Raw genomic sequence first — 144179 nt, 5'->3', positions numbered from 1 at the left:
GGCTCGATTACTACTCGGTTTCTTTACTCTTCAATTGGAGAAGACGAACTGGCAGAGGTGAAGCGAAGCGTCATCCTTCGACGTGTTTCTTTGTGTGTTTTGTGTCCAGTTGGGCCAATTTAAAAAACAATTGTGAGGCCCATCTGACGTGGACAATTAACTGATTCTGATTGGACGAATATTTTTGAGGACGTGGCGTTCTCTAGACACAGAATATGCTGCTTTTAGTATTGTGATTTGAATATGACATTGGTTGTACATGTTTTTTTTTTTTTTTTGGAATAGTTTTGTGATTAAGATAAGTGGTCGATACTTTTGACCGATTTGTATCAGGGCTGAAAGAAAATAATATTAAATACTGAAGACCTGATAATGAAGGGTATTCAGAGGTCAAGACGGCGACATTCGTGGTAAAAAAAACGGCTGCCAGCTATCAATCAATTGGACGAAAGGTTTCTCTAACGTAATTTTCGACAACCATGTAGAATAACGTCAAACAATTCGATAACTGTAGATCAATCAACTGACATTTTCACGAATTAGTCATTGTATATTATTTATGCATGTTTTAGAACTTAATCTCTACGTATTACAACAAGTAGCATGCTGCATGCATAGTTCTAAACAAGTAGATATGAAATAATATGAAAAATAAATATATTACTTTCGTTGGAAAATATCCTCTTACTTTGCTACTGCGTTTTCATGCGTAATAAAGATACATTTTTTTTTTTAATAAAGATACATTTTCCCACTATGTTTTTCTTTTATTTTTTAATAAAGATAATTTTCGAAAAAAAAAACATTTTCAAAACCTAACTATTCTATTTGGGTTAGCCAGCCACAATCCTCGTCTTGGTCATTCAAAATTGCGTGAGGAACCGAATCACATCCGTTTGGTATTAGTTCGATAAACCTAACTCGATCACTTTAATATATAGCATGATCTTTTATATTGCGAAACATAACTAAAACAACCATCGGCAGAGTTTATTCCACATATAAAGAGTAATTAAGTAACACAACAAATCATCAAATATATTTTATTACAGCAATAATCTGCATAAAATCTTTAACTCCGAAGTCTCAGAAGCATGCGTCCAGGACACAACAGCAGCATATGGCAGCTGTGCTGCCAATAGACAAGACCAGCTTAGCTTAACTTGTAAGCCTTTTTGTTTCTTTGCGATTATTATGCTGAGAATATGAGAGGTTGAAATAACTAAAATATGAACACACTTTTTTTAGAAAAAAAATAAGCTGAATTATATATTTTTAAAAAAAAATTCTGGTGATTTAAAAAAAAAAAATCCAGCAAAATAGAGAAACACATAAATTTTACAAAACAGACCATAAAGAAACAAAAGACTTTTTCCCAAAAATAAAAAAATAAACAAAAGACTTGCGTACTGTATAAATATTTTCCAAAAGATTAACGTATGACTAGAAGCACTTATTAGTCTACAGAATAAAATTCAATGGGTTTTGTTAAAATTATAAATATATGAAGAACGTTTTCTGAAATTAATTATACGAATCAAGATAAATGTGTACCATCCTTTCCAAAACCCATCACCCTTGGACTTCGTCTCCACTGACGATACCCGAGGATCACCAACCACCGCATCTCTGGTCGGATAACCAATCGGCGGTGGACTTGTGTACGGCCCCTGTGAAGGTTTTTCCGCTACGGCTAAAAATGATGATTAGGTTATACAACGAATTGGTGGTGATGGAATAACGGTTGGGTATACGGATATCGATTGATCTTGGATTAAAAAGAATTAACTGAAGAATTGGGAAGATTACCTGAAGATTGATTCATTCTAACTCAATGATAAATGGGGAGCTGAGGATTACGAAGAGGAGAGAGTGTTGTGGGTTTAATTTAAAGGAGACGAATATTAAGAAGTTCTATGAAAAACATACTTGTCAAGGGTTGGTGGTGTATATATAAATAGCTAGAGGTTATGAAGTGCCGGACAAAAAAAGCAGGTATATAGACTTGTTAAGACTATTGACTGCTTGAATTCGATTTTAAGTATTATATAATCTTCTTCCTTTTTTGCTCAGATATTGTATTATCTCCTTTTCTAAAATAACTATTATATAATCTTCTTCCTTTTTTGCTCAAATATTATATAATCTCCTTTTTTAAATTAAGTATTGTATCATCTTACAATATTTTAATAATATTGATACAATGCACTCCATGTAGTATATTCTGAAGGGTTTACAAAGTTTTTAAGATAAATCAAACTATAGTTACTTTCGTTGATGAGTAATGTTTATATCATCAATTAAAACTAGATTTTGATCAGCTCTTTAAAAGTGCGAAAAACTTTTATTTAAACAAATGTATATTTTAAGTTAACATTTACATTAAATATTTGAGTATGCAGTAATTAATTGACCAATTCTGTAATTTGATGTTTCAAATTATTTTTTTAGCCTTTTTGACGTGAATTTGTAATTATTATAGCTTAATAACTTTTGTTTTTAATAATTATTTTTTTAAGTAAATAATATATAGTAGTTAATAATGAAAACAAAGTTTAAAAATGGAACCCAATTTTATTAAGGCATAATATGTCCACGCTTTGTACTGAATATATATATATATTCCAAATATGACTAAGCTATTAAAAACGAAGTTCAATCAATTAAATGCAGTAAATAAACGAGAAAATCTGGTTAATTTTAATTATTAATGAAAATTTTAAACAGTAATGGCATATCGTTATAAATAATTCTAAAAACTATGGGCAGAATTCTAGTAGAGATTCTGATTTAATAGTATAGACTAGATGATAATTACCCGCGCGCATGTGAAGGGTGAGTTTTTTATACTAATATTTGTTCATTAATAGTATAGACTAGATGATAACATTTTGCAACACTATAATCTTTATCGATTGCAAAATGACAAATACAAATGTTGGTCTCTTAAATGTATGGTCGTTGTTGAAGAGTTAATGAATGACAACTCATTTTAATTATTTTTAAGACTTCATATGCACAAAAAAAAATTAATTTTTGCGGCTGGCACAAATCACAAAAACAAGATAGACAACATCGATTGTAAAATAAAGAAATGAGATTAGGTTTTCTGCTCTCGATTTGTTTACTATTGACTCTACATAAGTGATTTCATTTTCTACATCTATAAAATTGTGCTTTTATTCTCGTTTCTGTTTCACTAATATGAGTTTTTTTTCTTTTTTAACTTCTTAAGTGAATTCGCTGAATTACATAAGTGTCAATTTTTTGTACTAGTTCTTCGCAATTATTAATCAATTTGGTGTTAAAAAAAAACTTCTTATGTGAATTCAGTGAATTACATAAGTGTCAATTAAAAAAGATAGACATCTGTAAAAAATAGTTCTACTCCAGATACATATCTAAGAATCAAAATTTTGAAGAAAATCATTGGCACTCTATTCACAGGTTAGTGTTCAAATCTAATATATCAAGTTGTTATAGAATATAACTATAGACTCGAAATATAAATGCATATCTAGTATATATTTATCAGTTCGGTCTAAAAATCATCTAATTCGAGAACAGCAAAACTAATTACTTATTTTATTAATAAAACTTATTTTATTAACTTATTTTACTTATCTAATTCTAAAACAACAAAAAAATATATATAATACTTTACCATTATAGTATATGTAAAATGTGTATAAAGTAAGAACTGTGTAATTTATTAAATGATAAACCAGAAATTTATAATAAATAGTCTAAATCTCTCATTTTTACAATTGTATTAGCTAGATAGAGTATTAGGAAAAAAAATATTAGATGAATGATCAAATCTCTCATTCTCGAACAGACTCAAAATGAGGTAATTGAAATCTTGTCATGATATTTCATTAAAAGATTTTTAAGAATAAAAATCAAGACTAAAATATTTAATCTGAATGAAATATTATATATATAGTGCTTCCAATATTAAAATTCATTTCGATTTGAAGAAGTGTATTTCTTAGATTTTCAGTATCAAATAATGTATTAGAAACCACCTATTTAAAAAATAATTTATATACATACAAATATATATATTAGAGTAAGAACATAAATTAAGACCAATACATTTTGTTTATTTACAATCAAAACTTTGTATGGTATATAATTAAACTTTAGTGACATTGACATATATATACATATATATATAGTATATTAGATGAATGATCAAATCTCTCATTCTTCGAACAGACTCAAAATAAGGTGATTGAAATCTTGTCATTGACATTTTCTACTCATATGATTTTATTAACATTTTTATATCTGCTGTAACAAAAATTTAAATTTTTAATCACAAAACTTTTAATGTGAGATTTATCAGTACAAATTTCAAAATTAAAATATTAAGATCTCAATAATTTTTCAATGCAAATTTTGAAATTAACTTATTTTCATATTTTTATATAGTATATAATTAAATTTAAATAATGTTAATGTGTATATATATAATATAAATATCTATTAACGAGACTTTATATTCATACGATTTATGATCATTTGTATCTTTTTTGAACAAAAAAAAAGTTAAACCATTAATCACAAAATTTTCAATGTGACACTTTTACCTTTTTTAGTAATTTATAGTCGTTTTAAAAAAAATCAAAATATAACATATAAAAAAAACTCTAATTTTTTTTATTATATACTTAATGTGATGGGGAATTTGCCAAAACTAACCCACAACTTGATTTTAACCCCAAACCTATACTCAAACATGAATCAAATGCAAAACTAACCTAAAAACCTTGTGAAATTACAGCCCAGCCCTTGTGACCAAACAAAAAAACAGAAATCATTTTAACGAATATAGCCCTAGTAAGTCGTCTAAGTCATCTGAGATATTGGAAGTCGTCTAGACGACTTCAAAGTAAGTCTTCTGGTGTAGCTGATCTTAAAAATAATTTTTAAATTTAAAAAAAAAATATTTTGATAAGCGAAAAATTAAAATCATGTAATTATAAACAGTTTTAAGTGATATAAATTAAAATAAAAAAAAAAATTGAATTGTTTTCAACATAGATGAGTGTAGGTAGTGAATCATGGTATTCTTTGGTCTAGGGTTTGGCAACATATGTTGTAGCATTGTACGTATACTTAGGGTTAGATTTTGGAACGCTTGAATGTTTTTTTGAAAAATTAATTTTTTACCTATACATGTTTATTTTTGTGTATAGTAAACACTTTTGAAGTTTAATTTAATTTTATGAAGTGTTTAGTTAGTTAATTAAATTTAGGGGTTATGTTTAGGGTCTAGACGACTTACATTTCAGTCGTCTGGTGAGGAAATTAAAACTGACGACTTACATGTAAGTCGTCCAAATATTCCCGCCTAAAATTTTTTTAAAAAAAATTTTCCCGCTGAAATAATTTAAACCAGACGACTTCTGGAAAGTCTTCTATTTTAGTTTCCCACTAAAAATATTTTAATTTTCCGCTAAAAATATTAAAGTGTTCTGGACGACTTACAAGTAAGTCGTCTGAATCAAAAATATTTAACCTAATTAGATTTTTTGTCTCCCTATATAAAGAAAAATTTACACATTATCTCTCCTCATCTCAAATGGCTGCAACAAAAATATAATGTTCATCACTCTAAAACTCTTCAACCTCTCTCTAACCTCTTTGACTTGAAAACACCAAACTTTATATGAATTTTTCAGTTTTGTCTCATGTCTTTCTTACTAATCTATCTTTTTTTTGCAGGTTTTTAATCAGATGGTACTCATCTTTCACTCATGTAAAGGTAGATCTATTAATTTTAGATATGTATTTTTGTGTGTTCTATAAAGGTGGATTTATCTAATCTTTAACTCATTTTCTCTGTTTTTAAGTCATTTGAACGTTTTCGGATATGCATATTTTTCAGATCTGGATTTGATATGCAGGATTTTCAGATCTGGAAGACTTCTGGGACGACTTACATGTTAGTCGTCTAAAATATAATGTACTAGACGACTTCCAGGAAGTCTTCCAGACGACTTCCATTTCAGTCGTCTGGACTTCCTGGAAGTCGTCTGGACTTCATGGAAGTCTTCTAACGAAGTCTCCCTTTCATAATAGATCTGAGCATTTTGGTAAGTTTTTATTTCTGATTTTTCTTCATTTGGTAACTTCTTGTTGTATAAAGTTCTTACTTTTTTTCCAAACTAAAACTCTCCAAACCCACTCTAATCTCTTTGACTTGAAAATACCAAACTTTATATGAATTTTTCAGTTTTGTCTCATGTTTTTCTTACTAATCAATCTTTTTTGCAGGTTTTTAATCAGATGGTATTCATCTTCCACTCATTTAAAGGTAGATCTATTAATTTTAGATATGTATTTTTGTGTGTTCTATAAAGGTATATTTATCTAATCTTCCACTCATTTTTTTTTCTGTTTTTAAGCCATTTGAACGTTTTTGGTTATGCAGGTTTTTCATATCTGGATTTGATATGCAGGTTTTTCAGATCTGGAAGACTTCTGGGACGACTTACCTGTTAGTCGTCTAAAATATAATGCACTAGACTACTTTCAGGAAGTCTTCCAGACGACTTCCATTTCAGTCGTCTAGACTTCCATTTCAGTCGTCTAGAAGTCGTCTGGACTTCCTGGAAGTCTTCCGACAAAGTCTTCTTCCATATCAAGTAAAGTCCATGCTTGTCTTTGTAGAGGAATGATCTATAATAGTTTTGTTTGTGGTAAGTCTTGTGAATTGCATGTCTACTCTTTTAGTTGTGAATTTTTTGTAAAATCAGTAATAATGTTTCCCAAGATGTAATACATGTGCTAGCAATGTGTTTATACATTTACAAATCAATAAAATAATAAACTTCAATAGCCCGTCTTCCACTGATCCTCTCACCATTTCTTGCGCATATAACAATGCACTGTATGAAGTGGTGTAATCAAGTGTCATGCCAAACATGTCTATCACTTGTAACATGAATAGGAGGAAGGTCTGGAGCCATCTGTTGTAATGAGTAGGTTAACTCCACATACTCTGTGTTCATGTCCAGGTTATAATCTTCTTGAGCCATTGCAACAAGATCAGCATGTGTCAAACCTTCACTCAAAAATAACATTCTCGCTCCTTTGAAATGATCAACCACAAAATTACAACATCCATCTTTCAACAACCATTCTCCATACACTGCATGTAACTGACGCATCATCTGAAAAAGTCAAAATAAAACACATTAGCAAACTTAGAACAAAGAAAACAAAAGTTTATTAAAGATCGAAGTGGACGACTTCAATCTAAGTACTCCTGGCGACTAAACTATACGTCTCCTAGTCAACGCAAAGGTTATTTTTCCAATTGACTTTGAAATCTGTTATTTCATATGACTGAAAAATAAGTCGTATACTTTTGTTTGGTTAAAAAAAACTCCAAAAAAGCTAGACGACTTACATTTCAGTCGTCATAGGTTAGTTTTGCATTTGACTGGATTATTTCAGAAGTTTGACTTTCCTGGACGAATTACATTTCAGTCGTCTCGTGAAAATTAAAATAATAATATTTTTTTAAAACTAGACGACTTACAATTAAGTCGTCATAGGTTAGTTTTGCAATTGAAAAAAAAACTTCAATATTTAATTATATATAGACGACTTATAATTCAATCGTCCGTCAGACGACTTACATGTAAGTCGTCCAGGATAAACGAGGTTTGACCAGAATCTCAGAATAAAATCTTGGACGACTTACATGTAAGTCGTCGGGCGGATGACTGAATTGTAAGTCGTCTGGGTATGATTAAATATTGAAGTTTTTTTCAATTGCAAAACTAACCTATGACGACTTAATTGTAAGTCGTCTAGTGTTAATAAAATATTGATATTTTAATTTTCACCAGACGACTGAAATGTAAGTCATCCAGGAAAGTCAAACTTCTGAAATAATCCAGTCAAATACAAAACTAACCTATGACGACTGAAATGTAAGTAGTCTAGGTTCTTTGGAGATTTTTTTGCAACCAAACAAAATCAGACGACTTAACTTTCAGTCGTCTCAGAAAACCGATTTCAAAGTCAATTGCAAAAATAACCTCTGCGTTGACCAGACGACTTAACCTCTGCGTTGACCAGACGACTTCCAGGTAAGTCGTCTACAGCCAAACGACTTCCCATGTAAGTCGTCTGACGAACAGATCTGGAAAAAAACTTGATTTTACACCTTAAATTGGTGAGATAACTTCCTTAGCACACATAAGGCGTCTCCAAGCACACAGAATCTCAAACGAAAGTGACCCACCCATAATCGTTAGCTTCTATGACTCTATGAACCATAAAAAATGTAGAATCAAAATCTTGAGTTTTTTTAGCTCATTGTGGAGAGAAAGTGAGAGATATGTTATGTTTAGTTCTCAAGAATGAAAAAAAGAAGAAGGGTAACTCGATTTTGGGAGCATTAAGAGCTTCAAATTGGTTGTTCATGGTGGTTGAGGTATTGATGACAATGCAATCTTGTAATTACTTGAAGATGATGATGGTGAGAGAGTAAAAATATCATTTTCGAAAAAAAAAATTGATGGCATTTTCGTGAATTATATGAACTTGTGGGGTGAATAGGACAAAACTAATTTCTAAAAAATTGGGAGGTTAGTTTTGTGTTTGACTTTAAGTTGTAGGTCTGCAAAAAACCCTAATGTGATTTTTTAATTTCTTTTACTAATATAAATTAAACAAAAAGAGAGAGAGGCTACAAAAATTGTTATGAAATATGTATTGTCCATAATAATTAATTGTCATATATATTAATCATATTAGGTAATTCCGTAGTTTTTATTTAAGGAAATAATTGATAATATTTTTTTGTACACTGATAATTAATTTGATAGTTAATTTAATAAAAATATAATATATATTTATATGGACTGTTTTATTTTTTTAAGGATTCTAAGAATCATTTTAGTGATGACACGTGGTTATGAAAATATATTGTAATGCTCCAGGATTAATATACTTGGGATGATAAGAACTGATAATAAAATAAATTTTAAATATTGTAACATCAAAATGTTGTAGAATGACATCGTGTTTGAACAACTCGTTCCTCAAATCATTTTATGGTCCTTAGAGCTAGGCGTCAACTGTTTGAAAATTTTACTCGCAAAAAAAAAAAAATAACTGTTTGAAAACTTCTGAGTAGAAAATTCGGTTGTAAATATATTTTCTTTTACATCTCACTTGTAAATATGTTAAAGGTCGTATTCACTAAAGCTTTATAATCTTTAATGCTAAGTAGTATAGAGTTCAAATTCGAGTTCGCGACATCATATTATATTATACTAGGATCGGCTCGTCCTACGGGCGGGAAGTTAATAATAAAAACTGTTTTATATAAATTTATATTAATTTTGTGAAGCATTTAAAAATCATGGTGGATTGAAAACTATATTATAAAAAACAATAATGAATAGAATTCTGAGATCACATTGTTCGGACATCATTAGTGGTAAAATAGCAAGTAGAGTACCCCACTAATATTTTTATTATTATTTTTGTACATAATTTAGTTATTAATAATTTTAAAAATTAAAATAAAAAACTTGTAAAATGATACCACATGTATTCACCGATTCTTTAGAAATGTATGAAAGCTCTTCCTATAGGTACCACTCTTGCTCTTTTTTTTTATCATTTCTCTTTCTTCTTTTTCAGCTTTTAATATTTTTAAATTTGTTAGAGAGTGATGAATTTCAACCGGTAAGAGTGCCCTTATTTTTAATAAACATTTTTGGTTTGGAATTAAAATGACAATATCCTTCATTATTCTATTTTTTCAGAGAATACAAAATTAGCAAAAAAACAATTCAGAATAATATGATAATATATATATATCTTCTTATTATTCTTAGTTCAATTTGACATAATAAAAGAAAATATTAACTTTAAATAGATAATAGGTGAAATTTCATGTTTACCACATTCATGGTACCATTATTGATCTTTACCATCACTAAAGGGGCATTTTAAAAAATATATTTTCAATAAGTGACAAAAGACTCTTATATCCTTGTTCTTGATATATATATATAACAAATAATTATTTAAATAAAAAAACATATTTTTTTATGTTTTCGAATTATATTTTTTTAAAATTCAAACTTTTTTATAATTATTTTTTTTTGAATTGTTTTGGTTTATTATATTTTATTTTTTAATTCTACAGATATAAGATATGTTCGGTTATTTATAAAATTTGATTCAATTCTCGTTCAGATATTTTGTTTTTTTGGTTCAGTTTGGACAACAAAGTGGGGAACCAGCTAATATCAAAAACAAAATCGGGTCTCTTTCGGTTACGGGCGTTTCAGATTATTTTGGTTAATTTGAGTAAATTTTATTGATAAATTGTTTTTTGCCAGGAAAAAAAACAGGTGATTTAAGTTTTTTGGATTAATTATCAGGTAGTTTATATAATTTTAAATAATATAGGGAAATGGTATTCATATAATTCATTTTGGATAGTTCAGTTTATAAATAATAAGTTTATGATATTTTTTACTGTAAAACTAAGTTTATTTAATATTTTAGATTTGTAAATTATATTTCAAATTGAGATACTTATTGATTTTGGTTCGGTTCTCGTTTGTTTTTGATATTTTAGTTTCAGAAAAATATAGGATACATGATATATAGAAATCTAAAATATTAACATAGGCGTGATTATTAAGGATGGAGAAGATGAATTTCAAGTAAATATAATACCTTTTAGAATAGAGAAGATGAATTTGAAGTAAATAATCATAAACTTTTGTCACTGTGCACTAAGACAAAATAAAAAAGATAAAGAAGAAGACCCATAAATTATAACAAACAGTTGATAGGAATATATAAGATGAGACAGTCAAGATGATGGGAAGTTATATAATTCATTGTTGAACGTGCTATCGTGTGATAGTTTTGAGAAAAAAATAGGAATTTGAATTTCTTGGCAGTTACAGAAATATTTACGATCAAAGAAACGTTTTATCATTTTGATTTTTGGATTTATTAAAACATGTGCCATGTGTCATAAAAGGATAAAAGGATTGGTCGTAACTTGTGCTTTAGTATATAAGAGATGTTTCATATTAGGTTCGTATTTGTCTAGAAGTAACTAATTATTTGTGTAATAGTTAAGAATCTAAGAGGACGTCTGCTAAAACGACGCAAAACCATTCCTTAAATAATATTTGCGATTCAAATATAAGTATTATGTATAAAATAAATATATGATGTAATATCATTTTAGTTTATATCTATGGAATTGCATAACTAGCTAGAGCTGTAGAGCACTAATTTGAAGAGTCGCGTTTTCTGGAATTGCATAACTAGCTAGAGCTGTAGAGCACTAATTTGAAGAGTCGCGTTTTCTTTACATTTTTGGTGCTATATATGGATGTGATTCTTGGTTTATATCATTATATGTAACCCTGTTTTCTAGTTTCTCTGGGTTCATTTCTAAAATTGTAGTTGGAATCTAATTCACAGATCATTTACGAATATAGACAACAATTCGTGGAGAAAACAACAAACCGGCTCCTCATCTTAATTATGGTGGATTTGAAAGTTGGGACATTATTCGATGACTTTCTTGCTTCTTCTTAGTTATAGCAAGGAATATATCACATGATACTTGTTTTTATAAAAACAGTTTCCTTATTATTTTTTTTCATTTATGTTCGGGCTGAATTTTCAAGCCATTTTAACTAAAAGTAAAATCGTCAATTTTATAAAAACTCAATCGTATATATTTTTTTTAATTTTTGTTTTGGTAAAATGTTAAATATATTTTTAATTAGTTTGCATAGTTATCTTGAGGCACTGATTTGATAATTTCAAAAGGAATATATAATCCATAAAAACTAGACCATGCATACTAATCCATATGCAAGTTAATAGGAGTGAGTTTTTTTTTATCATACTTCTAAATGCAAGTAGGTTATGAATTTCTTTCGATAAAGATAAAGGTATAGAAGTTATAAGGGAAAATCTCACGGAAAACCTTCAAAGTGGCAAGCACTTCCACTTTAAACCTCCAAGTATTATGATTCCATAATAAACCTTGAAATTAAATACATTCTTAACATAAACCTTCAAAGTGGCTCACGTGTTTTATATGATTTTAGGATGAACATAATTATAAACTCCGTGAGCGTCCTAACTAACACCGTCTCCTTTTGATAAAACATGTGCTTTGTTACAATTATTTATTATTTTAACAAATCATATTTTTATTTTATTCACGACAGTAATTTGTAGGGTTTAGCCGTCGTAAAGTGTTCGTGAAAAAAATTTAATAGAAACCCTAATGAGAAAACAAAAAAAAAAGTGAGGAAGAGATCGTCGTATGTTATAGACTACATGGAGTAAGATGGTTCTAATATATAATCTTCTTATTCAAGATTTACGAGTCTTATCATGTGTGGTGTCTTCTTCAAAAAAAATTTTTTTGTTTATTTGCTGAGATTCCCAAAAGCTTTACGTTGACAATTTTAATTAGGTTTCTGTAAAAAAAAGTTCAATTATGTATGTAACGTGTATGCTAATTCTGGGTTTGATATGTTCTATTTTAATGAATGGTGTATACTGATCCGCTTACAAGTAACTGTCCTGGCATAAACGCCTCAAAACTAAGAACTGATACTCTCTCCTCATCCGGAGAAGGAACACAGCTTCTATAATTTTTTAAGACTGACTTCTTAACTTTTGATGAAGAGTCATCACGCAGATTCCTCTGTTTCACAGATGCATCAACAACATCTTCGTCACCCTCATCATTGACATTAGATTGATCCTTTTGTTTTTTTTTGATAACGGGATTAGATTGATCTTTTTGTTGAGCCCAACGCCTCTCGTCTCTTCATCATATGGTTTTCTCTTTGATTTCCTTCACCATGTGCTCTGGCAAGAAACAATGATGAAATTGCAGCACCGTAGGCGAAGAGGATGATCAGATACAGTGTGGGAATCGAAATTCACACCGTCGAGTTTTGTTAATCGGAGGAAAGACAAGTTAACCTAGCCTTCCCTGAAGGTCCCGGTTATCTGCTGGGCCACACACGACACGATCAATATGAAAGAATAAAATGAAAATAAGCAGAAAAAAAGAATAAGAGGATCTTATTTCCGAATTCGCGTTTGAGCGTGAACAACAAGTAAAGTCCTAGGCTACAAGAGCTGTCGGTACGTTCGCTAGTCTAGCGACCTAAATCTAAACTAGTTGAGTCGCAGCTCGATTAGTAAAAACGGAAAAAGATGCCTAAATTGCTCTAAGTGCTAAGTTGCTCTGATGTGCTCTGATCTCTCTCCCTTTTCGTCCTAGGTCCTCCTTATATACTCCTCCTTAGGTCGGTTTACCTCTTCTTAGGCCGGATTTGTCGCAAAGCGGACTTTTCCATATTTTCCTCTTCTTTGTGATTATCTTCGGAAATTTGACATTTATCTCTTCCCGTGGATGAGATAAACCGTCATACCAGTCTTTGGGCTCAAGTCTTTTGGGACCATAGATGGGCCATTGTCCGCAATTCGGACCCTCTTTGGGCCGTATCGAGACTTAAGCGTTTTTACGATTTTACTCGTGAAGTAGCCGTTGGTATAGGCATGGTTCTTCCAACGGAACCCTGTTTCTTCGCATAGCCGAGGCAGTTGGTGTTAAGTTAACCGTAACCTGCTCTACTACGAAGAATAGGAAACCGTTCGAGAGACATAACCTTCCCAACTTCCCGAATACTTTCGACGATGTTTTTTAGACGGAGCATTGGTGTCGTATCCGCGGACACAAAGACTGAGTTACGGAAACTTCGGACGAAGATGCATGGTTACGGGATGGGACCGGGTTCGAAATGGTCCATGGAGAATTGGCCGCGCTCGCCGGGCGAGCTGATTCGTGCCACGGCCGAGCTCACCGGCGAGCCGACCGGCAACACGGTCGTGCTTGCCGGGCGAGCTGGCTCGTGCCGCGGCCGAGCTCGCCGGCGAGTCGATCGGCAACACGGTCGTGCTCGCCGGGCGAGCTGGCTCGTGTCGCGGCCGAGCTCGCCGGCGAGTCGACCAGCAACACGGTCGTGCTCGCCGGGCGAGCTGGCTCGTGTCGCAGCCGAGCTCGCCGGCGAGTCGACCGGCAACACGGTCGTGTTCGCCGGGCGAGCTGGCTCGTGTCATGGCCGAGCTCGCCGGGCGATCCGTTTCGGCTATTCGTTTTCTCAGCTTTTGAAGTTTTGGCCGAGATTCGGTTTTTCTAAGGACTTTCGGACATCGATTCCGTCATGACCGATTTTGACCCCAACATACAGTAAAGACCTCGAGAAGCCATCTTCTTCTTCGTCATCCTATGATTTTCTCTTTAAGGTATTTTATTATTTTCTTTCAGAATATATGATTGTTTTATTAAAAAAAAATAAGATATTGCAATAAGGCAATGTTTTATCAAAAGGAGGCGGTGTTAGTTTCGATGTTAACTGAGTTTATAATTTTGTCTATCCTAAAATTATATAAAACACGTGAGCCCACTACAAGAAAACATCAAGGATTCTGAGGGAAAAAATCGTCGGAATTTCGTCGGAATATCGTTATTCCGACGAAATTCCGACGAAACACGTCGTCGGAAATAATTCCTCGGAATTTCTTTTTTCCTCTGAAATCCCTCGGAATATTCTGACGGAATTCCGAGGAAATAAATTTCCGAGGAAATTCCGAGGATCCCTTGTTTGTCGGAAAAGTCCTCGGAATATACCGAGGTAGAACTTCGTCGGGATAATTCCTCGGAAGTTCATCGATCGATGCGTGTTTGGACACATATACATCGATCGATAGGAGTATACCGACGGACTTTTTCCTCGGTTTATTCCGAGGAACTGTTCCCTCGGTATATTCCGAGGGATCCGTTCCTCGGAATTTTCCGAGGGAGTTGTCCCTCGGAAAATTCCGAGGGAAATGTCCCTCGCTATATTTTAAAAAAAAAACGGATCGATCGATGCGTTTTTGTTCAAAAACGCATCGATCGATCTAGTGAAAAATATAATTAATTTCCTCGGAATGTAAAAAATATTAATTTTTTTGAAAAAATAAAATTTCTGAAATTTAAATTCGAAAATATGAAATTAAAAGTAAAATTGAAATCATATTAATTAATATTCAAAGTTTCACAAATAAAAATAAAACATTCCGAGATTGGGGAAAAAAAAACTACGGGTCTGGCACGTCCGGGAACACCTCGTTCGGGTACATCCTCTGCATCATCTCCATCATTTGCTGGTTCAGCCTCCTCTGTGCCTCATAGCCCGCCTGTTGAGCCGCCATCTGGGTCTCCAACAAAGATATTCGATCATCTTTGTCCTTCAACTGAGCCGTAAGTACTTCTGGATCAACAAAGGGCGGTGGTGCAGAAGAAGGAGGAACCGACCGGGTGCGACGACCCAAACCGAACAAACGTCCCTTCTTCTTTGGAACCGACTGAATAGAAAAAAGCCAAATTTAGAAATTTAAACCAAGAAATAAATGAATTGAACTTTAAAAAAAAAAGAACTTACGGATTCAACGATTTCGTTGATTCGAAACCGGGACAAGTTGGTCGAAGCCGTCGAAGCGTCATCCTCGGTTTGAAGCTGAGACACTTCGTCTACCACCTGAGTTTGGACCAGGTCGACCACGTCCCTCACAAGACCGTCATCAATCTGGCCGGTCTTCTTGTTGGTATACGCCCTCCTCATTAGGGCGAGATCATCGACCGGCTCGCCATCATTTTCTTCCGCCTTGAAAAAAAACATAAAATTAAAGAAACATTAGAAATTAGAAGAAATGCACAATAAATTTAAATTCTGAAACTCAAATAATTGAAGAAAAAGCGGTTGAACTTACCATGCGATCTCCGAGAGTGGCAATAGATTGAGCACCCAAGTTATGCTTGTAGATGCCCTTCCCTTTACGGTCGCTCCTGCGGTTGGTGGAGTTGGTGGAAGAAGTTTCTTTCGTCTCCTCCTTATCCCAATGCGCACACAACTCCTTCCAGACCGTGTCGTTCATCGACTTTGGGACCTTTTAATTAAAAAAAAAGAAAAAGTTTAATAAATTAAAAAATTGTTTAATAAATTAAATCGAACCTTATTGATTTCCCACTTCTTCTTCCACTCGTGGATCTGCTTCCCATAGTTGTCCATTACTTTATGGACGAAGTGGTGATAGATAAAGAGCGTCTCATCGGAATTCCAGTTGAACTCTTGCTGAAAAAAAAACACAATTAGTAGAAAATTTATATTAAAGATTAAAAATATAAGTAAAAAATTAGAATACTTACCGCAAACTGACGAAACCACAGAACCTGCTTGTCGGTTGGGAAGTGAGTGAAAGTCGGATGTCCACTGTCGAGGGCCGAGTACATCATACGGTTGATCCATGCGCTGATCCCGTTCCCGGATCGGTTGAACCTTATTAAAAGAACAAACGGTTAATAATGAATCCAAATTTAAAGAAAAAAAAATGTTTAATTACCATGTTTGACCCCGTCCATGTGGATACGGAGTGAGATACGGAAGATGGTCACGACCGGGCTGTTGAACCAACTCCGCAACCCTCATCACTCCCGGAGGACCCGGAGGAACAGGAGCGGATGCAGCAGCGGGAGCGAGAGGAGCATGAGCGGGTGCAGCAGAGGGAGATGTATGGTTGGAGCTGTGGGGCGAAGGGGAATCCTGAAAATGGTTGGAATCCCGAGACTGGCTCCCCGTACCACCACGACCACGACGCTGTCGAGACCGGGTCTGATCATCATGAGACCTGTAAATTAAAAAATTATATTTAATAAATACAGAAATATATAAATTAATTTTTTTTATTAAAAAAAAATCCCAAATAATTTAATCACAGAAAAAGATTTATATATATTAATTTTTTTAATAAATATATAAAAATAGTTCTAATAAACAAAAAATAGTTTTAATAAATAAAAATTGTTTAATAATTACAAAAAATAATTTTAATAATATATATATATGAAAAATATTTTTAAATCCCAAATAATAGTATTTAATCACAAAAAAAGTTTTATAGATATTTAAAATGTTTTGTAAAATCCAAAAAATCGAATTTATATAGAAATTTTTTTTTGTAAAATCCAAAAAATCGAATTTATATAGAAAAATCGTTTTGTAAAATACAAAAATCGATTTTATATACAAAAATCGATTTTATAAATACAAAAAATAAAAAAATTATAAAAAAATTCTAAATCAATTCAACAAAACAAATTATTCAACCAAATCACAATTCTAAACCTATTATACAACCAAATCACAATCCTAACCAATCACCCTAACAAAAATCTATCAAAACTACACAAAAACCTAACAAATAGAACCTAAGAGAGTGGGATAGGGTCCTTACATGATTTGTGTAAGAGAAGAGGGAGATCGCCGGAGATATCGTCGGATTTCAGGGGGAAATCGCCGGAGAGAAAGAGAGGAGTCGCGCAGAGGAAGAAGAGAGAAATGGGGAAGAAGAAGGGGCTCGTGGTTATAAAACCTAGGGTCCGACGGACATTATCCGTCGGAATTCCGTCGGAATTCTAATTTCAATTTTCGCGAAATATTTGCCCGGTAAAATGAAAATATTCCGAGGAAATTCCGACAGATAGTAAAATATCCGTCGGAATTTCCTCGGAATATTCCGAGGAAATACCGAGGAACTAGTGTTTGGGGTTTCAAAACATCAATTTTTTTTGCCGTATTTCATTTCTTATACAATTGTAATGCATACCATTGAGGATTCTTTGTATACATGAGCATAAACCATGAAATAACAAATTTCAAAACTAATTGAAAGTATTCCCTTTACCGTTCATTAAAAGGTATAAGTGTTTCTCTTATGTTGCGAGATTTCGTTCATACAATCGGAAAAGTGTTAATTATACGGTAAGGAACAAATTTTTGACTTCATAATGAACGTAAGACACTTAATAAGGGTTATATAGGTGTTATTCAAACGGCAAAACGTTGTTTTCGGTTTAAAAACCCTATTTCCTCGGAATTTCCTCGGATTATTCCGAGGGAACTCCGAGGAAACCCTCTTCTTCCTCGGAATTTCCTCGGAATATTCCGAGGAAATTCCGACGAACTAGTGTTTGGGGTTTCAAAACGTAATTTTTTTTAAAAAAACGCATCGATCGATGCGTTTTTGAACAAAAACAAATCGATCGATTACTAAGATGGCCCGGGCCGTAAGATTGTGATCGATCGATGAGAGTATCCCATCGATCTATCGACAATCTGAATTGTTCCTCGGAATTTCCTCGGAAAATCTTGTATGTTTTTTTAAAAACGCATCGATCGATGCGTTTTTGAACAAAAACAAATCGATCGATTACTAGGATGGACCGGGCCGTAAGATTGTGATCGATCGATGAGAGTATCCCATCGATCTATCGACAATCTGAATTGTTCCTCGGAATTTCCTCGGAAAATCTTGTATGTTTTTTTAAAAATGCATCGATCGATGCGTTATAGAACAAAAACGCATCGATCGATTACTAGGATGGACCGGGCCGTAAGATTGTGATCGATCGATGAGAGTATCCCATCGATCGATCGAAATCTGAATTGTTCCTCGGAATTTCCTCGGAAAATCTTGTATGTTTTTTTAAAAACGCATCGATCGATGCGTTATAGAACAAAAACGCATCGATCGATTACCAAGATGGCCCGGGCCGTAAGAATGTGATCGATCGATGCGTTATAGAACAAAAACGCATGGATCGATGCGTGTTCGGAAAACAGAATTATAAGGCAAAACCCGACCTTTTTTTGATCTAAACCTTAGAACTCTCATCCCCTCCGATTTCCCCTATAATTCGCCCCCCCCTTTCTCTCTCTATAATCATCCGATTTGAACAATTTTGGGCTCTATTCCACTTGATTTTTCGAGCTCTACCTGATTCCTACACTCGTCTTCACCCTAAGACAGGTATACTCCGCGAATCTCCACATTCTGAAATCGTGTTCTTGAGCAATTTTTTGGGTTTTGTGAATTTCTTATTTCCGTGTTGATTCCTTGATCAAATATGCATGAAACAGATGTTTAAACATGGAATAGAACACAATTGTCTGTGATCAACGAGTTTGGAACATGATTTGAGATGATTTAGGGATAGAGAATTTTTTTCAATTTCGTTTTTTTTTTATCACAACTCGATTTCGCTTTTCATTTTCATGTTGCTTTGAGTTCTTAATTGATTATAACCATGTTGAGAGCAATGATTCTATTTTGTAGAGAATGAAGCGCACGAAAACATCAGCAAAGAAAAACACACAAGAAGAGGGTTCGTCACAGCTGGAGAAGCAAAGGCCAAAGAAGTGGGATAAGTCTGATACCACCCACTACAACAACATGAAGAAGGTAGCCGTTCCGGCTACACAACTAGCATGTCCTGAGACGATGACAATATTGGGAATCAAAGCAGACATTGAAGGACTGTTCCAGAACATGGGTCTAGGCCAACTATGCAACCTCAAGGAACCCACTTATCCGGAGTTGGTACGCCAGTTCATAGCATCCGCATACGTCACCCGTCCCGATGATAGCCATCAGGAAGGTTTTCTGGCATTCGTAGTGCAGAAAGTATACTATGAGGTATCTTTCACAGACCTCTGCGGACTATTTGGATTGAGTGCGGGGGAGAGGACATCTGGTCTTTATTGGACTTCAGAGCTGTTGAACTTCTGGGAAACGATTGGCACAGGGGTTTATAGATCTTCTCAGGCAAAGGAGTCACTTATCCGGAGCCCAGTACTGAGATATGCGACACGCCTCATTGGCTCATTGCTATACGGGACAACCACAGCCGCATCAGTCACGCAATGGGAGTTGTGCCTCCTGTACCAAGGTGTGAGGCATTTGCTACCGGCATTTGGAAACTCTACATTCCCACCTGCTACTGCCTTCAACATGGGAGCGGTGCTGGCCGCAAACTTAGCAGGATACAAGGGGAAAGTAACCAAATCCAAGAGCAATGCATGTGGATTTGGTGCAGTGATTACTCGGATCCTTAGACATGTGGGTGTAGACTGCGAGAACCAGCAGGTAGCACTGGACAGATCGAACAACATTGCTTGGAACTACCTGGATGTCATTTCTCTAGTAAGTAAGGAGTTCATAGCTGGTCCCCACTCGAGGATCCATCGGGATGGTCCTTACGTCTACGTATTCCAGGACCGAGCGAAGAAAACACTCTACTGCCACCTGCCTCAGATCGGCCTGACTGCTCTACTTTCAGAGGCTGCAGTTGAGTTCCTACCCCCTGCTACCGCACTAGTAGACAAGCCATCCTTCTTCACGCCAAAATATCAGACCAAAGGCAAGGGCGTGGTTGATGAAGAAGGACAAGATGAGGCTGCACAAGCCATTCCAGATGATTCACAACCCCATCAGCTACTCCCATCAGACTCCAGCCAGTACAAGCTGCAAGAGCTTCCACCGAACGCCACTTCGCGCCAGCAACAACATTGGAGAGATCAGAGCATAAAGACAAACAACGACATGCTACACAAGATCTGGGCTGCCATTTCACGTATCAGGCCGTGTCGTTGCCAAAAGGATGATGTAGTTCATCGGGACAACTCTCCATCCAGCTCTGGTTCGGGTTCGAGTGGTACACACAGGGTAAGAAAGAGGTCCAAGAGACCCAACGATGCAGGAACATCTGGAGCAGGAGACGAGGAGTAGGAGCTATCACCGGCTATTTTATTTTCTTTTCTATTCTAACGTTTTATGGTCTTATTTTCTGTTAATTTTGAACTGAGTTTTTTTTTAGGTTTCTTAATTATGAGTTCGTATTTCTTTTACATGGTTTCTTTGTTTTATTTGGTTGTGTTTTGTGTAGCTTTTAATTCGTATTCAGCTTTGCCTTGCTAGATAAACCAAATAACTATTATCCGAGGAAAGAGGTTATATCAAGTGTTCCTCGGAATTTCCTCGGTATTTCTTAAAAAAAAAAATAATAAGTTCAATGGTAGTCTGTTTCCGAGTCATCATCACCAGATGAATCTGAATCTGGATCTTGGTGAAACTCTCCAATCACTGGTTCATCCTCTACGTGAACGACGGCTTCCTCTCCAAAGTCGGTTAAATCGACTACAAGGCCAACTCCAGCTAAATCTTCTGCTGCACTACAGTTGCCGGATGTGCTTGGTTGTAGTGGGTCTTCCAGCTCAGAACTTCCCTGAACTCGGCCTCTCGGGTTGAGTCTTGTAACAGTAACCCATGGATCATCTCTGTTCCTTACCCGGGGGTACTTGATATAACAAACCTGTAACATTTAGAAAAATTATAAATTAATACACATGATGATGAATCATTCTGAATAATTAACATTTAATTACCTGATCGGCCTGGGAAGCAAGAATGAAAGGATCATAATATTGCAGCTTTCGCCTCGAATTTACTGATGTAACACCAAATGCATCTGTTCTCACACCTCGATCTGGGGTGTTGTCGTGCCAATCACAATAGAAAACAGTACAGCGCAATCCAACCATGCCCAAATACTTGATTTCCAAAATCTCATGTATGTGTCCGTAGTATACATCATCTCCTGATGCAGAACAAACGCCAGCATCATAAGTCGTACTCGAACGTCTCCTCTTCTGAGTTGTGAATGCATATCCTCGAGTACAAAATCTCGGATATGACTTCACAACAAAGTTTGGTCCAACGACCATCTCACGTATCCAATCGTCAAATGTTTCACCTCTGGCCAAACCAGCAGACACCTATTAATAGCACATATATATATATTATATCAATAAATGTGAATTAGTATAAATATGTGATAAAATATATTTTAATTTGTTTAAAGCACTCACATAAGTAAACATCCATCCAGTAAATTCTCTCTGCTTCATTTCTTCTAGTTCGTCCTCTGTGGCGTATCTATACTCGAACCGCTTTTCTGCCATGAAAATCCTGTATATGATGACAATAATGTAATTAATTAAGATTTAAATTTCAACTTGTTAAAATAAAAATTTGTAAGCTCATTTATTTACCTCTCATATTGAAGAACGTCTTCGCAGTTGGTGAGCAAATATGTTTGCAAATGACTGCGCTCCTGCTCAGTAAGTCGACGGTCCTTTGGTTTTCCGCTAAGTCGTCCAACGTCTGTGAAAATGTCTGGAACCGTAACATGATATGTTGCCCGTTCGCCTCTATCATCATGCCGAGCAGGTCTTCTGTTTTTGGTCTGAACTTCTGCTGGAAAGTAGTACTCGGCAAAGTTTGAAGTTTCTTCATTGATCATCTGTGCGACTATAGAACCTTCCACCCTACTTAAATTTTTCACCATCTTCTTCAAATGGAACATATACCGCTCATACAGATACATCCATCTATACTGCACAGGACCACCAAGTTCCAATTCTCTTGCCAGGTGAATAACAAGATGCTCCATAACATCAAAAAATGAGGGAGGAAATATCTTCTCAAGGTTGCACTGAATCACGGCTATGTTAGTCTTCAAATTTTCAATACCTTCAAGAGTCACTGATCTCGTGCATAAATCGCGGAAGAAACCACTTATCCCTGCAATTGCTTCATGAACATTTCGTGGTAATAGTTCCTTGAAGGCGAACGGAAGGAGGCGCTGCATCATTACATGGCAATCGTGGCTTTTCAAGCCAGTAAACTTTCCTTCCTTTCTGTCGATACAGTTACGCAAATTTGATGCGTAACCGTCTGGAAATTCCACATCGTTTGAAATCCAATCAAAGAACGCATCTTTTCCCGCTGCATCAAGTCGGTATATGGGAAAAGGAGCCCTACCATTCTCATCAACATGAAGTTCTGAACGAGCACATATATCGACTAAATCCAGTCTTGACTTCAAATTATCCTTTGTTTTACCTTGAACATTAAGGATCGTGTTCATGAGATTGTCAAAAAAGTTCTTCTCAATATGCATGACATCTAAATTATGCCTTAGCAGATGATCCTCCCAGTATGGCAGATCCCAGAAAATACTTTTTTTGTGCCAGTTATGTAGTTCTCCAACAGCATCTACCGGAAAACGCTCATGTCCACCGACTTCTGGCGTCCTTTCTGCACCAAAATCTCTTAGTTGTATCTTCAAATCTTTCCCACAAATTTCCGGAGGTGGACTGTCAAACACCCTCTTGTTCTTCGTAAACAAATTCCTACTCCTACGATATGGATGATCAGGTGGTAGGAATCTCCTGTGACAGTCAAACCAACACGTTTTCCTTCCGTGCTTTAGTTGGAAAGCATCAGTGTTATCTTGACAATATGGACATGATAGCCTTCCATGCGTTGTCCATCCAGACAACATACCATATGCTGGAAAATCACTTATTGTCCACATTAGTACTGCCCGCATTTGAAAGTTTTCTTTACACGAAACATCGTATGTTTCAGCACCTTGAGCCCATAGTTGTTGCAACTCATATATTAGTGGCTGAAGAAACACATCAAGTGATCTCTTAGGATGCTCTGGTCCGGGAACGAGAATCGAGAGAAACAAAAACTCTCGTCGCAAGCACAAGTTTGGGGGGAGGTTGTATGGTGTAAGAATGACGGGCCATAGAGAATACTGTCTTCCACTCTTGCCAAACGGACTGAAACCATCAGTACATAATCCAAGGTAGACATTTCTTCTCTCATACGCAAAGTCGGGATACTTTGATTGGAAATGCTTCCACGCTTTTGCATCTGAAGGATGTCTGATCTCACCATCTGTTGAGTGCTCCGCATGCCATCTCATTGGTTGCGCTGTGCGTTCAGACAGATACAACCTCTGCAACCTTTCCGTCAAAGGTAAATACCACATCCTTTTATATGGCACTGGAACTCTTCCACTCGTATCTTTATAACGAGGCTTTCCACAAAATTTGCATGTAACCCGCTGTTCATCCGCCCTCCAATAAATCATGCAGTTGTCGCTGCATACATCTATTACCTGATACGATAAACCAAGACCAGCTACGAGTTTCTGAACCTCGTAGTATGAACCAGGAGCTACATTATCCTCGGGTAGAATACCTTTTACAAAATCAGCAATCGCATCCACACAGTCTTCAGCCAAATTATAATCTGTTTTAATGCCCATCAATCTTGTAGCAGATGATAAAGCTGAATGACCATCTCTGCAACCTTCGTACAATGGTTGCTTTCCAGCATCCAACATATCATAAAATCTCCTAGCTTCTGCATTGGGTAAATCTTCCCCTCTAAAATGATCATTTACCATCTGCTCAGTACCTACACCATAATCTACATCCGTTCTAATTGGTTCTTCTAATCTAACCGCTGGCTGAGGTTCACTAGTACTACCATGTTCATAATCAGTTTCCCCATGATGATACCAAATTTTGTAACTTCGTGTAAACCCACTCAAATATAGATGAGTCCAAACATCCCACTCTTTAATAACCTTTCTATTTTTACAATTAGAGCAAGGACATCTTAACATACCTGTTTTTGCTTCCGGTTGTCGGTGAACTAACCCCATGAATTCAGTTATACCTCGTTGGTATTCTTCCGTAAGCAATCTCGTGTTCGGATCCAAATGAGGTCGATCGATCCAAGAACGAAAATAATTTGAAGAAGACATATTTTTTATGAATCAAATTCGTGTGTAAATAGAGTAAGAGGGAGGATGAAGATATGAAGTGAATGAAGAGGAATAGGAGTGCTTGTATTTATAGTTTAAATCCTGCCGACATACCGAGGAAATTCCGACGGAATTCCGACGGACAAAACTAGTTCGTCGGAATTTCCTCAGAATTTTGTAAAATCCCCCAACGGCTCTCCAACGGCTATAATATTTCCTCGGAATTCATCGGTTTTTTCCGAGGAACACAGTTTTCCTCGGAATTTCCTCGGAATATTCCGACGGACTGTAGTTTCCTCGGAATTCCGTCGGTATATTCCGAGGAAATTCCGAGGAAACCCAATTTTGTGTTTCCTCGGAATTTCCTCGGAAATTCCTCGGTATATTCCGAGGATTTCATTTTCCGTCGGAATGTCCGTCAGAATATCGATGTTTTCTTGTAGTGGCCACTTTGAATGTTTATGTTAAGAATGTATTTAATTTCAAGGTTTATTATGAAATCATAATACTTGGAGGTTTAAAGTGGAAGTACTTGCCACTTTGAAGGTTTTTTATGGAATTTTCCCGAAGTTATAACTACACGTGTTTTTCCATACATGAACTTTGGTGGCTAAACACTTAATTCATATTTAAATGTTACTTTTGAAATTCGACATGTTCCTTTTACACTGTTAAAAAGTTAGAACTAAATGAAATTTGACGGCTTTTATATCTCTTATTTAAGAGACGGTTTTTAGTTTTTCTTAGTTAAAATCTAAGAAAAACTAAGAACCGTCTTTTTGCCGAAGCTAAGAACTCCAGTTAAGAGACTAGAATTAATCATGGTCTAATAATTCAACTTTATTAAAATAGTACTCCCTCCGTTCTGTTATATGTGAAGTTTTGGAACTTATATTTTGTGTCAAAATATGTGACGTTTTCCAAAATACTACGCAGAATTTAATGACTTCAGACTTCGTGTACCCTTGCTTTGATTAATTAATGATCTATGATCAAGAGTAAAGTGCACACTAAAACATTTAAGGAAAGATAAAACAGACATTTCAAGCTTTTTTAAATCGTGTGAAATCTTCCAAAATGTTAGTTAAAAAAATACAGAGGGAGTAATATAAACCAAGTTACAACCTCAATATTAGAACTTTACCAATAAGGTTGTTTTTAGTGCAGTGATCATAAAATTCAGCTCTTTTTAATAGATGGAATATGTAACGTCCATTCGTCCACGGTTGATGGTCTCCCACATCTTTTCTCTAGATTCATGGATTTTATTCCGTGCGTTGACTGGTGTTTTAATTTTTCAGAGGATTAAAATATTTATTTATTGACCATACAATCATTATATGTTATTTTCTATCGGGGATACACGTCATAGACGTCTGCAAGATATTTTAATTCAAATCAGAAACTAAATAATACAGCTCGCGCCAGAGAAGAAAGATGAGGTCTTATAGAAGTATGATCAGGCTGACTTTCGAGGTTCTTTCTCCCCGAATAAAACCTGGAACCAAATTCGAGTGACAAGTGAAAAGACGCCATGGACTAGTGTGTATGGTTCTCTCAGGAGTTCCTCTGTATGCTTTTTTCTCTTGGTTAGCCATCAAAAATAGGCTTGCTACATGAGCACGTATGACTCGTTGGGGAGCACATCAGAACTGTCTATTTTGTGGTGAGCCAGAGAAAACTTGAAATCACCTATTTTTGCATGTCTTTACTCTTATACAGTTTGGATTGAAGTGGTTGGTACTATGTTCACTCATGATCCTGATCCTGATTGGGACACAACATTGGAGCTGCTTACAACTCAAGTCTATAATCGACTCACTTTTGTTCTCATGTGCATGGTTTTTCAAGTTACCATTTACTACATCTGGATTGAGCATAACAAGAAGATACATAATGAATCATTCAAACCCCCTGCAAAACTTTGGCAGAGATTCACAAGACGATTCACAATAGAGTTCTTTCTACAAGATATCATGAGCGACCAAAGTTTTGAAGGTTTCTCCAATGCTGGTTTTCCTCGAGGGGAACCATTGTGAGCTGATGTTGGTTTATTGTCTTATGTTATTAGTTCCCCAATTCTTGTCTTGTACATATATAGTTTTTGATTGATCAATGAATTTAAAGTTTCATCAAAAATATATATGACATTGTCCCCTTCTTTAATCTCATTACATGATATATCCTGAATCAATTTCTGATAAGTCATTCATCATTATACTATTTTAGCTAGTTTTTTCTGGATGAGTGACCAAAAATATACGTGCATTTTGGTGATAAATGTAGTCAAATCAATTCTCTTAAATCTTTCAACATATACCACAAAATATGATGTTACAATCCACTCCCTCTCAAAAAACGCAATGTCATGTTGCGCCCCATAACTTCACCCATGGTAGTGTGAGCATATACATGTCTGCACACTCATCTGGTTCTGCTCCAATACCACTTGTAACGCCCTGACCGTCCACAACTAATGGGCTCCCATACCCCGCTCACTCGGCCCGTGGATCTCATTTTGTGCGATGGACTATGCAATAATTTTTGAAAACTTATAAATCTTGTCTGTTGACCATGCAATTACTACATGACCTTTCTAACCTCATTTGTACGGTATCAAAAATTATTTTTCAACATGTCATTCATCTTTTCACTATTCCAAATCAAGTACACTTAACTTTGAAGTTCTTTTTAAACAAGTGACCAAAAAAGTAAATATATTTCGGTGACATAGATAACCAAATCAATTGTCTTAAATCTTTCAACATATACTAAACATCAAGGTGTTACAATAATACATAACTTCTTATAAAAAACACATGATCAGATTTTTAATACTAGATATTGGTATAGGCTTATACATGCAACCACCAAATATAAGAGTAAGTTTGTTCCAGTCTCAGAGTATCTTTCAAAACATATTGGTTTCGTGCTATATATTCATTGTGTAAGTATATCGAGATAATGAGATCCAAGCAATGCATACAACCCTTTTATGGATTTCAAGCCAAACAAACTTTAATTTTTAGATAAATGCTTTTTAATTCATCAAAAATATACGAATCAGATCGATGTTTTTAGAATCAAACCGGCAGCTGAACCGGAAACTGTCTGGGTCATGGGTCAATATAGTTCGACCAGATTCAATTGGGTTCAACCAAGTTTAGTTTAATGATATTTTGTAACTAATATACATATTCTTTACAAAAAGATCATATCGAATAAAATGTTTCAGTAACCAAAGTGTTTTAAAAACTTAAAAATAATAAATTGAAAATGTAATAAAAAGTTATAAAATAATTTAATAGTTCAAATCTAAAATTACTACGAAAAAAATACATTTGAACTTCATTCTCCAAGTCACCATCACTCTAGATCTTCTTCACCTTCAAAACAAATAATGTAAACTAAGTTATTATTTGCTTGTGTAATGAGAACCAAGAATAAGTACAATGCTTTGTTATACATTTGGATTGGTTGTGTAATAATATTTAAGATTTATGGTTTAAGATTTATGGTTGTGAATTTTGTGATTTATGGTTGTGATTTTTTTTTTTTTGTGAATTGCAAAGATGGCAAAAGAAAAAGTGAGTAACAGCGTTGCTTTATTAATTTTTACAAACTTTTTTTACTTTAAAATAAAAGAAAATTTAATTATTTTATCAACAAAATTTTGATTTACATATGAATCTAGATTTAGCTGGTTCACTGGATCGCCAGTTTTTTTTTTTTCTTAAAGTCTAATAGAGATTGTTAACCAGTTCAACTTTAGCTGGGTTTTTTTATTAATCCAACCTGGACTGGTCTCCGGTACGGGTTTAAAACCACTGAAGCAGAGTAATATAGGGACACGCATTGATCCTTTATGGGGACACGCATTGATCCTTTATGGATCTCCTTCTTTAACGGCTTTCGATCTCTTAAGCCAGCTAATCAACTATTAATACTTGTACTTAAAATTATTAGATTAACCATTCTTATCATTTGATTTCTAGAATATTAATTAGTTTTGCTTATTGACCTAAACAGCTGCCCTTATATAAGTTTTAAGTCATGCATGGCGTGCCAATATAAGTCCTAAGTACGTAATAACATCCCATGCACGGCTGTCTTTGATCATGTGCTATTAGAGCATTGATGACTTTGATTAAAAAAGGTATTATATGTTATCGGAATCCTATTTATATATATCAGAAATGAAATGAAGAGTTGGTTTTGAGTTACCAAATGATTTTAGATTGGTAACTTTGGTTTTGAATTACCAAATAAAGAGTTAAAAATGATTTGAAGTCACCAATCAATAACAAAATATCAGAATTCGAACACACACACCACTATTCACAAATCACAAACGTTAGTCCAGCCAGTCAGGATATTGTCGAAAGAAATATAATGGTTGGAATAGTGGTCACATGTTAATTGATTTGAAGTCATAGTTTTTTTTTTGGTATAGAAGTCATAAAATTTGTTGCTTTAAATTGCCTTTACAACCATTCACATAAATTAGGGTTATCAAATTTTAAATTTGTTGTTAACATATCAAACATATCTAGTAAGAAAAAGCTAGACGATACAAATAGTTTGAGACTGATCCTAATATTAATGATCATGTACATCTCATATCAATTTTTTTTATAAACATATTAAATTTATTATTGACTTTCAATGTTTCTTACAAATACCGCAAAGATAAAAAGGATATTAAAAAATAAAACTTATAATGACCGAGCCGTGCGAACGTTTATAGTTGCCCTAAGCCAATCATAAAAATTTCTTTAATAAAGATATTAATACAAATTATTAGAGAAGAAAAATATATAAAAAGCTAAAATAATAAATATATTACAATTTTTTTATTATTTTAAAACAAATATTAATTATGTTTTACCATTAAATTTTATAACTATTTTTAGATAAAGTAATTAAATTACTCATTTTATGCCATGATCAGACAAAAATAAAATTTTATCAACTTAAATTTTTTGAAAATACTAGAAAAATTGCATTCAAAACTATAACTGCCAACAATCTAATTACTCTAATTCTTTAATAATTAATAATTATCGATATTTTTGTTACTTAGAAAACCATGTTTTCATTATAGTTCCGTATTTTTTTTAATTCTATTTATCAATGTTCTTTGTTTCTATAGTTATGTTATGCCTTGTTAATAATAAATGATGCCCTTGATCTTAATTTTTTTTTTGCTGCCCGAAGCGAATGTTTATTTTTATCCTACAGAGGCACGGCACCTATCACTAGAGATACAAACCACAAAACAAAAGAAATTAGTAATTTTTTTTTTTTTTTTGAAAATTAAAATTTTATTCAACCCAAAAAATCGGGATTCATATCCGGTTACAAACCCGCTTTGAACAAAAGCTCCAAAGTCAAACTATTACAAACTAACTTCGCCCGTCCACTAAACCCGACACATTCCGCTAGCCCATTTTTCGAAATTCTTCGGAATCGATTACCGTCATTCTCTACCTTTGACGAAACCCACGGGAATGTGAGGTTCTCCTCGTTGCCTCGGATGCCGGGATTTCCCGTGTCGTCTCCGGAGTAGCTGGTTCTCGATGAACTCCACAAAGCTCATAACCGTTAATGTCCATGAAGCCCTAGACGTTCAATAGGGGAGGGTTTCAGGTACTTACCACTAGAGGCCTTGCTACCACCAAAGCCGGGCGTGTACACAACACCACAAAGCGCTCGAAACCGAATCCCGAATAGAGCAAGCGCTCACTACTGCCGCCACTATCGATCCTGCAAGAAAGCGAGCCGATTTTGCTGCCACCACCAAACAAGTACTCCTCCATAACCTGCAAAGAAAGTCATGAACACCACACCGGGAAGTGAACGATGACCAAGTGTTGACACCGAGCCAGTCAATGACTCCCGAGAACTGGCTCGACTCTTGTGGACTTCGAGAACCGAAGACCCAAAACTAAGCCGTGAAACCCCTAACCGGTGTCGCCGGCAGAGGGACTACGAAACCAACCAAGGAGGCAGAATCCGAACGGGACGTCGCTCCAGTCGAATGAACTTGCAAGGAAGCCGTGAGAGTAGAGAAACGAGGTGATGTAGCTTGAGAAACAGCCTACCAACCGGCCATGGACGACCGCCGGAGCCACTGCCTATCTAACCACACGAGCCTTGACAGAGATCCAAAGCCATATCCTCATGCGAACCGAACCTCCAGACTCGCCTTCGCCATTGGATCAACGACCCACGAAGACTCACCTAACAACATAAAGAGAGGAGCTTGACCACCCCGACACCGAAGAGATCGGAGAATCAATCGCCGTTGAAGGATGTTTCCTCCACCTGAAACGCCACAGAACACACGCATCGCCGGTAGAAAGAGAAACAACCCGCCTCTCCTCAGCAACGACAACAATATCCAGACCAGATCTGAGATGAAAACCGATCTGTTCCATGGACCCAAAAGCCGACCACCCCCTACTCCACCGCTTCTGCAGCCTCACCGAGAATCCAATGGAAGCAGAGACGTCGCCGATGACATCACCTCGCGAGCAGTGAAGACGCCGGCTAGAAACCCAACCTCAGATCCGAGATATATCGACCGAGAGACAGAGAAGCCGGAGAGTAGCAATAAGAAAACAAGAGCAAGGGAAGAGGGGTGTCTCCGACGCCGGTCGCCGCGCTCACCAGACGTCGGAGCCGAAGAGTCACGCGCGCGAAGGTCTGAACAAGTAGAGAGAGTTTTTGTTTTTGTTCCACAAGTTCAATTTGGTAAAACCCAACTAACTAAAACACTACAAGAAAACACACCGAATTCCGACGGAGGTTCCGACGGACACCAAGGTCGTCGGACATTTGCGACGGAATACTGACAAATTTCCGACCAATTCCAAAAAAATGAAGTCGTCGGAATTCCGTCGGCCATTTCCGACGGAATTCCGACGACATACGGTTCGTCGGAATTTTCCGACGACTTTTCGACGACATTCCGATAAAAAATGTAACCGTTGTAGTCGTCGGAAGTTCGTCGGTATATTCCGACGGAATTCCGACGACATTCCGATTAACAGCAAAGTCGTCGGAATTCCATCGGTATTTTCCGACGGAATTCCGACGAACCATGTGACCGTTGCCGACAAATACATATGACCGTTGTATAGCCGTTTGGGATTGGACAATTCCGACGGAATTCCGACGGACTTCTTTATATCCGTCGGAATTTCGTCGGAAAGTCGTCGGAGGTCCGTAAGCAATTTCCTATAAATACAACCCCTCCTCATTCAACTCATTCACACTTCATTCTCTCTTCATTCTCTTTAGTCATAACAATTCCGTGAAAATCATGTCTTCAGAAGTTTATTATCGTTCGTGGATGGATAAACCTCATTTGGATCCGAACACCAATTTGCTTACGGAAGAATACGTTCAAGGGATTGGAGAATTCATGAGGCTTGTTCAACAGCAACCGGATGCAAAAAGTGGTATGTTAAGATGTCCCTGCTCTTCTTGCAATAATAATAAGGTTATAAAAGAATTTGATGTTTGGACTCATTTGTATATGAAAGGGTTTTCACGTAATTATAAAGTTTGGTACCTTCATGGGGAAACTGGTTATGAATATGGTAGTACTAGCGAACCTCAGCCTGTTAGTGAACCTCAGCCTGATATTAGGTTAGAAGAATCTAGAACGGATATAGATTATGGTGTAGGTACTGAGCAGATGGTACATGATCATTATAGAGGGGAAGAACCAAACCCCGAGTCTAGGAGATTTTTTGACATGTTGGATGCAGGAAAACAACCTTTGTATCAAAATTGTAGAGATGGTCATTCAGTCTTATCATCTGCAACTAGATTAATGGGTATTAAGACAGACTATAATTTGGCTGAAGAATGTATGGATGCGATTACTGATTTTGTCAAAGGTATTCTACCTGAGGATAACCTTGCACCGGGTTCATACTACGAGGTTCAGAAACTTGTTGCAGGTCTTCAACTACCGTATGAAGTGATAGATGTATGTATTGACAACTGCATGATCTACTGGAGAGCGGATGAGACACGGAATGTATGCAAATTTTGTGGGAAACCTCGTTATCAGGAGACGAGGGGAAGAGTTCCGATCCCATTCAAAAGAATGTGGTATTTGCCTTTGACGGAAAGATTGAAGAGGTTGTATCAGTGTGAGCGCACAGCAAAAGCAATGAGATGGCATGCAGAGCATTCCACAAATGGTGAGATTAGACATCCTTCAGATGCAAAGGCTTGGAAACATTTCCAGTCAACATATCCAGAATTTGCGGAAGAGAGAAGAAATGTTTATCTTGGATTATCTACTGATGGTTTCAGCCCATTTGGAAAGCATGGAAGGCAGTATTCTCTATGGCCAGTTATTGTGACACCGTACAACTTACGGCCGAGCTTGTGCATGCGACGAGAGTTTTTGTTTCTCTCAATTCTAGTCCCCGGGCCAGATCATCCTAAAAGATCACTAGATGTGTTTCTTCAACCACTAATATATGAGTTGCAACAACTATGGGCGCATGGTTTTGAGACATACGATGTTTCGCGCAAAGAAAACTTTCAGATGCGGGCAGTACTTATGTGGACAATAAGTGACTTTCCAGCATATGGTATGTTATCTGGATGGACAACACATGGGAAGCTATCATGTCCATATTGTCAAGATGACACAGATGCTTTCCAACTAAAGAACGGAAGGAAAACGTGTTGGTTTGACTGTCACAGACGATTTCTACCACCTGATCATCCATACCGCAGGAGTAAGACTTCGTTTACGAAGAACAAGCAGGTGTTTGATGGTCCACCTGAGGAAGTTAGTGGGAAAGATTTGTTGAAGCAGTTTAGGTATTTTGATGCAGAAAGGACGCCAGATGTAGGTGGACATGAAAACATTCGAGTCAATGCGGTTGGAGAGCTACATAACTGGCACAAAAAGAGTATTTTCTGGGATCTACCATATTGGGAGAGTCATCTATTGCGGCATAATTTAGATGTCATGCATATTGAGAAGAACTTCTTCGATAATCTGATGAACACAGTCCTTAACATCCAAGGTAAAACGAAGGATAATTTGAAGTCAAGGTTGGATTTAGTCGATATTTGTGATCGTTCTGAACTTCACGTTGATGAGAACGGTACGGCCCCTTTTCCCATTTATCGGCTAGATGGTGCTAGAAAAGAAGAGTTCTTTGATTGGATTACAGAGAAAGTGAAATTTCCTGACGGATATGCATCAAATTTGGGGAACTGCGTTGATAGAAGCGAAGGAAAGTTTACTGGCTTGAAGAGTCATGATTGTCATGTAATTATGCAGCGCCTCCTTCCGTTTGCCTTTTCAGCATTATTGCCACGTAATGTTCATGAAGCAATTGCAGGGATTAGTGTTTTTTTTCCGTGACTTATGCAGCAGAGTATTGACTGAAGAGGGTATTAATAATTTGAAGACAAACGCACCAGTCAGCATGTGCAACCTTGAGAAGATATTTCCTCCATCATTCTTTGATGTAATGGAACATCTTGCTATTCATCTCGCAAGAGAATTGGAACTTGGTGGTCCTGTGCAGTACAGATGGATGTATATTTTTGAGCGTTATATGCATCATCTGAAGAAGATGGTCAAAAATCAAAGCAGGGTGGAAGGATCTATAGTGGCACAGGTGATCAATGAAGAAACTGCAATCTTTGCTGAAAATTATTTTCCACCAGAAGTGCAAACAAAACACCGAAGACCTGCTCGGCATGATGATAGAGGGGAGAGAGCAACATATCATGTTACTGTCCCAAGCATGTTCAAGGAAATAGGACGACTTAGTGGAAAATTCACGAAGCGGAGACTTACGGACACTGAGAACGCTCATTTGCAAACATATTTGCTCACCAACTGTGAAGATGTTCTACAATATGAGAGGTAAAAATATTTATTCATTTATTGTTAGATTAATATTCAATAAATTTATTTCATATTGATAATATTTTTGTATATAGTGTATATATGGCGGAGTTGCGTATGACTCACAGGCATGCAACAGAAGATGAGCTTCGACAACTTAGAGATAACGGATTTGCTGCGTGGCTTCGTAGTTATGTGAGTCATATATCCTATTACCCTATGCAAATGATTAGTTTAAATTTAATATATATAAACTAATTAATTTTGCAATCATATATGTTTTTTTTTATAGGTGAATGATGGTTTGGCCAGAGGTCTTGTGTTCGATGATTGGATACGCGAATTTGTGCAGGGACCAAACTATGTGGTCAAATCATATCCTAAATTTTGTACGCGAGGATATGCATTCACAAGGAAAGGTCATTCTAAGACAACATATGATGCTGGTGTTTCATCTTCTTCTGGTGACGATGTCTACTACGGCAACATAAAAGAAATATTGGAAATCCAATTTCCTGGAATGGTTGGATTGCGTTGTGTAGTATTCTATTGTGATTGGTATGACACCACCCCAGATAGAGGAGTGAAGATTGATGCGTTTGGTGTTACATCAGTTCATTCGCGGCGGAAACTTCAATATTATGATCCCTTCATTCTTGGTTCGCAAGCTGATCAGGTATGTCAATATATTCATAATTTTTTACCAATATAATTAATTAATGTTATATATTGAACTAATACTTTGTATAATTGATATGTATAGGTGTGCTACATCAGTTACCCTCGGGTGACGTACAGAGACGATCCATGGGTTACTGTAACGCAAATCAACCCAAGAGGACGAGTGGATGGAACTTCTGATGATGATGAACCATTGCAACCAGAGTCTACCAGCAACGCCCAGGCAGTTGAAGATTTGGAAAATGTTCAACTCGTTGAGAATTTGACTGTGTTTGGACATGATGCTGTCGTACATTCAGAGCCGGAAGCCGAGGTTGGGGAGTTTGATGAAGATTCAGAAGATTCTGATTAGTTTTTTTTTTTTTTTTTTTTTAATGGTCCGTCGGAAATCCCTCGCAATATACCGACGACATAGCGACGACAACGGGTTTCATTGAAAATTGGAAAGGTCGTCGGTATTTCGTCGGAAAATACCGACGACATTCCGACGAACTTGTCGAGTTCGTCGGAATGTCGTCGGTATTTTCCGACGAAATACCGACGACATGTTTTTCTATAAAGTTTCAATCATAAAAATCTATAAATTTAGATGCCAAAACTATGAAAATAACACATAATAAGTGTTTAGTATAGTATTAGATCGCAACCGTTCAAATATAACAACTCATTAAAATATTTATGTATGCATATCATTGTTTTCATAACATCTCATCTTAACATTATGTACTTATACAATCATATTTATATAAGCTTACACTACAAAAAATATTGTTGTGTAAAATCGTGTTATAAAACATTTTTATTGTTAAATCTTTATGCAAATACTATATATATTATCAAAGGTTTGGATTTTGCATTTAGAAACTTGAAAAGAACACCCTAAACACTAAGTCGTCGGAATTCCGTCGGAATATACCGACGGAATGTGTCCGTCGGAAAATACTGACGGACACGTTCCGTCGGAATTTCAATTAGCCCGGGAGAACCAAACCGCTTGAAAATTTTCGCGAATCGGCATTTGGTATATTTTAAATATACCGACGGAATACCGACGAACCCGTGTCCGTCGGAATCCACGGAAATAAAAACCCTTCTCCTTTCTTCTTCGTTATCTCCGCGGCCTCTCTCTCTCTCAAAACTCTCCGACTCTCCGGCGATTTCGGCGACTCTCCGGCGATTCCGGCCTCTCTTCACCGGCGAATCCTCTCCTCACCCTCCTATCTCTTCCCCAAACCCCAAATCATGTAAGAATCATCCCAAACCTTTTTTTTTTCAATTGTTTAGGGTTTTGGAAGTTGATCTCGGATTTTAGGTTGTTTGATTGAACATTTTAGGATTGAATGGATAGTTTAGGATATATAAGTTAGGATTGTTGTTTTAGTTTTTTTTGGAACATTTTTTGATTTTTAAAAACGTTTTTTGATTTTTTAAAACGTTTTTTTTTTATTTTTAAAAACGTTTTTTGATTTTTAAAAACGTTTTTTGATTTTTAAAAACGTTTTTTGATTTTTAAAAACGTTTTTTGATTTTTAAAAACGATTTTTTGAAAAAAATATAAATATTTAACACCATTTTTCTTCATTTATAAATTTTAACAACATTTTTCTATATTTATAAATTTTTTATAATTTTGTATACATATATATATATGTAAATCATGTATAGTAAAAATTTTAAAATTTTAAAATTTTTTATATTTTTTTTTAAGTTTCCACTAATAAATATTTAACAACATTTTTTTTTTAAAATATAAATATTTAACAACATTTTTCTTCATTTATAAATTTTTAACAACATTTTTCTATATTTATAAATTTTTTATAATTTTGTATACATATATATATATATATATATATAAAAGGTTTAATAGTTTTTTTTAAAACGTTTATAAAACCTTTTGTAAATATATAAATGAAAATATGTTTGATGGGTTAATTTTTTTTTTTTAGGGCCGAGGATGAAGCCCGCCCCGCAGCCCGTCTTCGACGTAGTTCGGTGAGCGGTTCCCGTGCATCGGTATCGTCTCATGACTCGGTTCCCGCATATATTCCCGCTCCAGCTCCCTCTGCCCCTCACGCTGCCCCTCACGCTGCTGCTCAACAGGATCCGGGGGTCATGCCGGTTCATCTATTGGTTCAACAACCAGGTCGAGAGCATCTCCCGTTTCTCCAACTCAACCCACGACGAGGCCATAGCACTTGGTTAGTATTTTTTTTTATTTGTACCGTTATATTTTTTGCTTTAATTAACTTGCTAACTTGTATTTTTTTTTAAAGGTTCACCAAGTCGAAAAATGGCATTAGCCGGAGCATCAACCAGATGATGTACTCCATGCTCCGTTTTGGATATCCAAAGTGGAGTGTGATCCCTTCCGACGAACGAGAGTTGTGGTTTCGTCAGTTTGCGGTATAGTAACCCTTCATTTTTTTTAAGTTTTTACATTTTTTTACATATATTTACTTATTAAATTGTGTTTGTTTTGTAGCAAGAGTTCAACTGGCACTCCGATCTTACGGAAACAGTCCGTAAGAAATTCAACGAAAAGGCCATGGACTCTTACACAAAGCAGATAAACGCGTGGAAGACAGTTTGGCAGAAGAACAAGAAGCCACGGTTCATCAACGGGGGGGTGTGGGAGCAGTTGATAGCTCATTGGGAGAGGGAAGACACTGCAGAGACGTCTTCTAGGAACTCCAGGAACCGGAAGAGCGATCGTGGCGGGAAAGGTATGTATGTGCACAACCTCGGCGCTTGCTCCATGTCTACTAAGGAGGATGAACTTGTAAGTTTTTTATTATTATTTATCTTTATATTTTTTAAATAAATATTTTATATATTTTTTGGCTAATAATGGCGGTTTTTTTAGATCGAAGCAAATGACGGTAATCCCGTTGATCGTCTCCAACTCATTAAGGTGGCTCACACTAACAAGACGACGGGTCAAATTCAGGACCCCGTGATCAGAGGTGTAGTTGATTTGGTGGAAGCTGAGATAGTTTCTCAATCTCAGCCTCTCTCTGATGACGGCGACTCCACGGGAGCTTCAACCAACCTGTCTCTATTGCAAATAAATGAGATGGTTGAAAAGGTAATTTTTTTTATTAATATATTTTTTTTATAATGTCGATTACTTACTTGTCCATATTTACTTACTTTAAATATTTTTGTAGGCGGTTCCTAAAAGGAAAGGAGGCCGTTTAGTTGGGTTGGCCCGTCGTGCTTCTTCGTATCCGGCATCTTCTTCGCAAGCTCCGTATGCCGATCCCATGATTCTCGAGGAGCTACATGACAAAGATGAACGGATTGGGGCATTGGAGGAGCAGAACACCACTATCCTTTCGGAGAATGCCACTATCCGTTCGGAGAATGCCACTATCCTTGCTGAGTTGGCATCCCAGAAGAAGTTCAACACCGAGATTATGCAGAAGCTAGATCGTTTGATGTCTTCGAGTTCATCTTAGTTTATTTCGGCTTTATAAAACTTTCGGAATGTTTTTTTTTTCTATTTCGGTTTGTATGAATTTTAAACTTTATGAATGTTTTTTTCCTATTTCGGTTTTTATGAATTTAAATTTTATAATATTATTAGTTTTAAATTTCCAATTTTTTAAATTTATTAATATCAAAAAATATATAAAAATGCAAAATTAATTTGTAAAAAAAAAAGGGTATATACCGACGGACAACGGTCGTCGGAATATACCGACGGACATATATCCGTCGGAATTTACCGACAAACTCATTTCCGTCGGAATATACCGACGAACGTGGTTCGTCGGTATATTCCGACGACCGTTGTCCGTCGGTAAATTCCGACGACCGTTGTCCGTCGGAATAAACCGAGGAACCACGTTCGTCGGAATTGTAGTTTTCCGATGAACTCTGGTCTCGTGTAGCCGCATCGTAATATCGTCGGAAGTTCGTCAGAATGATGTTTCTCGGTATTCGTCAGAAAGTCGTCGGAATTTCTGACGAAATTCCGACTAATTTTTTTTTTCCGACGAAACGATACCGACGGACGGGTTCGTCGGAAATTCGTCGGAATAGACCGATTCCGACGAATTTCCGACGATTTCGGCCATCAGAATCCCCCTGTTTTCTTGTAGTGAAACTAAATAAGAAATTAGTAATTAGGAACAAACCTTAACGAAGTTGCCGCGAACAATCGTATGCATGCCAGATCAGCCCTCAAATTAAGACCGATGGTGCCTACAGCTTCTCCCTTGGACCGACAGTTCATCTCAAATTATATGGATCAAATAGTTTAGTTATTGATTAGGAAGATTCGATATGCAGTTTGAGATCTTTTTGGGTTTCTGGTATCAACATGCCCTCGACTTTCCTTTTTAATGTTTTATCAATGATTTTTGTCTAACTTCATGCGACTACTAACCTTACTTAATGTTTTATATTCGATTTAATGCATGGTTTCCATTTTCATACACAATGTTTTATTTTAATGCAGCCACCGTAACAGTATACAACAAATCACGTACCAGTTCACATTTATTTTTACAAACAGATTCGAAATAGATTTTTTCTTGGGTTCACTCCATAGGGTAAACCTCTAGGTTCACCAACCAATAGAAAGTTGTCATTTTAGATCTAGTATCTTTTAATTAAAGAAACAAAATAACTTGCCAAATTATATTATGCTTTTAAAATAAAAAATAAAAAATTAAATAAATAAAAATAACAATAGTTCTAAAAAAATATTATTTAAAAAAATATATTTATTTTTAAGATTTAGAGTTTAGTGTTTAAGATTTATAATTTAGAATTTATCCAAATGTTTAGTGTTTTTCCAAGGGTTTAGGGTTTACCTAAGGGTTTAGGGTTTACCCAAGGGTTTAGGGTTTACCCAAGGGTTTAAGGTTTTCCCAAGGGTTTAGGGTTTAGGATTAGAGTTTAGGGTTTAGTGTTTTGTTGACAACATGTTTAGTGTTTTTCCAAGGGTTTAGGGGTTTACCCAAGGATTTAGGGTTTACCCAAGGATTTAGGGTTTAGGATTTACCCAAGGATTTAGGGTTTAGGATTTGAGTTTAGAGTTTAGTATTAGAGTTTAGGGTTTACTGTTTTGTTGACAACATTTTTTTTTTGAATTCGTTTTTTATATATTATTTTTATTTATTTTTAAATTTTATTTTGAAAAAATAATATAATTTGCAAGTTATTTGGTTTCCTTAATTAAAAGATACTAGATTTAAAATGACAATTTTCTATTGGTTGGTGAACCTAAAGGTTCACCCTAGGGGGTGAACCTAAAGGTTCACCCTAGGGGGTGAACCCAAGAATAACTCTTCGAAATATATGTGTGTGTGCATTATGAGCCAGAAATTCTTAGGTTCACCCCCTAGGTGAACCTCTAGATTCACCAACCAATAGTATTTGAGTATTTGATATTTGATATCTTAAAAAAAAAAGAAACAAAATTGAATTTTCAAATAAGATTATATTTTCAAAATAAAATAATAAAAATACATAAAAATAGTTACAAAAATAAATAAATAAATATTGTTAACCCCTTAGAAAAATACTAAATCTTATACTCTAAATCCTAAACTCCAAACCCTAAATTATAAACCTTAAATCTTGGATAAACTGTAAACCATTGGAAAATTTTAAACCCTAAATCATACATTAAAAACTAAATATTAATAACAGTAAACCCTAAACCCTAATCACTAAACCTTAAACCCTGGGATAAATCCTTGGATAAATCATAAACTCTAAATCAAAAATATTTAAAATTAAACCCTAGAGTTTATGATTTATCCAAGGGTTCAGAGTTTACCCAAGAGTTTAGGGTTTAGTGATTAGGATTTAAGGTTTAGTGTTATTAAAATTTAGTTTTAATGTATGATTTAGGGTTTAAGATTTTCCAACGGTTTAGAGTTTATCCAAAGTTTAAGGTTTAACGTTTAGGGTTTAGGGTTTAGGATTTAGGATATAAGGTTTACTATTTTGCTGAAGATTTAACAATATTAATTTATTTATTTTTTGTAACTATTTTTACGTATTTTTATTATTTTATTTTAAAAATATAATCTAATTTGGATATTCAATTTTATTTTCTTTTTTAAAAGATATCAAATACTCAAATACTCAAACACTATTGGATGGTGATCCCAAAAATTTATCTTATGAGCATATCTCATCTCTATTTAATTATTAAAAGAGAAGTACCCATTAAAAAATACCCCTAAATTTTTTAACTTATTTACACTTCCATGCCACTGAGAATTAAATTAAACTACATATTTTAATGATTGTCTTTTCCAGTTAAATTAATGAGTTTTTTTTAATCAAATTTAAACTTAATGTCATTAAATAAACCTACATATTTTAATGCTTGTATTTTCCAGTTAAATTAATGAGTTTTTCTTAATCAAATTTAAATTTAATGTCATTAAATGAACCTAAAAATACATCATATTTAACGTAGCTTATTACGTATGAGTACGGCCCAATAATGAACTTGAATTTTATTTTTACGAAAACGTGAATCACTTGAGTTATGTAATATTTAAAATATATTAACTACAATATAACAAATGCATATAAACTACATATACTTTAGTTTGAAATGATCATGTTCAAGTTTTATATAGTCAACTTACATCATGCATCGATCGATGTACAATATTCAAACCACCTATAGTTTTCGTTTTCTTTATAGGATGTATCAACCAACCAAACATCCCATTGATTTTCTAAGCTTTATAAAAAACAAATCAATAAATACAAACTCAAAATCCAATATCTTTTATTAATCAAAACAAAATATCTTCACTGTCATATATTTCATGTACCTATTAAATATAGAAACTGTAACCATAATTACACTAATTATAAGAATAGATTTGATTCCAACCAATTGATCTATTACTTCGGTAATTGATTTGCTTGCAGAAGAGGAAACAATAAATTTAAAATTTATAAGAATATAAAGATATAGAGATTCCAACCAATTGCCTATATTTGCGTATGATTTCCGCATATAAGCTTCAAATTGAACATTGAAAAAGATAGAGAGGTTTTTTTTAATATTTTACCGGCACAAACTTAAACAAAACGAAGAGTTAAATGTAATTTTTTTTTTTACACTTCCCGAAAAAAACGGTTACAACATGGGCTTTCATAATATGGTCTTTTAACATATTAATGTTATGGACATTTAATAATTATCTTGACGAAAAACAAAGACTATAAATAATTTATTATTAATAAAATTATGAAATTATTTACAATTTGATGACTAATTCATCGCCCTTTTTTATATGTTAAATTTTTCATAGAAATTTAAAAATCATTTTATTTTCTTTAAACATGTATAACTAATTTATAATCTTTTATGCCATACTAAGTCATAATATAATATTTCTTCATATTTTACATTAATAACCATTGTTTTTATATATCGTCTACAATTTTCTAATTACGTCTATTTGTTCAATTTTTTATATGATATCGAATATTCATCGTCAATAGATGGTTTAAGATGCCAAAAGAATTATTTACTTGGTGAATATATAATACATCAAATATTACAAATACATTATTTAGTTAAATAAATAACCAAAAATCGAAAATTCAAATCTGCGCTGGCGCGCGGATCAGGGTCTAGTATATACTAATTGAAGATCTTTTAAAAAGTTATAAACTGAATTTTGTAAAAATTTAAAAAAATTTCATCATATGCGGCACTTGTATTTGTATATGCCTTCTAAATAGTATTTCAAAGAATTCTAGAGCACCTTATATAAACTATAGTCTAAAAATTATACACTCTAGCAAAATAATATTTCGCAGGCTATAGTTGGTCGCATATATCAAATCTTTATTATTTCGCAGGTTTTCCTTAAATAAAACCTACGGAATTACCTAATGTGAATAAAATATATATATAGAAATTAATGATTTTAAACAATAAAAATTTGATAACAATTTGTATACTTTTTATCATTTATGTTTATTTATTTATTATTAAAATAAATTACATAATTACATTAATCATATAATAAAAATCTAGATTTTTTTTTTGTATATGTTGTATTTTGAATTTTTCAAAACGAGTATAAATTACTAAAACTGTTATAAGTCTCACATAAACTTTTATGATCAAAGTTTATTTTTTTTCTATATTAAGATACATTGATTATAAGACCATATGAAGAAATAATTTGATTTTAGTAGGTTTTTATGTTAATATATATACATATATATACATATATATATATATATATATATATATATTTTTCATATTGTTTAAAATAAACTATACATCGTATGAAAATGTATACTTATATTTTGATATTTGCATTGAACATATATTGAAAAGTTAAATTTTAATTTTGAAATCTTCATTGTTTTTTAATTGATTATAAATTATTGAAATTATCTCACATTAAAAAAGTTTCGTTGGTGTAAACTTTTGTTACATAAATATGCGAATAATCATAAAATCATATGAGTAGAAACTTCGTTTAATAAATATCCATATTAAAAGTGTACGTACTATATATATATATATATATGTTAATATCATTTAAATTTAATTATATATCATATACACTAGATAAGATTGATTGTTTTGATTTATTTACCCTAAAATGATTGTGAATAAACAAGAGTAATAGTTTGATTTATATGCACACGCTAATTTATTACATAATAGTAACTGATTTCTTAGTTATTTAATATATATACTTATTATTTTATTATTTCATAATATGCATAAATTTATAAAATAAATAATAAATATAAAATATTTATTCTGCAAAAGGTGCAGATCTTAACCTAAATATGTATCTCTTTAATTATTTTAAATCATAAGCATTTTCTAAATCTCAGGTCAAAACAAACAAACGAAATGAGAATAAACTTCAAAATCAATATTTATATCAAACAATAACCAAAATGAAAAAGAGAAAAATATTGAAGATAGATAGGATTGGCACGTGAACGTAAACTTCTCATAACCATAATTATTTTTTAAATTACTAAATCATGATATAATACCGATCTGACATAGTTTCATTGTAATCAAATAGACACGAGATTTTTTTACCTAAACATTAAGTTCTTATACGGTAAGTGATTTTTTGACCTAATTTTTTTTTAAATGAGATCAGCTCATTAGTAAACAAATTATATAATCAACAAAAAAATAAAAAAAATTGTTTAAAAACCAAAATATTAATTCAATCAAGAATATAAATTTATTTTTTGTATAATATTTTAAAAATAAGTTTTATATAAATTTATCCTGCAGTCTTATCCTAGTATACATTAGAAAAGGATATTTATGACCAAAACGGTGGTGGTGGTCCATACCGGAAACACATGTCGATAAAGATATAAATCGTAAAGATATTAAGTTATTAGCTAAAATGATCACTGCACAAGTAACGGCTCAACAACCAGAATAGAAACGTTTCCTTAGAAAAGTAGTGTGGTCGAGTCTTGCTTTCTGAATATTTACATATATTATTATATATACTATAAAATTACTCGAGCACACCTTCATTTTAAGGGAAGTGGTCATATTTTCTTTACATGCAATGTACAGATTGGTTGAGTCAATATAGCACATGCATGGTGTGCAATAAAATTAAATTAATAATCTTGTGTACAGCCTTTTATCTTCCTTGTTATATAAACCCTAATTTACATACCAAGATCAATTGCCAAGATTCAAAAATATATGAAGAATTATTTTTTGGTAAAATATATGAAGAATTATATCAAAACCGAAGAAAAGAACAAGATATGAAAGTACCACAAAAGCCAAAGATAATATTCATCCCTTACCCGGCGCAAGGCCATGTCACTCCGATCCTCCACCTCGCGTCGGCCTTCCTCAGCCGTGGGTTCTCCCCTGTCGTTATGACTCCCGAGTCTATCCACCGTAGGATCTCGACGACTAACGAGGATCTTGGGATCACGTTCTTGGCCTTATCAGACGGTCAAGAACGTCCGGACGCACTTCCCTCGGACTTCTTCTCCATAGAGAGGTCGATGGAGAACATCATGCCGTCTCAGCTTGAACGATTCCTACTAGACGAAGACGCGGGCGTGGCTTGTGTTGTGGTTGATTTGTTGGCTTCGTGGGCTATAAGAGTGGCTGATCGGTGTGGTGTTCCTGCTGCCGGATTCTGGCCGGTGATGCTCGCTGCTTACCGTATGATCGAATCCATACCAGAGCTAGTAAGGACAGGCATAGTTTCCCGAAAAGGTAATCTGATTTATTTTAATATATATACAACGGTTAATTCTCATATATCGTAATTGAGAAATATATGCCAGATATAATAGAGTGAATCACTTATAAATATGCATACTAGTTTATTTTTGGTTGACAAAATAAATTCATAATATACAATCACGCGAGTCCTATCCAATTTCAACCCTGACACAACCGCGGGATTAGTACAAAACATGGTGTTACATGCTCCGATCTACTTTAGTTTGTATATTTCCACATCCGTCAAAAATGAAAATAATAAATATGGAATATGGCATCAATAATTTCATACATTTGAAAACCAACTGTTTTTTGATACATATGTTAACAAAATATTTGTAACTACCTAAAACGCAATCATTGGAAGCGATAAAGAAAATAAAACCAAAAACAAATAAAGTGAAAGTCTTAACTACAACATGGTTTTATTATTGAATCACAAATGATATTCACATGACATCTAGCGCTTAAGACGCAGCGTTATCGAATATAATGTGAGCATTTGCATATATTATAAGGATTAAGGAGTCATGATATGCATAACAAGTAGGTACTTTCCAGTGAAGAATATATATAAACATAACTTGAACATAAATGTGTTAAGTAATAGCGCATGTTGTACATATTGATATAGATTGGGATTATCTATAACTATGTTTTTTTTTATTCTAAAAAATCTCTAACTATGTATTTAAGATAGAGATTATATAGTTGTAGTTATCTTGTATAGATTGTCTAGTATATTATTAACAAATTTATGTATAAATATGTGAAATACATCAATAAAGATAATCAATTTAAAACCTTGACAATACATAGGTACGTCCGAATGAAGAATGTACGTACTACCTCATGTACTATAACTTATACATAAACAATAATATACCCAAAGAAAAAAAAATAGTAATATACCCAAAGAAAGCCGATGAGAATTAGTATGTCCGTGTACAAATCAACTACGTAAAGCATTTTTAGAGTTTTTTATTTTCTTATAAGTAATGTATTAATTGCTGATGTAATGAGAATATATCTAATGGTTTGCTTTGAATATATATTCCTACCAAGTGGACCAAACATTTAACGTTTATCTCATGGAATTGTCATGCATGTTCTCTGATCCTACCCCGACATCTCGCAGATATCAGTGACTCTCCGTTAACTCCGATGACTGATGACTCCCTCTTTTTGATTTGGGCTTCCCCTTCCTACCCCTTCCTTCTGGGCCTCACTTTTTCGATTGGGTTTCTTTATACGTAATGGCTACTTAGCCCACTAAGCTTTGCTTGTACAATTTGCTCTCTTATGCATTTTAATAGAAAATCTTTTATCAAAAAAAAAAAAATTGTCATGCATGTTGATTGAACCTAATTCTCATATGATCAGTATCGTAGTTTTTTCCGATAGAGCATTTTCGTGAATTTCAAAAATATATTTCCAAGTTAAATTTGAGTTTAAGATGGTATAACAGACAGGGTCTAAAAGACGTAGAGAGATTATACAGTTACAGATAACAATAATTAAGTGGTGTGATCAATCGATTTTATACGTACGTGTTAATATCTAGGTGGTTTCACGAAGCTTTGTTGATCTATTTTCATCGACGTTAGAGAATAGCAAATAAATAATAATGTAGGAACACATGTAACTTAATATGTATACAAAACGGGTTATGTCGATTATTAGTGTATATTGAACACGCTAGACACGAAATACAATTTGTTTAATCTGCTTACTAAATGATTGCATAGTAAGTTACAGTTGTAACTTTTGGTGTAGGCTGTCCTCGACAACCAGAAAGACCATTACTCCTACCGGAGCAACCGCTCCTATACGCCGGAGATCTATTGTGGCTTATCGGTACTCCGACGGCTCAAAAAAGACGATTCAAGTTCTGGCAGAGAACTCTAGAACGAGTAAAAAGTCTCCGGTGGATCTTGGTAAACTCCTTCAAAGACGAATATGAACGTGAATTCATTATTAAAGACAATAACAATCCAAACCCTAAAATTCTTTACGTTGGTCCATCACATAACCAAGCAGCAACAAGTGATAAAACTTTGACCAAGAACCCTAGTTTCTGGGAAGAAGACAGATCTTGTCTTGGTTGGCTACAAGAACAGAAACCAAACTCAGTTATTTACATCTCATTTGGAAGCTGGGTTTCTCCAATAGGAGAATCAAAGATTAGAACGTTGGCATTAGCGTTGGAAGCGTCAGGAAGACCTTTCATTTGGGCATTAAACCGGGTTTGGCAGGAGGGACTTCCACCAGGGTTCGTCCATAGAGTCAAGAACCAAGGAAGGATCGTGCCATGGGCCCCGCAGATTGAAGTTCTTAAGAACGACTCAGTTGGTTGTTACCTGACTCATTGTGGCTGGAACTCAACCATGGAGGTACCTTAAACCTAATTATTCATTACCTAATTATATGTACAAAATATTTCTAAACGTATGAAGTATACATCCATATACAATGTGTATAGTTTTGAGTCATGAGTTGTTTGTGCAATAGGCGGTGGCAAGTTGTCGGAGGCTAGTGTGTTATCCCGTAGCCGGTGACCAGTTTGTGAACTCTAGATACATTGTGGATGTGTGGAAGATCGGGGTGAGAATAAGCGGTTTTGGAGAGAAGGAGGTTGAGGATGGGTTGAGGAAAGTAATGGAGGATGAAGAGATGGGTGAGAGATTGAAGAAGTTGAGAGATAAAGCAATGGGGAATGAAGCTCGTTTGTGTTTGGATAATACTTTTACCATTTTCAAGGATGATATTTGTGGATAAAATATTTGATTATCATTTTGATTGAACCATTGCATTTTTTGACTTTTAAGATAAGCAGGTCAAAAATCATTTATATAACATGACACTTTCTCTCCTCTAAAATGTTCAAATCACCAAGAAAATCTATTGTTAACCCTCAAATTAATGGTTTCAAATGATTAGTATGTGTAATAGTATATAATTAGCCAAAATGATAAGCTGATGAGAATAAGATGTTAAGAAATAATTACTATTAGAATTTTATTTAAAAATAATGTTACGAGATACATAAATGTATGGACGAATTTGCCAAAACTAACCCACAACTTGATTTTAACCCTAAACCTATACCCAAACTTGAATCAAATGCAAAACTAACCTAAAAGCATTGTAAAATTACAGCTCAGCCTCTTGTGACAAAACAAAAAAACAGAAGCCATTTTTACGAATATAGCCCCAGTAAGTCGTCTGAATCGTCTGAGATGTTGGAAGTCGTCTGGACGACTTCAAAGTAAGTCTTCTGGTATAGCTGATCTTAAAAATAATTTATAAATTTTTTAAAAATATTTTGATAAGCGAAAAATTAAAATCATGTAATTATAAACAGTGTTAAGTGATATAAATTAAAATATAACAAAATTGAATTGCTTTCAACATAGATGAGCGTAGGTAGTGAATCATGGTATTCTTTGGTCTAGGGTTTGGCAACATATGTTGTAGTATTGTATGTATTCTTAGGGTTAAATTTTGGAAAGCTTGAATGTTTTTTTTGAAAAATTAATTTTTTACCTATACGTGTTTATTTTTGTGTATAGTAAACACTTTTGAAGTTTAATTTGATTTTATGAAGTGTTTAGTTAGTTAATTAAGTTTAGGGGCTATGTTTAAGGTCTAGACGACTTACATTTCATTCGTCTGGTGAAGAAATTAAAACAGACGACTTACATGTAAGTCGTCCAAATATTCCCGCCTAAATTTTTTATAAAAATTATTTTTCCGCTTAAATAATTAAAACCAGACGACTTACTTGTAAGTCGTCTGAGAAGTCTTCTATTTTAGTTTCCCGCTAAAAATATTTTAATTTTCCACTAAAAATATTAAAGTCTTCTAGACGACTTACAGTCTGAATCAAAAATATTTAACCTAATTGGATTTTTTGTCTCCCTATATAAAGAAAAATTTACACATTCTCTCTTTTCCTCTCAAATGGCTGCAACAAAAATGTAATGTTCATCATTCTAAAACTCTTCAACCTCTCTCTATTCTCTTTGACTTGAAAACACCAAACTTTATATGAATTTTTCAGTTTTGTCTCATGTCTTTCTTACTAATCTATCTTTTTTTGCAGGTTTTTAATCAGATGGTACTCATCTTCCACTCATTTAAAGGTAGATCTATTAATTTTATATATGTATTTTTGTGTGTTCTATAAAGGTAGATTTACCTAATTTTTCACTCATTTTATCTGTTTTTAAGTCATTTGAACTTTTATGGATATGCAAGTTTTTCAGATCTGGATTTGATATGCAGGTTTTTCAGATTTGGAACACTTCTGGGACGACTTACATGTTAGTCGTCTAAAATATAATGCACTAGACGACTTCGAAGAAGCACTACAAGAAAACATCAAGGATTCTGAGGGAAAAAATCGTCGGAATTTCGTCGGAATATCGTTATTCCGACGCAATTCCGACGAAATACGTCGTCGGAAATAATTCCTCGGAATTTCTTTTTTCCTCTGAAATCCCTCGGAATTTTCCGACGGAATTCCGAGGAAATAAATTTCCGAGAAAATTCCGAGGATCCCTTGTTTGTCGGAAAAGTCCTCGGAATATACCGAGGTAGAACTTCGTCGGGATAATTCCTCGGAAGTTCATCGATCGATGCGTGTTTGGACATATATACATCGATCGATAGGAGTATACCGACGGACTTTTTCCTCGGTTTATTCCGAGGAACTGTTCCCTCGGTATATTCCGAGGGATCCGTTCCTCGGAATTTTCCGAGGGAGTTGTCCCTCGGAAAATTCCGAGGGAAATGTCCCTCGCTATATTTTTTAAAAAAAACGGATCGATCGATGCGTTTTTGTTCAAAAACGCATCGATCGATGTAGTGAAAAATATAATTAATTTCCTCGAAATGTAAAAAATATTAATTTTTTTGAAAAAATAAAATTTCTGAAATTTAAATTCGAAAATATGAAATTAAAAGTAAAATTGAAATCATACTAATTAATATTCAAAGTTTCACAAATAAAAATAAAACATTCCGAGATTGGGAAAAAAAAAACTACGGGTCTGGCACGTCCGGGAACACCTCGTTCGGGTACATCCTCTGCATCATCTCCATCATTTGCTGGTTCAGCCTCCTCTGTGCCTCATAGCCCGCCTGTTGAGCCGCCATCTGGGTCTCCAACAAAGATATTCGATCATCTTTGTCCTTCAACTGAGCCGTAAGTACTTCTGGATCAACAAAGGGCGGTGGTGCAGAAGAAGGAGGAACCGACCGGGTGCGACGACCCAAACCGAACAAACGTCCCTTCTTCTTTGGAACCGACTGAATAGAAAAAAGCCAAATTTAGAAATTTAAACCAAGAAATAAATGAATTGAACTTAAAAAAAAAAGAACTTACGGATTCAACGATTTCGTTGATTCGAAACCGGGACAAGTTGGTCGAAGCCGTCGAAGCGTCATCCTCGGTTTGAAGCTGAGACACTTCGTCTACCACCTGAGTTTGGACCAGGTCGACCACGTCCCTCACAAGACCGTCATCAATCTGGCCGGTCTTCTTGTTGGTATACGCCCTCCTCATTAGGGCGAGATCATCGACCGGCTCGCCATCATTTTCTTCCGCCTTGAAAAAAAACATAAAATTAAAGAAACATTAGAAATTAGAAGAAATGCACAATAAATTTAAATTCTGAAACTCAAATAATTGAAGAAAAAGCGGTTGAACTTACCATGCGATCTCCGAGAGTGGCAATAGATTGAGCACCCAAGTTATGCTTGTAGATGCCCTTCCCTTTACGGTCGCTCCTGCGGTTGGTGGAGTTGGTGGAAGAAGTTTCTTTCGTCTCCTCCTTATCCCAATGCGCACACAACTCCTTCCAGACCGTATCGTTCATCGACTTTGGGACCTTTTAATTAAAAAAAAAAGAAAAAGTTTAATAAATTAAAAAATAGTTTAATAAATTAAAAAATTGTTTAATAAATTAAATCGAACCTTATTGATTTCCCACTTCTTCTTCCACTCGTGGATCTGCTTCCCATAGTTGTCCATTACTTTATGGACGAAGTGGTGATAGATAAAGAGCGTCTCATCGGAATTCCAGTTGAACTCTTGCTGAAAAAAAAACACAATTAGTAGAAAATTTATATTAAAGATTAAAAATATAAGTAAAAAATTAGAATACTTACCGCAAACTGACGAAACCACAGAACCTGCTTGTCGGTTGGGAAGTGAGTGAAAGTCGGATGTCCACTGTCGAGGGCCGAGTACATCATACGGTTGATCCATGCGCTGATCCCGTTCCCGGATCGGTTGAACCTTATTAAAAGAACAAACGGTTAATAATGAATCCAAATTTAAAGAAAAAAAATGTTTAATTACCATGTTTGACCCCGTCCATGTGGATACGGAGTGAGATACGGAAGATGGTCACGACCGGGCTGTTGAACCAACTCCGCAACCCTCATCACTCCCGGAGGACCCGGAGGAACAGGAGCGGATGCAGCAGCGGGAGCGAGAGGAGCATGAGCGGGTGCAGCAGAGGGAGATGTATGGTTGGAGCTGTGGGGCGAAGGGGAATCCTGAAAATGGCTGGAATCCCGAGACTGGCTCCCCGTACCACCACGACCACGACGCTGTCGAGGCCGGGTCTGATCATCATGAGACCTGTAAATTAAAAAAAATATTTAATAAATACAGAAATATATAAATTAATTTTTTTTATTAAAAAAAAATCCCAAATAATTTAATCACAGAAAAAGATTTATATATATTAAATTTTTTAATAAATATATAAAAATAGTTCTAATAAACAAAAATAGTTTTAATAAATAAAAATTGTTTAATAATTACAAAAAATAGTTTTAATAATATATATATATATGAAAAATATTTTTAAATCCCAAATAATAGTATTTAATCACAAAAAAGTTTTATAGATATTTAAAATGTTTTGTAAAATCCAAAAAATCGAATTTATATAGAATTTTTTTTTGTAAAATCCAAAAAATCGAATTTATATAGAAAAATCGTTTTGTAAAATACAAAAATCGATTTTATATACAAAAATCGATTTTATAAATACAAAAAATAAAAAAATTATAAAAAAATTCTAAATCAATTCAACAAAACAAATTATTCAACCAAATCACAATTCTAAACCTATTATACAACCAAATCACAATCCTAACCAATCACCCTAACAAAAATCTATCAAAACTACACAAAAACCTAACAAATAGAACCTAAGAGAGTGGGATAGGGTCCTTACATGATTTGTGTAAGAGAAGAGGGAGATCGCCGGAGATATCGTCGGATTTCAGGGGGAAATCGCCGGAGAGGAGGGAGAGGAGCAGAGGAAGAAGAGAGAAATGGGGAAGAAGAAGAGGCTCGTGGTTATAAAACCTAGGGTCCGACGGACATTATCCGTCGGAATTCCGTCGGAATTCTAATTTCAATTTTCGCGAAATATTTGCCCGGTAAAATGAAAATATTCCGAGGAAATTCCGACGATAGTAAAATATCCGTCGGAATTTCCTCGGAATATTCCGAGGAAATACCGAGGAACTAGTGTTTGGGGTTTCAAAACATCAATTTTTTTTGCCGTATTTCATTTCTTATACAATTGTAATGCATACCATTGAGGATTCTTTGTATACATGAGCATAAACCATGAAATAACAAATTTCAAAACTAATTGAAAGTATTCCCTTTACCGTTCGTTAAAAGGTATAAGTGTTTCTCTTATGTTGCGAGATTTCGTTCATACAATCGGAAAAGTGTTAATTATACGGTAAGGAACAAATTTTTGACTTCATAATGAACGTAAGACACTTAATAAGGGTTATATAGGTGTTATTCAAACGGCAAAACGTTGTTTTCGGTTTAAAAACCCTATTTCCTCGGAATTTCCTCGGATTATTCCGAGGGAACTCCGAGGAAACCCTCTTCTTCCTCGAAATTTCCTCGGAATATTCCGAGGAAATTCCGACGAACTAGTGTTTGGGGTTTCAAAACGTAATTTTTTTAAAAAAAACGCATCGATCGATGCGTTTTTGAACAAAAACAAATCGATCGATTACTAAGATGGCCCGGGCCGTAAGATTGTGATCGATCGATGAGAGTATCCCATCGATCTATCGACAATCTGAATTGTTCCTCGGAATTTCCTCGGAAAATCTTGTATGTTTTTTTAAAAATGCATCGATCGATGCGTTATAGAACAAAAACGCATCGATCGATTACTAGGATGGACCGGGCCGTAAGATTGTGATCGATCGATGAGATTAACCCATCGATCTATCGACAATCTGAATTGTTCCTCGGAATTTCATCGGAAAATCTTGTATGTTTTTTTAAAAATGCATCGATCGATGCGTTATAGAACAAAAACGCATCGATCGATTACTAGGATTTACGGGGCCGTAAGATTGTGATCGATCGATGAGAGTAACCCATCGATCTATCGACAATCTGAATTGTTCCTCGGAATTTCGTCGGAAAATCTTGTATGTTTTTTTAAAAATGCATCGATCGATGCGTTATAGAACACAAACGCATCGATCGATTACTAGGATGGACCGGGCCGTAAGATTGTGATCGATCGATGAGAGTATCCCATCGATCGATCGACAATCTGAATTGTTCCTCGGAATTTCCTCGGAAAATCTTGTATGTTTTTTTTAAAACGCATCGATCGATGCGTTATAGAACAAAAACGCATCGATCGATTACCAAGATGGCCCGGGCCGTAAGAATGTGATCGATCGATGCGTTATAGAAACAAAACGCATCGATCGATGCGTGTTCGGAAAACAGAATTATAAGGCAAAACCCGACCTTTTTTGGATCTAAACCTTAGAACTCTCATCCCCTCCGATTTCCCCTATAATTCGCCCCCCCCCCTTTCTCTCTCTATAATCATCCGATTTGAACAATTTTGGGCTCTATTCCACTTGATTTTTCGAGCTCTACCTGATTCCTACACTCGTCTTCACCCTAAGACAGGTATACTCCGCGAATCTCCACATTCTGAAATCGTGTTCTTGAGCAATTTTTTGGGTTTTGTGAATTTCTTATTTCCGTGTTGATTCCTTGATCAAATATGCATGAAACAGATGTTTAAACATGGAATAGAACACAATTGTCTGTGATCAACGAGTTTGGAACATGATTTGAGATGATTTAGGGATAGAGAATTTTTTTCAATTTCGTTTTTTTTTATCACAACTCGATTTTGCTTTTCATTTTCATGTTCAGCTTTGCCTTCTTAATTGATTATAACCATGTTGAGAGCAATGATTCTATTTTGTAGAGAATGAAGCGCACGAAAACATCAGCAAAGAAAAACACACAAGAAGCGGGTTCGTCACAGCTGGAGAAGCAAAGGCCAAAGAAGTGGGATAAGTCTGATACCACCCACTACAACAACATGAAGAAGGTAGCCGTTCCGGCTACACAACTAGCATGTCCTGAGACGATGACAATATTGGGAATCAAAGCAGACATTGAAGGACTGTTCCAGAACATGGGTCTAGGCCAACTATGCAACCTCAAGGAACCCACTTATCCGGAGTTGGTACGCCAGTTCATAGCATCCGCATACGTCACCCGTCCCGATGATAGCCATCAGGAAGGTTTTCTGGCATTCGTAGTGCAGAAAGTATACTATGAGGTATCTTTCACAGACCTCTGCGGACTATTTGGATTGAGTGCGGGGGAGAGGACATATGGTCTTTATTGGACTTCAGAGCTGTTGAACTTCTGGGAAACGATTGGCACAGGGGTTTATAGATCTTCTCAGGCAAAGGAGTCACTTATCCGGAGCCCAGTACTGAGATATGCGACACGCCTCATTGGCTCATTGCTATACGGGACAACCACAGCCGCATCAGTCACGCAATGGGAGTTGTGCCTCCTGTACCAAGGTGTGAGGCATTTGCTACCGGCATTTGGAAACTCTACATTCCCACCTGCTACTGCCTTCAACATGGGAGCGGTGCTGGCCGCAAACTTAGCAGGATACAAGGGGAAAGTAACCAAATCCAAGAGCAATGCATGTGGATTTGGTGCAGTGATTACTCGGATCCTTAGACATGTGGGTGTAGACTGTGAGAACCACCAGGTAGCACTGGACAGATCGAACAACATTGCTTGGAACTACCTGGATGTCATTTCTCTAGTAAGTAAGGAGTTCATAGCTGGTCCCCACTCGAGGATCGATCGGGATGGTCCTTACGTCTACGTATTCCAGGACCGAGCGAAGAAAACACTCTACTGCCACCTGCCTCAGATCGGCCTGACTGCTCTACTTTCAGAGGCTGCAGTTGAGTTTCTACCCCCTGCTACCGCACTAGTAGACAAGCCATCCTTCTTCACGCCAAAATATCAGACCAAAGGCAAGGGCGTGGTTGATGAAGAAGGACAAGATGAGGCTGCACAAGCCATTCCAGATGATTCACAACCCCATCAGCTACTCCCATCAGACTCCAGCCAGTACAAGCTGCAAGAGCTTCCACCGAACGCCACTTCGCGCCAGCAACAACATTGGAGAGATCAGAGCATAAAGACAAACAACGACATGCTACACAAGATCTGGGCTGCCATTTCACGTATCAGGCCGTGTCGTTGCCAAAAGGATGATGTAGTTCATCGGGACAACTCTCCATCCAGCTCTGGTTCGGGTTCGAGTGGTACACACATGGTAAGAAAGAGGTCCAAGAGACCCAACGATGCAGGAACATCTGGAGCAGGAGACGAGGAGTAGGAGCTATCACCGGCTATTTTATTTTCTTTTCTATTCTAACGTTTTATGGTCTTATTTTCTGTTAATTTTGAACTGAGTTTTTTTTTAGGTTTCTTAATTATGAGTTCGTATTTCTTTTACATGGTTTCTTTGTTTTATTTGGTTGTGTTTTGTGTAGCTTTTAATTCGTATTCAGCTTTGCCTTGCTAGATAAACCAAATAACTATTATCCAAGGAAAGAGGTTATATCAAGTGTTCCTCGGAATTTCCTCGGTATTTCTTAAAAAAAAAAAAAATAAGTTCAATGGTAGTCTGTTTCCGAGTCATCATCACCAGATGAATCTGAATCTGGATCTTGGTGAAACTCTCCAATTACTGGTTCATCCTCTACGTGAACGACGGCTTCCTCTCCAAAGTCGGTTAAATCGACTACAAGGCCAACTCCAGCTAAATCTTCTGCTGCACTACAGTTGCCGGATGTGCTTGGTTGTAGTGGGTCTTCCAGCTCAGAACTTCCCTGAACTCGGCCTCTCGGGTTGAGTCTTGTAACAGTAACCCATGGATCATCTCTGTTCCTTACCCGGGGGTACTTGATATAACAAACCTGTAACATTTAGAAAAATTATAAATTAATACACATGATGATGAATCATTCTGAATAATTAACATTTAATTACCTGATCGGCCTGGGAAGCAAGAATGAAAGGATCATAATATTGCAGCTTTCGCCTCGAATTTACTGATATAACACCAAATGCATCTGTTCTCACACCTCGATCTGGGGTGTTGTCGTGCCAATCACAATAGAAAACAGTACAGCGCAATCCAACCATGCCCAAATACTTGATTTCCAAAATCTCATGTATGTGTCCGTAGTATACATCATCTCCTGATGCAGAACAAACGCCAGCATCATAAGTCGTACTCGAACGTCTCCTCTTCTGAGTTGTGAATGCATATCCTCGAGTACAAAATCTCGGATATGACTTCACAACAAAGTTTGGTCCAACGACCATCTCACGTATCCAATCGTCAAATGTTTCACCTCTGGCCAAACCAGCAGACACCTATTAATAGCACATATATATATATTATATCAATAAATGTGAATTAGTATAAATATGTGATAAAATATATTTTAATTTGTTTAAAGCACTCACATAAGTAAACATCCATCCAGTAAATTCTCTCTGCTTCATTTCTTCTAGTTCGTCCTCTGTGGCGTATCTATACTCGAACCGCTTTTCTGCCATGAAAATCCTGTATATGATGACAATAATGTAATTAATTAAGATTTAAATTTCAACTTGTTAAAATAAAAATTTGTAAGCTCATTTATTTACCTCTCATATTGAAGAACGTCTTCGCAGTTGGTGAGCAAATATGTTTGCAAATGACTGCGCTCCTGCTCAGTAAGTCGACGGTCCTTTGGTTTTCCGCTAAGTCGTCCAACGTCTGTGAAAATGTCTGGAACCGTAACATGATATGTTGCCCGTTCGCCTCTATCATCATGCCGAGCAGGTCTTCTGTTTTTGGTCTGAACTTCTGCTGGAAAGTAGTACTCGGCAAAGTTTGAAGTTTCTTCATTGATCATCTGTGCGACTATAGAACCTTCCACCCTACTTAAATTTTTCACCATCTTCTTCAAATGGAACATATACCGCTCATACAGATACATCCATCTATACTGCACAGGACCACCAAGTTCCAATTCTCTTGCCAGGTGAATAACAAGATGCTCCATAACATCAAAAAATGAGGGAGGAAATATCTTCTCAAGGTTGCACTGAATCACGGCTATGTTAGTCTTCAAATTTTCAATACCTTCAAGAGTCACTGATCTCGTGCATAAATCGCGGAAGAAACCACTTATCCCTGCAATTGCTTCATGAACATTTCGTGGTAATATTTCCTTGAAGGCGAACGGAAGGAGGCGCTGCATCATTACATGGCAATCGTGGCTTTTCAAGCCAGTAAACTTTCCTTCCTTTCTGTCGATACAGTTACGCAAATTTGATGCGTAACCGTCTGGAAATTCCACATCGTTTGAAATCCAATCAAAGAACGCATCTTTTCCCGCTGCATCAAGTCGGTATATGGGAAAAGGAGCCCTACCATTCTCATCAACATGAAGTTCTGAACGAGCACATATATCGACTAAATCCAGTCTTGACTTCAAATTATCCTTTGTTTTACCTTGAACATTAAGGATCGTGTTCATGAGATTGTCAAAAAAGTTCTTCTCAATATGCATGACATCTAAATTATGCCTTAGCAGATGATCCTCCCAGTATGGCAGATCCCAGAAAATACTTTTTTTGTGCCAGTTATGTAGTTCTCCAACAGCATCTACCGGAAAACGCTCATGTCCACCGACTTCTGGCGTCCTTTCTGCACCAAAATCTCTTAGTTGTATCTTCAAATCTTTCCCACAAATTTCCGGAGGTGGACTGTCAAACACCCTCTTGTTCTTCGTAAACAAATTCCTACTCCTACGATATGGATGATCAGGTGGTAGGAATCTCCTGTGACAGTCAAACCAACACGTTTTCCTTCCGTGCTTTAGTTGGAAAGCATCAGTGTTATCTTGACAATATGGACATGATAGCCTTCCATGCGTTGTCCATCCAGACAACATACCATATGCTGGAAAATCACTTATTGTCCACATTAGTACTGCCCGCATTTGAAAGTTTTCTTTACACGAAACATCGTATGTTTCAGCACCTTGAGCCCATAGTTGTTGCAACTCATATATTAGTGGCTGAAGAAACACATCAAGTGATCTCTTAGGATGCTCTGGTCCGGGAACGAGAATCGAGAGAAACAAAAACTCTCGTCGCAAGCACAAGTTTGGGGGGAGGTTGTATGGTGTAAGAATGACGGGCCATAGAGAATACTGTCTTCCACTCTTGCCAAACGGACTGAAACCATCAGTACATAATCCAAGGTAGACATTTCTTCTCTCATACGCAAAGTCGGGATACTTTGATTGGAAATGCTTCCACGCTTTTGCATCTGAAGGATGTCTGATCTCACCATCTGTTGAGTGCTCCGCATGCCATCTCATTGGTTGCGCTGTGCGTTCAGACAGATACAACCTCTGCAACCTTTCCGTCAAAGGTAAATACCACATCCTTTTATATGGCACTGGAACTCTTCCAATTGTATCTTTATAACGAGGCTTTCCACAAAATTTGCATGTAACCCGCTGTTCATCCACCCTCCAATAAATCATGCAGTTGTCGCTGCATACATCTATTACCTGATACGATAAACCAAGACCAGCTACGAGTTTCTGAACCTCGTAGTATGAACCAGGAGCTACATTATCCTCGGGTAGAATACCTTTTACAAAATCAGCAATCGCATCCACACAGTCTTCAGCCAAATTATAATCTGTTTTAATGCCCATCAATCTTGTAGCAGATGATAAAGCTGAATGACCATCTCTGCAACCTTCGTACAATGGTTGCTTTCCAGCATCCAACATATCATAAAATCTCCTAGCTTCTGCATTGGGTAAATCTTCCCCTCTAAAATGATCATTTACCATCTGCTCAGTACCTACACCATAATCTACATCCGTTCTAATTGGTTCTTCTAATCTAACCGCTGGCTGAGGTTCACTAGTACTACCATGTTCATAATCAGTTTCCCCATGATGATACCAAATTTTGTAACTTCGTGTAAACCCACTCAAATATAGATGAGTCCAAACATCCCACTCTTTAATAACCTTTCTATTTTTACAATTAGAGCAAGGACATCTTAACATACCTGTTTTTGCTTCCGGTTGTCGGTGAACTAACCCCATGAATTCAGTTATACCTCGTTGGTATTCTTCCGTAAGCAATCTCGTGTTCGGATCCAAATGAGGTCGATCGATCCAAGAACGAAAATAATTTGAAGAAGACATATTTTTTATGAATCAAGTAAATAGAGTAAGAGGGAGGATGAAGATATGAAGTGAATGAAGAGGAAGAGGAGTGCTTGTATTTATAGTTTAAATCCTGCCGACATACCGAGGAAATTCCGACGGAATTCCGACGGACAAAACTAGTTCGTCGGAATTTCCTCGGAATTTTGTAAAATCCCCCAACGGCTCTCCAACGGCTATAATATTTCCTCGGAATTCATCGTTTTTTTCCGAGGAAACCCAATTTTGTGTTTCCTCGGAATTTCCTCGGAAATTCCTCGATATATTCCGAGGATTTCATTTTCCGTCGGAATGTTCGTCAGAATATCGCTGTTTTCTTGTAGTGAAGTCTTCTAGACGACTTCCAAGAAGTTTTCCAGACGACTTCCATTTCAGTCGTCTGGACTTCCTGGAAGTCGTCTGCAATTCCCGAAAGTCTTCTGACGAAGTCTCCCTTTCATAATAGATCTCAGCGTTTTGGTAAGCTTTTATGTCTGATTTTTCTTAATTTGGTAACTTCTTGTTGTATAAAGTTCTTACTTTTTTCCCAAACTAAAACTCTCCAAACCTACTCTAATCTCTTTGACTTGAAAACACCAAACTTTATATGAATTTTTCAGTTTTGTCTCATGTCTTTCTTACTAATCTATCTTTTTTTGCAGGTTTTTAATCAGATGGTACTCATCTTCCACTCATTTAAAGGTAGATCTATTAATTTTAGATATATATTTTTGTGTGTTCTATAAAGATAGATTTATCTAATCTTTCACTCATTTTTTCTGTTTTTTAGCCATTTGAACGTTTTTGGATATGCAGGTTTTTCAGATCTAGATTTGATATGCAGGTTTTTCAGATCTGGAAGACTTCTGGGACGACTTACCTGTCAGTCGTCTAAAATATAATGCACTAGACGACTTCCAGGAAGTCTTCCATATGACTTCCATTTCAGTCGTCAGGACTTCCTGGAAGTCATCTGGACTTCATGGAAGTCGTCTGGAAGTCGTCTGGACTTCTTGGAAGTCGTCTGGAAGTCGTCTGGACTTCCTGGAAGTCGTCTGGACTTCCTGGAAGTCTTCTGACAAAATCTTCTTCCATATCAAGTGGAGTCCAAGCTTGTCTTTGTAGAGGAATGATCTATAATAGTTTTGTTTGTGGTCTGTTTTGTGATTTGCATGTCTACTCTTTTAGTTGTGAATTTTTTGTAAAATCAGTAATAATGTTTCCCAAGATGTAATACATGTGCTAACAATGTGTTTACACATTTACAAATCAATGAAATAATTGACTTCAATAACATTTTTCTTATCATTGGATTTCTCATATGCAATAATAAACTGCAATGACATTTTTCCCATCTTAATAAACAAAAATGATGGTAGCTTCATATTTATACAACATTTTAAGAAGCATTTTAACCCTTCTACCAACTCATAACAATAATCATCATTAGTGTCTATAACAAAGACGTACTTCATGCGTTTTAGTTATCTCGAGCAAGTTCCAAACTTGTCTATCATTTGTAACATGAATAGGAGGAAGGTCTGGAGCCATCTGTTGTAATGAGTAGGTTAACTCCACAAACTCTGTGTTCATGTCCAGCTTATAATCTTCTTGAGCCATTGCAACAAGATCAGCATGTGTCGAACCTTCACTCAAAAATAACATTCTCGCTCCTTTGAAATGATCAACCACAAAATTCCAACATCCATCTTTCAACAACAATTCTCCATACACTACATGTAAATGACGCATCATTTGAAAAAGTCAAAATAAAACACATTAGCAAACTTAAAACAAAGAACACGAAAGTTTATTAAAGATCAAAGCGGACGACTTCAATCTAAGTCCTCATGTCGACTAAAATATACGTCGTCTGGTCAACGCAGAGTTTATTTTTGCAATTGACTTTGAGATCTGTTATTTCAGACGACTGAAAAATAAGTCGTCTACTTTTGTTTGGTTAAAAAAACTCCAAAAAAACTAGACGACTTACATTTCAGTCGTCATAGGTTAGTTTCGCATTTGACTGGATTATTTCAGAAGTTTGACTTTCCTGGACGACTTACATTTCTGTCGTCTCGAGAAAATTAAAATAATAATATTTTTTTTAAACTAGACGACTTACAATTAAGTCGTCATAGGTTAGTTTTGTAATTGAAAAAAAAAAACTTCAATATTTAATTATATATAGACGACTTACAATTCAGTCGTCCGTCAGACCACTTACATGTAAGTCGTCCAGGATTTACGAGGTTTGACCAGAATCTCAGAATAAAATCCTGGACGACTTACATGTAAGTCGTCGGGCGGATGACTGAATTGTAAGTCGTCTGGGTATAATTAAATATGGAAATTTTTTTTTTCAATTGCAAAACTAACCTATGACAACTTAATTGTAAGTCGTCTAGTGTTAATAAAATATTGATATTTCAATTTTCACCAGACGACTGAAATGTAAGTCGTCCGGGAAAGTCAAACTTTTGAAATAATCCAGTCAAATGCAAAACTAACCTATGCGACTGAAATGTAAGTCGTCTAGGTTCTTTGGAGATTTTTTTGTAACCAAACAAAATCAGACGACTTAACTTTCAGTCGTCTCAGAAAACAGATTTCAAAGTCAATTGCAAAAATAACCTCTGCGTTGACCAGACGATTTCCAGGTAAGTCATCTACAGCCAGACGACTTCCCATGTAAGTCGTCTGACGAACAGATCTGGAAAAAAACTCGATGTCATACCTTAAAATGGTGAGATAACTTCCTTAGCACACATAAGGCTTCTCCAAGCACACAGAATCTCAAACGAAAGTGATCCACCCAGAATCGTTAGCTTGTATGACTCTATGAACCATAAAAAATGTAGAATCAAAATCTTGGGTTTTTTTTAGCTCATTGTGTAGAGAAAGTGAGAGATATGTTTTGATTAGTTCACAAGAATGAAAAAAGAAGAAGGGTAACTCGATTTTGGGAGCATTAAGAGCTTCAAATTGGTTGTTCATGGTGGTTGGGGTATTGATGACGATGACAATCTTGTAATTACTTGAAGATGATGAGGGTGAGAGAGTAAAAATGTCATTTTCGAAAAAAAAAAAAAATTGATGGCATTTTCCTGAATTATATGTACTTGTGGGGTGAATAGGGTAAACTAATTTCCAAAAAAAAAGGAAGGTTAGTTTTGTGTTTGACTTTGAGTTGTAGGTCAATTTTGCAAAACTAATTTCCAAAAAATTGTTAATTTTAGATCCTCAAATATTTTATTTTATAAAATATTGTTTTGATTTTTTTAGACTTGGGTTATGTTGTTGATTTTTTCATATAAAAGTACTACATTAATCTTTGGGAAATTTGTCAAATATGACTCAAAACTTGAATTTAACCCTAAAAGTATTCTAAACTTGAATCAAATGCAAAAATAACCTAAAAGGCTATTGAAATTACAATCATCCCTTTATGACCAAACAAAAAACCATAATTCATTTTACGAATATAACTCCGTAAAGTCTTATGAGATTTTGTAAGTCTTCTCAGGTTCTGTAAGTCTTATGGAAGACTTCCAAGAAGTATTCTCATATAGTAGATCTTAAAAATAATTTATAAATTTTGTAAAAAATATTCTGATAGGGAAAAAAATTAAAATCATGTAATTATAAATAGTTGTAAGTAATATAACTTAAAATATAATAAAATTGAATTGTTTTCAACATAGATGAGTGAAAGTAATGAGTCATAATATTCTTTGGTTTAGGGTTTCACAACATATGTTGTAGTATTGTATGTATTCTTAGGGTTAGATTTTGAAATCTTAACATTTTTTTGAAAAATTAAATTTTGACATATATGTGTTTAATTTTGTGTATATTAAACACATTTTAAGTTTAATGAAGTGTTTGTCTATATTTAACTAGTTATTTGAGTTTATGATTTATATTTAGGGTCTAGACGACTGAGGAAGTCTTCTGGTGATTAGTATTTTATCAGTTAGAAGACTTCCCTTAAATTTTTCTAACTCTGCTAAAAATATTTTAGTTTCTAGAAGACTTTTCTAGGAAGTCTTCTATTAGAAGACTTACTTGAAAGTCTTCTGAATCGAAAAAATTTAACCTTATTGGAAAATTTTGTTTCCCTTTATAAAGAAAATTTACACATTCTCTCTATTCCTCTCAAATGGTTGCAACAAAAATGTAATGTTTCTCATTCTAATTTATAGTTATTTCATGTATTCTCACTAATTAATATTGTTTTTGCAGGTTTTTCATTACATGGTTCTCATCTTTCACTCCTTTAAAGGTAGATTTATAAATAATATTTTCTTATTTGGTAACCAATTGTTGCTTAAAGCTCTTATCTTTTGAAAACTTTTTTGGTTGTTTTAAGCTCTTACATTTTTTAAGTTTTCCTATGTTTTGAAACCGTTTGAATGCTTTTGGATATGAAGATTTTTTCAGATCTAAGACAGATGTGGAAGACTAGGGAAGTCTTTTCAGAAGTCTTCTAACATTTAATGCACTGGCGGAGTTTTCTCCCATGTCTCATCTTTCATTTCAGATTTGAGTTGTAAATCCTAAAATCTACACTAAGTATTTAATAGTGAACAGGAGTTCAATCTAGGGAAGAAAAATGATGTAGGCAACGATATCTTTAGAACACAACGATTTAATCAGTTTCCAGTTGGTAAAAATAGACTTTATTGATGAATAAGATCGAATACAATGAGTTGAACTAGATCGAATGTTACAAACGAGATCGATAAAAGAGAGGATCTAAGATTGGATGAAAACAAGGTCGATGTATGTATGTAGCTCTCTCTAGGGTTTTCAACGTGTCCTTCTTCATGTTCGTTCCTCTTTCTTTATAGTAGGTCGACCTCGTGATCTTCGTAACCGCTCCACGATCTCCGTCTCTTGTTCCGCGATCTCCGGGACCTCGAGGTCTCCGTCTCGAGCTTGTATGCTTGCTATGGGCTCCAGTTCTTTACGGCCCACATCTTTGACTATGGCCCATTAATGTATTGACCGAAATTGGGTCCAACATGAGTGTTTTGGTAAGTTTATATGTCAGTTTTTTCTTCATTTGGTAACCTCTTGTTGCTTAAAGCTCTTATATTTTTCATAATTTATCAGTTTTTTGTAAACACCAAACTTTATATCAATTTATTATTTTTTGTCTCATGTCATTCTCACTAATTCATCTTGTTTTGTAGGTTTTCATTACATGGTTCTCATCTCCCACTCCTCTGAAGGTAGATCTATAAATCATATTTTCTTATTTGGCAACCTCTTGTTGTTTAAAGCTCTTACTTTTTGAAAATTATTTTGGTTGTTTTAAGCTCTTACCTTATTTTTGATGTTTTTCTATGTTTTGAAGCCATTTGAATGCTTTTGGATATGCATGTTATTCAGATCTGAGACAGACTTGAAAGACTTCCAAGGAAGTCTTCTCGGAAGTCTTCTAACATTTAATGCACTAGACGACTTCCTGGAAAGTCTTCTCGGAAGTCTTCTAACATTTAATGCGTTAGACGACTTCCTGGAAGTCTTCTGACAAAGTTTTCTTCAATGTCAAGTGGAGTCTAAACTTGTCTTTGTGGAGGAATGAGCTATAATAGTTTTGTTTATGGTTTGTTTTGTAATTTGTATGTTTACTCTTTTACTTGTGAATTCTTTTGTAAATTTGAAAAGATATTAATGAATTTTTTTCCGGTAAATATGTTCATTCCTACAATATTATCTTGCCAAAACTACTTGACATTATTGAAGTTATTGATACAATTTAAATAGCAAAACACAATAACACAAAAAATTAGTCAAATTTACTACAACTAATGGAGAAAACTTCTCAAGAAAACTTAGTCAAATTCACAAAAGATGAAACATTACATTAGTTCAACATATAACAGTCTCACTAAAAGTCTTATGGGAAGTCTTCCGGAAGACTTCTTTTCGGAAAGACTTTTCGGAAGACTTAAATTTCAAGAGGGAAATTTAAATATAAGCGGAAAATTTAAGCGAAAAATTAAAATTTGAGTTATTAAAATTTAAGCGGGAAACTCAAATTTTAAGTACAAATTAAAATTTCAAATTTCATGAAAGTTAAAAAGTATATCTTATGATCTAAGAAGACACATTTAACCATATGACTTGATATTCTTGAAGTTACTTAACACTTTTGAAAGTTAAGAAATATATATCTTATAGTTGAAAATACAACTTTTACAAAGCTAACGTAAAAGACCAGAAGACTTCCGTGTAAAGTCTTCCGGACGACTTCCGTGTAAAGTCTTCCGGACGACTTCCGTGTAAAGTCTTCCGGACGACTTCCGTGGAAGTCATCTACGTCAATGTTTAATAAATTTTTATTTTCTCTAAAACTCTAAAGATTTTTTAACATTTTCTTGTTAATTCATGTATATTAGTCAATATTGGGGCTCTTGAATGAAATTCATAACTTAATTGGTGATAATTATGAGGTTAACAACATTCATGCTTATTAATATTTCTTGCTAATGAGTGTTAGTTTTGCATTTGACCGGATTGTATCAAAATTTTGATTTTTCCTAGACAATTTACACGGAAGTCGTCCAACAGAAAAATAAAATTTTAATATTTATTTTTTCTAGACGACTTCCATGTAAGTCGTTTCAGGTTACTTTTGCAATTAAAAAATAAAACTTAACTATTTTATTTTTTCTGGACGACTTTCATGTAAGTCTTCCGGCAGATGACTTACATGGAAGTCTTCAGTAATAATCAAGGTTTGACCAGAATCTCGAAACAAAATCCTATAAGACTTCTGTGTAAGTCGTCTACCGGAAGACTTACACGGAAGTCGCCCGGATAAAATTAAATATTTAAGTTTTATTTTTCAATTGCAAAAGTGACCTGAAACGACTTACTTGAAAGTTGTCTAGAAAGAATTAAATATTTAATTTTTTTTTTGGACGACTTCCGTGTAAGTCGTCTAGAAAAAGTTAAATTTCTAACACAATCCGGTCTAATAGAAAACTAACATGTTTATCCTAGACGACTTACTGGGAAGTCTTCTCTAATTTTTTTGAAAACAAAGAAAACCGGAAGACTTCCAGAGAAGTCATCTCCAAAAGGCACACATAAAATCAATTGCGAAACTAACTTATGCATTAACCATAAGACTTTTGTGTAAGTGTTCTCGTCGAAGAAGACTTACACGGAAGTCTTCTGACTGACATATCTGGATTTTTTTTTTTGATTTTGTAGCTTTAACCAGTGAGATAACTTGTTTAGCTTCTCCAACCACACAATACTTCAACACCCAAAGCAACCTACTTTTTAATGAACACGTATCATGAGCTTGAATGGTTCTATGAACCTTAAAAAATTTGGAATCAAAATCTTGGATTTTTTGGATGAATATAGAGAGAAATTGAAAGAGATATTGGTTTTAGTTCATAATAAATGAGACTGAAGGAGTCAAAATCGATTTTTATGTGCATTAAAAGCTTCAAATTGGTTGTTCATGGTAGTTGGTATATTGATGACAATGACAATATTGTTATTATTTGAAGAAGATGATGATGAGAGAGTAAAAACTTATTTTCGAAAAAAAAAATAATAATAATTGCATTTTCGTGAATAATCTAAACTTTTGGGGTGAGGACAAATGAAAATTTCAAAAAAATCATAGGTTAGTTTTGTGTTTAACTTTGAGTTTTGAATAATATTTGCAAAAAAGTCTTAATCTTTTAGCTATTAAGTTAAACATTTTTACTTCTATTCTATCAGTATGTGCTGCAAGTTGAAATTATGGTAAATATGAAATACAATCATACAAAAAAATATAATTAGAACTTAAGCACAATATAGAATATTAATATAAAAATTTAAATCACAGACATACCAAATAATAATACGATTAAGGATCTGGCTGGTTTTCACGCTACGACCCGCAAACGCAGCTTTTACGGTTGGTAGCGGTTGACAGCGTTTCAAAACAATCATACAAACCGCTACAAATCGCTCCAAACCACTCTGAACCTCTTAAAATCAAAAGCTGGTTCTAGCTAGCGTTTGCGGTTGCGGGTGGAAAAATAAATATAAAATTATTTTCAAAAATATTTTAAATTGTAAATTAAAATTTTTAAATGGAAATATTATAAATAAAAATATATACATATTTTATATATTAATTAAAATTCACAAACAGTATCATAATTTGCTTTAAAAAACTTTAAACCAACTATTTACTAGAATTTTTAAACATTTATATCACAAATATATAAAGATATACACATATTAAAATGAAATAAAATATTTTTTTTTAATAATTTTTTTTTTAATTTTTTAATATAAATCTTCAAAACAAATTTTATTAAAATTATAACTTTCAACTAATTTAAAGTTTTTATAAATAAACATAATATTTTTATTAATCATTTTATGTTGATAATTATTATATTTTATTACAATAGTATGTTTTTTATATTTTTTTAATGTTATAATATGTTAATATAATTAATTTATTATTAAACTGATGCAATATTTTATAATCAACTAGTCACAAATATTCCGTAAACACAACGATTTTCAAACGTTATACCTGTCATACAAAACGCTTAATAACGCTTGAAACCGCAATCACTCGCATCTGCAAATTCCGACATCTGCAACCAGTGCGTTTAAATCAGTTAGGCCTTAACCAAAATTAACAATTTCAAACAACAAAAAATATTTTTAAAAAAAAATAGAGAGACACACACACGCGGATTACACGTACCGTACGACTCAGCCAAAAAAGAAAGGCTGACGTATTCTTTGACTGCCGAAGAAGACGAAAACGAGTCTTTGAGAGGAACTCACGAAGAATAACTAAGAAGAAAACCTCACCTCCCCTGAGAGAACTTGAAGACGAATCAGAGAATCTTATTTAGCGGCTCGAATCAAGCTTTGCCAACGGATTGAGTGTATCTGTCCGCCTTAGCTTTCTGAACTTTCGGTAAAAAATTATCAACTTTTGTTTGCTGTTCGATCAATTTTGAATTTTGGGTGTGACCTTTGGCCCATGATGCGATTGAGAATGGGAAAGTATTATCCTCCGTTACGGATTTCAATATTTAACATTTGGATTTTTGGTTTGGTTGGGTACTTGATGCTAGTAGTCTCTCACGATTAGGGTTTTTGTTTTGTTGGGTTTAGGGTTTAGATCCATAAGAAAGCTTATGAGCTCAAGATATGTTTTTGATACTTCCTTTTTTAGTGTGGAATCCAAACACCATGGATGAACGCAATAGGAATCCATTTGCAAGTGCAAGTGGAGGAGCAGGGGGCACAGTACAAGTGCGAGCTCCAACTCCAGTTTTAGTAGCGGCGTGGCGGATACAGAGGATGATCAGACCATTGCACGTATATTAGCTGAAGATGAGAGCTCAGGAAGAGAGGGCATGCTTGGGAAGAGACTCTCTCATTTAGATTCTATACCAGTACGATAAGCTGCTTCTTTTTTTTACCTACTCATACTTCATATATATAAAGCTTGAATGTGTTGGTTGAATGTCCTTTTGCTTTTATTGTATGGAATTTCGTATTTGGCAGCACACTCCTCGTGTTAACAATCAAATACCCGATTTAAATGATGCAACATTAGACCATGAGCTGCTCTCTGTGAGGTTCTTATCTTTCTTTTTTTTTATCTGACATTCCTTGTTTTCTTTCATATACCTCACTGCAATCTTCATTTGATGCTGGTTAGATTATTCATTTGTCAAACGCCTTAGATGGAATATTAGTTTTCTTCAATCTATATAGCTGTATAAACAAATCGGTTTTATTTGATGGTCTCTCCTTTTTCTTCAGGTTGGCCACATATGGTTTAGCTGAACTACAGATGGAATGGAAATTGCCAGGTACTCCAGAAGCTTGTTTGGACTCTTCAGTTTTTTTTTTTTTTATTAATGATTTTGATCTATCATATGTTATACTTGTTTGCCAGTTCCGAGCTCTAGCAGACCAGCTTTTCCGTAATCCAGATTACCATAAGCATGTTAGGAAGCATATTGTAAAGCAGGTACTGTCTGAGAACCATAGTGCAACTCTGTTTCTTGTTCACAAATTTAGAGTCGGTACCCTCAGGGATGAATCTTTGGTTGTATTTGTATATTTTAGTCAATGCCTCCAGCATTGTCCATAAAGTCCATAAAGTCTTACTTCTTCACCCTCCAAGCTGTGTCTTTTTCTTCTCTAACTTTTTTTGGCTTTAGCACTTAAACTCTTAAAGACTCATGTCCTGAAGTTGTTACCAAAACACTATTCTCATTTGTTGTGAACTCCTCTGGACGTGGTTTCTCCGAAATTTCTTTGGCCACATACTCTACTTCATCGTTAATACTTCCATTATTCTCACTTAGCATTGTGCATTTTTACAGTTGAAAAAGCAACGAAAGTTATACGAAGGATATGTGCCGATGAAATACAGACACTACACCAGGAAGATGAAAAAGTAAGTCATCTTTTGTTCTTACGTTTGTATCTGTACCAGCAAGTATAGCTATCAAATGGGCGGGCTGGGTGGGCTGACCATTGGTTGCCCATGTCCAAATATAAATGGATCTAATTTGGGGACACCCATTTGTCCATGTGGATTATAAATGGACAAGAATCACATGACCAATGGGTAATGGGCGTTAATGGAATTGGACTATATGGACATGGGCGGTCCAATGGTCACAAAAAGCTAAAGTTTCTAAAATCTGAGTTTTCCCGTCAAAATCGTAAAATCGTTTTTTTCCGCAAAAATCTTAATATTAAGTTTTTTTGTCAAAACCATAAAATCAAGTAGTCCAGCTAAAACCACAAAATCAAAATTTTTGCCAAAACCGCAAAATCCAGGTTTCTTGCCAAAATCTCGTAAAATCGAGTTTTTCCGCCAAAACCAAAAATTATTTTTCCGCCAAAACCAAAATTTGATTTTTCCCGCAAAAACCGCAAAATCGAGTTTTCCCGCCAAAACCGCAAAATCGAGTTTTTCCGCCAAAACCGCAAAATCGAGTTTTTCCGCCAAAACCGCAAAATCGAGTTTTTCCGCTAAAACCAAAACTCAAGTTTTCCCGCCAAAACCGCAAAATCGAGTTTTCCCGCTAAAACCGCAAAAATCAAGTTTTCCCGTTAAAACCTCAAAATCGGGGTTTCTCGCCAAAATCGGAAAATCTGTTTGTTTTTTTTTGCTAAAACCGAAAAATCGATTTTCCCCGCCACAACCGCAAAATTGATTTTTTCCGCCAAAACCGCAAAATTTAAACTTTTCTTATATGGTCTATTATGGACTCCATGGCAGTCCATGTAAACACGGGTGTTAGTGGGTCTGGTCCTTAGTGGACATGGTTCTTAATGTACATGGTCACTTTCTGACCGCAAACAATAAATGGACAAATGGATATGGGCTACTGGACGTGGGTTAATCCAGTTTAGGGCTCTACCAGCAAGGGATAAATTTTACTATCTTGATTCATTCTTGGATGTCATTAGACCGGGTGAATGGGGAGATCATGTTACTCTTCAGACTGCTGCAGATCGTGTAAGTTAAAAAAAAATATCATGTTTTTAGTTTGATATAAGAATGTAAATTAAAAAGAAATATCATGTTTTTAGTTTGATATAAAACTTCAGCAGTTTGTAAATACACCTTAGAAATTCTGTCCTCTCTTGAGAAACTACATCTTGAGGAATCATGTTTTGGATTCACCCACATTGTTTCGTTCGTTTTTTTTACTTGAATGAATGACTGGCTGCTGATTCAGCATTACTGTAGTTTAAAGCGAAGATATGCTTAGTCACATCATTCCGGGAACAATCCTACATTGAGATACTTCCCCATAACAAGAATCCTCTTAGAGGTACAAAGCCTCTCTTTCTGCCTTGTTCGCTCTGTAAGCCAACTTTACTCTGTGTCTTGAATCCTTCTGCTCTGTTCTGCAGAGGCTTGGCTTAGCTTCTGGAGCGAAGTGCATTACAATTCGCTATACTCTAGTGGAGGTAAAGACTCGGTCTCTTCTATCAACCCTGCGTTTTAAAATCATTATTCACCATCATTTTTAATAATATACATGGCTTCATTGGATCTTAAAATCTCCATCTTTCTGAATAAGTAGTTCCTTACTGTTCCAGATGTTCCCACAAGACAATACAGGAAGAAGCATTGGCTCTTCTAGGATTGGATTCATATGTATGTATAGTATACTCAGATTGTGTGTCAACTTTGTAATAACCTCACTCTGTTACATTGGTTTCATGATTGTTTCCATCTCAACACTTGCATCGTAAAAGAACCGAGTAAACGTAGATATGTTATTTATATAATCATCTGATTTTTTTTTTTTGACAGATTCTTTTTTAAAAAGTTTACTTGGAATATTCTGGATCATAACGAAAAATACAACTAAGTAACAGCAAATAGTGTTAATAGTTTAAAGAAGTGGACCATAATGAGATCAATTTGAACGGCCGGGATAAAATACATTCACATGGACCAATCGATAACGTGTCGTATAGTTTTATATTTTGTTGAAATGTTTTTATATTTGGGTTGAGTTTCAAACAAGTAACGCAGTGGCCCTTAAATCACAAGGAGTAAAAGAATCAGTGGGATCTGGAGAGAAAGCATCATTTGCTTTGACTCATAGAACTAGAAGCATCATTAACCAAAGTGATGAGTGCTCACCATATTAGTCCTCGTCGTCTAGTTGGTTCCAGATAACTTTTCTAGTCTGCTAACTATTTAGATGAGTCGATGATTGTAGTCTAGTTTGATTATTACCCTCTGTCAGTGGCAAACAATTTAGGCTAAACATGATAAAATTCGTTCCAAAAACAATTATTGATTAAATGGATGAACGATTCAAGTGTATTTCTAATTACTATTTTTTGTTTAAAAATTACAATTCAAGTGTGTTTCATATTCCTACCAAAAAAATTACTATTTTTTGTTTAAAAAAAAAAATATATATATATATATATATAATTATATATATATATATAATTATTTGAAAACTCAAATGAAGATTATTCATTAATATATGGAAACCAAAAATTTAAAACATCGAGATATGGTTAAACAACAATTAAAAAGATAGTATTTGATTAGTTTTTTTTTGTTGGTAAAAATGTAAAGATATTATTACCAGATTTTAATATTTTTGACAGAATACTGGGGATTACAAGAAGCAGATTAAACAGAAACAAAAATCCTAAACAGAAACTCGATTCTAGACTTCACAGAGACTCGACACTACAGACCGAACCACTAACCGGAAGCTTGGCCAAGAAGAACACGAACCGCTTGCCGCAAAAGACGAAGCTACAGTTAATACGAGAGCTAGAACCCGATAATTTTGGCATTCCCGCTTGAAAATTGACTTCACCAAGAACAGTTCACGGCGGGTCTCCTAAGCACCCACACACACAACCAGACAGCAACAGCAGAGGCAAAGCACATCCACTTCGGCTAAACCGAGCATTATTCAGATTATTCGGAGAGAAAGACCTCAAAGGAACGCCACACACCAAGGACAAACACCAAGAAGTTAGAGAAAACAAGCACCACCTGGAAAGAAGGACAGGAGGCAGCCCTAGATCATGCTCATGTAGCCAGACGTCTCAGCACGCAACGCCACCAAGAAGGAGAGTCGTGGTTGACAAGACCGACAACTAACCTCCTCTCACGCGCCCACCACGGAGAACCCGCAGCAAACCTTCCTAAATCTGGACCTCAACAACCGAAGAGGCCAAACGAGAGCTAGACAGACTGATCTTAAGATACGCGCCGCCGAAGCCAAAGAACAAGCACAGAAACACCGAACCTCCACCGTCTGATGAATCCCGACGACGATGCAGATCGAGAAAGCTATCTCACCCAAGCCGAGAAGGAGGAGCAGAGGAGATAGAGGAAGAGAGAACCCTTCCAAAGGCCAGATCTGACACCAGATCGAAAACCACAACCGCCATACCCGACCAAAGAAACCTCTCAAGACGCCGATCTCTAAGCTTTTCCGAGACTCCGAGCCGAAACTCACCAGATATGAACCGCGGAAGGGAGAGGCCTAGAGCTTCGAGAAAGGAAGCACAGAGAGAGGGACTGGAGAGAGGCGAGATGAAGAAAGCAAAGCAAACAGGGGGGCGGAGACGGAGAGGCGCACCGGCCACCCAAACAGCGGAGCTAGGGTTTTCTCTTCTTTTTTTTTGGTGAAATAGAGAGTTTAAGAGAGAGACTCTGGATATTATGCTCTCGTATTTGATTAGTTTGATTTGTGTTTATAATCAAATATATTCTATATATTAGTTTTATTTAAACTAATAATATTAAGTTTTATGTACATTACATATGTCTGATTTGTGTTTTTTTTTTCACCATTTATAATGATTTTTCTTAACAAGCATTTAAGACTATTTAATTTATCAAAGTAACAAAAGTGAAATAAAAATAAATGTAAAAAAGAAAAGAAAAAAAAAAGGAGTGTGGATTTAGGCAAAGGTCATGTGTCGATGAAAGACACGGCGAAGAAAACAGAAGATATCAACAAAGGCCAAAGCTTTCTTCCTTCATTCATCTCCCTCTCTCTCTCTCTTGTTTAACGAACGCGGAGAGAGAGATCTTCCTTCTTTCCAAGTTTACTTGTGTCTATCCCTTCAAAATTGAAAACCCTAAACCAATCTCATCTCTCTCTCTCCGCGTCCCCATCTGGGAAAACCCTAGCGCGAAGGAATACGACTTCTCTTCCTTCTCTCGCATCCTCTAATTTCTAAAGTTTCGCTCTTTTTATCCTCCGATCATGGAGAGATCTGATTCCAGGGACTTGTACAACTTTGTTCGCTCTTCCTCAGGTCACTCCCTTTTTATCTCATCGAAAGGATGTTTCTTTCTTCTCTTTGTGTTGTTAGCTGAGATCCGTGTTGCTTTGTGGTTCGTTTTACGAGTGAGAAAAGCACATAAAGGGATGAAATTTATGCTAATTGTCTTCTGTCTGGTCTTGTGTTTTCCTGTAGATTATGTCTGTATGGGATCTGTTTTTTTTTTTTTTGTGTAGTTGTTCTTCTTGTTCTCCAATTTCATGAATGATCAAACCTTTTTGAATACTAAAAAGCTTCTCTCTTTTTTTTTTTTTTTGAGTTTTGCTTTTGTTGTTGTTATCCCTTTGATTGAAAGTCTTAGAGCTTTAAGTCCATGTGTTTGTGGCATTGTCTGCTGAAACTGGCTGTGTTTTGTATCTGCAGATTCAAATAGTAAGCTCTTTGATGCATCTCAGTATGAGTTTTTTGGGCAAAACCTTGACGAAATGTCATTAGGAGGCATTGACGATGACGAAGTGGTCGCTCCTGTTCTTGGACATACTTCTCCTGATGATGACGAGTATCACTTGTTTAATAAAGGAGAGGTAATGTGTTTTCTCTTCTGAAAGCTACCACGTGATGATGTTTTACTAATACATACATGTTGATTATTGCAGGGTGCAGGTTTAGGGTCATTATCTGACATGGATGATCTTGCCACGACTTTTGCAAAGGTTTTTTTAACTTCTTTTTTGTTGCAAAAACTGCTTTTTTAGTGATCTTAATATCTTTAACTGCCATGTTATACCTGTTCTTGTTCTTCAGCTTTGAACTCTTGTTTGTTAGTGATTCTAAATCTACTTATTTTCTTTGTGTAGCTAAATAGAAATGTCACAGGACCCAAACACCTTGGAGTTATTGGTGACAGAGGATCTGGTTCCTTTTCAAGAGAGAGTGAGTTTAATTCTTAACTTGCTTACTACTGTATACTGTATACCTTTAGGGTTCTTCTTAACCTGAATGTACTTCATCTTTAGGTTCTTCTGCCACCGATTGGACTCACGATACAGAGCTCACAAACTGGTTGGACGAGCAAGATCAAGAGGCTAACAGATGGTCCTCGCAGCCACAGTCATCTGCTCATTCACAACCTTTATACAGGACATCCTCTTACCCTCAGCAGCCACCACCGTTGCAACACTACAATAGTGAACCAATCATTGTACCAGAATCAACTTTCACCTCCTTTCCCCCGCCAGGCAGCAGATCTCAGCAGACTTCACCTGGAAGCCTCCACCGCGCTCCTTCTCTTCCCAGCGGTTCTCAGATGAATTTCACCCCACCTTCCCCGCTGTCAAACTCTAGATTTCATCTTTCAGGACCCTCACACGGGCCTCACTATGGTGGTAATTTGGCTAGATATGCCTCGTGTGGTCCTACCCTTGGTAACGTTGTGCAACCTCATTGGGTCACTGATCCTGGTCTTCTCCACGGAGATCATTCTGGTTTATTACATAGTCTGGCGCAACAACAACAATTCCCTCCTCGAATTGATCTTATGTCGCAACATATGATGGCTCTCCAGCAGAGACAATCGTATGCTCAGCTTGCAGCGCTACAGTCTCAGCTGTACAGGTCTTATCCATCACCATCACGTAAAGTCTCTTTTGGGGGTGGTGAAGTTAGGGAACAACACAAGCATAAGTCTTCTCATAGGAGTCGAAAGAACAAAGGCATATCTCAACAGGCATCAGACGCAGCTAGTCAGAAAAGCGAGAGTGGATTGCAGTTTAGATCAAAGTACATGACTTCAGAGGAAATAGAGAGTATACTCAAGATGCAGCACTCTAATTCACACAGCAACGATCCTTATGTCAATGATTATTACCACCAAGCTCGCCTTGCCAAGAAGTCTTCTGGATCTAGTAGAGCAATCACTCTCTTCTACCCTTCTCAGTTGAAAGACCACCACCACCAACCTAAGTCCCGTAATAATAGTTCTGAACAGCATCAACAACAAGTTCATGTAGATGCTCTTGGGAAGATCACGCTTCCCTATATTCGCAGGCCACGTGCCTTGCTTGAGGTTGACTCTTCTTCTTCTCCTGGTTCTAATGATCAAAAGGGCTCAGGGAAACATTTGGAGCAGGAACCACTTGTGGCAGCTAGGGTTACAATTGAAGATGCTCTAGGAGTTCTTATCGACATAGTTGACATTGACAGGACTCTCCAGTCCACAAGGCCTCAAGACGGAGGCGCTCAGGTGAAGAGAAAACGCCAGATCCTCCTTGAAGGTCTAGCGACGGCACTTCAGCTTGCTGATCCGTTCAGCAAAACCGGTCAGAAGTCAGGGCTGACTGCTAAGGATGATGTTGTGTTTCTGCGTATAGCAACTCTTCCAAAGGGTCGGAAAATGCTTACGAAGTACATACAGCTTCTAGTTCCAGGCACTGAGATTGCTCGAGTTGTCTGTATGGCTATATTCCGCCACTTGAGGTTTCTCTTCGGCGGCTTGCCTTCGGATACTCTAGCAGCAGAGACGATTGCTAATCTTGCCAAGGCAGTCACGGTCTGTGTTCAAGCTATGGACCTCCGAGCGCTGAGTGCTTGCCTTGCAGCTGTGGTTTGTTCTTCAGAGCAGCCACCTCTGCGTCCTATTGGAAGCTCTTCTGGGGATGGTGCTTCGGTTGTCTTGATATCACTTCTCGAGAGAGCTGCTGAAGTAGTGGTGGTTCCTCGAGCCGTCCATGGGAGCTCTAATGATGGCCTATGGAGAGCCTCGTTTAATGAGTTCTTCAACCTGCTTACTAAATACTGCAGGAGCAAGTATGAGACGATCCGTAGGCAGAACCAAGGGAGTGCAGCGGATGTTTTGGAGCTGGCGATAAAGAGAGAAATGCCCGCTGAGCTTTTACGTGCGAGCCTCCGTCATACCAATGACGACCAGAGGAACTATTTGTTAAACTTTGGTCGTAAACCGTCGGCCGTTAGTGAGTCTGCGTCGCATGCAAGGGGTGGTCAGATCAACTCTGAATCTGTGATGGGTTGATCATAAGGGGAGAGAGAGGGAGAGAGAGAGAAGTGTGAAACAGTGAAGGGATGTGTGTGGTGGACTCGGGAGCCAAACTTGTAAGTAACTTGGCGGAGGTGTAGGAATCTTTTTTCACAAGGGTTCCAGGTGGTGACAAGTGCTTTTAGATTCTGATCTCTCTTTTTTTTTTTTTTTTAACTTTGAACTCTTTTTATTGTTATTATATGGTTGACAAATGCAAACTCTGCTTGGTTTGTGTATTAAAGATGATGGGAAAGAATGTGAAACATGGAGTAGGGAGCTATATGTTGTTGCTCTCTTTATGTTGAAAACTCCATATTGTTAGGGTAATTTGGAAGTTTGGGGAATGATATTAGTGCTTGTGTGTAGAATGATGATGAACCCCTTTATCCGGTGAGATTGGAGCTAGAGCAGGATTAGGCGCTAGCCATCTCTTGGATTAACAGGTTGTAGGATGTGGAAGCAGAGCTGCTCTGGGAAAAGGAGTTAGAAGTTTGTTATTCTGACATGTTTCCCACAAAACCCTCTTTTGAAAACTCTTGGATCTATCTCTTTCTTTCTTACTTATATTGTTGCCTCTCTCGCTTGGTTGTTACAAAATTTCGTTTTATGGGCTCCTCTTTTACTTTTTTTTGTGATGAGAGTTGAGTGTACACTTTATGTAGAGCTGGTTTAGTATTTTTCTTTGGTTTTACCAAGTATTGTTTGGTACATACAGAATCTTGAAAGTATCTATCTTATTATTGGAATTGACTTTCTCGTTTCTTATACTGATGCAATAAGACAAAGTTTTTGTAATGGTGAATGACTAAGCGCAGATGGTGAACGACGTGTAATCTACAAGATCACTATGCTAGTTATATACTCTGTTAGTGCTGGGCTACTCGTTGAACGACGTGTAATCTACAAGTTCCTATGCTAGTTATATACTCTGTTAGTGCTGTGCTACTCGTTGGTGTATCCGCCTAGCTTCATTTTTGCATTCTCTCATTAATAAGCGCAAGAGCGGAGTTTGTGGACATAATTTTTGTTTCATCTTAATATTTGTTAAGGTTATTGTAGTCGTGAATTTTGCTTTTTGGGTTGATCATTGTTTTTCAAGTTTTTTATTGTTATAGGGTTAGAGTTGTGATAATTAACTATGTATGCATTGTTCTCCACTTATGAAGGATTAAACTGTGTTAGTAATGTGATTGATATAGTTTGTGGTGTTGCTTGCTGTGTCACTGAGATTTATTGTTTGTTTGTTTTTTTAATTTGTTTTTTGTATTGTTGAGAGTACATAGATTATATTAAGGTTGTTGGATATTTTTCTCGAATTTTTTTCTCCAGTTTAGTTGTGTAAGTTGTGTGTATTAAGTAATAATTTGTATTATTCTTATTATGTTTGTTATATGTATTTATTTTTAAACTTGTTGCTTTTACCGAACCTTTAAAACAAATACATGAAGACTTGTAGAAATAACTATAAAATGAGTGATAATTCTGAGTATTTGGACCTTAATGGGTTTTAAACGAATATATGTATTTTTCATAAGAAGAAAATAGCATTGGCTTGTTGACATTGGGCATGTAAGCTATTTTCATAAGACAAGAGGAGTGAGCAGGTGGAGATGTTGTTGCCGCCTTTGTGTCTGTCGGGATTGTCTCTTGTATCTCATGGTGTGGTTGTGTTTGTTTCTCTTTTATTTGATGGGTAATATGTAAAAAAAAATCATTGTTAGTTGTATTTATCATAGTTCATTACTTACTCTGCTTTTTCGTTTAGGTAATTTCACTGATCTTGATTGTCGTCTTCGTCTTCTTCGTAAGCATCTGCGAAAGAAAGTTTGTAAATTGTTAAATAGTTGGCCGTGTAGTTTGTATTTGTTTAGCTGACTCGATGTATGTGTCGTTAAGTTTTAGTTGAGGTGATTGGTTTGGTATATTTGTTTTGAAGTTTATTTGTAAGATTAGACAAAAAGAGAGGTGATCATTAATGATTCGTTTTTTTGGATTCTAGTTTTTGGTGTTTTGATTGTTTGGGTTGTTGTGGTTTCTTTTAAGCTGTAAAATAAAGGTTTGTGTAAAATTAGTTTGATAAGTAAAGGAGATAAATAGACGACCACATATATTGGGTAGGAAATATTTTTGATTATTGATGTTAGCACAATATAGACAGTAATATAAAGGGAATTGTGTGTTAATTGTTTCTTACGGATCAATGAGGAGATGGATAACGACTCGAGTTGTTTCTTTGGTGAGGTCAGAGCCCTGAAAAAAACGGATTTGCTCAACCACATCTACGAGTTGAAATATCAGTTATGATTTCGAAACATAATATAAACCCATATGCAATATGATAATATACCTGGAAATTTTAGGTTTGTGTTCGCAATCACTTGGAGATTGTCGAACAATCTAATCATGACTAGAGATTGATCTCAAGAGCACTTGTGATGACTTCATCAATAATGGTTGGTGAGATGAAACGAATGACGAATGGATGATCAGTTATCTTGTACATGCTTGAGCACCTAGCAACCTCAAAACAATCGACTTTCACAATGGAACCGGCTTTCAAAGATGACATGTAATGATTAGCAGGTCCGACGGTAATAAACTCATGAATCACGGAATCTGCAAATAATATTATTCAACAAAAAATCAGAAAATCAATTAAAAACAATTATGTTAAATAAGTGTGATAGATCGAAAATTAACTTACTTTTTCATCAAGGAAGAGAACCGTGATTCCCATAAACTCCACGTCTTTCTTGAAGTTCAGGGAATCTCAGAAGCGGAGGAGGCCAGAGGCTATGCTCTGACTACTACGACCAAGACGGAGAGACTCGAAGGTTGAGTGACGAACGCCGGAGACATCGGTTTGAGGAACTGGAGAGACAGAGAGAGGCATTTTCTAGAAGATGGTTAAAGCTAAGAGGAATCAATGAGTTTTGTCGAGATGCAGATTGGGTTCATCAACAATGAGAATCATATATATAGGGTTTACAGAGGGGATAGAAATCAGGAACATTTATGATCAATCAATTTAAGATGGGGGAGATGAAGAGTTCACCGGTGAAAAAATAGATTACGAACAGACACACGGCGCAACTTTGTAACTCAGACTTGTCTGAGACAATGATGAAAAGAACTCTAACTCATGTTAAACAACGACAGTTTATAATATGAGAAAACTATAATTGTTGCAAACTTGAGCTTTTTTCATATAACATGAAGAATCCCACTTAAAAATAAAATCCATAATACACTTGTAGGCCCGACCCTCAGAGGAAGCCAGAGAAGCAAGGGCTTCCGACCTTCATAAATATATATTAGTTTCGGTCATCAATGTCCAAAGTATCCTTTAGTTTAGTGGTATAAATGTTGGTGTTTATATCTCAGTAACCCGGGTTCGAGCCATGGACATGATATTTTTACATAGTTTTTAAAAGTGAGGTCCACAAAACGCTGACGTGACGTCCTGAAGAGTGAACAAAGTGCATCATTATAATGTAGACTAGGATGAGACATGCGCCTTGCGCAGAGTGAATTTATATGAAAATTATTTAAGAAATATCGTATGGATAAATAAAATTTATATCCTTGATCGAATAAATATTTTTGGCCTTTAAAATTTTTATAGTTAATTAAATAATTTGTTTACTCATGAGCTGATCCCATTTTTATAAATATTTTTGGTCAAAAAATCACTTATCGCATAAGAACCTAACGTTTAGGCCGGAAATTCTCAGGTCTACTATTTAGTTACAATGAAATTATAGCAGCTCGATTTGATATCATGATTTAGCAATTTAAAAGTTAATTATAGTTATGACAAGTTTACGTTCACGTGCCAATCCTATATATCTTCAATATTTTTCTCGTTTTTGTGTCGTTTTTTTCATTTTGGTTATTGCTTGATATAAATATTGATTTTTGAGTTTATTCTCATTTCGTTATTTTGTTTTGGCCTGAGATTTAGAAAATGTTTAAGATTTAAAATTTAAAATTATTAAAAAGATAAATACTTAGGTTGAGATCCGGACCATGAGCAGAATAAATATTTTATATTTATTGTTTATTTTATGTTTTTCTGCATATTATGAAATAATAAAATAATAATTATATATTAAATAACTAAAAAATCAGTTACTATTATGTAATAAATCGGTATACGCATATAAATCAAACGACCGCTCTTGTTTATCCGCAATCATTTTACGGTAAATAAATCAAAACAAACAATCTTATCTATCGTATATGATATATGATTAAATTTAAATGATATTAACATAGATATATATTATACTTTTAATATGAATATTTATTAAATGAGGTTTTTACTCATATGATTTTATGATTATTTTTATATTTGTGTAGCAAAATTTTACACCAATGATTTTTTTTAATGTGGAATGTTTAGTGGTTTCAATAATTTATAATCATTTTAAAAAAATAATGAAGATTTCAAAATTAAAATATTAACATTTGTATATATGTTCAACAAAGATATCAAAATATAAGTATGTATTTTCATATGATGTATAGTTTAATTTAAACGATATGATATATATATATATATTAACATCGACACCTATTAAAATAAAATTATTTATTCATATGATTTTATAATCATTGTATCTTATTATAGAAAAAATTTAAACCTTGATCACAAAAGTTTATGTGAGACTTTCAACAGTTTTAGTAATTTATACTCGTTTTGAAATTTTTTAAAATACAATTTATACAAAAAAAAAATCTAAAATTTTATTATATGATTAATGTAATTATGTAATTTATTTTAATAATAAATAATTAAACAAAAATGATAGAAAGTATACAAATTGTTAGCAAATCTTTATTATTTAAAATCATTAATCGTCATATATATCTTAATCACAAGGTAATTTCGTTGGTTTTATTCAAGGAAATAATATATAATAATTTCAATTTGATAAATGAATGGTCTATAATGGACATACTATATAATATAACATTTCCTAGCAATTTAGTTTTTGACTAAAAAAATCAATACTATTAAAAGAAGATCATTCCCAAATTTTACCCTTAATGAAAAATTACAATTTTCTCAAAAATACCCTTATTTTTATAGGGGATTAATAAAATTCATTAATGACATTTAAGTATTTTGGTTTTTGGCCTACAGATACACCTAAATGAATCTATAAATAATGGGCATATATATATATATATATTTAAAATATATACTAACTTTAAATTTAATATAAGTATAAATATATTATGAACTATAAATAAATTAACAAACATGAAAATATTATTTTCTTAAATATACATATCAATATTTAAAATAGATCATTTGAATATTATACAGATTTTCAATACAAACCAAAATCTTTTATCCTAAATCATATATCATATACATATTTGAATATCATTTTTTTCATGTATAATGTCATTTTATACATAATATTGATATGGCAATTACGAGTGTTCAATAATATTTTAAAAACTATCTTAAAATAAAATTTTAAATCTAAAATAAAAACATAAACTTATAATAGGTTATTAATAACGAAAATAAACTAATGTTGTCATATCAATAAGTTTTCTTATATTATCATTTTTTTATTTGGATGACATAATAAAATTTCATCAAATTCTAAGGAATCACTAATTTATGTAATATTAAAAGAAATATGAGTCATTTAATCAATTTTTTCTAAAAAACACTATCAGATATTTTATGTTTTTTCGGATCAATGGTATCAGATCGCAGGTTAATAGTGAGTTTTTTGGTTTTTACCGGGGTATATCGGATTTTTAATTAAATCTGAACCGGATTATATACGATGTATCGGATCTATAGGTTCAACCATGAATCTAGGTCGAATATGAAACAAATCTTAAAACTCAAACTTTATTAGAACAACTACCATATTTCGAAAAAATACCATATTTTGAAAAGAAAAAAAAAACAAATGATAAAAACCTAAAAACTCAATTGTTATGGTTCAAAACAAAAATAATGGTAGTTTGTAAATCAGTTTTCGATCAATAAATGAAAAACAAACAAGTCTGCGTTTTCTAAGCACGGGTCAAAATCTAGTTCTCATTTGATTCTCAAACTGCCACGTAAATAAAATTAGCATTCTAATTACGTGACAAATCAGCAGAGCACTTTTTTAATTAATACGAACAAAAGGTTATAACTTTTTAAATGTTTCTCTATATTTGTTTGTTAAAGTGTGCATTTTTCGTATTTTACTAAATGATATGCTATTATAGATGAGGAGAACACAACTAATACAAGCGATCCAAATGATCCGAGTTTTATACAAATGAAACATCTTGATTTAAAAACAAGATTGAAAAAAAAACTCGAAGTTCACCGTTGAGTATACGGAAAAATGACAAAAATAAGTGGGGTTTTAGAAATGATGCGAAGAGGAGGAAGACGTGGAGCTGCAAGTGTAACTGTAAGGTGTAGTAACATATTTGCTTCTCTTCTTTCTCTTCTCCAAAAACCTCTCCACTGATCTCTTCACCGGAAACACTAAGGGCGATTCTAGTCTAACCGGTGCTAACTCTAACACCGTTATGTCACGCTCCTTGCTCGCCATCTCTATTACCGCCCTTATCTTCGTATGTTCATCAATGTATTTATCAATCATTAATAAAAAAAAAGAATAAATCGACAACATATGTACAAGAGCAGATAGAGAAGCTACCTGGATCTCTACGAGATCGTATTCTCGTACTCTCCCATTATAGAATGCATTGATCTCCTTAGTTCTCGTGGCTAAAGATTGACTAACCCTGTACATAGCAAAACGAGTTAAGAAGAGAGGTTTAAATGGAGGCAATATAATGAAGTTGGAACTGAACAAGAAAAACTCACTTGGAATCTCGGTGACAAGATTGAAGTGAAGAGGTCACTGGAGATAGGCAGAGATCTAAGCTGCAATTCTCCATATGATCCTCTCTGCGTAAAGATTCTTCTTGCTTGGTCAGTTTATGGAAGTCAAGTTATAGAAATACTTGCATATAAAGTCTGAATAAGAACGTGCTATAAACTTTTATTTTTTTTTGAGGAAATTAAAAATAACAAATATCTGCAAATCTGGTCACGTGCTTCATGTTTTCAACACGAAGGAAAAGGTATTTTAAAGGAAAAAGTAGGCGGAACCGGTAAGAATGCATATATCAATCAAAGTGTCTGAGGAAGTATCTTGAGTTACATACAGGTTATAACTTTGTAATCTATATATATGTTTAGGACTGATTCGATCAGTTTAAATAAGAATACGTTTAGGACTGTCATATCGCTTGATTCGAGTGGAATGCTTCCCGATTAACGTCAGAATAGTCAAACCATGTATTATTGAACTATCATGTAAACTATATGTACCTAAATTCAAGTCCAAACTTTCTATAGCTGTAAATTTTGTTCTAAGAAAGACTTGAATTTTAAAAATAAGTTTTAGAACATTCACAAGTTTTATCTATCATTTACAGGTTTTCATCTGACCAAAGACTTAAGGACCAAAGCGAGTCTCTCTGATCTTGTATTCGGTTTGTGCTCAAAGCGTCTTCGGGGGACTCTGACCAGAGTTCGTTGTTTTGAAGCGTCGTCGGGAGTAGGGGCGGATCAAAAAAAAATTCTAATGTGTGGCACAATAAATAAAATTAAATTATTAAATAATTAACGGAACTGAATTTTTTTTTTTTACAAAAATTAACATTAGGGACTTGAGTTTTACATCTTATTTTTAAATGAACCATATAAACAATATTTTTTTTATTCTTGATAGTTAATTTTCACAAATTTAAATCTTCATTTTAAGTAATGTTATAAATTATATACTGCATATAATAGTTAAAACCTTTATTTCTCTTAGTTTTGTTAATCTAAGTATTGAAAAATTAAAAATAGTAGAATAATTGTTAAAATTAGAATAAACTATAGTTTTTATAGAAATTTAGTATTAGAAAGGCAAAGAAAAATATTATAGAAAAAAAGAAAAAATAGAATTCTAAGTAAACACGAGGAAGAAAAAAATATTTTATAAAATAGTAACTATCTAGACAACTTTCACCAAAAAAGTACGTAGAAAACTCAGAAAATAAAAAATAGTCTTAGGTAACAAAAATAAAGAAAAATATTTTATTAAAAAGTAATTAAAAATGTATCGAAGAGTAGAAACTAAAAAGGCAATTTAATAGTTTCAAACTTAGTTTTGGGTGGGACACGGTATATCAATTTAGACCAAAAGGGCTACATATTTTTATATGTCCTAGCATTTCACATGAAAATTATATTAATCAGTATGTGGCACGTGCCACACCTTTTACCAAGGTGGGGCTCGTGCCGATTGGCGTCGTCGGATTTCCTATCCGCTTTAGCGGTGATTTGATCAAAAATTGTAGCTTTAAAATTCGTTTTCGAAACTTAAATCTACTAGTTTGTTCCTTAAGTCTTTTCCATCTTTTTTGGGACTTAAACAACCTGTATCATCTTTCATTTTCATTAATGAAACAAAAAAATGCATACCTTTGTAATTTGGTCGTTTGTGGTATGTTTTAGTGTTTGTAATTAATTTTACATAATTTTGTGTATTTAATGAATTAATAATTCTAGTGTTATGTTAGTGAAATATATCTTACATATTTTTGTGTATTGAATGAATTAATAATTCTACTTGTTTTTTTTTAATAATTCTATTTGTTGATCGTCAGGTTTGTATGTATTAATAACTCCATTTACATAATTCTGTGTATTAATATTGTGTGCTACAAATTAAATTTATATTTGTTGTTATAAGGTTTAGTTGTTCAATATACATGTTTCATGTGTATACAATTATAACTATATGAGTTAGCTATATATATATATGCAAATGCATAATACATACACTGATATACGTTAATGTTGCATCAGTGTTGTGTTTTATCAAATTAAAATAATTCTTTTGAACTATCAGTATATAAATTGTTTCAAAAGAATATCAAGGCAAAATTAAGAGCTTTGACTTTTATGTTTGGAGAAATATTGGCCACATGCAGTGTTTGTACCATGTGGAGTTTATAGAAGTTTGGTTTAATACACTTCCCACAAATAGAAAGTCGATTCCTAAAAGAGGCTGGTGATCAGTTCCTTTCTCGGTGTTAAAAAAAAAAAAAAAAAAGATCAGTTCCTTTCTTTTTCTTTTTCTTTTGTTTTATCACTTTATTGCATTACAGAAAGCATTTCTTTTTTTCGCTCACATATTTATTTTGATAACTGGAAAATTGTATAATTTATGTTAATTAATGGACTCAGATTACCATATCTCACTAGCTAGTTTACCAGTACCACTCAAAATCTATAACATAATTCATCTGTATATGTAGTTCATAGTTCACACATCAAACACGAGCTGGTTTAATCGAAATGGCTAAAAATAAATGAAAACTAAATTTAAGAGAAAATGTGTCATAACTGGATGCAAGTGAGGATTGAAGTGGGAAAAGCAAGACTAAAGTTAAAGGTAGGTATTGAGAAGTTGACATTAGTGGATGAATTAACACACGTGAAGCATGCATTTTGCAAGTTTTGCAAACTGTTCACGTTTCACAAGTCACGTGCTCTCCTTTTTTCTTTTATTTTTTTAATTAAGAATAAGAAGACAAGAACATGATTATTAAGTTGAGAAGGGGACGCATGGGAAATTAATGTGACTTTGATCGAAATATGTAAGTGAAAAGATGTGGCCAGTGTTTTGATGTTTATCTACTTTTACGACACAGACCATTTGACCCGCGACATTATGGCATGACCTTATGAGGAAGTACACAACACTAATTATGTATTAAGAGAGGATGATTAATCTAAGAGATACAATTTCAGAAAGGTTTATTCACCCTAAAAAATTAACTAGAGGGCTGTAATTAGCAAGAGTTTATCTGTATATATTATCAGTGTGCTTACTCTCAGCTAGATTTATTAACATATAATCTTTATGGAATTTTTTTAAACTGGCTTTCATAATTAAACATTTAGAAAATAGTTTACAGAGGTGAACAAAGGAAAGAAAATACAAAGCTTGCAGGAGATATATTAAAACACAAGAAACAGAAAAAGATGGGAGAGGTCAGAGAGGAAAAATATCACTCTGGAAAGTAGGAATCAGAAGAAGGAAAATTAGGCTGAAGACCAACGACTTGCCAATTGCTCCAATTGTCAAACCACAGTTCTTCGAAGCTGTTGATTTTATCCTTTGCAAGCTTTATGGACTTGAGTATAGTTGTTTAATGTCTACTAGATTTTGACGAGCGTGAATGTATTTCAAAAAAAATATGATGCAATTTTTTTTGTCACTATTTAGGTTGGACAAAAAACTCGAATTTGAAGAATCGAACTGATCTCAATCCGAATAAGTAGTATCAAATCCGAACCGAAATTGATTAAATATCTGCATTATTCAAAATTTTGGTATTTGAAGAACTGAAACGTAATCTGATCTGAACTGAAGCATTTTAGGTATCCAAAATAGATTTATATACTTATATATATTAATTATTTTTAGATTTAATATATATTAAACAATCCAGAATATATATGATACTTTTAAGTTCATTTAAATACTTGAAAATATATACAAATAATCAAACGTAAATATCTAAAATGGATGAGAAATTGCCAAAAATAGCATTTTCAAAGTATCACTTTTTATGTTTACACTAACCACTTTTACCCTCATCTTTAATTAAAGATAAAAGACATTTATAACCTTTTCATTAACTTTGACAAAAAAAACAAACGATTAACTAATCTAAACTTAAAACATCAACTTTAAACCCTAAATCATCAACTCTAAACCCTAAACCCCGAAAAATCAACTCTAAACCCTAAACCCCGAAAAATCAACTCTAAACCCTAAACCTTAAACCCTAAACCTTCAAATCTAAACCCTAAAATATCAACTCTAAACCCTAAACGTAAACCCTAAACCCTAAATCTAAACTTAAAACATCAACTTTAAACCCTAAATCGTCAACTCTAAACCCTAAACCATGAAACATCAACTCCAAACCCTAAACCCTAAACCCCGAAACATCAACTCTAAACTCTAAATCCTAAACCTTCAAATCTAAACCCTAAAACATCAACTCTAAACCCTAAACATAAACCCTAAACCATATACTTTTATGAAATTCGAATCCTAAACCCTAAAACCCTAAACCTTCAAATTTAAACCCTAAAACATCAACTCTAAACCATAAACGTAAACCCTAAACCCTAAAACCCTAAACCTTCAAATCTAAACACTAACACATCAACTCTAAGGTTTTAGGGTTTAGGGTTTAGGGTTTAGGATTTAGGGTTTAGGATTTAGGGTTTAGAGTTGAAGGTTTAGGGTTTAGAGTTGATGTTTTAGGGTTTAGGGTTTATTTTTTTAGGGTTTAGGGTTTAGAGTTTACTTTTTAGAGTTTAGGGTTTAGTGTTGATAGTTTAGGGTTTAGTGTTGATGGTTTAGGGTTTATAGTTGAAGTTTAGGGTTTAGAGTTGAAGGTTTAGGGTTTAGGGTTTAGAGTTGATGTTTCGGGGTTTAGGGTTTAGAGTTGATGTTTCAGGGTTTAGGGTTCGTATTTTAAAAAAATAGGATTTAGGATTGATGGTTTAGGGTTTAGGGTTTTGGGTTCGTATTTAAAAACAAAATAGAGTTTAGGATTGATGGTTTAGAGTTTATAGTTAAGTTTTAGGGTTTAAGGTTTGAAATTCGAAATAGTATAATTCGATAAAAAGTTAAAATTTATTTAAATATTTATTATTATATATATATAAAGAACAAGAGCATAAAAGTGTTTTGCCACTTAATAAAGAATGTATTTTTGAAAATGTCTCTTTATTGGTGTTGAAAATGAAAAGTGGTAGCATGAAAGTGGTAAACATGTAATTTCCCCAAAATAGTTAAAATATATTCAAAACTCCAAAAATACTTAAATAATTATTAATTATCTATCCAAATATTTAAACCAAACCAATTTAAATTGGTTATCCAAATCTGAACCGAATCCTCAAAGATCTGAACCGAACACAAAATCCCAAACAGACCCGAAAACGAACCCGAATGCCCACCCCTAATCACTATTATATATCATATATGTGTCATCATTGGCTACAAAAATATGTGTTATCATATAATTAATCGTATTTTATACATACCATCAAATAAGTTTTCTTATAATTAATAATATTTTATACGTACAATCATATAAATAATCACATATATTATATTTTTAAATTTTAATGTGAAATATAAAAACCATAATTTAAGTTGGTGTTTGAAATTGGGCTTTGTATTGTATATTTCTTATATATATTGAAAACATTTTTATAATGGTTATTGGAAAATATGTTAGTAAAAATCAAATTTTGAATATGATATAAATGAATTTTAAATTATTATTTTGATTTGAATATGTATATCAAGTAAGGATAAACCCGTTACTTTTTAATAAAATGTAATGAATTTCCAATTTTTTTAATAGCATAAGTCCGTTACTTTTCAGAAATTCAGGTTTGGGCGCTATCGAAGAAACCATCAAACCCATCTATCTTTCCGACAAGTGCTCTCTTCACAAATTTGGATCATCTGTTCTAGAGAGTTGTTCCGCAGATGAAAGATCAACAGTTTGCATGGATACTATGGTATATCTGGAAAGCTATGAATACTAAAGTTTTCAATAATCTAGACATTGATCCTTTGGATACGCTTAAATTGGCAGAAACAGAATCAACATTGTGGGCTGAGACACAGATTTTGAAGGAGCAGAGGACAATACCACAAATAGCAGATACGACCTTGCCGTCAATTCCAGGAAGATGGTGTTTTGTGGATGGCTCATGGAAAGAGGGTGATACTTTTTCAGGACAAGCTTGGTACAACACTTTAGAAGGATTCGATGGATTGTTGGGGGGAATGAATGTTCGGGATAGTCTATCTCCCCTTCATGCAGAGATGGAAGCGCTACTATGGGCAATGGTATGTATGAGGAATTTACGTCAATTTCATGTCACGTTTGCAACGGATTGTTCTCAATTGGTGAAGATGGTTTCGGAACCAGAAGAATGACCAGCTTTTGCAAATTATTTGGAAGATGTCAAGAATCTAAAAGAGAGTTTCACCCGATCAGAGATTATCTATGTACCACGGACGCAAAATACAAAGGCGGATAGAATAGCACACAGTGTTAGGAAGCAGCCGTCTTTCGTCGTTCACATGGATACAGATCACCCGGTTTGGTTTACAGAGTCAGTATGAATCTGTATAAGTCGATGACAAAAAAAAATGTCAGTTACTTTTTTCCGTAACTTACTGCTATCCATGTTTCCAAACAACACTATTTTTTTTAACTGCTATCTATATTGTCAAATAAAAACTTAAAATACTTCTACTTTAATAAGATAGATAGAGATGAACCAGTGCAATTAAAGTAAACCCACCAATCTACTAACAGTGAGTCTAAAAAAAGAGTTAGAATATATGGTTTAGATCTTGTTTTTAAAGATGTTTATCACATAACTTCCTAACTGATTCCATCAATCTATTTGTTTTGGGGACCAATGCAACTAGAGCAATACCACCAATGTATATGTTTTGTTGTCTGGAAGTCATATGTAAAACGTGAAGTTGCTTTGTATAACAAAGCATCCTTTTGGGTGTTAGTTTATGGCGGGGAGTTTATGTTTGGGCTTATGGGTCCCAAACTCCCAATCTCTCAAATCAAATGACGTTATTAACTCGGCCCAATCAAATTTGTTTTTGTTTTTTCTTTCTTGTCAGTCTCTAACTCTCATCAACAACCAAAATCCCGCCATGTGGAAATCGCACATCATGATTAATGTTAGCAGATGATTGTCTTTAATACTTGCTTTATAGTGTTGGTTGAAGCTGGTCCACTTTCCATGACTTGCACATATATTAAGTCTAGACTTAAACCAAGGAAACTAGATCACTAATGCTTCATAAGGTTTTTTAACCACTTTTAAGATATACAAAAACCTTGTAATGGCATACTTATTTCACAGTGCGCTGGCGATAATGGGCAACAACAGTCGATTAAATCATATTCAGATTTAAGAATGTATCTATCGTAAGCGATTACAAAACAAACAATAACGTTATCTTCCTATACAATTAAAACTAAAAATCTTACCTAAGAACGAATTATCAAACAGACTGAAAACCACAGGCTAACTATCAAGAAAAAAATGCGATAAAGTAGTTAAAATATGCATCTTATTTACACCAAAAAAAGAAAAAAGAAAAAAAGAAAATGCATCTTATATTTAGCACAAAAAAAAAAGAAAGCATCTTATATGTGTACACTATGATCGAAAACATTTTCACTGTCCCAAAATGATCATCTTCTGAGAATATGAGGGGTTGATTCGTAAATAATAAGATTAGTAATGCTAAATTGAAATTTGTAATAAGTTAAGGGAGCAATAAATAAATATTGAGAGGACGGAAAAAGAGCGACGCCGTTCAAACATCGATTTTGTCTCTCCGGACCTGGAGATCTCTCTCTCTCTCTCTCTTCTTCCCCAATCCTTTCTATCGTCGCACGCGCACGCGCACGCGCCTCATCCTCATAAGCCTCAATTCAAGGTACCATCTCCGTTTCAAATTATCTCCCTTTAGAATATCTTAGATTCGTGCCATTGTTATTGCCATTCTACGCATACGTTTCTTTCATCCGCTTCAGAGAGAGGAGAACTTTCACATCTAGGGCCGGTGAAGATCATACTAGAAGTCTTAATTTGGATTAATTAGATGTGGGTTTCGAGATTAATTCTCGAAAATCCATCCCCTTTTAATCTTACCCTGCATATCTGATTGGTTGATTTTGAGTTAGACCCCCTTTTAAGATAAAACCTCTATAGAAGCTCTCTGCTTGTTTAGATCGATAAATATATTAAAAAAAAGAGATAGAAATGGGTATTGAAAGGGGGGGGGGGGGGAAGTATTTGATGGTTGAATTCGTGCCACATTGTTTGGTTATCTGATGTTGGTTTTGTAGTTTGGTAGGATGGGTGTGAAGCAGGCTCTGAGGAGCATCGATGCGTTCCCAAGAGCTGAGGATCATCTCCTTCAGAAAACTCAATCTGGTGCCGTTGGTAATGCTTTCTTCTTCTTCTTCTTCCCTTCTCCTTTGATGTGTGTTTGCTTATTTATTAACATCTTAGATTTATTGGTTATTTGTAGTATCCATTGTTGGGCTCTTTATAATGGCTACGTTGTTCTTGAGCGAGCTGAGTTACTATCTTAATACACTTACAGTGCATCAGGTATGTCTTTTGGTTCCATCAAAACCTGTTCCTTGGCTTGTAGTGGGTTTTCTCCTTTATATATGTACCCACTGTAATCAAAATGTAATATGGATCATGTATGTTTCTTGTAGATGTCAGTGGACTTAAAGCGTGGAGAAACTCTTCCCATTCATGTAAATATGACGTTCCCATCTTTGCCTTGTGATGGTAAACTTCCAATCCATTGATCGCATACTTCTTATCTCCATACCTTCTGGAATAGTAATGGTTGTAAACTTTGATCATTTTGATCTTTATTTGTTTTTTTTATAGTATTGAGCATGGATGCTATCGACATGTCAGGGAAGCATGAAGTTGATCTTGATACAAACATTTGGAAGGTAAGATGAATCAAGATGCTAATGCAAAAATCACAAAGTCTTTTTTTTTCTCTAGTGTACTGGTTTATAATAGACTTTAATTGCTCACTAACTACGAGTATATGCAGCTCCGTCTCAACAGTCATGGTCATATCATTGGCACAGAATATATATCTGATCTTGTTGAAAAGGAGCATGATCACTCATCTCACAAGCACGGTAACCATTCTAAACCTAAGCTAGAATGTGTATTTTCTCAATACGTTATTAGAATCTCACAAGTTTAGTTGAGGCGTACTATATGAGAGACTTAATCACTTCAATTTTGGTTTCTTTTGTGCTTCGCTGAAGATGAACACAAGAATGAGACGGAAGCTTTAAATCTACTTGGGTTTGACGAAGCTGCTGAGACGATGATTAAAAAGGTGAAGCAAGCATTGGCGGATGGAGAAGGATGTCGGGTATAGAACCTCATCCCTTTGTCAATAGACAAACTAGAAAACCAGAGACTGATCTGTTTGGCTGTTTCCCCCCAGGTTTATGGTGTTCTAGATGTACAACGGGTTGCTGGAAACTTCCACGTTTCAGTTCACGGGCTGAACATCTACGTTGCTCAAATGGTTGGTATCATTATCTCTCTCTTTATAAAATCATCTAAGTGCAAAAGTGTCTGAAACCACTAATCAAGTGAACATACTTTAAACTCAAGATTGGGTAATTTAGTTTGATTAAGTACCATGTGACCATTATTGATGTTTGATTCCATTGATATGACAATATGGAAGCCAGTAAATGCATTTTGCACCTCATTCACCGATTTAACTATTTGATATTCCATGCTCCTATTGCCTATTTTGCATACTATAGTATCTAACTGATCTCTTTTACCCTCTGAACAGATATTTGGAGGGTCCAAAAACGTAAACGTGAGCCATATGATACATGATCTATCGTTTGGGCCCAAGTACCCCGGAATTCACAACCCACTTGATGGCACAAACCGAATCCTGCATGACACCAGTGGAACCTTCAAATACTATATTAAGGTGTTTTATCTAAATCCATCACTGTTTTTTTCACTTACATCTCTCTGCATGGCTGTATATCTTTAAGTATGCTCTCATTAAGACACTTACTGGTCTGGCTAGTAGCTTTATGATCCATTTCGTGAGATACTGAGATATGAACATTATTTATAGTTGATGTCTTTCTGGTGTACGGCTTGCAGATTGTTCCAACGGAATATAGATATCTCTCAAAAGACATACTGACAACGAATCAGTACTCTTTAACGGAATATTACACACCAATGAACGCGTTTGACCGGACATGGCCAGGTTAGTCGATCAAACCTCATTTCCAGTGGTTCTTATTACTCTTTGTTGATGGCATCTATGATCTTTTTCATTTTCAGCTGTCTACTTCTTATATGACCTGTCACCAATCACTGTGACCATCAAGGAAGAACGCCGTAGTTTTGTCCACTTGATCACACGGCTTTGCGCTGTGTTAGGCGGTACCTTTGCTTTGACAGGTTCCATCCCATCTCTATCTAGTCTCAATAGTCATTTTTCAAAAAAAATATTTGCCTAATATAGTTATGTAATGGTCTTAAACAGGAATGTTAGATCGTTGGATGTTCCGTATGATAGAATATTTCACCAAGAAACCGAGTACCAGAAGCATACACAAGTGAAACAGAGAGAAAGAAAAAAAGGAAAGGAAGGAAGAAAGAAGAAATCTCTCAAAGCCCGAAACGTGTATCTACCTTCCGAGACAATACCCACCGGAGATTCCAGGGCAATTGATACATGGATGTAGTTTTTTTGCATGTTCTCAAGTCTTTTTGATCGCTTTCTCTCTCTCCCTTATGTATTTACTACTCTGGTCATCATCATCATTTAGTAGAATTATATGTAACTTTATACACACTTTTGTGCATCTTCTAACTTGACTGAGAAAATGGCCATGATTACAACCTCTCAAAGGTAATAAAAGAATAGAAACAGACAGGCAAACAACAGCCTTTGTATATATATATATATACTTATCAAACGTGTCGCGCGTGCATGTGAAAAAGCGTATACTCGTCGCAGGCGATCCTGACTAAAACCCTAGTTGGGAACACGTTTTTTTGTTAAAAAATTCCTTCTTCTCTCTCGCTCTGTCTCATTTCTCGTCTTCGTGGCCGTCGAATCTGAAATGATCGGAGTACTCCGCAGATCTTCCTTGCCGTCGAGGCATGCTCTCTCCGCCGCGCTGACCTCTTTTGACTCGGGTCTCTCACTCAATATCACTTCAGCCGCCACCGGAGCCTCCGTGAAGCTGAATCTGGTTGGGAATGGATCTACTCTCTCCTCCGCATCGTTCGTTATCAGCGCGAGGGACTTCCACATCAGATCTGAGCCTTCTATGGTTTCCCCGGCGAAGATCTCGTTTCGAGGTTACGCCACAGGGAGTGAAAGCAGCATCGGAGATTCAGCTAAGATCAAAATCTCTCCGGAGAATGTCAAACCATTGAGCAAGAAGGTACCATTTCCTTCTCTAAAACTCGTTCTTAGATGATTCTAATACAGTTATGAACCGTTGCTTCTTTCTTGTGTGTTGCGGTTTTAAATTAGAAGAAAGGAGGAGGAGAAAGCACATCAAAGATCAAAGGAACGAGGATCTGCATTGCGATCCGTTCATTCGATAACCCGGAGAAGGAAGCTTGGTGTCTTCCTCCTCACAGTCGCTACGCCGCCATGCCCGACACAAGGACCTTGTACACGGTGCTTCGTTCCCCTCACGTCGACAAGAAGTCCAGAGAGCAGTTCGAGATGAGGTTCAAGAAACGGTTTCTTGTCATCAAAGCTCAGAGCCACGAGCTTAGCAACAAGCTGTTTTGGTTGAAGCGTTACCGTATCCTCGGAGCTCAGTACGAGCTGCAGTTCCACTGCAAGACCCGTTTGGATATGTCTCCTGTGTTAGGCAGCAAGTGAGACAGGGCTTAGAGATATCGTTTCTGAGAATGTTTACAGGTGGGGGTTTTGACCTGATCCTGCAATAATGTCTGAATCTTACGGGATTCAACAGATAAGTCAGCTATACATGGTTTTAGTTTGAATTTTGGTGCGCAATGTTATATGCCAATTCATTATGTGTTTGTTAGATGATTTTTCTATTGAAATTGCTTGACAAAACAAAATAGACTTGCAATATATCATAGTTAGTCTTTTGAATGTTTTCATTAATAAGTAGTACCATATGAATTCTAATGCTGTGAAGCAGAGTAGAGAATTGGAAAAACACAATCCAATAAGTTGAGCAATGGCCTTGGGACACAATTACCTCGATCCCACGCTTGCTCAGAGCAAGTTTAGTCTCAGTGATCACCAGACTTGTTATCAGTCTTCACGGCATCCCATGTACAGAGTCATACTATGGTTGAAGCCGCCATGAAAATCTTCATAAGCGCGAGTAGTTTACAGCTTTGAAAAAGAGTGGATCTATTTTGTCAGTAAAATGATTCTCATTTCCCAGCCGAGTAGTAGGTTAGATATGCACATTGAACAGATATTTTTAAAATTAATTAACATTAGTTAAAAGTCAAAATAACCAATTCAAATTATGACAATTTCAAATTAGTATTTATAAAATCCGGAATTATTTACGCACCAAGTAACTCGGCCCACTTTGTTCACACCTCTGGGCTCAAGGAAAAATAAACTCGCGCAGCAGGTACAGGAGTATACCATACACTCACCTGCAGGCGATTATAACAAAATATCTTCTTTTTTTTTTTTTTTTAATACTTGTAGGAGGCGTAGATACTTTCAAGTTGCCACCTGCCTTCTTCTTCTTTAAAGGCCCCTCACTAAAACCCTAAAACCCTAATTTGGGTTTTCTCTGTCAAACATTTTCCTTCTCATCTCACCTCCCTCCTCTAGATCTGAAAATGATCAGCACAGTTCTCCGCCGATCCGTCCTTGGTGCCTCAAGGCGGACTCAGACTCTGTCCGCCTCTCTCACCTCCATCAACGCCGCTCTACTTCACCACCTTACTCCATCCCCCTCCGCCGCCACAGTCTCCGTTCTCAAATCTGGCGTCGCTCTCCCTCAGACTCCGAACCCGTATGGCGTTAAAGCGAGAGACTTTCATTTCCAATCCCGACCGTCGGAGTTCAGAGCGTCCATGGCTTCTTCCGCTGGATTCGCGGCTCAAGATTACGCCCCTTCGTATGACGGAGGAGATTCGGAGGAGAGTGTTGGCAGCAGCGGTGACGGCGGTGATGGGTTAGCGATATCTGACCTTGGGATCTCTCCGGAGATCGTCAAAGCTTTGAGTGGTAGAGGAATCGATAAACTCTTCCCTATTCAGGTATGCTCTTGTTTATTCAATCAGATCAATTTAAAGGTCTCTGCTTTTTCATTGATTTTTGATGTTTGTTGGTTTGTATAGAAAGCTGTGCTTGAGCCAGCGATGCAAGGTCGGGACATGATCGGTCGTGCTAGGACAGGAACAGGAAAGACCCTTGCTTTCGGGATTCCCGTCATCGACAAAATCATCAAGTTCAACGCTAAACACGGGTTTGTTTATTCCCTTGATTGATTGTACTTTGTGTTTACAGTCTAGTCTCTCTTCGTTTGCCTGTTTATGTAGCCTTTGATGTGTGTGACAGGCGTGGGAAGAACCCTCTTTGTTTGGTTCTGGCTCCGACAAGAGAGCTTGCTCGTCAGGTTGAGAAGGAGTTCAGGGAGTCTGCTCCAAGCTTGGATACCATCTGTCTGTACGGGGGTACACCCATTGGACAGCAGATGAGGGAGCTCAACTACGGTGTCGATGTAGCCGTTGGAACTCCGGGTCGTATCATCGATCTAATGAAAAGGGGAGCTTTGAATCTCTCAGAGGTTCAGTTTATTGTTCTCGATGAAGCTGATCAGATGCTTCAGGTTGGATTCGCGGAGGATGTTGAAGTTATATTGCAAAAGTTGCCTGAGAAGCGTCAGAGCATGATGTTTTCTGCTACAATGCCGAGTTGGATCAGATCTCTCACCAAAAAGTACCTGAATAATCCTTTGACAATTGATCTTGTGAGTAATCTCCCATACGTGCTTGTGAATATATTGGTTTAGCAGAGTTGTTAGTTAATGAGGTGACTGATTGTGTGTGTTTAGGTTGGAGATTCTGATCAGAAACTTGCAGATGGGATTACAATGTACTCTATCTCAGCAGATTCTTATGGAAAAGCATCCATCATTGGTCCTCTTGTAGAGGTATGCATGCTTCTGGTTGTGATTTTTCTTGTTATTTATCGGGAAGGCTTTTATAGTACTTTTTTTTTTTTCCGTTTGCAGGCGCATGGTAAAGGAGGAAAATGCATCGTGTTTACACAAACTAAACGTGATGCTGATCGCCTTTCGTATGGATTGGCGAAAACCTTCAAATGTGAAGCTTTACACGGTGACATATCGCAGAGCCAGAGAGAAAGAACACTAGCTGGTTTCAGAGATGGGAATTTCAATATCCTTGTTGCAACTGATGTTGCTGCTCGTGGACTCGATGTCCCTAATGTCGACTTGGTGAGTAAAAAAACTACACTCTTTTCTTGTTCTTAACGAGTTATGTTTCTTATCTTATTAACTCTTTCTTTTGATTGCGTGAATATAGGTAATTCATTACGAGCTTCCTAATAACACGGAGACGTTTGTTCACCGAACGGGGAGAACAGGTCGTGCTGGAAAGAAAGGAAATGCGATTCTTATTCATGGTCCAGAGCAATCAAGGGCAGTTAAAATGATTGAGAGAGAAGTGGGAAGCAAATTCACTGAGGTATATGACTCTATTACTTTACTTACCCTCTCTTTTTTTTTGTTTCTTCTACTTAGACTAAACTTTGGTATTGGGTTGGGTTAATGCAGCTTCCTAGCATTCCTGTGGAGCGTGGAAGCGGAAGCATGTTTGAAGGAATAGGTGGTCGATCTGGTGGATCCTATGGAGGAGGTATGAGGGATCGCAGTTCAAGCTATGGTGGTCGTTCAGGTGGTTATGGTGGTGGTGGTGGTAGTGGTAGATATGGTGGTGATCGTTCAGAAGGATCAGGCAACCGTTATTCTGGTGGTTCAGATCGTTCCTCTGGTTACGGGGGCTTTGGTTCAGGAGGTTCAAACCGTTCATCAGGAGGTTATGGGGGATTTGGTTCAGACCGTTCTTCACAGTCAAGTGGAAGGAGCAGCTTTGGTGGGTTTGGATTAAAGGATCCTAACAGCTCTTACTGAGTTAATGATCCGACCGGCAATAATGGAGGGAGGGCTTGGTGTCTCGAGTAGGGAGTTTAGTTACAAGGAGTCAAAGCTATGTTAGCTCCCTGTCTCATAAACAAACATTATTTTATTTTGAAGTTTATTGTCATCATTTATTTTCTACATGGGTAGAAGAAGTATTGTTCCTTTCTATTTGTACTTGGCCACTTCCATTAACATAAACGATTCTCTCGTCCATCATAAAGAGTATTAACCAAATAAACACTTGATTTGACTTAATCTTGCTATGTTCCCAACTTATCTCAATGCTGAACTGTCCGAACCATTAAATCATGGCAAGTGCTGACGAGAAGTTGCCCATTGTGCACTAACAGTGTATATATGATAATAAAAGATACTCGTAAGGTTTTCAATATATCTCCTATATATTAATTGAGAAGCATTCGAAAAATTAGAACCTTAATTTTGTATTAATTAGAAAAAAACCTAAATCCTAGGTGGCACTCTAAATGCCTTCTAAATTTCATTTCAAAGAATTCTAGAACATCTAATATAAAATATAGTTTAATCTAATGGTGTCACATTATTTCATAATTATATAACAGTAGAGAACATTATATTAACCTAAAATATAGGAAGTGTGTATTCTTTCCTTAAATAAAAGCTACGGAATTACCTAATATGATTTACATATATATGACAATCAATGATTATGAATAATAAAGATTTGATAACAATTTTTGCATCCTTCTTCATTTTTGTTTAAATTTATATTATTAAAAAAATTAAACAATCACATTAACCATATAATAAAAAAATAGATTTTTTCTTATATGTTATATTTTAAATTTTTTAAAATGACTTTAAATTACAAAATGAGGAAACCTTATATGTTATATATATTTTTTTTAAAACGACTTTAAAATACAAAAATGAGGATACCTTATATGTTATATTTTTTTTATATGTTAGAATTTTCTTATATGTTATATTTTGAATTTTTTTTAAACGATTTTAAATTACAAAAATGTAAGTTTTCCTTAAGTAAACGACTAAAAACATTAAAATGACATGTATCAATTCGATGGTTGATTTGAAAGCTTTCAAAACCATATGGAAGATAAAAGTCAAAATAATTTAACTGTGGAAACAATACTATTCACTTTTTTCAAGAATGTGTTCGATGGAAAAAATAAGGTTTTTATGTAATAATTTGTTTAATGTTCACTAGAGAACATTATATTAACCTAAAATATAAGAAGTGTGTATTCTTTCCTTAAATAAAAGTTACAGAATTACCTAATATGATTTACATATATATGACAATTAATGATTATGAATAATAAAGATTTGATAATAATTTTTGCATTCTTCTTCATTTTGTTTAATTATATATATTTTTTTTTAAATAAACAATCACATTAACCATATAATAAAAAAATTAGATGTTTTCTTATATGTTATATTTTGAATTTTTTAAAATGACTTTAAATTACAAAAAAAGAGGAAACCCTATATGTTATATATATATTTTTAAAAGACTTTAAAATACAAAAATGAGGACACCGTATATGTTATATTTCTTATATGTTAGATTTTTTCTTATATGTTATATTTTGAATTTTTTAAAACGACTTTAAATTACAAAAATGTAAGTTTTCCTTAAGTATACGACTAAAAACATTTAAATGGCATGTATCAGTTCGGTGGTTGATTTGAAAGTTTTCAAAACTATATTGAAGATAAAAGTCAAAATAATTCAACTGTGAAATCAATATTGTTCACTTTTTCAAGAATGTGTTCGAGGGAAAAATAAGGTTTTTATGTCATAATTTGTTTAATGTCCACTAGAGAACATTATATTAACCTAAAATATAAGAAGTGTGTATTCTTTCCCTAAATAAAAGCTACGAAATTACCTAATATTATTTACATATATATGGCAATTAATGATTATGAATAATAAAGATTTGATAACAATTTTTGCATCCTTCTTCATTTTGTTTAATTTTATATTATTTAAAAAAGAAACAATCACATTAACCATATAATAAAAAATTAGATTTTTTCTTATATGTTATATTTTTTAATTTTTTAAAATGACTTTAAATTACAAAAATGAGGAAACCCTATATGTTATATTTTTTTTAATGACTTTAAAATACAAAAATGAGGACATCTTATATTTTATATTTTTCTTATATGTTAGATTTTTTCTTATATGTTATATTTTGAATTTTTTAAAACGACTTTAAATTACAAAAATGTTAGTTTTCCTTAAGTATACGACTAAAAACATTAAAATGACATGTATCAATTCGATGGTTGATTTGAAAGCTTTCAAAACCATATGGAAGATAAAAGTCAAAATAATTCAACTGTGAAAACAATACTGTTCACTTTTTTCAAGAATGTGTTCGCTGGAAAAAATAAGGTTTTTATGTCATAATTTGTTTAATGTCCAATCTGATCAACCCATGATGTATTAATTATAGTTTTGTTGCATAATTTTTAATAAAAATTGATCCGATCCATCGGAAAGAAATTATATAATAACAACAAAAAATATTTTATATATATAAATAAAATGATCAAATATATAAAAGAAACTATCGATAATATATATAAATAAAGTCACCATGCGCAAGGCGCAGGTCTTATCCTAGTATGATAATAAAAGATACTCGTAAGGTTTTCAATTTCTTACATGTAGCAAAAAGAACCGTGCACATATAAATAAATAAATGTAGCAAAAAACCATTGTCAATAGTTTGGTAATCGTCTTATGTTTCACAGCTCTGAGAGTTCAACTCTGAATCTACAAAAGCTGCTTTTTGGTTATACAGCATAACGATAGGTAACGTAACGACCAGCGGTTTCACTAGGACGGATGATCTTGACGACTTGGCCACGTTTGAGTCCAAAGTATCTTGCGATTGGATCAGTCACTTGAATCCTTGGAAGCTAAACACACACAGAACCCACAAAGTTTCAAACTTTTAATCACACACAGAACCCCAAAGTTTCTCACCCAAGAAAAACTGAAAAAAGAAGAACAAACCTGAGTCTCCTTGACAGTGTATCTCTCCAGTAAAGTTTTCTTCTCTTCAGTGGTGAGAACTTGGTGCTCAGGAACAAGAACATGTTCCTTAATATTCACTAGCATTTCCGCCTCCTGCACACACACACACACAACTTGATTAAGGATCCACATCATGAGGAGATCAAAAACAAACAAGGGAACTGTGTTTACTACCTGGAAAACTTCGAGATGGAATTTAGAAGAGATCTGACTAATGCAGTTTCGAGCAAAAGGAGTCAAGTTCTGCTGAACAACCAAGATAGCTCTGTAAACATTCTCTGACTTCATCCGGTTTGTGTACACTTTCATTGTGTTAATTCCAACTTTCACCTCATCAGGGAAGAAGACATAGAGCTACAACAGGACAGGAGGAGCATGCATGAATCATAGACTTAAAAAGAAAAAAGAAACCAAACACATGAAAACAATCACGCACTATGCTTTTGGCAGTTCAAATGGCACAACTTTTGAGAGTAACATGATCACATGTTGAGAGACAATCAATGCACGCCTCATACCTGATCACTGCTATCGTTTCTCTTAGCTCTGAGAGTAACAAGATCCTCCCTTTTCATGTTGTCCCCATGCTTCCTAACGAACTGTGATAGGGTCATCGTGATTTCAGAATCGGCGATAAAGTAGCCACGGTCCTTGAGCATCTGCATCAACGTCTTCTGGATTCTGTATATTCTTTTGATTTCTTCTTCCGTTAGACCCATCTGTCCAAGAATTAAGGTTTCATCAATCTCGTTGCTTTGAGATCGATACAAGGCTATGTCACTGCAAAGAGAGAAACATTAATAAAAATAAATAAACAAAATCTTACGTTGAAAGATAAAAAGCGTGGGAGACGGATTGAATAAGCGATTCACAGAGAGGCAGAGAGAAACAGCGCTCAAGCTTTCCTTCAAAATCTCCTAAATACATCTATATTTATAGCATATATGAAATTAAAGTCCCCAAACTATACGGGAGTTGTTTGTTTTTTCATCCCTAAAACATTATTTTTGGACTTCTTAACCGCAAGGCCCGTATTTAAATGGGCATATACGCGCAGGTTTATCATTTGGGTGACCGACCTGCCAGCCCAACCTAAACAGTAAGCATTAGGCATGGACAAAAATCATGGAACACTGGATCCGACCCGAATCAAAACCAAAATGTGGATCCATTAGATATCAATTTTTTTTTTTTTAAAACCCAAATAATCGAAAACCATGGTTCAAAGATTCAGATAAGTATCTGAAATAAGTATTTGAATCTTAAATAGTTACATGTTTAATATGATATATTAAAATAAGTATTCATAACTTAAATAATTGCTTTAAATATTTTATTTTGATATAATATCTAAAACAACTAAACTAATATATCATAATCTCAAAATGCATAGTCACAAAATGGATTTTAACATGTATAACCAAATCATACTGTAGAAAAAAAAGATGGGCTCTAAAAAAACTCTAAAAACCCAACTAGACCATACGAATACCCGAACCTACATTCCTAGTAAACATGTTAAAACTGCAGTGTTCTTAGAATTTTGGGAAAGATCTAAATCCTCTTTCTCAGTTTACTTATTTTTTGAAAATCATACAACATAATGTGTATGTTTTACACTATATACATTATCATATAATTTCTTATCTCTATTACAAATGATGATAGTTACTTACAATATACGCAATAATAATAAACAAATTCATGAAAAAATTTCACAACGAAATTCTTTCCATAACATATACATGTACGACATTCTCAGTAAACATGTTATATCTGTAGCACAATACCATAATATGAACGGGAAAAGAGTCTTTTTCGACCCAAACAATTTATGTCGTGCCAAATACGACATAACCAAATGATCAGTGCTAAATACAATTCTAACTAAATTATAATTTAAAAATATTACATAAACTTTTTAAAACGGGCCAAAATCTACACTGACCGTAACCGAAGTTAGTCAACCGTTAAAAAAAAACGAAGTCATTTTGGTTTAATATTTGTTTTTAAAAATATGTTCATTCAGAGATTCGAACCCATGCATTGATACACTTTAAAAGAGACACTATAATCATTGGACCAAAGTAAATGTTTGATATATAGTTACAAATTTGAAACTATATATACTACTATACTTCTTCATCTTCTCCAAATGTTTGATAATTGTTTCTGACTTTTATAAATACTTTAACATATTTTTTAATTACCATATATTTAATATACTTATATTATACTAAAATATAAATAATGAAATATTTTAAATTATACAAAATTAAATATAATTAAAAATTTGAAACTATTTATAAAATTTTACTATAAAAATTATTTTGATTTTTAAAACTAATGGTATTTTTCTTTTATTTTTCAAAATAATATATTGTACTATATATTTTAGTTCTTGTTTAATGTGTTTAATATTTTGAACAAAATATTTCAGTGAAAGAAAAGTAAAAGTCCTTTTAACACAACCAACATTTTGAACAAAATATCACAAATATATTATATTAATTTTTAAAGAAAAAACTACCATTCAAAATTTTAAAATTACAATAATTTATATAAGAAAAATTTATAAATAGTTTCAAAATTTTAAGTATATTTAATTTTGTATCATTTAAAATATTTTATTATTTATATTTTAGTATAATATAAGTTTATTAAAGATATGATAATTAAAAATATGTTAATGTATTTATACAAATCAGAAATAATAATCACCAAAGTTTTAATTGGAAAATATGAAAAAGTATAGTAGTATATATAGTTTCAAATTTGTAATTATTTATCAAACATTTACTTTACACCAGTGGTTAGAGTGTCTCTTTTAAAGTGTATCAATGTATGGGTTTGAATCATAAAATAAGCATATTTTATAAAAAAGATTAAACCAAAATGATATTATTTTTGTTTTTTAACGGTTGACTAACTTCTATTACGGACAATGTAGATTTTAGCACATTTTAAAAAGTTTAGGTAGTATCTAAACCATTAAAACTGAGGTATAATTTATACTTAACCCTGATTTTTCCACAATAATTATCAATCTATGTCAGTCATCAAAACACAGTAGTTTTACATTTTTGCTATCGCAATAATTACTTTTTTTAAATATTTACGATCCTCTGCCACTGAATCCAAAACACAGTCGTTTTCTTGAAAACCTTCAGATTCTGGGTACTTCCATCCAGTAATTACTCAGTTTTAAGCCGCCTTCTTTTGCCACTTCTGACGAGGTCTCAGAAACCTATAATTGAATCGAGGGTTTATGTATAACATTGATTTAGATATTTACAAAAAAATTGTAACAGTTTAAAAAAGGTATGATTATAGGATGGTTGCTTTTGTTGGTTTGATTTGCCATGTAAAGATGTTCAATTCACCATCGACGCTGGAACATGGTGATGTGCATCTTACCTCTCCTTCACGTTTACTAGAGAAATGTAGTCATGGGCTTTCTTTTGGGCTTTACTAATTTATCTCGGTTTAGCTTATTCGTTAAGTTAGGGTTTTCGTTTAGGTTTTCTATTTAAGAAGCCATTAGGCTATTTTGTAAGATAGCTTTTGATATATTTTAATTTTAGAGAAATTTCTCTGAAACTCTTGTTCTTGATTCGATTAAATTCATCAAAACAGGAAGTCGGTCTCAAGTGATTCTTCGAATCCCTTGATTGAGCGAAGCAGGTCCCAAGCAGGATTATCAAATCTCTTGGTTGAACTGATTATCCAGTTCTTATGCTGCGCCAGGTTGGTATCAGAGCCGAACTACGATTTCTAACGATGGGCAAAGCTACAAAAAAGTCCCTACCCACAGAGGCAGAGTTATTTGTGTATCTCAGAGAAGATATACAAAAGCTTAGCAAGGCGGTGCAGGGTTTTGTTACCCAGGTTAATTCTAATCACGTAGATGTTTTTGACAACCCTAGTGACGATGAATATGACTTGGATTTGTCTGACTACAAAGAAGACGAAGAATTTTTTTTCTGAGCATATTGTTAATCTAAACCACAGCCTATTCGATGTAGTCGACATAAAAAGAGATGAGTACTTTTTTGTCGATCAAATTGGTGGTCAGATGTTTGACGTGTATGATGACTATGATAAAGAAGCTGACGCAGAATCTTTTTGAGAGCATATTATTGATCCAAGTTGTGAAGACGTCATAAAAGCAAATAAGGACTCTTTTATTAATCTAACTAGGGGCATTGCCTCTGCGCAAGCGCGGGGCTGTGGACAGAGTTCTTGTTTCATCTCAATATTTGTTAGAGTTATTGTAGTTGTGAATTGTGCGTTTTGGGTTAATCATTATTCTCAAGTTTTTATTGTTATAGGGTTAGAGTTGTGATGATGAACTGTGTATGCACTGTTCTCCACTCATGAAGGACTAAACTGTGTTAGTAATGTGATTGATATAGTTTGTGGTGTTGCTTGCTGTGTCACTAAGACTTATTGTTTGTTTATCTTTTTAATTTGTTACTTGTACTGTTGAGATTACATAAATTATGTTAAGATTGTTGGGAGTACCTTTTGTTTCTGGATATTTTTTCTCCGGTTTAGTTTTGTGTATTAAGTAATAATCTTTTTTATTCTTATTATGCCGGTTATATGTTTTTTATTTTTAGACTTGTTGATTTTACCGGACCTTTAAAACAAATATATGAAGACTTGTAAAAATAACTATAAAAATGAGTGACAATTAGTATTTGAGCCTTAATGGGTTTTAAACGAATATATGTATTTCTCATAAGAAGACAATAGCATTGGCATGTTGACATTGAGTATGTAAGTTATTTTCATAAGACAAGAGGAGTGAGCAGGTGGAGATGTTGTTGCCGCCTTTGTGTATGTTGGGATTGTCTCTTGTATCTCCTGGTATGGTTGTGTTTGTGTCTCTTTTATTTGTAAACAAAATCATTGTTAGTTGTATTTATCAGAGTTTGTAACTTACTCTGCTTTTTTGTTTAGGTAATTTCACTGATCTTGGTTGTCGTCTTCGTCTTTGTCGTAAGCATCTGCGAAAGTAAGTTTGTAAATTGTTAAATAGCTGGATGTATAGTTTGTATTTATTTAGATGGCTCAATGTATGTGTCGTTGAGTTTTAGTTGAGTTGATTGGTTTTGTATATTTGTTTTGAAGTTTATTTGTAAGATTAGACAAAAAGAGAGGTGATCATTAATGATTGGTCTTTTTTGGGATTCTAGTTTTTGGTGTTCTGGTTGTTTGGGTTATTGTGGTTTCTTTTAAGCTGTAAAATAAAGATTTGTGTAAAATTAGATTGATAAGTAAGAGATATAAATAGACGACCACAAATCTTGGGTAGAAAATATTTTTGATTATTGATGTTAGCACAATATAGACAGTAATAAAAAGAGAATTATGTGTTGATTGTTTCTTACGGATCAATGAGGAGACGGATAACGACTCGAGTTGTTTCTTTGGTGAGTTCAGAGCCCTAAACATAACAGATTTTCCCAACAACATCTGCGTGTTTAAATATCAGTTATGATATCGAAACATAATATAAACCCAGATGCAATGTGATAATATACCTAGGAGTTCTAGGTTTGTGTTCGCAGTTACTTGGAGATTGTCGAACAGTCTAATCTTGACTGGGGATTGATCTCAGGATCATTTGTGATGACTTCATCAATAATGGTTAGTGAGATGAAACGAATGAGGAATGGATGATCAGTTATCTTGTACATGCTTGAGCACCTAGCAACCTCAAAACGATCGACTTTCACAATGGAATCTGCTTTCAAAGATGGCATGTAATGATTAGCACGTCCGACGGGAGTAAACCCATGAATCACGGAATCTGCAACTAATATTATTCAACAAAGAATCAGGAAATCAATTAAAAATTTATGTTAAATAAGTGTGATAGATCGAATATTAACTTACCTTTTCATCAAGGAAAAGAACTGTGATTCCCACAAACTCCCTATCTTTCTTGAAGTTCAGGGAATCCCAGAAGCGGAGGAAGCCAGAGGCTATGCTCTGACTACTACGACCAAGACGGAGAGACTCGAAGGTTGAGTGATGGATGCCGAGACGTCGGTTTGAAGACCTGGAGAGGCAGAGAGAAATGTTTTCTAGAAGATGGTTAAAGCTAAGAGGAATCAATGAGTTTTGTGGAGATGCAGATTGGGTTCATGAAAGATGAGAATCATATATATAGGGTTTACAGAGGGGCTACAAATCAGGAACATTTATGATCAAGCGATTTAAGATGGGGACATGAAGAGTTCACCGATGAAAAAATAGATTACGAACAGACACACAGCGCAACTCTGTAACTCAAACTTGTTTGAGACAATGATGAAAAGAACTCAAACTCATGTTAAACGACATTAGTTTACAATATGGAAAAACTATAATTGTTGCAAACTTGAACTTTTTCATATAACGTGATGAATTTCATTTAAAAATGAAACCCATAATACACTTGTAGGCCCGATCTGCTCAGAGGAAGTCGAAGAATCAAGAGCTTCCAACCTTCATAAATATATATTAGGTTCGGCCAACAATGTACAAAGTATCATTTAGCTTAGTGGTATAAATGTTGGTATTTATATCTCAATAACCTGGGTTCGAGCCATGGCGTGACACTTTTTCACACTTTTTAAAGTAGGACCCACAAAACGCTGATGTGGCGCGCTGAGGAGTGAGTAAAAACTCAACTATTATAATATAGATTAGTGATCCAGCTGGCCTTTGGGATCAACAGTATGTCAATGAAGAAAGAAGAACTTATCGAAGAGCCAAAATCAGAACGTGGTCTAGTCTTCGACGAGAAGGTTGATGATATGTCTGTGGATGCGATGAAGCAACATGTGGATTGGAGAAAGGAATGTCATAGACAAGTCATTTGCGAGCCACCTGATCGTGCTCAAAATACAGCACGTGCATATGTAAATCATGATGTAAGACACAGCCTTTTTGTTTCAGGAACCAGTGGATCAGAGTGTGCTGAAGAGGACACAAAGTTACTGGAAACCAAGTTTCGTAGTCAGAAATTCAAGCAAGATCAAAGGGATGATGTGAGTGTGATGTCTCTTTCTGAGAAATATGCATTGGAAAAGAAGATTGTTGAACTTCAAGAGGCACTTGTGTGGGAGAAAGAGAAAAGCATGACTTTGGAACTTGATTTGAATGAGACATATAAGAACATCCGTATGTTAAACAGAGGATCCGCGACATTAGACAAGATCTTAAGCATGGGGAGGATAGGGAAGACGACGACAGGTCTCGGTTATCAAGGAGACTCAACTAGTTCACAAACCATTTTTGTCCGAGGTAAGTCAGCTGAACAAAATGATGTACTACATGTTTCCAAGGATCAAGATGTAGAGCTTCCAAATATCTTGGATGTGTATACTCGCTATGGCGGGAGACGTGACCCTCAACCTCATGATCATGTAGATCAAAGGTGGAAATATAATGATAATTTTGCGCAAGAATGTTTTACATTTGAGCTACCGAACGAACCTCGCGTTAGAGACAATGGCACGTTCCCGGCGGTGTGTGTGTGTCTACCGCACATTGAGCAAAAGTATTGCTGGTTTTCTACGGATTGTGGTCACGTGAGCAACTTGGTGTTTCGTATCTCATGCCAACAATACAAAGACATGTGCAGCCTTTTCTTTCCTCATAAAATAATAATGTGGGAACGTGATTTGATGTTATCTACAGTTACACTGCTTTGGATGAGTCAAAGCACGAGTTTGAGAAATTTGTCATCGACGCACCGAATTTGTTCTATTGCTTGTGTGGGACAGAAATTTTCTGATATTTTGGAAAATACGAGCAATGAGTGCAAATTTTGCAACGATAGGAGATTGATATTCCATGGTATTATCTTTCATGTTGGTGTTTTAGTGGAATGGTTCGAAGTGGAATATGAAGCAGTACGAGAATTTCTTTGTGTTGTCACTTTTGGTATGGAGGAATCTGGGATTATGTGTACACCACTAGCTTTGAAGCCATTCATGTTACTCCCTTACATGTTTACAGCTGTACCAAGTGAGTTTGTACTTGCCACAAGAATCTTGAGTATAATAACATTGGGATCATCCGATGATATGACAAACATTTCTATTGCGGAGGTGTCACAGTTTGTTCAACCGATGTGGCTCACCAGGATCTCAAGTTTCTCACCATTATTCTTACGGCCACTACGATATTGTGTCCTCCAACCTTTTCTTTACAACCTGAGTCTCCTTGTGGTACTTGCACGACAAGAACCAGAGTTCTATGATATCCATATTGGGAGTCTATATGTGTCAAGCCAAGGCTGATATATGTTGTTAATTGGTGTTGTGTGACTGTTTTAGAAGCACACGAGTTGCTTTGGGTCATCTTTCGCAATGAGCTGTTGTGTTTTCTAAAGAGCATAGAGAAGGGTTTGCGTTCAGTTGTTTTTGGAGAAATATTGGCACATGTTTGTATTCATGATTATCATCTGGCATGTGTGATATCTGTCGGTACGGTAGGATCAGTGTTTCTTATGCGGGTTCCACATGTTGTGGGGATGACCTTTACATTTTATAACAAACAAGAAACAAGGGTTGCAAGTAGAATCTTTATGAGTCGTCAAGTTTCTTCGAGCCTTGGTTCCAGCTATACACCCACGCCCTTGATTTGGTGGAGTGATGTTACTTGCACATCAAGCAAGCCTTTGTGTTTCTTCTTGGATAAAGACGTGCTTTCTTTCTTTCGGTATACCTCGTTTCATTCAAGGCCAGGTGTATTTGTGGTTGTTCACTTATTCCCACATAACAGGCTGAATGGTGAGAAGCTTAGGGTGAGTATTCAACGTCTCGCCAAGTTCTACAACTTCACTTGGATGTGCAGAGATCTCTTTACTTGTAATCGGGTAAGGTATGCAAAACATGGGGAAACTAAAGAGAAGAGTGAGAACATGGAGAGTTCGGAGGAGAGAGCAGCTAAACTAACGAGGATGCTTCTATTGGAGATTTGGGAGCAGAGCTTTCCTTTTCGATTCGTGGTCGAATCTTTCAAACCCGGAGGGACCTGATGCAGTGCATCTTACCTCTCCTTCACGTTTACTAGAGAAATGTAGTCATGGGCTTTCTTTTGGGCTTTACTAATTTATCTCGGTTTAGCTTATTCGTTAAGTTAGGGTTTTCGTTTAGGTTTTCTATTTAAGAAGCCATTAGGCTATTTTGTAAGATAGCTTTTGATATATTTTAATTCTAGAGAGATTTCTCTGAAATCTTTGTTTTTGATTCGATTAAATTCATCAAAACAGGAAGCCGGTCCCAAGTGATTCTTCGAATAGCGAAGCAGGTCCCAAAGAGGATTATCAAATCCCTTGGTTGAGCTGATTATCCAGTTCGTATGCTGCGCCACATGGTCAGTTTCATCTCTTTGTTTCAATACAGATTTTGTCTCTTTTCTTGGTTCTCTCTCTCAGTTTCATCTTTTTGTTTTCAAGTGGTAATACGTTTTTTTATTTCTTGATTCAAGTAACAAGAACATTCTCTATTTTCTTATGGAAACATGCAACTTATCATTGGAAGTAGATTTTATGAGTGAAATCGAAGGACAAAGTGATAATAATCGTTTGAAAATACATGTTCATCATGACAGGAAATTGCCGACTTGTTTATATAAAGAATTAGAGGAAGAAAGAAGCGCTTCGGTGGATGCATATATAGATGTGAGTGTTTACTTTTATCAATGCTTTTTATATGCCTCAGGTTCGTGATGCTATAATAGGAATAATGACTAGCTGTTTAGGCAAGCTCAGTTGAAAGCTCTGTCTCAATTCACATCCATGAGGTGGTTTCTCTTTTATGATCAACCCAAACAAATCTAGGATAGGAAAAAAAACACATATGATGGTGCAACCCCTGTCTTATTTGTTAAGTATTACAAGGTGTTATTGGTTTATGTATTTTTATGGATTTGAAAATCCAATCCAAATCAAGTGTTATTGGTTTTATTATTTTAAAATTCTATTTTAAATCTGGTGTTATTGGTTATATGATTTTAAAACAGATTTTAGAATCAAGTGTTATTCAATGTTAATGATTTGTTTGAGAATTTGATTTTGATTTTGATTTGAGTGGATTTATGAGTATTTTTAAGAGTAAAATACAAGGGAGCAAAAATCAAGTTAAACTTTGTTATTTTGATTGGATTTGCATTTTTGGGTTTTTTCCATTTCCTTATATTTTCTGTGTGTCCCAATACACGTGGTTGATATTGATAGACCATGGATTTTACCCACTTCTATCCATGGTCTATAGGTGTTTTAATATATATTTACTACTATATAGAGTCTATTTAGTAGGGGTTATTGGTTGTTGAATTTTAATGAATTTGAAAATTCTAACTAAATCTAGTGTTATTGGTTCTATGATTTTCAAATCTGTATTATAATCATGTGTTATTGGTTTAATGATTCATAAATTCTATATCAAATCAAGTGTTATTCAATCGTAAGGATTTACTAATATATTTGATTTTATAATGGATTTGAATGGATTTGTTTGGATTTTTTAGTTAAAAACACAAAGACTCAAATCCGAAGAAAAACCTCCGGATTTGCATATTTTACTTGGATTTATAAATACTACATGGATTTCTAAATCAATCAAAATAGATAAACCAATAACACCTCCTTAGAGTATTTACAGGTTCAGAGACGATTTGGAGGAATGTGGTGATTTTGGTGTCTTTTGGAGCCTTTTGAGTGCAGAGCTGCAAAGACGCGTCAGATGTCTAGCTATGGATGGAGACCTTCCGACCTTTAGATTGAGCTCATCTTTTGACACAAGATATAGCTTTGATTTATCTTTCCAATGCCACCGGTTTGAGGTCAATCAACATCATGTAGAAGAAGTTATGACCGTTTTACTGAAGAGTGGTCAGTCTGCCTCGCGAGAGGAAGCTGTCGAGGAGATGAAGGACTGTCGGTCACTGACGACAGCATCGATGTCGTCAGTGATGCCAGAATATGGGCTGAGCATTATTTATGACCGCTGAAGCCCAGAAGCAACCCCAAATTACCAGAATACCCTTGGACGACCAGAAACCCTATTTATGTTATTTATAAGCCATTGTTAACGGTTACGTTATCTAAGCATTATTTTATTCATAGTTCTAGGTTAGGAGAGAAGAGAGGAACTCCTTCAGAGTCCTCTTGGAACTCCTTCAGAGTCCTCTTGGAACTCCATTGTTTTGGTTTTATTTATATTTTATGTTATTCATCTATTCATCTATGATTTCTGTGACAAACATCATGCATGAGTATATCCACCTGTTAGGTTTAGGAATTTCTAGGGTTTTGAATGAATTTCTGAATTATATGATTGTTAGGATATCTAAAGATCTCTACATCAGGATGGCTTGTAATACTAGGATCTAGAGTAGTTGGAAATCCACGAGAGTGTGACTAATTGCTTGAACCTAGAATCATAGGATAATTGAGAGGCACGAGAGTGTAATCAATTAACGGAACCCGAATCCTGCTGGATTAGATACCTAGGCGCATACGAGAGTTGGTCTAGGAATCTAGTTGAACATAATCGATCAGATCGATAACGCTTGCCTAAGGCAGCATCGATCGACGCTTATACCATAGCATCGATCGACACTCAATCTGTAGCACCGATCGACGCTCACACCATAGCATCGATCGACGCTCGATCTGTGTTAACATGCGAGAGCTGAAACACTGAACTTAGTCAATAGATTAGACTCACAGTGAGAGCTGGTTGTCTTTTGCATTAGATATCGAGTTCTAGAATCAATCCTTAGCATCTATAGTTTAGAGTTCTAATAACCTGAATGAAACCCTAAGTCTAGTAACCATCCTTCCATCAAACACTCTTTGTCAAGCTGAACAATTGTCTTGTTCAACTTGTTTACTGTTTACTGCTTTGCATATCTTTATTTACTGCTTTAAACCTATTAGCCTAGCTTAATCAAACTAATTAGATTTATTTGGTTCCCTAGCTCCCTGTGAATTCGATCCCTAAGTACTACAACTCGACCTCTTATTTGGGAGAGTATAAATCACTCCTTAGGGTAATTTGAATGATATCAGATATAAACATCATTATAATGTCTTTTGTTCATGCTCAGAACTTGCATCGGGGGCATGTCTTGCACACAAACTTATTGTAAAATACATACAAACGAAGCTGGGGTTATGTAGTTATCATATTATCGTGTAGGATGGCACTTTTATGCTATCTTGTTGTTGCAGAAGAGGGTCGTCGCGTCTCCGTGCTTTAGACGATTTTTTTTTTCCGTTGCCGAAGTAAAAGACGGCGGAGCCGTTGTTGACGAAAAGGATTTGTTTTTCCTGAGGTGTTTCTTCACTATTTTAAAAGCTGCTGGAATGTTGATGCTTATGTTTTTCAATTTATGTGCCTTTCTCACAAAAGACTATAACTTTGTTCGTCAGACGTTTCATCAACGGAGCAGAGGAGTTTAAGCGTAGTTGGCTGGAGTGTTTTAACTTCTCGCCGTACCGACACAAGAATCGGATGGCGGCGTTAACTTTGTATCGTTACGAAACCGTGTTCTTCCGAAATGGTGGACTGATTGTCTCTTGTGAAGAGAGATATTACTGACGTTTCTTCCAATGTCGCATGCAAGTGATGAATTAGATGCCCTATACTTCAATTGAAAATCCATTTCATTCATTTATAACAATCAACTTATTTTGATTTGGAAATTTTTATCATTGATTTTGAAATCTGTTTGTTTGATTTTAAAATAAAGAGATTTGTCAATGATTTCTAAATCCAAAAAAAATTATAAATCCACTAAAGTATTAGAACCAATAACCCCCACTTAGTAAGTTACTTGACTATGGAAAGTATTTTTCTTTCTAGCTTCCACTGGCATGGTGTTTCTGTCCAACATAGGCTGGTAAGAGAGATGAACTGGCACACGAGGAAACAATGATTATAATCGGGGCCATGAGTTTAAGCGAGAAGGTAAGGATTTTTATTAGCCATACATGCATACGGATCTGAACGAGTTATGGTCTAAATGAAATGGTTTAGTTATGATATTTTTTGCAGGAGACTGCAAATGGAGGACGACTGACTTACTGATGCTTACTTTCATTATGTCGTCATCCAGTTTGGAACATACTTAACTTACACTGCTTCGAGATTACTTCCACTGGTTTCATTCATACGCTTCCATTTCTTAGAAGTTCAGAGTGGTGAGGAAGTTATGTGCCAATTGAATCAACATTTTAAGTTTTTGTATTTTCCCTTATTATTAATCTGTTTGTTGGTTAGTGGTGGGTGTGGTCCAGTTCTACTCTAAACTCTAAAGTCCATTCGAGTTATTACGTTTTGTTAGCCTGTTTCTTTTTAATACATATTATAGCTTTTGTAACTTTTGTTGACATATATAAAGAAAAATATATAACTATATATAATTTAATTTAATTAAATGAACTTTAAATTTATGTTTTAATAATCTAAATTAAGTCTTGCATATTAATTAATATATAGATCACTACATAATTGACTAACATTTTGATGATATATAAAGAAGCTAATATCAAATTTTGAAAATAAATCTGTGTACAAGAGTATTTGATCACAAATTTTAAAAGCTAATTAAAACTTGTAGAAATAATAAATAACAGTTTGATAATAACTAACAATATAAAAATTATAAGTAAATATTCAATAATCTTTAAACATGTTATATTATGAGTATCTTTTTAAACTAACTAATCCTATGCATTTTTAATAAAATAAATATATAATAGGAACTATCTAATGTAATATGTGCTTCAAAGGAATAAATTAAAATTTTACATGCAAGCTTTAAAACTATGAGTTTGGAGATGTTCATTTCAAATTATTAGATTTTAAATTATTTACACGACCAATTACATAGAATAATGTATATAAATTAAAAAAATACTGGCACGAATATGTGGGTCAATCTCTAATTTTTGCTTAATAGACAGATTAGTTGCGGTAGTATATTTAATTTGATTAAATAAAAACTATATATTATAGTCATTTTAACTTAAAAAGGTCAAATCTTTTGGAGCTAAATCATATTTCCAAATACATGTATTCACACAAAAACTTAATCTTCTGCCACCTTCAAATAGCTGTGTTTTGAAATATTTATATAACTATTGGAAAAAAACACATGTGCGGACGCACGGATCGGAATCTAGTTTTTGAATTATAATTGAGTTAAGGTCGGATTTAGCATTGATCATTTTTTCTTGTCGTATTTGGCACGAGTAAAATTGTTTGGATCGAAATATGCCCATTTCCCATATGAACGGCCCTTAACATTTTGAAACTTGTGAAAAGCTTGAATCTTATAGTTTACCAGAAATTATATTTTCTGTAAATCGAATCATAAATCTTGTGTATAAGCATTTAACCCTAACTAATCGTTCATGGCGCTTCCACATAATGTGTTTTGTCAATTTTTTTAATTAGATTGATAGAAACTTACCAACGTTCATTGCCATAATATCAAAAGTTTCAGACATTATTTGCGTTGTAACAAAATAAATAGCTATTTTATACAATAAATTTGTATTTTGAATGATATTAATAATAAATATCGTCTAATTTTTTTTTAAAAAAGAAAAAAAATATCGTCTAATTTTGACTTGGACGTTGAAGCAAAACATACCTCATCTGCTGTTTTCCGTTGTCAAATATGTCCACAAAATATGCAATTTGTTTTATTTTAAAATGCCAATATGTTTTATTTTTTGTTGGAGAAAGTGATAAAAACCATCACAACGCCTAACATTCGGATTGACAAACAACTCTACATTTACAACATTCTTGGTGAATTTCTGCAGCAAACTACCATAATATGAACAGCTCTGAGCATTTTTAAACTTGTAAAAGGCTTGAATCTTGTAATTTACAAGAAATTGTATTTTCTGTAAATTGATCCCTATATCTTGTGTAAAATCTTTTAACCCAAACAAATAGTTCACGGTGTTTTCCACATAATGTGTTTTGTCAATGTTTTAAATTTGATTGATAGATAGATACCAACGTTTTTATTGCCATAATATATAAAGTTTCAGACATTATTTACGTTGTAACAAAATAAATCGCTATATACAATAAATTTGTATTTTGAGTGATACTAATGATAAATATAGTCTAATAACATTTTTACAAAATATAAATATCGTCTAATATTGACTTGGACGTTGAAACAGAATATACCTCACCTGCTGTTGTTCTTTGTCAAATATGTCCACAAATGAAATCAATAACAAAATATACAATTTGTTATTATTATTATTAACAAATAATATATAGATTATTATTATTATTATTTCAACAGCAATTTGTTATTATTTTAAAATGCCAATTTGTTTTATTTTGTTGGAGAAAGCTGGGTTCGCGGGTCAACCCGCCCCGACCCGCCCCGCCCAGCCGTGGGTCGAATCATTTTTTCGATTCAAAAACTCGACCCGCATAACCCGCAAACAAAAACTTTTATATCCGCACCCGTCCCGCCAAAACCCGCGGGTAACCCGCCAAACCCGCTGGTAATATTAATTATATTAAAAATAATTATTTTAATTAAAAATGATTATTTTCTAATTATATAATAATTATGTTAATTAAAAATAATTATTTTTTATTTATATAATAGTTATTTTTAAAAAATACTATTAAAAAAATATATTTATAATTAAAATTATACAAATATTTATTGTTTTTATATATTTTACGAAAAAATGTTTTTTTTTTCAAAAATGTTTTTTTTTTTAATTTGCGGGTTGGCGGGTGATGCGCCTCGGATCATAGACCCGGGCCAGGATGATGCGACCATGGCTGAGCCAGATGATTCTTCAACAAAAGACAAACCAGGATGGATTAATGGTGAGGATACTGATCTAAAACCAGCTGATGAGACTGAGGACGAGCTGGAACCAGCTGAAGAGAGTATGCTTGAGCTGAAACCAGCTGAAGTGATAGTAGATGAGCTAGATGAGCTGAGTGAGCTAAGTGATACTAGCTTGGAGCTGAATGAGCTAAGAGACACTGAAGATGGAGCTGGTTTAGTTGCTGGGCGAAATGAGCATTTTTCAGCCCAAAGAAAAATTCATAACAAATTCAATTTGGGTCGGTTTTACACCAAATTCGACCAGACCTTTCCTCAGTCCATTTCAAGCCCATTCTCATCAAGAATGCCAAGAGGGAGTCAGCAAGGAAGTCTTGGTCGTGCATGGGAAAAAGAATTCAACAAAAATCATTAATTTCGGTCTTTAGTCAAAGTCTTCATTTCTAGTTTCCATGTCTTGTTTTTAGCACATTCTTCTTTGGATTTCTACAACTTGTAATCCTATATATAGGGCCTAAGAGCCACGAAATAAGGGAAGCTTTTTCCCCTTTTATTTGAGTTTATCTCTTTGTTCTTTGTAGAACACTTCTTTGTTTCTTGGTGAGGTTATCTCCGAGTAAACAGCCTCTAATTCGTTGGACCTGTGCGTCATATCAGGCAACGTTTAGAAATCCTTCTTTTGGTGGACTTGTGAGTCATATCAAGCACCAACTGAAGTCTGGTAGTATCATTGGGCCATCCGCAACCCATTGTGTCACCGTTCAATCCATCAGTTCTCCCTTTTGGCGAGTTCATATCCCTTTAGTCCGGTCGAGTGATCCTTCCCTATTTTAGGGCGTATCAAGTGGTATCAGAGCCACTCAACCGGTACTATCTATCCATCTTTCTCATCTTTCATTTCTAAACACTTCTTCTTCATCTTTCTATCTCAAATCCGGGCCACTACCTTACCTATCGCCATTCTTCTATAAAAAAAAAAAGAGAAAAGAAAAGAAAAAAAAAAAAAAGATCTATCAAAAAAAAAGAGAAAAGAAAAAAAAAAGTTTGATTTATTTGGCTAGGTGGTGGAAGAGAAATCCTGCTGGCTGAGGAGAAATCCAGCCTTGGAGTGGTTAATACGGATTTCAAAACAATTCTCTTTATCTTTCTATCTTGTGTTCATCTCTTGCTTGCTTGGAGAAATCCATTGGGTTATTTGATTTGTTCTCTTAGAACTTTGAGAGGAGACTCTTGAGTGACCATAAAATCTGAGAGAAACACTTGTGTGGGTGAGATCAAACACTTGAGAGTGTGAGGATTATTTTTATCTGTTAACCTTTTGTGTTGAGAACTTTCAGGTTAAGATGTTTGAAGCTGATCAAAGAAGGCTTTTCAGTCAGTTTGAAGTCTGGGAGTTTTGTGACAACCTTGTGGAGGGTGTGGTGAAAGCCCTCAAGGACGTCAGCAAGATCCAAAAGAAGAGCACAACCACACGTGCATCTGTAGCTAAGCCTTCCTTATTCATCAATGAAAAACCCAAAGGTAAATCTGAAAACAACCTTGAAGATCAAAAAGATTTTTCAGATTCTTTACCAATTTTTGATGAGTATGATGAAGAGATGATTGAAAGTTTGATCATTTGTGAGGATGAATGTGATCTTCCATCTCCAAAATCTGATTTTATGTTTGATGATGAAGAGACTAATGGACTAACCTGTTTTGAACCGGAGCATCCGAGTAGTCTTGTTCTATTTTCACAGGATTTTAAGGAAGAACCATTCGACTACTCACATCAAGGACTGCTTCTTGGCACCAGGAGACCCATGGACGATGATCTAGGTCCCATATTTGATGAGGAAGGCGAACCTGGTCCAACCTTTGAAGCGGAAGCACCAAGCATAACATCCATCATCATGGAGAACCAACTTTGCTTTGATCCCGGCACAACTCCTACGCCTTTGACCACATACATTCAAGAGCACTGTGAGAAACTTGATTTGATTAATTTTCTGCCTGATCTGTTTGATAAAGTCAGTTCCAATGACATAAAACTTTCTGGTCTTGATCATCTTGAAAAGTCATCTGAGCTTGATTTGCAACAACTAGTTTTCTGCTCTAGAAAATCGTTTGATTCATTTGTCTTCAAAGAAAATAGCTTTAGTCTGAGATCTTATGGACATGAACTGATCACTGGAATTTTGTTTGCATCCTCATATGCTTTGGAAGATTTTATGGTTAGCACATTGCTGGAACAGAATTCACATAAAGCTGAAACAGATTTTTGTGGTGATTCTGTTTTGAAACCTGTCCATTCTTATTCTGAATCTGATCTTGAACTAAAACTTTTGTGTTCTGAATCTGATCAAGTTAGGCACGTTTTGGAAATGTTCTATGGTAGTTCATGCCTCGAAAACATTCTGATTTACAACACCTTCTTTGATAAACATGCTGAGCCTTGGATAAGAAATTCTCAATTTGAACTTAATCTTTTGTGTTCTAAATCTGAGAAACTTGCGCATGATTTGAATTTGTTCTTTAGGAACTGTGCTATCACGTGCCCTGACACCATTCTGGTGTACAAGACTTACTTTGATAGGCTTCATGATGATCTGAAACGTGTGCTACATGTTCTAGGGAAAGAAACTTTGGTTTATGATCCGAACAAGTACTTGTCTTGTACATATGATCCTGGTATTTTAATGTTTGTTTTGAGTGTCCAGGATAAACATGATCAGTCTCCAAGAGGTGTCAGGAACAGAAGCAGAGATCGTGCTTATCAGTTTAAGACTTGGAGATGCATGTACTCGAGGAAACCAACTTCAAAACTCCAAGGAAGTTTCTTTCCAAAATTTTCCTTCACTAAATTTTACATGATTTTTAAATTCTTTTTGTCTGATTCATTTCCTTTTGATACAGGTAAAATGGATTTGAGGTCAAATCCTTTTCAAGAGGGAGGGAATGATGCGCCTCGGATCATAGACCCGGGCCAGGATGATGCGACCATGGCTGAGCCAGATGATTCTTCAACAAAAGACAAACCAGGATGGATTAATGGTGAGGATACTGATCTAAAACCAGCTGATGAGACTGAGGACGAGCTGGAACCAGCTGAAGAGAGTATGCTTGAGCTGAAACCAGCTGAAGTGATAGTAGATGAGCTAGATGAGCTGAGTGAGCTAAGTGATACTAGCTTGGAGCTGAATGAGCTAAGTGACACTGAAGATGGAGCTGGTTTAGTTGCTGGGCGAAATGAGCATTTTTCAGCCCAAAGAAAAATTCATAACAAATTCAATTTGGGTCGGTTTTACACCAAATTCGACCAGACCTTTCCTCAGTCCATTTCAAGCCCATTCTCATCAAGAATGCCAAGAGGGAGTCAGCAAGGAAGTCTTGGTCGTGCATGGGAAAAAGAATTCAACAAAAATCATTAATTTCGGTCTTTAGTCAAAGTCTTCATTTCTAGTTTCCATGTCTTGTTTTTAGCACATTCTTCTTTGGATTTCTACAACTTGTAATCCTATATATAGGGCCTAAGAGCCACGAAATAAGGGAAGCTTTTTCCCCTTTTATTTGAGTTTATCTCTTTGTTCTTTGTAGAACACTTCTTTGTTTCTTGGTGAGGTTATCTCCGAGTAAACAGCCTCTAATTCGTTGGACCTGTGCGTCATATCAGGCAACGTTTAGAAATCCTTCTTTTGGTGGACTTGTGAGTCATATCAAGCACCAACTGAAGTCTGGTAGTATCATTGGGCCATCCGCAACCCATTGTGTCACCGTTCAATCCATCAGTTCTCCCTTTTGGCGAGTTCATATCCCTTTAGTCCGGTCGAGTGATCCTTCCCTATTTTAGGGCGTATCAGCGGGTACCCGCGATTTAAATTCGGCTGACCCGCACCCGCCCCGTTCAAAATAATCTCGACCCGCACCCGCACCCGCGATTTAAAAATTTCAAATGGTTCGATCCGCACCCGCCGCGGGGCGGGTCAAACGGGACGGGGCCCGTGGGCGATGATTAAAAACCATCACAACGCCTAACAATACCCACACGATAGCATTAAATCCGACCAATGAGATTCTAGCTCTTGTTCACCACTCAAGAATCTTCCAGCCTTCTCCAAACATCTTGGTTTCCAAGAAAAAATCTTCACCGCCTTTTAATTTACATATATGCCCTCAGTCAAAGCAAAGTACAACTCAAAGTCCATCTGACGACCTCCAGGGTCAATCCCGTCATTCTAAAAATACCAAAACCAGAAACTGACACGCGGCGTAATCTGCTTACGTACACGTTCACGATCTGGATCGCAGACCGTTCATTTTTCTGGTATATATATAAACCCTCGCTAGCGTCTGAAACCCATAGGACACAAACGTTAACGGAAAAAAAAAAACGATTTCTCTGCAATCTTGCTATATTCTTGGATTACTTGTTTACCGATCTGCATAACGATGATGAGTCGCGGTGGAGCCAAGGCGGCCTCGTCGCTGGTGAAGGCTGCTAGACCACGGTTGTTCTCAACCGCCACTACGAGCACGATCCGTTCCATGTCTCACGAGACGAGCCATCTTCTGCGACCTGCGGTTGCGGATTTAGCTTCTCCGTCTGGTATGAGCGGTTGGATCTGGACTAGTCGAGCTCCGGCGATGGGAGGCGTGCGGTTCGCCAGCACGGTTACTTTGGGAGAGAAAACGACTACGACGGATGCGAATCCGAAGAAGGCGGAGAAGGAATCATCCACCGGTGGTGAAGCCGGAGGTAACAAGGGAGGGAAAGGAATCGCTAGCTATTGGGGTGTTGAGCCGAGTAAGATCACTAAAGAAGACGGTACTGAATGGAAGTGGAATTGCTTCAGGGTACGTTTATATATAGAATCGTTACATCTTCGTGATTATATAATATGATCGTGTTTAATTGAAGTTTCTTGGGATTGTTATGGCAGCCATGGGAGACGTATAAAGCTGATTTGACGATAGATCTGTCGAAGCATCATGTTCCGACGACGTTTCTTGACAGATTGGCTTATTGGACTGTTAAATCTCTTCGTTGGCCTACCGATCTCTTCTTCCAGGTACACTTTCTTCCACCATCTCCGGTTTAATGTTTCTTGTAACTGAAATTGGAAACGTTCCAAATCCGATGTCGTCATTGATTTCGTATAAACCTCTTTTATGGCAATTATTAAAATATTTTATTTCTCTTTTGGAATTTTTCATTTATATCATATATTGTTGTGCGTTTGTATCATTGTCCACTTGTTTTTTCAGTTGTGATTATAGCATTTATTTGTTTGTTTAAACCATCTAGAATTATTCTCCATTATTTTGATATGATATGATGATATTGATGCTATGAATCCTTGTATTTGATTAACGCAGAGGCGATATGGATGCCGAGCTATGATGCTCGAGACTGTTGCAGCAGTGCCCGGAATGGTCGGAGGAATGTTACTCCACTGCAAATCTCTCAGGCGCTTTGAGCAAAGCGGAGGATGGATCAAAGCTCTTCTCGAGGAAGCAGAGAACGAGAGGATGCATCTCATGACGTTCATGGAAGTCGCTAAACCCAAATGGTACGAGAGAGCTCTTGTCATCACCGTCCAAGGAGTCTTCTTCAACGCCTATTTCCTCGGTTACTTGATCTCCCCGAAGTTTGCTCACCGTATGGTTGGGTACCTTGAAGAAGAAGCTATCCACTCGTACACTGAGTTCCTCAAGGAACTTGACAAAGGTAACATCGAGAACGTACCTGCTCCGGCTATCGCTATTGATTACTGGAGGCTCCCTGCTGATGCGACCCTTCGTGATGTGGTGATGGTGGTCCGTGCTGACGAGGCTCATCACCGTGACGTTAACCATTTTGCATCTGTAAGTGTGTTCTGTTATTGGAAGTTGACCAAAAATAAATCATTCCATTGTCTGTGTGATTAATGAAAGTTGTTTACTTTGCAGGACATTCACTACCAAGGTCGTGAACTAAAGGAAGCTCCAGCTCCAATTGGTTATCATTGATTTTAATTACCATCTCGTTGAATAAAAAGGGCTTGTTTTTACTAATGTTTCAAAACGTTGTTCTAAAGAACTTGAGAGTCTATGCCTCCCCTTTCACTTGTATATATAGATCACGGCTCACCTCTACTGGAGCCATACTTTTGGATCGGCGTCCTTGAATGTTATAATTTGCTAAAAATATTCTCTGTTGTGGGCTTTTCTGTACTTGGATTTTCGTTAAAATTTATGGGCTATTGGGTTTTTTTTTTGCCATATTTTCATTTATTCACTTGTGTTATAATATTAGTAGAATGGAATAATTTGGAGAAGAAAAGTTGTTCGTATGTTTATAATACTTAATTGCCACTAGATTTCGATTTGCGTTTTGAAAGTATTTTATTTTATAACATATAAATTTTATATTATACAATTGTTTATTGATACTTTTTTATTATTTTAATTGTGTATGAAAAAAAATATATGATGTGTTTTGTTTTTGTAGATGTCTAATAGTTATTTTTATATTTTTAGTTGATCATACCTTGTTAACTAAGAATACATGTTTAAATTAAAATTAATATTATCAGATTTTATTTATTTGAAATAAACAAAGATAGCATTAAAATATCTATCTATATATATATATATATACAATCATATTATAATTAAAATAGGGTAGTCTTTATTTGAACCATCTCACTGATTTTAGTTTTATTTTTAGTGATTTAAACTGAAATGTGATCATTTATATTTTTAACTGTGTTTGATGAACTAAATGACTACTATGACAGTTTGTATATGTATTTAACTATATATATGAGCGTATTTAGACTATAAATGGCCACAATAAGTTAGTATATCTAAACCTTTAATAAGTGGTGAAAAAGGAAACATAAGTGGTGAAAAAGGAAACATTAGTAAGCTAGTTACAAATAATTGCTATATTTTTTAATTAAAAAGTAACGGAAATCCTATAAATAATTGTAAAAATCAAAAGGACCTAAAAAGTAGTCTATATATATATTCATTTAAGGTAAATAACGATATTCAATTGGTAGTTAATACTAATTTCCATATATTTAAAACAAAATAAAAGATAATGGCATTTTTTTGTAAATAACTAAAAGAACTAAGGGCAAAATAGTATAGATTTCAGGGATTCACAAATTAGTGGTGAAAAGGGAAACATTCTTAAGGTAGTTACAAATAATTGCTATATTTTTAATTAAAATTAAAAAATAATGGGAATCCTATAAATAATTGTAAAAATCAAAAGGACCTAAAAAATAGTCTAAATATATATTCATTTAAGGTAAATAGTGATATTCAATTGGTAGTTAATATTAATTTTCATATATTTAGGATAAAATAAAAGATAATGGCATGTCATTGTAAATAACTAAAAGAACCAAGGACAAAAATAGTATAGATTTCAGGCACTCACAAATTAGTGGTGAAAAATGAAACTTTCGTAAAGTAGTTACAAATAATTGCTATATTTTTTAATTAAAATTAGAAAGCAATGGGAATCCTATAAATAATCGTAAAAATCAAAATGACCTAAAAAGTAGTGTAAATATATATTCATTTAAGGTAAATAGCAATATTCAATTGGTAGTTAATACTAATTTCCATATATTTAAAATAAAATAAAAGATAATGACTTGTCATTGTAAATAATTAAAAGAAGCAATGGTAAAAATAGTATAGATTTCATGGGCTCACAAATTTCCATAGACGTTTAAATTGTCTGCTACAAGATTTGTATGCCGCAGATTTGTCTCTAGTTTCTTCATTCTTTCTTTTGTTTACAGATTAAACACACCATCAGCGATGTTTTAATCAATTTTTCTTCTGTGTTTGGGGAAAAGCCCTAAACATCAATTTTCTTCATCATCTCAATCCACGTTTGTTTTCTTCTATCGGGAGGGTCTGATTACGATAGCCATGTTCTGGATTCTCTCCATTGATTTGGAATTCGGTATCTCGGGACAGTTATGAACGATTACCATTTGAGAATGGTTTGTGTGTTGTCTCTCCCTTCGGGAGTGCGTCTTTCCGGCGATGGCTAGACTTTATAGGTTCGTCTTCATCGGTGTTTGTCCGTGTCTTTGGGATCACGGTGTTAGGATCTTTGGTTTGGAATAACAAACAGGTCAGGAAAGGCGCCATGGCCGGATGATTGGTTAGTGATTTGGAGTATACGATTGACAACAATATGTGGCTTCTTCTCGGAGATGGACTACGTCAACAACTCAATCGAAGTTTCAAAGAGCAGAACCGTTCAGGCTGTGATTAATTTTCGAGAACAACAAACCCATCCGGATTGTACAAAACAGAGAATGTGGGAGGAGTTTGTTGTTAGCAAAGATGAAGGAAATCAGAGCTCTATACGAAAGCACATAATGATAATGCAACATCAAGAAAGGCTTGACGTGGATATTTGATATGCTGCATGGGGAAATCTTGACAGAATCATCACATTTTTTTTTTGTTTCAAAGAGAAGACAAGAACCACATACATCAACAACAATTCTTAAAGTTATTAGTAAAGGTAATGCCAAGTGCATTTTGGAGTTTCATCCAATAGATGACAGCCAGTAAAAAGTATGCGAAAGAGGGACATAACAGGTTTTATCTTGTAGCCTATAAGCCTCTCTTATGGAAAGAATGGTTACTTTCCACTCTTTCATCGAAATTGTTTTCAACTTTTCTTATATTCTTTCTTTACGTATGAAAAAAGTTTAACAGAGAGAGCGAACCGAGTGGATCCTTTAAATAGCGTATGGGCCTTTATTTTCTTTTCGGGCCCCAAACCTTTCAAATATAAAGCAAAACATTATTAATAAAACATTAAGAAAAATAGTCAAATTATAATAGAAAACTTTTTCATCAAATAGTTATATATTTTAGGGGATTATGTGTACTAATTGTGACAAAAAAAAAAAAAAAAAAAGGGGGGATTATGTGTACTTAACCACTTTCTTTCAAACGTACCAGAGACTCTCTCTCTCTAAAGCTAACAAAATAATATATAGTTATGTCCTTTAAAATAAGAGTATCTATCATGGCTATTGTTCTCAGTTTATCATGGCAGTTTAGGTCAAATAATAGCATTAATCACCAATAACCTTAATTAGTTTATTTTATTTCTTCATCAGCAAAATGGTAGAGGCAAAGCAAAAAGGGCTTCCACATTCTTCCTCCCTCATCAATTATTAAACACACAAATAATAAATTATGTCTGACACTATATGTTGATATGAAATATTTTCAATATTTTGACTTTTCTTTATCTAACTATTGAATTATATGTATACGAAATCAAGACAAATACGTCCTCGTCAGTTGCCTATCCTCTATCTGTCAACTGTTTCTAAAATAAAGTAATATTTAATACTAAACATAAATTAAGCTAAACAGAGCATCTAATAGATAAAAAAAATTAAACAAAAAAAGACATGGATAGGAAAGAGATTGGTATAGCGGAGCAATAACGGACCTAAGACAGAGGCATGAGCGGACTGAGCACCCTGTTGCTACGAGCAAACCTGAGAGAAAGACGCCCTCAAACCTTGGATGCACCGGCGCCTACAGCTTCTGAGAACCCACTCATCATCACCTCCACTAAGAATCACATCTCATACCTGTAAGTTCGTCCAACATCACCTCATCGGCAGCACGAGGAAGAGTCCACAACCGGCGATGCCGTCATTCAGGACAATGATCAAATATATAAAAGAAACTATCGATAATATATACAAATAAACTCATCCTACCAAGGCGCAGTACGATTATAAAATAGAAAAAACAGTCATGGTGCCATGTTCGTTGTATATTATTTTAAATGCTATCATGATCTATGATCCAATAATATTTTAAACAAAAGATACTATTCAATTACCAATATTAAAGTATGGTTTAAGTATAAAATAATAAATTGAAATTTTCGATGTGCGTTAGTGCGTTAATGAAGGGATATTTTTACATATATCTTATGTATCTTAGCATACGACAAAGCATAAACAATATACTCCACTAATAGAAAATTTGAAATGTTTTCTACGATAATTACACCATTTAATTATGTTTCTTTTTATTAAAACTAGAAAATAATCGCTTTTATGTATGTAATGACTAATGAATGGTTAATGGTCTGTTGATATTTTATAAACAAAATAATGGTGAAATTTTTATTCTTTAATTTTTAAACCATTCATGTCTGAAGAAGAAATTTTGCTCTGACGGCTAGGGCTAAGCGAACGATCAAAACAGTTGACACGTTGGCAGAAAGCAATAAACTCCAAAAGTCACCACGTGTTACCTAAACTCGTCAATATTTGGTAAAGTATTTTTTTTCAGAATAATAATTCATTATAATTTATCTTTTCTGGTTCCTTCATTGAGAAGTTTTTTAATTTAAGAAAATAAATTGAAAAAACCCGACAATTTCATTTGGCAGGACGCAATACTTGCATACTCCAACGTGGCATTTTTGGGTGTTTATATTATTTTAATATTTCAATTTTAAAGGCATTTAAATGACAGCTCATCTACAAGATGACGTAACTACACCACTCTAAATCTACCACGTAAGCAGTTAGCATCTGTTACGCATATCAAGCGTGAACGGCTGTGAGATTAGCTTCCTCACACTTAACTCTGTCTTTGATTGTATCTACAGAGAGATTTTAAAACGGAAGGAATAGCATCGACAGAAACAAGATCCCAGCAGACGAATCAAAAGAGAGCTATTGTCCACGTTTCGTATCTCTAAAATGTCACGTGGCATCAGTCTGAACCACTGTATAACTTTGATTTGTTTTGTACGCGCTTCGCACCGCGTAATGTTTGTAACAATATGTTTTTTTATCATTGTAATTAAATATGTAAATCTACTGTTTTAGTCTTGTTACTCCACTGTAATTTATTACGATCCTGACCATTGACCAAAAACATTGTTGTGTGTTTAACTACAAAATCTAATATTTTACATGGGCCCCTGTTACACGTCACATTCATTCGTTGCAAATTATGATATTTTTTTTAAAAAAAAGGGATTGCTAAATTTAATACTAAGTCACTAAAACACATACTCACTCTATTTTTAATTGTAAGTAATTTTGCTTAAAAACACGAATATTTAAAAAATTATTATTTAAAATAATATATAATTTAACCAATTAATTCAACTAATTATTAAAAACTTATTTCATTGATCACACAATATCTAATAAATGAAAAAGATACATTAAAATATGTAAACTACTTATACTGTAAAACAAACTCTTTTTGTTAAAACTAATTATATTTAGAAACGGAGAGAATATTATATAATACATTTGAAAATAACGTTAATTGATTGTCAAGTTAAAAGTAGAAATCTTTCCGTATTTCTAATTTCCTTTTTATTCCCACGGACGATCTGCTGGACTCATACATCTTACAAGATGACGGTTTGGACCGTGTCAGAGTATGAAAATAATGTAATAACCATCATACACCACATAATTTTTTGTGTGTGTGTGTTTGGGGTCAGATACACCAAATATTTTAGTATGCTAAACTAATACGCATTAAAAATAATATACATCAAACTAAACAATATTCTTTTATCATTCGAAGCATTTTTCATCTGCTTATGCATACACTATGATAGTATCAATACAAATTACCAAACATATACGATTAAAATTTTAATTCCCTAGGATCCAATAAAAAATTTAGATATATAAGATTGTCAGTGTATATAAATATAGTTATAATAGAATTCTAAATTCAAATTTATTATTTTTGGTAAATAAACAAGACAAAAGAGAGTAGGGTGAAAATACTTTAAAATAACTATTGTAAAAAAAAAACTAATGTATTGAAAAAGATAGAGCGGTAAAAAGGAAGGAGAAGAGCAACTCCACATTGGCAGCTAACTGCGGGCCCTACACTTCTCGGAAGTACTGTGACCACGACTTGAGTGAAGTTCCTCTCAATCGAGCCGTTTAGTGGTTGCTTTAATGAACGACTCAGATCAACCGGTTTGGTGCCAACTCAACACCTTTTTAGGTTTTTACGGGATGACGCTTTCTGCCAGGTCAGATTGTTTTAAGCAAATTATGGAAACAATAAACTGGAAAACAATCTAACGGCTGAGTGAGCATTTCGTTATTGGCAACAAATGGTCGCAGCCGTCGATTTGTATTATATGAGTTGTATTGTATTTTAGACTAAAGTGGGCCCAACTTACTTACTTTATAGGTTTTCCTCCCTAAAATCCCGAGATTATTATTTTCAATTTTAGAAATATCCATGTATGACCATATATTTAATTATTTGATTGAAGTTATGTCAATTTGACTAATGTATCAATCTAACCTAGGAATGATCGATAAATTGATTCTTACCCTTCCCAATTTTGATTTATTTTGATTGAAACATGAAAAATAAAGTTTTGAATAGTTGAAATTAGAGATTTCCTGGTATAATTTATTTGATTTTTTGCCTTATCAATCAAATTCTAAAACTTTAAAAGTTCAAAGATAAGACATATTACATGTATTAATTCTTTCAAACCCATCTTAGACATCTTATTATGGTGTGGTAACTTTATTACATGTATGAATAATAAGTAAAGAATACATTAAGTAATAAATTTGTATTAACAAATCAGCTATAGAAAAGGTAAATAAGAACCTTTTATTTACTGCAGTTCCAATCAAATATTTAGTTACTGCCACCAATAAAAAAAACTAGTAGCCATTTGATTTTTTTTTTTTGTAACACAGCCATTTGATTCTCTTGATTTTGTTAAAGGACAACAAATGGAGAAGAGAGGGTGAGAAGTGGAACCTGATATGATTAATTATACCGGTTGGATCGGTGTGAATTGGTGGTCACAAAGATTCCATTCTGATCGTCAGATCACCTTTACCAAGGTCTTTGTGTACCGGTACTAGCCGGTGATACATCTTCTCAACACACATTTTGGATTAAAATAATATCATCTTTGTGCGTGTATATGTCAGTGTTTTGTTTTCTTTATCACACGAGTCATCGCGATTAGTGGACAACAGTACACTACCCCAGGAGCCTTTCTAATAAATATTTTATTGAAATAGTATATTTATTTTGAGTTAAATATTATTATCTTCTTGTTCGAGACTCTCAATATCTTTATTGTTTCTTTTCATTTCTTTTAATTCTCGACACAATAAAGTCAATAAAATATTGGTAGCGTTAACACACACGGAAGTGAGCGATGTCAAACTTTGACACGTGGCAGTTTAGTGTTTAATAACTTTGGTACAGTCCTAATAATTTTTTCACATGAACCCCGGAATAGTATTATTAAAAATACCGAAATTAAAGTATTTTAACAATATAAATGTTAATATAGGAGTATTTTATAACCAATATTTTTGGTGTAGGACCCACATTAGATGCTGACTATTAAAAAAATAATGAAAGAATACGTTTTTGCTAATAATAAAAGAGGAAATTTCGGTTATTGATGCGAGATCTCAATAATGGAGGGCCAAGATGTAGTCACGTTGGTAAATACAGATTTGGGACCGTTGGATGCGTACACACCGACGGTGGAGATTAAGAAAAGGTAATACGGGAGGAGATAGGAGCCGTGGATTTATTCGGGTCGCTACTGCTTTTATTATCAGGAGCACAAATAAAGGAGATAATGGGAAGCAAGTATAGAGAGATAGAAGAAAGAAAGAGAGAGAAGGAAGCGGAAGCAATTAGAGAGATGGATAGAAATAGGGAAGCTAGACGAGTACCCATGGCGGCTGCCGGAAATGGCCTGTCACGGCGGAGGCATAGAGCCGGAAGCTTCAGAGATTCTCCAGGTTTGTATTATTCATTTCCTTCTTCAGATCTGGGACTGAAGGTATGATTCTAATGGGTTTTTTTCTGTTTCAGAGGAGGATGTACCGGTGGAGTTACCGGAGGCGGCGAGGCTGAGAGATCGAGGAGGGAGTACGAAGAAGGAACGAGAACGGGAACGTGACAGAGACCGTGAGAGGGAAAGAGAACGGGATCGGCTACATAGCCGGAGCAAAAGGCGGAGAGGAGAACGGTTAGTGATGGTTCACGGCGACGACGGCGGTGACGACAGCTCGGAAGAGAGTGTCAACGACGATGAAGAATATGACGACGGCGTCGGACCACCGTCCTCGTTAAAGATGCTTCCTCCTTCTAGTAACATCTCCGCCGCTTCTTTTCCATCGTCTCTTTCAAATCACCACCACCACAGCCACAACCACCAGAGAAAAAACTTTCCGCCAACGTCGAAAGTCTTCAGATCGCCTCCTTCTCCGGCGCCAGTGACACCTGTCGTCTCGTCGTGGAAGGCTGCCGATGAGATGATCGGCGTAGCGGTTCCTAGAAAAGCTCGGTCAGGTAGAGAGGTGAATATAGTTTTATGCAGATCAAATCTCTTTTCATTTGTTAATCTAATTTCCTCTTTTCTGGTTACAGCTTGTACAAAGAGACCGCATGAATCATGGGCATCAAGTGCTAGCGGCGGTGGTGTTTTTGCCTCCGGAGAGCAAATCCACCGCCAAGTGTCTCCGGCTTCTAATTTAGCGTCTCCCTCTCCTCCCGCTCCTACATCACCGTCTTCATCTAACGTTTCTGCACGGAAAAAGATGGTTCGTCCTCTCAGGATTCGCTCAAATCTCTCTTTTTTTTTTGTTTCTTTCGTTTGACTATATTTTTGTTTTGGCTTCTGATTTTGAAGCCGTCGGGGACAAAACAAAAGCCTCTACCGCCGAAGTCAGCGCCGTGCAAGCTATCATCATCTCCGGTGGCTGTTCAAGACGAGATCGAGATAGAGATTGCAGAGGTGCTGTACGGAATGATGCGCATGCCTCTAGCGGCGTCGAGACAAGAATCGGCCGGTGAGGAAGGTGCGAAAACAGCCGTGGACGTCAAATCCAGAGTATCTTCACCCATCTCTAATTCACAAGCTGTTCTCCAGTCTTCCACCATCACATTAGCTGCAAATTCAAGCTCATCAGCCATTGGTAAGTTCTTTTCATCCACAACCATCTGTTGATGATTTGTCCTTTTTGCTCATTTTGATTTTCTATTTTCTCAGTTCCTAAAAGAAAGAAGCCGAGGATTATCAAATACGACGACGAGAACAGTTCTAATTTACCGTCACGCGCCGTTAAATCCGAAGCTGAAGCTCCGTCTAAAAGTCAAGTTCCGTTAGGCGATCAGCTAAAGAGATCGGGATCAGCCGACGAAAACAGCGCGGTGTTGGATTCGACCAATCCACCGCCCAGAGAAAGCAACGCGTCGTTAGATTCGAGATCAGCTGAGAAGAAAGAAATTAATCCGCCGAAAGAGGAAACAGTATCGCCTAAAGTGGAAACTTCCCCAGGATTTAGATCCGATGGTGATGGGGCTAAAATGTTAGCAATACAATCTTTTACATTTATTTTTTTATTTTTCTTCCCTTAATTCTGGTGCTCAGTAAAGTCTCCGTTTAATCATGCAGAAGTTCGCCGGCGAAAGAGAAGAAGTTTGAGATAGATCTGATGGTAAGTTTCAGTTTTTCTTTTTCTTTTTGTTTTAATTCTCTCTAAAGATTTTTTCCTTTTAATAAAAAAATATTTTTATTTTAATTGTAAGTCTTGTTAAAAAAAATTATAAGATTTTTTTCCTATTTTGTTTAAAATATTATTTTTTAATTTTTTAACCGGTGTAGGCGCCACCTCCGGTTAGATCGACATCGGAGAGAGGCGGTGAGATGGAATGTGTGGCAGCAGAAGCTAACCCTAAAGTCACGGAAGTGGTAACGGTGAGTGGGACCTACTTTTGTTTGGTAATTTTGTCATAATTGCGGATTTCCATCATTACTTTTCTACTTTTTTTTTTTTTTTTTTTTTTTTACTTTTGGCCCTCTTTCTTATCTTGTTCATTTTTGCTTCTCTCATGCATGATGAAGCAGGAAGCAAAGCCTCTGTTAAAAGAGGATGGAGGTAATGCGACGATTGAGTCGGAGGAGAAGAAGAGATCTCGAGCGGTGGCTGAAGCTGAACCTCATAAGTCAGAGAGGAGTTGTGAGCTCAAACTCGACTTGGAGAAATCTGATAATGTGGGTGTAGTAAACAGGCATCATGTTCAGAAACAGGCACCTCCGCAACAACAACTATCTATTCCAGATAAAACAGGTAAATAATCTCTTCTTATATTCCTTGAGTTTCTTACTCTTGCTAAGTTTTGGTTTCTTTAATTCATTCATTTCCTGATTTTTCCAGCTCAAGCTACCCCTATGCCTCTGCATATGTCAATGCCTGGCTGGCCTGGAGGTCTTCCTACAATGGGGTATGCGTTTTGTAATTTTAGTTAGTGAAGTTCTTGGAAAGTCTCTTTTTGTTTCACTTGAACTAATAGAAAACTCTGTGATTATCAAACAGGTACATGCCACCTACACAAGGTGTTGTGCCTGCGGATACTACTAGCTCCTTATCCTCAGCAGCAATGCAGGTAATTTTGATAGCTTTCTGATGCGTTCGAAGAATCTTCTTTCATTACTAATTTAAATTTTTTGATCTCTTTCAGCCTCCTCCACATTTACTTTTTAATCAACCGAGGCCTAAGAGATGTGCAACACACTGCTACATTGCTCGTAATATTCAATCCCATCAGCAGTTCATAAAGATGAATCCGTTCTGGCCTGCGGCAGCAGGCTCAGCTCCATTGTACGGGACCAAGGCCTGCAATATCAGTCTCATGCCTCCCACAGAACTGCAGGGGACTGTTTTGGGAAGAAGTTCCAATCCTGGTCCAGATGTCAACTCTCAATCTACTTCCAAAGGCTCAGATACAGGTCAGAGAAATCAAATATTGCTCCAACAAGCTCTGCCTCCAGGAGCAGCTAATAACATGATGGTTAGTTTTTCTTTGTCGTCCATCTAAGCATTCTTCTCCTTCCATGTTTTGGTCGTCTTTCTTGAAAGCTGATTGTTCTTTTTTCTCATATTTTGTTTCTTTTATTGTAGCATGGTCCTACATTCATTATCCCCGTGGGCCAACAGCCTCATGCAGCTGCCGCATCTGTCAGACCTAATAGTGGCAACACAGTTTCTTCTGGTGCGACAGCTACTGCAAACTCCATGAATGGCTCTGCATCAGCTACTCCAGCTGGCGCCCCAACAATGACCTTCAGTTATCCAGGCAATGAAACGCAGTACCTGGCCATTTTGCAGAATAATGGCTACCCGTTTACAGTCCCAGCACATGTCGGTGCACCACCTGCTTATAGAGGAGCTCCTGGACAGCCGATGCCATTTTTTAATGGTTCGTTCTACTCCTCCCAAATGATCCAGCCTCCGTTTTCTCAGCCACAGAAGCAGCAACAGCAATCTGGTCAAATGCCCCAGAGCCATTCTCCAAGCAACCAGAATGGAAGTGTTTCCACTAGTTCCTCCGCAGCTCAAAAGCATCTGCAGAACCAACAGCTGAGACCGCCGATCAATCATGGGAACTCCCAAGGATTTCCAACTCACAAAGTCCAGTCTCAGCCTTTGAGTTTTCAGCAGAGGCATCAACATAGAGAAAATACGCCTCAACATAGCGAGACTGTAGGAGAAGATAGCCCATCAACTGCTGATAGCCGGTCTGCTCGTTCGAGTGTTGCCTATGGCCAGAACTATGGTATGCAGATGCAACCAACACACTTGGGTTTGATGAGTTCAGCAGCTCCAGGAGGGGGAGTGGTCGTATCCTCGAGCAAACATGGTGAAAAGAAATCACAGCAGCAGGGTTCAATGGCTGGTATGGAATCGTTTCAGTCGCAGGGTTATGCTATGACCTTTGCGACATTCAATGGGGCTAGTAGTGCTCCTTCCCTGAACATGTCATCAATTCCTCAGAATCACCCTATGTTCCACAGCATGCCAGAAGCAGCAAGGCAAGGTTACCAAATGATGGCAGCTAATGTTGCCGCAGCTCAAGCAGCCCAACAGAAAATGAACTACAGTGCTCCTTCAGATGATGGAAAATCTGGGTCTAATGCTACTGCTAATACGATGGAAGAACAAAGGAAGACAGGGAAAACGAGTGGTGTGAATGGTGGGCAGTCTATTGCTTTCTCTAACAAACACGACCTGGCTGATGCATCCGTTTCTGCTGTACCGAGTGGTAGCATCGTTGATACATCCCGTTTGCTAAACCTTGGTTCTGCTATGCCACAGAGTTCCAGTTCTATGCCGACTTCTCATCAGCAGCAACTAATGCAGCAGCAGCAGCAGCAGCTTATGCAACAACAGCAGCAGCAGCATATGCAACGGAATCAATCGCAGCAACCTTATCCCACCATGTATCTCCAGAAGCAGCAACGGTATGCAACATCAGTGGCTGCATCTGCTGCTAGAACCAAAGGGTCGGTGGCGAGTAATGGGAGTGGTTTTCCTGATCACAGTATCGCCGTATCGCCCGCGGGAGGTGCCAAGTTTCCAAATGCCAACTCAGGCTTTCGTCAGAACCTTGTTCAGTCACCTAGTAATCAGGTGCAGTCAACTCAGTGGAAAAACAATTCACCAAGGACAACAAACACTGCCCAACCGCAGTCTCCTTCCATACTGTCCCCATCATCATCTGCTGCTGCTGCTGCATCGTCCCTAAGAAACGTCTCGCATAAACAGCAAAGCCGTCCCCAGCAATCGCAGATATCTTTTGCAGCAAACTCGAAACCAATGGCTTCTGGTTCACCTATGCAGCAGATGCAAGGAGGTGCCAACAACCGAGCTCCATCTCCACCAATGTTAGTTGGATCACCTTCTACATCTTCGGTCTCCAAAAACGCCGGCGGAAGCCCAAGGACAACTGCTTCCGCTTCCTCAGCAGCGAACAAAGCTGGACAAGCTTCCTCCACTACTCACTCATCATCTCAGCCGTCCAAGAACTTACAGTCTGCATCTGTGGCGTCATCTACTGGGGGAAGGAATAATGGTCCTTCTGTTCTCGGAAACCCCACTACGAGCTCTGGATCCAAGTCCCAACAGCAACAGTTGTCAAAGCATGGGTTGCAGCAGCAAGCCCAGCTCTTCTTTTCTAATCCTTATATGCAATCTCAACATCAACAGCAGCAGCAGATCACGATATCTCCTTCAGGTGGTTATTTCATTCAAAGACATCAGCAGCAGCCAGGTTCCACAGCTGCTGCTGGCGCCACTCCTGTCACCCTCTCCGGCTGCACTACAGGAGCCGTAACTGCCACTTCAGATCCAGCGAAAGCCATCGCAGCCGCAGCAGCAGCAGCGAATAACGTGAAAGGAGGAGGTGGAATGGGGAAGACGCAGCAACATCAGTTGGGCCCTCCAGGGTTCACGTATGTACACGCGGTTCCCTCTGCGGTTCAGGTTAAACCCGCAGATCAGAAGCAACAAGCGGGTGAGTGAAAGAAGCCCTAGAAACCATTTTTAAACTTAAAAAGCAAAAAAAAAAAAGAAGACACGGAATGGTTGGGAAAGTTGCGGTTTATAGCTTGTGGTGGCGATACGAAAGATTTTAAAGTCGGAAGAAAGGAGACGGGGCAAGCCATTCACAAGTGATGACAATTTTTTTGGAGGTGCTTTTAAGCATTGTGTACAATTAGTGTTTATATTATTCTGACAGGTTCAGTTCCAAAAAACCCAAAAAAAAAAAGCAAAACCACTGAAGTTCTAATTTTCAAAACAAAATTATTCATTCTTCTTGAGAAGGTTTGAATGCTTTTTGGTGGTGAATTTATTTTAGGAAAAAATAGCAAGAGCTAGCGAACTTGTACGTAAAATAATGATATGTTCTTGTGTTTGGTCGGATCATCAGTTAGTGGACTCTGTAGTTAGGATCTGTTTTTTGGAAATTATAAGAATGAAACAGTATGAAGAATTTATGATTCGTGTAGGTAAGAATCAGATGCAGTGGGGAGATGTAATTACTAAATAAACGAATGTAACAAAGTTTGTCAAAACATTCTGATAGTGGAAATAATGTTGAGACATATGGAAATAGTGGAAGGAAGTCAAGGGGGCCCAACGCGTGCAAATTTTCTTTAAAAACATACAACCTTCGCCAAATTAGCACCTCCACATTTTTGTACCATCTCCCTTTTTCTTTCAGTTTTTCTTTGTCGGTCGTTCTTTTAATGCAGAGATGTTTTTTATCAAAGCAACAACACCATTTGGGACTTGATTTCTTACTGTGTAGTGTGTTTAACGATGATTTTTTTTGATAGCTGTATCCCCTTCATACCACTGCCTTCACAAGCTTTTGGTATAAAGATATATATATTAAAAAAAAGATATTTAAAAGTTGTAAAAGTTGAACTAGATGCTGCCACATAAATCATTTTCTTAAAAAAGTCGTTACTTTTATAATAAATCGTACAGTGGAGCAGCTTCAAAACTAAACCGATTTTTAGAACAATTAAAAAACTATCTTTTTGGATTTACATTTCATAATAGATTAATAAATAAATGACATAATCCCAATTCCTAAAAAATAAGATTTATATATATATATATTAAGTATAATATATTTGTTTTTTTAACAATAGATAGCACACATTACATCATCGTATAATCTCTAACTCGATTACATGACAAGTCCAAGAACAATGATTCCACGATGAAGTTTTCCCCGGAACATCTGGATCGACGGACGGTTCTACATATATGACATCGACATGCTCTCTCCGCAGCAGACGATCACAGCGAACAATTTTGTCTACAGTACTCTGAAACCTCTAAAAGTTTGCATTCTATCATTTTCAAGAAATTGAATAGTCTGAAATTTGAACTTCGAACCTGTGTGTAAAAAGTCTTTAAACTTTAACTAGTAGACTATAGTGTCTTTTTGTATACTTGGTTTCTAATAAGTAGTGAGTCTATATCATGACATTAAACATGTATATAATTATTACAAAAGTCTAAGGCAACCAATCATTACCTTTTTTTCTTAACCATCACAAAAATTTGGATTATATGCTCTCAAATTCTCCTATTGTCAAACTTAACAGCTTGTGTTTCTCCTTTATTTTTCTCTTTTCCTTTTCTTTTGATCCTAATTGTTTTATCTTTATATTTTTTTTTGTCTGGATTACATGGCAAAGAGTTACACAATCCCAATTGTCCCTTAGCTAATAATTAAAAACGTATGGGGTTCAACTTAGAAATCTTGAAAACAAATGGGACCCACCTGGCAAAATCCAAACTAGCCAGTGGTCCATTATTAAACTTTTGTGGGCTCAAACTTAACTAATATTTGTCTCGTGGTTCGTGGCCCACTTACAGTACACCGATATATATATATATATATATATTATTTTATCAAAAAAAATCTCGTATTAACAAATATCTTATTTCTAATGATTCCAGTGGCAGTAATAAATTGTTATTAACAATTCCTTCTCCAATAAGACAAAGATAATATTATTGTTTTTTTTCTGCCACTACACTACCAAAGATAATATAATTATTTTTTTCTTTAAGTTCTGTGAAAATTTGTTTCCTCGGTGTCTCATTACAAATATATGGGATTTTAGGTGGTAGCTCGAAGTTTTAACATTACCATGTACTGAAAATACAGTTTTTCTCTGTGCGAGGAAATAAGACATGTAAGGAGAAAGCACAATTGTCACACATGTATATTCTTCAATCTCTAAGGCTTTTTATATTATATATATATAAGGTTTTTTATATATTATATATATACATAAGGTTTTTTTATATTATATATATATATAAACCTTTTTTTAGCCTTTGCATTTGTTATATTAAAATTCTGCTCGCTAGAGACTCCTCATATCCCAGTAAGCAGACCATTATCAACGAGTTCTTTATTCTAGTTATACATAAGCATACATTAACTGATCAGCTGCTATGGCTCTGTTTAGTTATGTTTTACATTAATGATATGTGACCGAACAAGAGGTGTCTCAAGACCTTTCCCTTTGATGGTTTGGTCTTTGGCAGTGAGTTCATGGAACATAAAAACTAAACCGGGTACATGGTTAAGTACCACAATAAGTTTTTGAGATAAAATAATATGGAGGACGCTTTCTTAGAACTCTCTCTGTGTTATTATGTGAATGAATAATTTTACAACCTTTAGATCCATTTTTATAGCATGTTCAAAATTCATTTCCTTTTCCGTATAGAAATATATACTTATCTAGAAAAAATAATTTTTTTAAAACCGAAAAAGTGTACCGTACCGCATGGCTGAAGGTCCCTACACCCCCAAATGTCAATCTTGATAGCGAGTTCATCTTCTTTGATAGCGAGTTCACTCCAAATGTTAACCACTACGTCCGACCCAACAAATGCTGGACTTTTAGTGGTGCATAGAAATTTAAGACACTTCTAGATGCAATTATACTAGTGTGTGCCACACATCATCTACTTTATGGAGGTCCGATTAAGGAACAAGGACTGTATTATCAAGCCACGATGGAATCCGTTCAACCGTAATATTGTATCACATGCTCGGTGCACATTGCGTTGCTTTTATGGTGAACAGTGCGACGATGTGGATCCTCTAAATAGAAAATGTGAGACAAGATCTAACAAAAGAAAAAATAATTACTAGCAAAAAAATGGTTGACGCTAAATGTATTTTGGAAAAAAAAAATGGTTGACGCTAACCAAGACCAGTCGAAGATGTGACACCAAGTGCTATCCACTACAAAATGTACTCTGATCATTCTGTTGATGTATCACAGTTTGTGTTAAGATCAACACAACGCATGTCTATATAAGAATTAGAAATGAAGAAGTCAAATAGTTTATACTTAGAGCAAGAACCAACCTCCATGGGCTACAATATAAGATATTGATCGTTGATAAGATATGCTTTGCTTGAAGAATTCACTTAATTAATGTAGCTCGGTCTCATGATGCTTCTCATGCAGAATTGCAAAGAAACATTGGTAATTTTTAAGTTTTAAGTGCTTGAGTAAAAATCCCCAAAGATATTGGCTTGTGTTTAGGCAATGAATAACCCGTCCCTAACTGCAAAATGTAAGAGAAAAGATCTAGAGCTATGATTGTTTATCTACATAATGGTGAATATTGTGTAACACATGGTGAATATTTTTATTTTTGGTAAAAACACATGCTGAGTATTCTCAAGCCTAATTGAATATATGAACAAACAAATGAAAATAAAAGGTCTATGAATAATTGAGATGATGAAACCTCAATCAGAGATAGAAAATTTCTATAGGTCTAAGTGGTGTCTAGACGTCTCTATAAGCGGTAAGTCGTTTATAGACAAGATTTTTTAAATGATATTTAAAAAAAAAAATCTGTATATGTGTCTGTCTAAGCACTAATCTCCTATATATTAAAAGAAAAACATTACAATATTTTAGCAATGATATGTGTCATGCATCACTAAAATGTTTTTCAAAACCTTTAAAGAAATATGTTTGTCCACTAAACATATATAATATGCTTCTCATTAAACTAATCATAAATTAATTAACATTCCACAATTAATATTTTTCATTTCTTTCCTTAAATAAAAGCTAAGAAATTACCAAAAGTGAATAAAATATATATTTGACAATTAGTGATTTTAATAACAAAGATTTGATAACAATTTACATATCCGCAATTTTTTTTAATATTATATTATTAAAATAAATTAAATAAACATATTAACCATATAATAAAAATTTAGATTTTTTGTATATGTTATATTTTGAATATTTAAAAATGACTATAAATAAAAAAAATCTCACACTGAAAATTTTGTGATCAATGGTTTAATTTTTTTTTGAATTGAGAACTTAATATTTTAATTTCGAGATTTGCATTGAATTTTCAAGAAAGATTATAAATTATTAAAAACATTAAAAATATTTAAAATCCCGCACTAACATTATTTTTATTAATGGTTTAAAAATTTTGTTAAAAAATAAAATGATCATAAAATAAAATGATTAGAAAGTTTCATTTAATAGATAGTCATATTAAAAATATACTATATCTCCATGTTAATATTATTTATATTTAATTACATACAAAACAAAATAGAAAAACATAATTGTTTAAATTTATCTACCACAAAACGATAGTAAATAAACAAAAGTGATTTCTTTATTTATGTATTTGTATCAATTTTAATTATACATGTAACACTTAATTATCATTTAGCTGTTTCTTGAACATAGATTGATACTATAAATCGACAATAGAGGAAAAAGAGCAATAACTTTAGATACTCTTAGGACCTCTCTTTAAGCATGTATGTTTTTTATTGGTTTTAGTTTTCTAAAAGCATTTAAATTATATGAAAATCTATACTAATAAAAGGGACTTTTTGAGGCTCCATAGAGCGTCCACATCAGCGAAAAAAAATTATCCCGAAAGATGACACGTTGCATTATTATTTAAAAAATAGAAAATAAATAATAAATAAATTTACAATAAAAAAAATAAATAATAAGTAAATAAACAATATAAGAAATAGAAACATTGCATTAAACAATAATAAGTAAATATACAATATAAGGAAAATAAATAATAAATAAGAAATAAAAAAAAAACTAAATTAAAGATATATCTGAAAAATGTATAGTAGAATAAATAATAACTAAATACACAATATAAGAAATAGAAATATTATATTAAATATTTATCGTAATATTAGAATAAATAAATATAAAATATATAAAAAATAAATAATAAGTAAATATAGTATATAAAAAATAAAAATATTACATTAGATATATATCGTAATATTATCATTGATATAAAAGCAAGAAATTTAGAATAAATAAATATACAAAATAAGAAAAGATAAACAGTAAGTAAATATACAATATAAAAAATGGAAAAACTAAATTAAACATATATCTGAAAAATGTATAGTTAAATAAATAATAAGTAAATATACAATATAAAAATATTACATTAAACATTAATTATAATATTACAGTAAGTAAATATAAAACATAAGATATACTAATAAAAAAGACCTTTTGAGGCTCCATAGAGCGTCCACATCAGCAAAAAAAAATTCTCCCAAAAGATGACACGTTGCATTATTATTTAAAAAATAGAAAATAAATAATAAATAAATTTACAATATAAGGAAAAAATAAATAATAAGTAAATAAAAAATATAATAAATAGAAACATTGCATTAAACAATAATAAGTAAATATACAATATAAGAAAAATAAATAATAAGTAAGTATACAATAAAGAAATAAAAAACTAAATTAAAGATATATCTGAAAAATATATAGTAGAATAAATAATAACTAAATACACAATATAAGAAATAGAAATATTAGAATAAATAAATATAAAATATATAAAAAATAAATAATAAGTAAATATAGTATATAAGAAATAAAAATATTACATTAGATATATATCATAATATTATCATTGATATAAAAGCAAGAAATTTAAAATAAATAAATGTACAAAATAAGAAAAGATAAACAGTAAGTAT

The 144179-nt window shown here is 35.0% G+C and overlaps 9 protein-coding genes, 1 long non-coding RNA gene and 1 pseudogene across 13 annotated transcripts; 8 read left to right on the top strand and 3 right to left on the bottom strand.

Moving 5' to 3' along the window:
- Window positions 1–936: 936 nt before the first annotated feature.
- LOC111206042 lies at window positions 937–3970 on the bottom strand. The gene is made up of 2 exons (XR_007323855.1): window positions 1810–3970; window positions 937–1693 (listed from the first exon to the last, which is right to left on the bottom strand). It is a non-coding gene; the product is annotated as an uncharacterized LOC111206042 (long non-coding RNA).
- A 40145-nt stretch (window positions 3971–44115) lies between these two features.
- Window positions 44116–48257, top strand: LOC111213773 (UDP-glycosyltransferase 82A1-like). Its single transcript, XM_048759497.1, has 3 exons — window positions 44116–45426; window positions 47212–47828; window positions 47947–48257. Exons 1-3 carry the CDS (start codon window positions 44748–44750, stop codon window positions 48211–48213), a joined length of 1563 nt encoding a protein of 520 aa, XP_048615454.1. The 5' UTR covers window positions 44116–44747; the 3' UTR covers window positions 48214–48257.
- A 21054-nt stretch (window positions 48258–69311) lies between these two features.
- Window positions 69312–72423, top strand: LOC106416535 (annotated as a pseudogene).
- A 2167-nt stretch (window positions 72424–74590) lies between these two features.
- Window positions 74591–78687, top strand: LOC106418214 (protein PAT1 homolog 1). Its single transcript, XM_013858877.3, has 5 exons — window positions 74591–74925; window positions 75316–75476; window positions 75549–75605; window positions 75750–75825; window positions 75909–78687. The coding sequence occupies exons 1-5, from the start codon at window positions 74874–74876 to the stop codon at window positions 77918–77920; spliced, it is 2358 nt and encodes a 785-aa protein (XP_013714331.3). The 5' UTR covers window positions 74591–74873; the 3' UTR covers window positions 77921–78687.
- Window positions 78688–84109: 5422 nt separating this feature from the next.
- BNAC05G30270D (protein JAZ13) lies at window positions 84110–86869 on the bottom strand. Its single transcript, XM_013858683.3, has 3 exons — window positions 84789–86869; window positions 84619–84706; window positions 84110–84528 (listed from the first exon to the last, which is right to left on the bottom strand). The coding sequence occupies exons 1-3, from the start codon at window positions 84860–84862 to the stop codon at window positions 84319–84321; spliced, it is 372 nt and encodes a 123-aa protein (XP_013714137.1). The 5' UTR covers window positions 84863–86869; the 3' UTR covers window positions 84110–84318.
- A 5518-nt stretch (window positions 86870–92387) lies between these two features.
- On the top strand, window positions 92388–95496 carry LOC106416381 (endoplasmic reticulum-Golgi intermediate compartment protein 3). Of its 2 annotated transcripts, none has more exons than XM_013857251.3 (12): window positions 92388–92544; window positions 92957–93053; window positions 93142–93224; window positions 93338–93413; window positions 93519–93586; window positions 93694–93784; window positions 93917–94026; window positions 94102–94185; window positions 94465–94611; window positions 94794–94902; window positions 94980–95099; window positions 95185–95496. In XM_013857251.3, exons 2-12 carry the CDS (start codon window positions 92966–92968, stop codon window positions 95259–95261), a joined length of 1053 nt encoding a protein of 350 aa, XP_013712705.2. In that variant the 5' UTR covers window positions 92388–92544; window positions 92957–92965; the 3' UTR covers window positions 95262–95496. The 2 variants fall into 2 exon arrangements, with proteins under 2 accessions (XP_013712705.2, XP_022558882.2); XM_022703161.2 differs by having other exon boundaries at window positions 92420–92544; window positions 92965–93053.
- A 139-nt stretch (window positions 95497–95635) lies between these two features.
- Window positions 95636–96752, top strand: LOC106418203 (40S ribosomal protein S10, mitochondrial-like). 2 transcript variants are annotated; one of them, XM_013858863.3, is made up of 2 exons: window positions 95636–96094; window positions 96187–96752. In XM_013858863.3, the coding sequence occupies exons 1-2, from the start codon at window positions 95768–95770 to the stop codon at window positions 96544–96546; spliced, it is 687 nt and encodes a 228-aa protein (XP_013714317.1). In that variant the 5' UTR covers window positions 95636–95767; the 3' UTR covers window positions 96547–96752. The 2 variants fall into 2 exon arrangements, with proteins under 2 accessions (XP_013714317.1, XP_048614713.1); XM_048758756.1 differs by having other exon boundaries at window positions 95642–96094; window positions 96190–96752.
- A 614-nt stretch (window positions 96753–97366) lies between these two features.
- Window positions 97367–100045, top strand: LOC106418202 (DEAD-box ATP-dependent RNA helicase 9, mitochondrial). The gene is made up of 7 exons (XM_013858860.3): window positions 97367–97925; window positions 98007–98134; window positions 98227–98638; window positions 98723–98821; window positions 98903–99127; window positions 99216–99377; window positions 99467–100045. The coding sequence occupies exons 1-7, from the start codon at window positions 97503–97505 to the stop codon at window positions 99821–99823; spliced, it is 1806 nt and encodes a 601-aa protein (XP_013714314.1). The 5' UTR covers window positions 97367–97502; the 3' UTR covers window positions 99824–100045.
- Window positions 100046–102429: 2384 nt separating this feature from the next.
- LOC106418028 (DNA-directed RNA polymerases II and IV subunit 5A) lies at window positions 102430–103815 on the bottom strand. The gene is made up of 5 exons (XM_013858715.3): window positions 103717–103815; window positions 103409–103609; window positions 103065–103244; window positions 102870–102983; window positions 102430–102772 (listed from the first exon to the last, which is right to left on the bottom strand). The coding sequence occupies exons 2-5, from the start codon at window positions 103607–103609 to the stop codon at window positions 102647–102649; spliced, it is 621 nt and encodes a 206-aa protein (XP_013714169.1). The 5' UTR covers window positions 103717–103815; the 3' UTR covers window positions 102430–102646.
- A 19255-nt stretch (window positions 103816–123070) lies between these two features.
- LOC106388251 (ubiquinol oxidase 1a, mitochondrial) lies at window positions 123071–124984 on the top strand. The gene is made up of 4 exons (XM_013828279.3): window positions 123071–123575; window positions 123662–123790; window positions 124098–124586; window positions 124671–124984. The coding sequence occupies exons 1-4, from the start codon at window positions 123171–123173 to the stop codon at window positions 124728–124730; spliced, it is 1083 nt and encodes a 360-aa protein (XP_013683733.1). The 5' UTR covers window positions 123071–123170; the 3' UTR covers window positions 124731–124984.
- Window positions 124985–132324: 7340 nt separating this feature from the next.
- On the top strand, window positions 132325–138421 carry LOC106388249 (protein TIME FOR COFFEE). 2 transcript variants are annotated; one of them, XM_048758755.1, is made up of 12 exons: window positions 132325–132562; window positions 132636–133115; window positions 133194–133366; window positions 133456–133741; window positions 133816–134134; window positions 134221–134263; window positions 134431–134523; window positions 134674–134896; window positions 134984–135050; window positions 135143–135212; window positions 135288–135617; window positions 135728–138421. In XM_048758755.1, exons 1-12 carry the CDS (start codon window positions 132397–132399, stop codon window positions 138125–138127), a joined length of 4650 nt encoding a protein of 1549 aa, XP_048614712.1. In that variant the 5' UTR covers window positions 132325–132396; the 3' UTR covers window positions 138128–138421. The 2 variants fall into 2 exon arrangements, with proteins under 2 accessions (XP_048614712.1, XP_048614711.1); XM_048758754.1 differs by having other exon boundaries at window positions 134671–134896.
- Window positions 138422–144179: the final 5758 nt, after the last annotated feature.

The sequence above is a fragment of the Brassica napus genome, chromosome C5 (assembly GCF_020379485.1).
Source record: "Brassica napus cultivar Da-Ae chromosome C5, Da-Ae, whole genome shotgun sequence".
Taxonomy (NCBI): domain Eukaryota; kingdom Viridiplantae; phylum Streptophyta; class Magnoliopsida; order Brassicales; family Brassicaceae; genus Brassica; species Brassica napus.
Note: the sequence above shows the minus strand (reverse complement) of the source record. Positions and strands in the feature narration are given on the sequence as shown.

Bases quoted from the DNA above. Each gene is read 5' to 3' on its own strand.
- LOC111213773 (XM_048759497.1), top strand. From the start codon at position 44,748: ATGCAATGTACAGATTGGTTGAGTCAATATAGCACATGCATGGTGTGC. The intron at 45,427-47,211 runs GTAATCTGATTT...CTTTTGGTGTAG, and splicing joins AGGCATAGTTTCCCGAAAAG to GCTGTCCTCGACAACCAGAA. The intron at 47,829-47,946 runs GTACCTTAAACC...TTTGTGCAATAG, and splicing joins GCTGGAACTCAACCATGGAG to GCGGTGGCAAGTTGTCGGAG.
- LOC106418214 (XM_013858877.3), top strand. From the start codon at position 74,874: ATGGAGAGATCTGATTCCAGGGACTTGTACAACTTTGTTCGCTCTTCC. The intron at 75,477-75,548 runs GTAATGTGTTTT...TGATTATTGCAG, and splicing joins ACTTGTTTAATAAAGGAGAG to GGTGCAGGTTTAGGGTCATT. The intron at 75,826-75,908 runs GTGAGTTTAATT...CTTCATCTTTAG, and splicing joins TGGTTCCTTTTCAAGAGAGA to GTTCTTCTGCCACCGATTGG.
- BNAC05G30270D (XM_013858683.3), bottom strand. From the start codon at position 84,862: ATGGAGAATTGCAGCTTAGATCTCTGCCTATCTCCAGTGACCTCTTCA. The intron at 84,707-84,788 runs GTGAGTTTTTCT...TGCTATGTACAG, and splicing joins TCTTGTCACCGAGATTCCAA to GGTTAGTCAATCTTTAGCCA. The intron at 84,529-84,618 runs GTAGCTTCTCTA...GAACATACGAAG, and splicing joins ACGATCTCGTAGAGATCCAG to ATAAGGGCGGTAATAGAGAT.
- LOC106416381 (XM_013857251.3), top strand. From the start codon at position 92,966: ATGGGTGTGAAGCAGGCTCTGAGGAGCATCGATGCGTTCCCAAGAGCT. The intron at 93,225-93,337 runs GTATGTCTTTTG...TGTTTCTTGTAG, and splicing joins ATACACTTACAGTGCATCAG to ATGTCAGTGGACTTAAAGCG. The intron at 94,027-94,101 runs GTATAGAACCTC...GTTTCCCCCCAG, and splicing joins CGGATGGAGAAGGATGTCGG to GTTTATGGTGTTCTAGATGT.
- LOC106418203 (XM_013858863.3), top strand. From the start codon at position 95,768: ATGATCGGAGTACTCCGCAGATCTTCCTTGCCGTCGAGGCATGCTCTC. The intron at 96,095-96,186 runs GTACCATTTCCT...GTTTTAAATTAG, and splicing joins TCAAACCATTGAGCAAGAAG to AAGAAAGGAGGAGGAGAAAG.
- LOC106418202 (XM_013858860.3), top strand. From the start codon at position 97,503: ATGATCAGCACAGTTCTCCGCCGATCCGTCCTTGGTGCCTCAAGGCGG. The intron at 98,822-98,902 runs GTATGCATGCTT...TTCCGTTTGCAG, and splicing joins TCATTGGTCCTCTTGTAGAG to GCGCATGGTAAAGGAGGAAA. The intron at 99,378-99,466 runs GTATATGACTCT...GGGTTAATGCAG, and splicing joins TGGGAAGCAAATTCACTGAG to CTTCCTAGCATTCCTGTGGA.
- LOC106418028 (XM_013858715.3), bottom strand. From the start codon at position 103,609: ATGGGTCTAACGGAAGAAGAAATCAAAAGAATATACAGAATCCAGAAG. The intron at 102,984-103,064 runs GTAGTAAACACA...GTGTGTGTGCAG, and splicing joins TCCATCTCGAAGTTTTCCAG to GAGGCGGAAATGCTAGTGAA. The intron at 102,773-102,869 runs GTTTGTTCTTCT...GTGTGTGTTTAG, and splicing joins ACACTGTCAAGGAGACTCAG to CTTCCAAGGATTCAAGTGAC.
- LOC106388251 (XM_013828279.3), top strand. From the start codon at position 123,171: ATGATGAGTCGCGGTGGAGCCAAGGCGGCCTCGTCGCTGGTGAAGGCT. The intron at 123,576-123,661 runs GTACGTTTATAT...TTGTTATGGCAG, and splicing joins GGAAGTGGAATTGCTTCAGG to CCATGGGAGACGTATAAAGC. The intron at 123,791-124,097 runs GTACACTTTCTT...TGATTAACGCAG, and splicing joins CTACCGATCTCTTCTTCCAG to AGGCGATATGGATGCCGAGC.
- LOC106388249 (XM_048758754.1), top strand. From the start codon at position 132,397: ATGGGAAGCAAGTATAGAGAGATAGAAGAAAGAAAGAGAGAGAAGGAA. The intron at 133,116-133,193 runs GTAGAGAGGTGA...TTCTGGTTACAG, and splicing joins TCCTAGAAAAGCTCGGTCAG to CTTGTACAAAGAGACCGCAT. The intron at 134,897-134,983 runs GTAAATAATCTC...TGATTTTTCCAG, and splicing joins ATCTATTCCAGATAAAACAG to CTCAAGCTACCCCTATGCCT.